The sequence below is a fragment of the Microtus pennsylvanicus genome, chromosome 1 (assembly GCF_037038515.1).
Source record: "Microtus pennsylvanicus isolate mMicPen1 chromosome 1, mMicPen1.hap1, whole genome shotgun sequence".
Lineage (NCBI taxonomy): Eukaryota > Metazoa > Chordata > Mammalia > Rodentia > Cricetidae > Microtus > Microtus pennsylvanicus.
In genome coordinates, this window is record NC_134579.1 from 164248926 (window position 1) to 164392598 (window position 143673).

Genomic DNA, 143673 nt, shown 5'->3' on the forward strand with positions numbered 1-143673 from the left:
TGTGTATCAAGGCATTGGAAAAACTCACGGTAAAGCCAAGCTCCCTTTCAGGCACAGGACCAATGTCAAACTATCTAAAAATATGAACTGAAAACCAAAGTATCCCAAATGTGGCTATTCTGATCCATTGTTTTGTTTCTCTGCTTTAAAAAAAAAGTATTTACAGAAATTGTATAAAAGACTTTGTGAATTCAATGCAAGTTAGCTTCCAGGCTTCACGCCCCAAATGCTAGGTTTATGGTTTTGGCTCCTTTGCATATTTGCCTTTAGAATTTCAAGATTCATAATTTTGCCTTCCTAACAGACCACACTTTAAATTATGAAAACCCCTCAACATATGCAGAAATAAAAAGCAGAATTTTGAAATTGGCTGAGGTCAACATAATTCTGCTCTCTGGAACCAGTTTACGTAAGGAAATCTGGCACACTTTGTGAGAAAAGATGATGGAAAATGCCTACTATTTGACTTTTGAAATAAGATGTATTTAATGATGGCTGGATTTGGGGGTAGATTCCAATCCGTTGTTGCCTGGCACATGTCAATTATTAATAAAGGTCAAATATAACGTCACTAAGGTCACTGGAGGGGGGAAAATGTTCAATTCCAAAGAGAACGGCTCAACAATGGAGAACTTTACCTAGAGCTTAGCATATTAAATTAGTAGTAAGGAAACAATACAATGAGGATTTAAAGTAACACCTGGTAGTTCCTTCCAACATATACATAAATAGCATCAGAGAAGCTTCTTAAGGTCACCTAACCGTGTTATGGCCTTATAGGTTGAATGAGCCAATGAAAACTGAATCTCCGTCCCACATCCCATCATTATCTCTACAAAAAACCTACGTTGATTTCAAGTTAGAGTTTTAAGTGTCCACATTTCTTAAGCCACATTCAAGGAAATCATGTTAGCTCGGGCTGTTATCTTCGCCGTGATCATAAAACTCCAGCAGATTCAATATTGGCATTCACCAACTGTCAAACCCTTCACGTGAATTCTCAGTGTTTTCTGTTGAGGTGTGGTAATAGCAAATTTGATGTGGACCTGTTTCTTCTGGGTCACACTGGACTTGTGGTTATCATCTGGGGTGGGTCTAGAAGATGGGGAAGTAGAGACGTTCCTTGGCCCGAGTCTCTAACAGTAGAGATGTAGAAGAGAAAGTGAGACGGCGAGGAGACCGGCTGTTGACTGCAGGGCACTACCAGCTGCTCTGGTGGTGGCATTAGTTGGGTTTGGGGCAGTAGAGATATTCTGGTTACTTGAAAACGGTGCAACAGATGTTTGGTTGCAATAAATCTAAAATACATTAAAAAAAAAGTCACAGATGAATTTTCAGAATCATTCATAGCTAGTTCCATTTACACTCTGATAACACTCAAGCAGATAATAGTTATTGTTGCTGCCGGAGAAGAAATCAAGTACAGGATTTGGGGGATAGCTCCACCCCTGATCTACACCTCCAGTCCCTGAGTCCCCCCTAAATTTGCTCTTCCCAGCTGAGTGGTGGTGACACACGCCTTTAATCCTTTAATCTCAGCACTTGGGAGGCAGAGGCAGACGGATGTCTGTGAGTTCGAGGCCAGCATGGTCTACAAGAGCTAGTTCCAGGACAGGCTCCAAAGCTACAGAGAAACCCCGTCTCGTGGGGAAAAAAAAAAGTTTGCTCATCCCCATTGTCCTCTTAGCCACAACTTTAAATTCTGAGTTCACTTGGTCCTACCTATCCGAATTTTAAAACCACCTATATAGATACCTAGAGGATATAAATAAGAATAAAAGTTCTTCAAGCCAGGTGTGATGAGGCACCATCTTAGCATTTGGGAGGCAGAGGCAGAGGATCAAGAGTTCAAGGCCAGCCTTGGCTACAGGAGACCCTGTCTCAAAAAACAAAGAGATCTCCAGACTACATAAGCTCCAAGAGCAGGACTGTTTCTAACTCTGCATAATGTAATAAAAGATCTGATTAGTCTGGTTTCTGGTATTATATGGATTTGCTAGCATTGCAGCAAGGTTTCCTGTTTCCCTAGACAAGGGGACGTTTTTAAGTTGGGCCAGGCTGTGGCTTAAATCTGTAACCCTAGCACCAGAAAATTTGAAACAGAGATCTAGAACTTAAGGCCAGCCTGGATTTTTACGGCTAGTGTGTGGCTCAGAGTTGTGGCGCACACTTTGAATCCTGGCACTTAGAAGGAGGCAGAGGCAGGCAGGTCTCTCTAAGTTCAAGACCTGCCTGGTCTAAAGATCAAATTCCAGGCCAATTAGGGTTATTCAATAGGACTTGTCTCAAAAACAAGAACAAAACAAACAAAATACTTGTGTGTAGTATGAGGGGTCTGGGGGATGTGTGCACACACTTGTGAAATTATTGAGGTCTCTGGTACTAGTTTGTTGGGTCATGGTCCATCCTGGTATGCTGAGTCTTTCTGGTTTCACACAGCCTGGCAACAATTACCTCAATTACCTCAAGGAAATACCTTAACATTTAAAACTTAAAAGCACATAGGGTATCCTATCTGCTCCTTTGAAATCTTGAAATTATAACCCTTCCCAAAACTGGCCACAATGTTTATCTTAAATTGAAAAATGGGAGCTAACCACCTAGGGCTGGATAGCACTGGCGGAACACTTTCTAGCATCTGCAGGCCCTTGGATTTGATCACAAGCACTGGAGGTTAATAAAAACAATGATTACTCTCATCTAAATTTCAGAAATACTGAAGAGTCCTTGATCTAAGGCAGAAGGACTTCAGTTAAAGCATCCTACCTTCACAAAAGGCAGGGTTTGAAGTTAAATCTCACTGTCTCAACGCCTGGTCACTAGCTCAGCGCTGTGGCCAGGAACCAAGGCTTCCCCTTGTGTCCCAGCATCCTAGTGGCATAGCCACCGCTGCTTTTGCGAGCCACGAAATGCACAGTCCAGCGAGGCACGTGATACTCTCCTTTGTCATGGAACAAAGGCTGATCCGAGTTTTCAGCCCTCACTGAAAGGGAGGGTTTGCCAGGGCTTGCAAGAGCTTCCGATTACAGGCAACAGGGAGGACGACGTGGCACCGAGTAACGAGCCACCCGTACATTCGGCAGCCCCTTGATCCGAAGATAAACCCTCCTATATCAGCACTAGCGCCTTTTGTTCTACACGCTTAAGGCCATTAAGCAAATATTGACTAAAGAAATGTACAAACTGTATCCAAAGTAGACTGCCCACAACAAAAACCTGGTCCAGTCAATTATACTTACTGGGCGCCTACTGTGTGTAAGACAGACCCTGTCCTATCAGGAAGTGGCATTCCCATGAAAAGAACATTAATATGCTGAATTGTTTAAAACACGGAGCCTGTCTGGGGCACCAGAAAATAACTGTTCTTTATTTATATAAAGAGCTTTTAGTACAGCAGGTGGCAAAAAAGAAAAAAAAAATCTAGTGTACCAATCTGAAAGTCTAGGGGTTCTCTCCAACACTATTAACAATTTTTAATTATTAAATTGGCATTAAACAGTTTCCTCCATCAAGCTCCCTTGATTTGCTTAATCGAAACCTCCCTCTTAACATTTCGATAGGGGTGAGGGACTGGGGAGAAGGAAATCTGGGTGAGTGAAACCAGCGGGTTTCTAGAGGCCGAGCCCCTCCTCCACGGGTGGCGGGGTGGGGGGCTGAAGAAGGCTCCTGGGCACAGCCAACCCACAAGAAGACAATGGGGTACAGTTACCCTGCCCACGGTGGGGAAGGCGAAGCGCGCTCCAAGCTCTTGGGCTGCTCTCCCAGGTGAGCCCGGAGCCTATTTGTCTAGGGACCAACGACTCAGAGCACCTAACTTTTCAGGGGCGACACTCCTGAGCGAATCGAAGGAGGTGGAAAGCCATCGACTGCTTTTCCGAGTCCCTCCCTGATCTCCCAGACTCAGGTCTTATTCTGGGCGCGGCGCCTTCAGCCTCTCGCCAACGCAGCCAGAGCAGCGCCACCCTCGGTGTTGGGGGTGAGATCTGTACCCGGGACAGATCTAAAGAAAAAGCGGCGGTGGCTGGGACAAAGCCTGACGGACACTCGGAACACTAAAGTCCTGCCGCTCCGCCTCCCTAGAGCTAGCGGATCTAGAGGGAGTTGGAGCTCCTAAGGTGGTCAGGGATGGAGGTGTGAGGTCGCACCGTGGGAGTTTGTAGCATTGGGGGGTCCCTAGCTAAGCTTCAGGACAGAGGATTAGGGTGGGAGGTAGAACCTCAGCCAGGGCTTCCTGGGCGATCCCCAAACCAGTTTGGACGACGGAGGATGGGCGTGTGCCACGCTCCCCGAGGGGGACCGTCCTCTCTCTCCTCTCTTTGTGTGGTTCGCTGGAAGCGCGAAGACCCTCGGTGGGAGGGGAAGAGGCGCTCTCTCGAGGGAGTCCACATCGTGGATTCCTCAAGTCAGTCACACAAAATTCTCTCCCTACCCCAGTGCGTGGCCGGAGATAGGGACTTCATCCCTCCTACACACGCACACACCCCCAGGGTGCGGCCCCAGTGCCACACCAAGCGCAGGGCCTCACCTGCGTGGGTAGGAGCAGTGCCAGAAGCAGCAACCCCAGTCCCAGTCTAGCCACCATCGCTCTGCCCATGTCCGCTCCGTCGGCGCGCGGCGCGACTCTGTTGATGCTCGCTGCGTGGAGATCTGCTGGGCTCGCGTGGGCGCAGGCAAGGTGGGGAGCGCGGCGGGCCGGCGGGACCTTATATACCGGGACAGCCACAATAGCCGTGACGTGCGGCGCCCGCCCACTCGAGCTCTCCTCCTCCCCGGCCGCCTCCCCGCCCCGCCACCCTCCGCGCGCAGTTCTCGCTCCCCCTCCCCCGCCGCCTGCACCCAGCCCGGAGCCACTTGGGATGTCCCGGGGCGGCCAGCGCGGCAGGTGGGCGGGCGTCGCGGGTTCTGGCTGGGCTAGGGTTCCCCGAGACGGGCTGCGTGCACAGGCGCAGGCGACTCCCACACGGGACCCGGGGCGAGCACGCGAACCACACACGCCGCCCGGCCCAAGTTTCCTTTGTTTCCCGGGCCCTGCCATCTTACCCCCCAACACGAAAAGTCGGAGCCGCAGGCGCCGCGCGGGCTACACGGAGCTCCGGGCTGGGTTTTCTCAAGGGTCGGTAGCAAAGGGGGAACTGGGCAGGTTTGGCAGGACCCTTGGCCGCGGCGCACGGGGTTGGCAAGGAGACCCGGCGCCGCCTTGCGCTGGCCCTGGGCGGCTGCACGGCAGGGTTCGCAGGGACCCCTAGCCCCAGCCGTGAGTATGCTCCGCTGGGTGGCTGCCCCTGCAGCTGCTGGCTTTGTGTTTTGAGCTCCTCTAGTCCTGTATCCAGCGGAGCGCACCCCGGCTACTCCGGCGGCATCCACCCCGACCTGGGGAACAGCCGGCTGCGCACGGCCACGGGGCGGGACACCATGAGGGACTGGGAGTCGGTCCCAATGCTCTCCAGCCCGTCTGGGCTTAGAGACCAAGACTCAACCACCCTGGAGACACCCCTCCCCCAATTGTCGCGGCCGCGGGTCCCACCAGAACTCGGGATTCCTGGGGAACGCGCTTTTTGTAGCTCTGTGGGACAGCACTTGCTCGTGATTCGTTTGAAAAGCGAACGCTTTCACGATCAAGCCAGTTCTTTTCCATAGTTGCCAGTTAGTAATCTGATAAGCCGGTGGGAAAAAATTTAGTCATCTGTCTGCACATTTTAATGGAATCTCTCAGCCCTTCTATTGTGAAAACTTTAAAGCAAATTTTAAAATAATTTAATGGTAGACTTTTTAAATTTTTAATCACAGGACTTAGACCTTTCGATTTCAAGTTTAGCCCACGTGTTTTACAGACCTAAAAACAAAACAGACCAAACCTAGCAACGATGGAAATTTGTTTAAATTTCAATTTTTGCAGAACAGCCTCATAAAAACAAGGTTAGTTTTATGGGAGCAAACTAAACAATGGAATCCATAGTCGTCGGTTTGTGACTGCATTGGCCTGAGCCTCACCGGCCAGCCACATCCTCTCAGTAACATTCCACGTGTAGATGTGCTTGGGAACACAGGAATTTTTGTCTAGCTCCAGTGGACTTTCCTGTTTAACAGTTACCACACTGTAGAGAAATGCTGTTCTGTGCAGAGCCCCAGCACTCCTCTTCCAGGACGACTGACTCAGTAGCTCCTAATCCCAAGCGCCCTGTCTTCAGAGGTTCCCCAGGACAGGCCTGTGGAACTACTTACTACCCGCGCTACCCATTCTTGGTATCAACTTAAGGAAGTGTGCTGGGGCCGTGGTTAACAATACAGCCTCTGGAGTCGGGCTGTCGGGGCTCAAATGCTGTGAGACATTGGTACCTGGGGCGGAAGGCAGCGTCTTCCTTGCTAAAATGTACTATAATTGATGGATTATTAAGCAATTATTGTGCCCCAGGTGTGGAAGCGCATGCCTGGAATTGGAGCTCTCAGAAGGCGGAGGCAGGAAGATCACTCACTGTAAGGCCAGCCTGGTCTACAAGTTCCAGGAGGCCTGGGCTACATAGTAAGACCCCTGACTCATAATCAAGACAAACAACAAAAGAGTTCTGTGTATGGGGGTGAGTGCTCGCTCTCTCTTGATGTTTGCTCCCTGCCTGGAGCTAGCAGGAAACAAAAAGTATTTATCTTCCTTCTCTCTCCATGATTCAAAACAACAAGGGGCTGAGGCAGTGCCCACAATCGGTGAGGTGTATGGGACCTCCACCTGAACCCACCTCCTCCACAGAGGAAGACATGAGAATTCCCAGCGGGCCCCTTGCCCATCTCCCAAGAAGCTACTGACTGACCTACTGCTCTTAAAGCCAGAAGTAGAGCTCGGCTTTGAGCTTCTTGTTTGTGAGTCTGTTCTTCCTGCTTTTCCAGCTTGCCACAGTTTTTTTTTTCTCTTAGCCACTGATAGCTAGCACCATTGCACATGTCCAATTTCCATTTCACAGAGAAAATACTGCATGGAGTGATTCTGAAACTGATTAGTTTATGTATTAATACGTGTGTGAAAATGTTAGAACTCAGATCAGTTTTCCTGAAATTGTCTCTGACCTACTTTCTTGCTGCTCTTTGACAGTCACAGTGTAGCTCCGGCTGACCTCAAACTCTTAAATCCTTCTGCCGCAGCCTCCGGAATGCCGGGGACCACAGCTCTGTAGCCTGACATTCTGGGTGAAATTTTACGGGTAAGACACACACTTCCTGCAGGCACCACCAAAAGGAATGCTGACCAGCTAGACTGATTGCGGCGCTCAGGAGAGTCCAGCCCGGATATAAATCCTGCTCCACCTGTTCCCAGGAGCCTGTCTGCTTTCCAGCATCTCTGCGGACCGCACCTGTGACTGCACCTATGTACAGGGGACACAGCCCTAACTGAACGAATTCTGACATTTAGCAGGGTGCTTGCTTTCACAAGAATGCATCAAGCTGCCTCTGATGTTGCTGTGGGCATTATTCTGTGGCTTTTGAAATCCCTCGATCTCTTTACACACACACACACCGTCCCAAGTATGTGTATGTGGTGTTTTTTTTTTCTTTTTTCCTCTGTGTTCTGTTCACTTTGTGTTGAGGAGGAGGGGCTCTATGTGCCACAGCACACATGTGAAGGACAGAGGAGAACCTGCAGAAGTCAGTTCTCTTTCTACCATGCAAGTTTTAAGATTCAAACTCGAGTCGTTGGGCTCCATGGTAAGCACCTTTCCCCACGGAGCCATCTGGCCAGCCCTCATGTGGCATTTTATTTGTGTATCGGTGAGGTCAGCAGCACAAATGGCATGGCTGTCATTTTTACTCTGAGGCACAGAGATGTTAAGAAACCTGGCCACAGCCACCGAGTCAGTTATGATGCCACCGCCCAAGTTACAAAGTTCCAAATTACTTCTGCTTTGCTGCAAAATACAGGGACCTGGGTAGATGGTATAGCTCAGTGGTACAACTCACCCAGAATGTACAAGGCCCTCGGTTCAGTCCCTGGTATTGCCAACTAAGAAAGAGAGAAAGAGAAGGAGAGAGGAGGGGCTACGGCAGGAGGATTGTGAGTGCAATGCTAACCTGGAAACCTATCAAGACCCTGTCTCAAAGTAGGAATAAAAGGACTGGGGATAGAGCCCAGCGGAGACCATTAGCCGAGCATGCAGCAAGGCCCGAGATTCAATTCCAGGACCTGGGAGTGGGGCTAAGGGTGCAGAGACTATGTCTTGTTCACACACACACACACACACACACACACACACACACACCGTATCTTCTACACCGAGCACTCAAATATCGGATAAATGGGCTAATAGTAAGAAAGGTTAATTTGCATTTTGATTTAAAACGGTAAGTCTTATTTCTAGAGAAAAACCAAGATTAAGTACAGAGCTAAATTATCTGATGTGTTTGTCAGTTTTTAGCAAAATGGATGTGAAATAAGGTGTTAATGCAATAAAGTATGCCTCCGTGCTTTATTATACAAACAGTGCCTGGAATTTAATTAAAATTCCCTTCTATTCAATGATGTTTGTGCTCACAATACTCTTTCTTAATTCTGTGCTGCCCTGCACTCAGTTGGCATTCGATTCTTCAGTTTTTCTAGGTCGTATAGGAAAGCTTTGTCCTTCACTCTCGCCAGTTCTAAACTCAGGCAGGGGAAGTGACCAAGCGGCTTAGCATTCTGGCTGGTGTGGCCTGAGGTCCCTGCTAAGGCGGTAGAATCAGCCGGTGGCTTCTCTCAGACACTCTGTGGGGATGTGCTGCCCTCTGCTGGCCACAGGGATTATCAGCGCGCGCTGTCAATAAAGTGAACATCTCCCTTTGTGCTAATAAAAAAGCCAGAATTTTTGATGCTCAGGAAGCTAATAAGCACTGTGAGTTTCTTTTGCAGTGAGGTCATTTTTTTTCCTCTAGATTGCTTCAAATTCCCCCAGATATTCAGCTTCACCCAACAAGCAAACAACTGTAAAAAGAAACAGTCCGGGCTACTTTTACATGCAAATGAAGTAAGGTGACCCAGACTGAAAGCCCCTAGTGTATTGTTGTTGCTTTTGTTTAAGGGAATTAAAAGTATTAAAAGTAAAGGAGGAGTTCTTAAAGTCTTTGGCCAAAATTTAAAGTTTTATGAATTATTGTGTTGGCAAGGATGTGAGAAAAGCTCTTAGGTCCCGTAGGAAAGTATACATTTGTTAGTGTTAATATTGCATGTCTGCCTCTGGCAACTGAGTCTCCAATGTTAATAATAATGTGAAATTTAGTCCAAAGATAAACTTGTATAGCTGAGCGGTAGTAGCGCACACCTTTAATCCCAGCATTCAGGAGGCAGAGGAAGGCAGATCTCGTTGAGTTTGAGGCCAGCCTGGTCTACAAAGTGAGTTCCAAGACATCCAGAGCTACACACAGAGAAACCCTGTCTAGGGGAGGGGAAGAACCAACTTGTAGGATGAAGGATTAATGTGCAATAATTAGTTGCCACATGATAACAAACTGAAAAATCAAGTAATTATCCAGAAATTGAGGCCTGGCTAAAGAAATCATAATTTATTTATACTATAAAATATTACAGTCATTTAAGCTGCAAAAGAACATTAAATTCTTTTATATAGTATATGTATTAATGTGTGCACATACATATGTAACATATATGTTATATGCCTGTATATTATTATATGAAGAAATCTCTATGACAAATTCTTTTTTGGGTGTGGGGGTTTCAAGGCAGGGTTTCTCTGTGAAACGATCCAATACATTGAGTATCCTATGGTTTGTTGTTTTGTTTTGTTCTAAAGTCAAAGAAAAACTCTTTCCAAAGAGACATACATGACACTGGTAATCTTTGCCACTGAGGAGAGTTTGAGGCCAGGACGCAGCCATGACATTTCATTGTAAACCAGCTGTACTATTACACATTCACAAAACACCAAATTATTTGGGCAAATTAGCAAGCAGAGTATTCTGTGGCCTTGGCCTTCCCAACTCACACAAAGCATGTTTACAGGAAGCTGACTTTCTATACCGCGTGGCCTCGGAATTGCTTTCGCGGCCTGCCTTGGGAGCTCTTGGTTCATCACTCACGGGTTCTTGGACAGAAAGTCTAGCTTTTCCTCATTTCATCCTCCTGTTCTGTAACAACTGTGAGACTACATTCCTTCAAGTCCAGGTGGTACATACGTGTGCATTGCGGGCGCACACACACACATACAACACGGTTCATAGCAAAAATGAAGAAAAAACGGGAACTATGCTATAGAAAAAGAGCTTACATTGCAAATGTCAGTTACTCACCCCAGTTCCTGGAATTACGGGGACTGTGGAGGGAGAAAAGTTTCAGGGGACAGTCTCAGCCTCCTGGGAAGGCCTGAGCTGGGTGGGCTCTTTCTGGTAAAAAGGCTCCTGCCCACCCGGGGGCAGGAGGCAGAGCCCGGGCCTAACGGGGATAATTAAGTTCTAGACGAAAGGAAATGCCACTTGCCCCTCACAAAAGAAGTCTGGACCACTGGAGTGTGCACCATGTGCTGCTGGCAGGCTGAGTCCCATGATCCTCTGCTCCGGAGCAGTGAAATTGGAAGAAGGCGAGAGTCTATGCATATTAACACTTGCATGACTTAGTCCCACTTCTGTGTCCCTCTGGTTTCATGAGTCTGGAGGCTCTTGTTTGAGGGGGTTGGTGCTGGGTGAATTTAGCATATGTGCCTTGCCGCTAAGCTATACCCCAAGCTTGTTCTCAGATTTTAATGTTTTGTTAGGGCTAAAGCTACAAGGACTCTTACGCTGTGAGAGATTAGTGAGGTTTTAAGTAGACTGGAAAGTTGGATAAAATACTTTTACAACTCAAAAGAACAATGGAATGTCAAAGGAAATGCTACCAAAAACAGGGCATTTCCCATCTTGGTAAAATCTGTTCTAAATCTGTTAACAGGGCTCTTCCAGGCTCACAGCCAGCATATGGAAAGCAGATGAGGACTTACATCTTGTTCAATACAGTGTTAGGATGTCACTCTAAGGAAAAAGCATTTGTTCTTCTCATCCATTCAAAGAGGACCAGAGGGACTTAACTGTCTCTGCTGAAGAAGGGTGCCTGGGTTAAAATCAACAGAGCTCTGGTTTAAAAACAAAGGTTCTTCTCAATATTCATTTAAACATTTCTTTGCAGATTAAAGTGATGCAGAGGCTGGAGAGATGGCTCAGCAGTTAGGTTCACTTGTTGCTCCTGGAGAGGACCTGGATCCAAGTCCCAGCACCCGCATAAAACTCACAACTATCTGTAACTCCAGTCCCAGGGGATTCAACACCTTTTTCTGACATCCTTGGGCACTAGACACACAAGTGGTTACAAACATGTATGCAGACAAAAACACACATAAAATAAAATGCCAGGCATAGTAGTGCATGCCTTTAATCTCAGCACTTGGGAGGCAGAGACAGTTGGCTCTCTATGAGTTCAAGGCAAGCCAGATCCTACATAAAAGGTTCCAGGTCATCCAGGGCTATAGAAAGAGCTTGTCTCAAAATAGATAAATTACTATGTACAAGACCCAGAGTTCAATCCCTAACTGCCGGCTAGTCAGGTTCAGGTCCCAAGCCAAGCAGGAAAGGGGTGTCAGCCCAAGGAAAACTTTAACCACCAAGTGGATCGCACTCAAGTGGCACTGAATATCTCAGGCCATCTTTTATTCATTATATATGTTTAAACAGATTTTTTTCTCACCAGGGTTACATAAACAGCTTTATTACTTATTGCCAGAGGTTTTCTGTCCCACCCGGTCCTGCAGCCATTCGGTCCCAAAGAAACACACAGTCCCAAAGAAATACACAGAGGCTTAAATTAATTATAAACTAGTTGGCCTATTAGCTCAGGCTTTTTATTAGTTAATTCTTATATCTCAACCCATAACTCTTGTCTGTGTTAGCCACGTGGCTTGGTACCTTTTATCAGAGAGGCGTTCTCATCTTGCTTCTTCTCTGTTTGGGTGATGACTGCAGACTGAGACTTTCCTCTTCCCAGAATTCTCCTGTTCTCATTGCCAGACCTCTACTTCCTGCCTGGTTGCCCTTCCTGCCTGGCTACTGGCCAATCAGCATTTTATTAAAACAGTACAAGTAACAAACCTTTACAAAGCACAAGACCATTGTCCCACAGCAATTACTGGCTTCTACTTTTGACTTTAAGAAATACATCATAACTTAAGGAATATACCATGATCAATATGAAAGCCCCCATTGTTCCCTTTATGCTTCCCCAATACACCTTCCTATCAGCTGCATTACCTTATTCTAGACATAGAGTTCAGCAGTTTGCAGGCTGACACACCCTGCTGTTACAGTACTTATGTCAGCTGGTAGACACTTGCAGTTACAAAGTTAAAAGTAATAGACATGGGCACAACGCTTTAAGGACAATAATATTCAAACCCAGACAATTATTTTATGTCCGTAAGATATATTTTTATAAATTCCCTTTTCTACAAGAGGGTCCCATGTCTCCATCTCTTTGTAAAAGGCAGGCAGGTGAGACTAGGCTGCACAGCTCCCAACACCTAACATCTGGAAAGGATATATGTAGTTAGGGGCCAGTGAAATGGCTCAGTGTTAAAGGGGTTTGCTACCAAGCTTTGTGACCTGAGTCTGATCTCCCCAGCTCACATGGTAATTTGCTATTCTCCACCTGTATCCTGTGGTACAAGCTTGGGTGTGACCCACACATATATATAAATAAATGCAATAGAAGAACACGGGAAAACTGTGTGTGTGTAGAAAGAGAGCCTGAGAATTGAGAGGGAGGTTACACAGTCCAGGCTTGGGAGCCGCTGTGCACACGACTTCTGCCTCCCCGCTGTTCACTCAAGAGAAAACAATTACAATGTTCTGGTCACAAATGGGTAGCCATATTTCTGGGAGATTAATGAAATAACTAGGGTAACTGGTGCAGTTGATCAGCCACAAATGCCACACAATCCCAAAACAGTCAGGCCCTGCTTCTAGCTGTGTGCCACTGGTGTCAATGAGGCCAACCCTTGGCTGAGGCCAGCGTGACCTCAGAGCAGCAGCAGCAATTCCTGGGATCTCCTGGAGTCAGAAAACATGAGGCAAACTCTTTCCCTCTTCCAAGAAAAGATGTCTGTTTTTCCTTCCATGTCTTTTTCTTTCTACACTTCCCCACTGGGAAGATATGAACTGGAAGCCAGTCTGTCCTCCTTCCAGCCGTGAATAAGGGTTTGTTCCATTCCCCACATCCTCACGAGCATGAACATCTGCTGTCATTCATTTCTTGGTGACAGCCATTCTGACTAAGGAGAAATAGATCTAAAGGTAGTTTTAATTTGTATTTACTTGGCAGCTAAGGGCATTGAGCACTTTTAGGACACTTATGGACTGTGCCTTCTTGTGAGAACTCAGTTCAGTACAAAACCCATTATTTCAATTGGTTCATCTGTTTTATTGTTTACCTTTTATTCTTTGTATATGCTAAATACTAATTGTCTGCCAGGTGTGTAGTGAGCAAACATTTTCTCCCATTCTAGAAGCTGTCTCCACTCAATTATCTGTTCCCTTTGCAGAAGCTTTCTACTTCCACGTGGTCTCATCTGTCAGTTGTGTGCCTTATTTCTCAACAACTGGAGTTCTGTTCAGGAAGTCTTTTTCCTTTGGGGGAGGGTTGGAGGGGTGGAGGATTCGAGACAGGGTTTCTCTGTAGCTTTGGAGCCTGGCCTGGAACTAGTTCTTGTAGAACAGTCTAGCCTCGAACTCACAGAGATCCACCTGCCTCCGCCTCCCAAGTGCTGGGATTAAAGGTGTGCGCCACCACCGCTGGTGTTCTTTTTTGGTTTTTCTAGACAGGGTTTCTCTGTGCAATTCTGGCTGGCCTTGAACTCACAGAACTTATCCTGCCTCAGCCTCTCAAATGCTAGGTTTAAAGGCTTGTACCACGGCATCCAGCCTTGATTTTAGGAATTTTTAATTCTCTTTTCTAATTTCTTCAATGACACATTTATCATACAACAGTGTGCAGGGGAATTTTGTTTGGTTTTTACTTTTTTATATTTATTTATTTGTCATTTTACATATATGCTTTGTTTACATCACGACTGTGCATGACATGCATGCAGTACTCACAGAGGCCAGAAGAGGGCATTGGATTCCCCAGGACTGAACAACCTGAGCGGCCCGTGCTCTTAACCCCTGAGCCATCACTTCAGTACCTTAATCATCAGGACAGAGATCTTTATCGTTTCTAACTACTTTTGGCATGATGTCTGTTTTGCCAGGTACCTAAACAGTGGTAGTTGTTTTGGTTTTTTTTCCTGGCTCCATTTACTTAGAATATCTTTTCCATCTTTTCATTCTGAAGTAGTGTCTGTCTTTTAGGATCTCCTTAGAGGCCGTCTGGCAGTGTGTTCTCTAATCCGACCTCTTATCCAGAAGCATTTTGTTGCTACTTGTTTGCTTGTTTGTTTGTTTTTGTTTTTAAGACAAGTCTTCCCAGCAGTGGTGGCCTATGCCTTTAATCCCAGCACTTGGGAGGTCACGTGGCAGTCCAGATCTCAGCCAATCAGTGCCCTCACATTTCAGATGGATTTTTTTTTCCCTCCTCAGTCACATTTCTCGGGAAACACTCTGGAAGACAGCCCTGAGGTCTCCTAGAGGGTTCTAAATCCTGTCAAATCAACAGCAAGTTCTCAGACATGGTAAAAAGCACTTGCCTGAAAATCCTGACCACAGGGGTACAATCCCCTGCACCCAAGCAGGCTAACCTGGAGTATGTAGCAAAAAAGCAAAAAAGACCCTGCCTGGGGGTGGGGGTGGGGGAGAATATGTTAGAACCAGCTCCTGACCGTTGTCCTCTGACTTCTGAGCAGACACTGTGTAACGTGCACACACACACTCTCTCAAGCACACAGGCTAATTTTTAAAAAATATTTATTTATTTAGTATACAATATATGCCTTCAGGCCAGAAGAGGGCACCCGACCTCATTACAGATGGTTGTGAGCCACCATGCGGTTGCTGGGAATTGAACTCAGGACCTTTGGAATAGCAGGCGATGCTCTTAACCGCTGAGCCATCTCTCCAGCCCACAGGCTATTTTTTTAAGTCCACGAGCTCAGCAATAAGTGTGGTGCTAAAGATATGGTGTCCAGCTGAGTACACTGGACAACATAAGCTACATGAAATGTTTGGAGACTCACAGCAATATAATGTAAACCACTATTTTTAAATTCAAATTTCTCTATTAGGCACATAGGTAAAAATGATTGTGATAGCTATTGAATTTAACATAGTGGCATGGTTTAGATGTAATTTGTCCCTCAGAGATCTACATGCTGGGAACTTGGTCCCAGTGTGGTGGCACCGAAGTGGTACCTCATAGAGAGTGGCTCAGTCTCACTGAACGGGTTGAGATTTTTTTCTTTTTAAGACAAGTCTCATGTTACCCAAGCGGGCCTCTAACTTGTTACGTAGCCAACAGTGGTCTTGAACTCTTGACCTTCCTGACTTCCTTTCTCAAGTGCTGGAATTGCAAGTGTGTGGTGTCGTGCAGTTTTATATGGTGCTTTGGAGCAAACCAGGGTTTTCCTGCCTGTTAGACAAGCACTCCACCAACTGAGCTCTATGCCCAGCTCCCGTGCATCTGAAAGTCTTCCCGTGTAGCCTAGATTGCCTTCAAACCCAAGGTTCCCTTGCGTCTGTGTCCTGAGGGCTGGGGTTACAAATGTGAACGACCACAGCACGAAGCAATGGGGTGTTAGAGTTAAGCTCAGTAGCATCCTTGAGGCTCTGGCTTCAATCTTTAGCACCACAACACAGTGGGAAACAACTGTTCAGCTTTCTCAGCTCAATCTCATTTCCTTTGTCACCATTTACCCCTACCATCATCTGCCTTTCATGAGGTTTCTCAGAGGGTTGAGCAAAAGCTGGCCAGAACTTTGAGTTATTTAAATCCTCTTCTGGCTCTTCCGCTGCAGCCGCCGCCATCGCTGGCGCAGCTCGTTCTTCTGTTCTGCCAATGAGAATCCAGCGCCATCCGCAACCATGGTGAACTTCACGATAGACCAGATCTGTGCCATCATGGACAAGAAAGCCAACATCCGGAACATGTCTGTCATCGCCCACGTGGACCACGCACTCCCTGGTGTGCAAGGCCGGCATCATTGCCTCTGCGCAAGCTGGGGAGACCCGCTTCACCAACACCCGCAAGGACGAGCAGGAGCGTTGTATCACCATCAAGCCCACTGCCATCTCCCTCTTCTATGAACTGTCTGAGAACGACCTGAACTTCATCAAGCAGAGCAAGGACGGCTCCTGCTTCCTCATCAACCTCATCGACTCCCCAGGCCACGTCGACTTCTCGGAGGTGACAGCTGCCTTGCGTGTCACCAATGGAGCTCTGGTGGTGGTGAACTGCGTGTCTGGCGTCTGAGTGCCCATGGGCAATATCATGATCGACCCCGTGCTGGGCACCGTGGGTTTCGGCTCTGGCCTTCATGGCTGGGCCTTCACTTTGAAGCAGTTCGCAGAGATGTATGTAGCCAAATTTGCAGCCAAGGGTGAGGGCCAACTGGGGCCAGCCGAATGGGCCAAGAAAGTGGAGGATATGATGGAGAAACTGTGGGGAGACAGGTATTTTGATCCAGCGAATGGCAAATTCAGCAAGTCGGCAAACAGCTCTGATGGGAAGAAGCTGCCTCGCACCTTTTGCCAGCTCATCCTGGACCCAATCTTCAAGGTGTTCGATGCCATCATGAACTTCAGAAAGGAGGAGACGGCCAAGCTGATCGAGAAGCTGGACATCAAGCTGGACAGCGAGGACAAGGACAAGGAGGGCAAGCCGCTGCTCAAAGCTGTGATGTGGCGCTGGCTGCCTGCAGGGGACGCTCTGCTGCAGATGATCACCATCCACCTGCCGTCCCCTGTCACCGCGCAGAAGTACCGCTGTGAGCTGCTCTACGAGGGGCCGCCTGATGACAAGGCTGCCATGGGCATTAAAAGCTGCGACCCCAAGGGCCCTCTCATGATGTACATCTCCAAGATGGTGCCAACCTCCGACAAAGGCCGCTTCTATGCCTTTGGTAGAGTGTTCTCTGGGGTGGTGTCAACGGGACTCAAGGTCCGCATCATGGGCCCCAACTACACACCTGGGAAGAAGGCGGACCTGTACTTAAAGCCCATCCAGAGAACCATCCTGTTGATGGGGCGCTATGTGGAGCCCATCGAGGACGTGCCCTGTGGGAACATTGTGGGGCTGGTCGGTGTGGACCAGTTCCTGGTGAAGACTCGGACGATCACCACCTTCGAGCAGGCGCACAACATGCGTGTGATGAAGTTCAGCGTCAGCCCTGTTGTCAGAGTGGCCGTGGAGGCCAAGAACCCTGCCGACCTGCCCAAGCTAGTGGAGGGGCTGAAGCGACTCGCCAAGTCCGACCCCATGGTGTAGTGCATCATCGAGGAGTCTGGGGAGCACATCATTGCCGGAGCAGGGGAGCTGCGCCTGGAGATCTGCCTCAAGGACTTGGAAGAAGACCGTGCCTGCATCCCCATCAAGAATTCGGACCCCGTTGTCTCATACCGGGAGACAGTAAGCAAGGAGTCGAATGTTTTGTGCCTGTCCAAGTTACCCAACAAGCACAACCGGCTGTACATGAAGGTCCTGCCCTTCCCTGATGGCCTGTATGAGGACATCGACAAGGGGGAAGTCTCTGCTCACTAGGAGCTCAAGGCTCGGGCACGCTACCTGGCTGAGAAGTACGAGTGGGATGTCGCCGAAGCCCGCAAGATCTGGTGCTTGGGGCCTGACGGCACCGGCCCCAACATCCTGACGGACATCACCAAGGGTGTGCAGTACCTGAATGAGATCAAGGACAGCGTGGTGGCTGGTTTCCAGTGGGCCACTAAGGAGGGCGCTCTCTGTGAGGAGAACATGCGTAGTGTGCGATTCGATGTTCGTGACGTGACTCTGCACGCTGATGCCATCCACCGAGGTGGTGGCCAGATCATCCCCACAGCCTAGCGCTGCCTCTATGCCAGTGTGTTGACCGCACAGCCCTGCCTCATGGAGCCTATCTACCTTGTGGAGATCCAGTGTCCTGAGCAAGTTGTGGGTGGCATCTATGGTGTCCTGAACAGGAAGCGTGGTCATGTGTTTGAGGAGTCCCAGGTGGCTGGCACCCCCATGTTTGTGGTCAAGGCCTACCTGTTTGTCAATGAGTCCTTTGGTTTCACAGCCGATCTGCGCTCCAACACGGGTGGCCAGGCCTTCCCCAGTGTGTGTTCGACCACTGGCAGATCCTGCCTGGGGACCTCTTTGACAACAGCAGCCGCCCCGGCCAAGTAGTCACTGAGACCAGCAAGCGCAAAGGCCTGAAGGAGGGCATCCCTGCGCTGGACAACTTCCTGGACAAACTGTAGTCACTTGGCACTGCCGGACACTGCATGGTGCCCGCCCATCAGAAGACACCTTGAGACTGTCCCATAGTGCTGCTCCGGAGATTGTGGGGCCATCTGCCATGGCTGCGCGCTAACACGTGGATTCTACTTATTTTGGAATTCCAAGGCAGCAAGTCCCCTCTGCAGGCTGGACTGGCAGGTCATGAGGTAGGCGGGACACCACGCTATCATTCTCAGAAATGCTCGGATGTCAAAAGTCTGTAAATAAACACATTCAGAGGTTGAAAAATAAATAAATAAATCCTCTTCTGCTACCAAAGTACCAAGCCACAAACATGACTGATGTGGAAATACCTGAGGTACCCAAAATGTTATTATTTTATCATGTCATCAATATTCAAGCATTACTTACGAGCCATCTGACATTCTTCTTTAGTACTTTCTGTGGTTGAGTATTATTTTAGTGTGTTCCTTAGGTGTCATTTGTTGAACTGTTATCTCCTTATGAGATATTGAGGGGGTAGAATCCTAATCTGACTGTGGTGTTTAGAGTTGGGGGCCTAGCCTTGACAGTTAAGAGCACACTGCTCTTGCAGAGGATCCAAGTTCTGTTCTCAGCACCTGTAAACAGACATTTCCTGTCCCAAATGCCTGTTCACAAATACCCAGCAGCCACTTCCCAAAATACCATACGGAGGTATATATTAATTATAAATGCTCAGCCAATAGCTCAGGCTTATTACTAACTAGCTCTTATGTTTAAATTTACCTATATTTCTGTTTATGCTTAGCCAAGTGACTCATGGCTTAATACCTCATTTTTTCACATGAGCAGTTGGCTGGTATCTCCCATAACTGCCCTGACTTAGTCCTTCTCTCCCAGCATTCTCTCTGTGTCAGGCTGTCTTGCCCAATCTCTTTCTGCCCTGCTATCTGCCAATCAGCTTCATTATTACAATGAGCATACTCCCCAGCAAGCACACACACCAGGCAGCTCACAACTGCCTATAATTCCAGCTCTAGGGGATCCAATGTCTTCTTCTGGACTCTGAGGGCACCAGCATAAGTATTTGTACATACCATTACACAGATAAACACCTAGTTTAAAGACAGTAAATTAGGAGCTGGAGAGATGCTCAGTGGTTAAACACTTGCTCTAGTAGATGACCTGGATTCGGTTCCCAGCACCCACATAGTGGCTCACAATCATCTGAAACTCCAGCTCCAGTGGATCTGATGCCCCCTTTCGGCCTCTCAGGGCACCAGGCACGCACTCGGTGCACAGATGTGCATACAGGCAAAACACTCATGAACCATAAAACTTAAAAAAATGACCATCTTACTAGTTTGTAGTAATGGATGGCAGTGCAATGAACAACTACCTAAGTTTTGAACTGATCTCATTTATTGCTTGAAAAGGGAAGAATTTGCTCCTAAGTTCAGATGGTTGTTGCATGACTCATCTTTGTGGACCAGCAGACTGCAGCCCTTTCTTCCCTGCTGGTTGTCATCTGGAAGCCACTCTGAAGTCCTTTGCCACGTGGGCTTTCCAGATGTTGGGGTAGCTCATTAAAGTAAGCAAGGCACTCAATAAAAAAAAAAAATCAGGGGACAAAGTGCAGGTTACAGCTTTATGTGATGCGATCATGGAAGTGACATTCGTGTTTTATTCTCTGCTCAGAAGCAAGACAGAGGCCCCACCCACTCTCAAAGGGAGGAGAGCCTCGCAGGTGAGATTGCCGCAGGCAGAAATTGTTGAGAGGCATTTTTGAGCCTGTCAACCACATATCTGTTTGTGAGATCTATTGTGTATTTTACACTCACAACTGTCTCTTCAGACCAGCCACATTCAGGCACTCAAGGGCTTCTAGCTAGTGGCTATAATATTGAGCTATACTACCCCACAACACCAAGCCTAGAGCTCTGGGAATTGCAAGATACCCAAACACTGGTATAAATGAGTCTGTGTTTATAGATAGAGAATTCAATGTCAAAAGAATTGGAAGTATGAAGATATAAAATGCTAACAACGTGCTGTTGGCCAGGTGTGCTGGCACATGCCTGTGGAGTCGAGGTCAGAGGATTGCAAGTCCAAGCGGGTCTGGAACTCATACTGATCGCTCCCTCTCAGCCTGTTGAGTTCCGGGATGCTGGGGGACAAGTCTAGGACTTTGCACACCCAGACAAGTATTCTACCGCTGAAGTGTGCCTCTAAAGCCAGCCACAACAGTTCTTACAAAGATCGTTGGTGACCCTCCTCATGGATGTGACAAATACTTGACCCACAGTTGAAGGAAGGAAGAGTTTATTTTTGTCTCGCAATTCCAGGATACAGTTCATCTCGCAGGGAAGGCATGATGGTTCCTGGTCACAGAGAGAGAGGGTGCCAGGCTCAATTTTTGCTTCTTATTCAGTTGCAGATCGTATCGTAGCCCATGGGTGCCACCCACATTTGGGGTGCATCTTCCCACTTCAGTTAACCCAATCTAGAAACTCCTTCCAGGCCTGCCCAGAGATGTGTCTCCTCAGTGGTCCTAGACCCTGTCACCTTGACAGTCTAGTGTAGCCAGCACATCCACTAACTGCTCTTTTTGTTTTGTTTTTGTTTCTTTTTTGTTTTTGTTACAAGGTTTCCCTGTAGCATTGGAGCCTTCTTGGAACTCACTCTGTAAACCAGGCTGACCTAAAACTCACAAAGACCCAGCTGCCTTTGCTGGGATTAAGGCATGTACCGCCACCACCCGGCTTGTTAACGGTTCTTTTAGCCTTCAGTTTTACCTCTGTTTGACGGCATCCAATGAATAATTTTTTTTTAATATTTTATTTATTTATTTATTATGTATACAATATTCTGTCTGTGTGTATGCCTGCAGGCCAGGAGAGGGCACCAGACCCCATTACAGATGGTTGTGAGCCACCATGTGGTTGCTGGGAATTGAACTCAGGAACTTTGGAAGAGCAGGCAATGCTCTTAACCTCTGAGCCATCTCTCCAGCTCCCTCCAATGAATAATTTTGAAATACAAATCTGATCTTTGCATTTCGTCATTTAAAATCTTGAGACGGAATGGGAGTGTAGATTGGTGGTAAGTTTAGCATGCACAAGATCGTGTGTTCAATCTCCAGCATGCTGGCCCAGGCCTATAATCCTACCACTTGGGAGGCAGAAACAGGAGAATTGACAAAAAGTTGAGCACAGTTTGGATTACCCAGTTTAAGACAAGACCATGTCTTACACTAAACAAAACCTAGGCTTTTGCCTACACCCTTCAATTTGACCCCTACTTAAGATGGAAGTTTTATTAAAAATGAATTCAGTTTGCTTTCCTCTTATACTTGGATGATCCCTATGCATTTTTCAGGGTTTGTTTTTTTTTTTTTTGGTTTTTCAAGACAGGGTTTCTCTGTGGCTTTGGAGCCTGTCCTGGAACTAGCTCTGTAGACCAGGCTGGTCTCGAACTCACAGAGATCTGCCTGCCTCTGCCTCCTGAGTGCTGGGATTAAAGGCGTGCACCACCATCGCCCGGCCCCTATGCATTTTTTTTGAGACAGAATCTCTCTGTGTAGGCCTGGCTATCCTGGGACTCTCCAAGTTCCTCAAACTCACAGAGATCCAGCTGTCTTTGCCTCTCTGGTGCTTGGATAAGAGGTGTTCACCACAGCCAGGCTACTATGCACTCTTTAGAGCCCAAGTTTTGTGCAGTATATTTTTGAAAGCCTTGCCTGATGCTCTAGCCTATACTAGGGCCATTCTGAGATACCCCCTCTTTTTTGTTATTGTTATTGTTGTTGTTGGTTTTTTTTTCTAGACAGGGTTTCTCTGTATAGCTTTGGAGACTGTCCTGGAACTTGCTCTGCAGCCCAGGTCAGCCTTGAACTCACAGAAATCTGCCTACCTCTGTCTTCTGAGTGCTGGGATTAAAGGCATGAGTTACCACTACCGGAGATGTCCCCTCTTAAACTCCAAGTCCCTGTGCTTTTCTCTGTAATTCTGTAACATGAACAGCAGCTGTCTTCTCACAAGCTCCTTTAGGGAAGGAAATGTGTTTTATTAATTTTTGTATCCCCAGAGCCTTATAAACTAACTAGCACACAGAAAGGCCTCAATAAATTAATTACTGCAAGAAACTGTCAGAATCCAGTCATGTGAAGGCCATTGTTTTTTCTAATTCTGACTGTTCACTTTGTCTAGAATGTATTAGCCTACTGAAAAAGTAGAAGCCACAATATATTCCAACGTAAGCAGCAATGTTGGAAATGTTTAAGTAACTCTCAAATTAGGATGTGACTGAGCCTCCCGGATACTCTCAGTAGGTCTTTATTTATCCAGAATGTACAAAGAACTCAAAAACAAAGAGTTGATAAGACAAACAGCAATTTTATAAAATGGGTTATGATTCTGAACACAGAGTCCTCAAAAGAAGAAATAAAAATAACTAAGAAATGTCTTCAAAAGTGTTCAACATTGCCAGGCGGCGGTGGCGTACACCTTTAATCCCAGGACTCAGGAGGCAAAGGCAGGCGGATCTCTGGGAGTTCCAGGCCAGCCAGGTCTACAGAGCAGTGTAAACGTGGGTAAGTGAATCCACAAGAGCCTGAGATGAAGGGGGATATAAAATATTTATTGGGGAGCACTCATGAACAAAAGGGTAGAGAGCTGCCTGGTCCTCTGCTCTGTGGGTCCTGAGAGCTGTGATTAGATCTCTAACCACCACCCGAGAGAGAGTGCATGATCCTTCTGCCCGGTTTTATCTGGTCACACTTCCAGAGAAAACCACACCCATGGCAAGTCACTCCCAAATGTCTTTGGCTATAGAGCTCCTACATCATAGCGAGTTCCAGGACAGGCCCCAAAGGTACACAGAGAAACCCTGTCTCAAAAATCCTAAAGGAAAAAAGAGAAACCAGAAACAGTCAGGGCTGCATGAGGGTCTAAGACATGTGTTTTACTGTAGATGGGGTTTGTGGCGAATTTAAGAGAGTAAACAAAAGAATAGACTCAATTTGGAATCAAAAAGTCGAGAGAGTAGATTTTATTGGTCTGAGAAGTTGTGCCCCCAACCCTGTGGCTCAGGATCAGAGACGACAGGACAAGGCACCATGCACCGTCTGAGAAGCAATTTTTTGTAGTGGAGAAGGTTTGGCTCCACAGGTCCAGAAACTGCTTTTTTAGTTTATTTTTTCCTTTTGGATAAACTGCAGGGTAGGAGATACTTCGGTTTGCTGTTTTGTAGTTGTTGTTTGTGTGTTTTTCAGCCTCCTGGCTCCAGGCATGTGCTGGGCACTGGCTGCTTCCCAGAATTCTAGGGGTGGCAGGTTTCTTGAAGGTTTTATGGCCCTGGTTCTGGGATCGGGGATTTCCTTGAGTAAGAGTTCTAGGAAATCGTCAGTTTACAGCCGGGAAAGGAGACAGGCCTGGAACAGATGTTAACTGCGTTGGGGTTCTTGAGTCCCGGTTGTTAAAGGACTTCAATTTAACTCCTGAGGGAGGAGGCCTTTCCCTTTCTCCATCTCCATAGTTTTCTTGTCTTTTTTATTCTGCCTTAAATTTAGATCTCGTCAAATTGACACTATTAGCCATCCCAAATTAATCTCAGTGCCACCTTGATGAGTTCTAGAATCATTTGAGAATTGGGCATCTGGGCATGCCTGTAGGGGATTATCTTGATGAGGGGTCCTAGACTATACACTAAGGAGAAAGTGAACCGAACAGAAGTGTTCACTACTCTCCTCCTCCTGACTGTTAGGTATGAGCCTTAAGATGAGCCTCTCCGCCAATGCAGATAATTCCAATCAGATCAAATTAGACTGAATAAAAAGTGCCCATTTTTAATGTAGCGCTCCCGGGAGGCCGGGATCATGGCGAGAAAAAGAGAGAGGGGGGAGACCATGCAAAAACCAAGACCACATGTTCCTTTTTGGGGGGAGCAGCCTAAATAGCCTGTGGGAGTGGTCCTGACCGACCCTGGGGAGGAGTCAGTGCTTGGCAGGCTTTCCCGGAGGTGGAGTCCAGACTAAGGCAACTCCCCAGGGGAGGGGGCTTCCAAAGATGGATGCCGGGTAGTGGATGCCGGGTATTACACTGACTATGAGCATAATGTGACAAGCTGTCTCAGTTTCCCCCGCTGTGGTAATTTGGGTAAAAATGGCCCTCTTGGGCTTAAAGATATGAATGCTTGGGGCCTAGTTAGTGGAACTCTTTAAGAAGGATTAGGAGGTGTGTGTGACCTTGTTGTCATAGGTGTGGCCTTGTAGGAGAAGGTGTGCCCTTGTTGGAGGAAGGGTAGGCTTGTGAGGTGTCAAATGCCCATAAGAAGCCCAGTTTCTCTACCTCCAATTTTTTAATAAGAGGTAAGGGCCTACACAGCAGTCGTAGCAATCCCAGAACTCCAGAAGCAGAGGCAGGCAGATCTCTGAGCTCTAGGGCTCACAGAGAAACTCTGTCTTGAAAAACAAAAGCAAAACAAAACCAACCAACTAACCAACAATGACGAAAAGGATGTAAGTTCTCAGCTACTTCTCCTGCTGCCATGCTTCCCACTATGATGATCATGGAGTAACCCTCTGAAACTGTAAGCAAGTACCCAATTAAAGTTGCCTTGGTCGGGGCTGGAGAGATGGCTCAATGGTTAAGACCACTGACAGCTCTTCCGGAGGTGCTGAGTTCAATTCCCAGCAACCACATGGTGGCTCACAACCATCTGTAATGAGATCTGGTGCCCTCCTGGCCTGCAGGAATATATACAGGCAGAACACTGTATACATAATAAAAAAGAAAGACAGTTATCTTGATCTTCACAGCAATAGACCAGTAACTAAGACACCAACCATTATATGTGATGACTGATCACATGGGAAGAGGGAACCTCAATTAAGGATCTCCATCAGATTGGCCTGTGGGCATATCTGGGGGGGATTTCTTGATTGATAATTGATATAGGATATATCCTATATCCTGTTGGGTATGGGCATCATTCAATGATGGGGAAAAGACCACCGAAGTCTATTAAACCAGAAGCAAACTTTATTCCAGAAAAAGAAAAAAAACACATGTGGGCACGCAAAGCTTATCAGCTATAACTGTGACCACAGCCAGAGATGAGGCTTCTGTAGCTGTGGCAGTGGAGCTGGTTTGGAGGCTTTCTCTTGTAGTAAAATCAAGCACCAGGTACGGTAAAAACATTTTAAGGTTTACAATGTTTGGTTATAGGACATTAGAATATTAACTTTAAGAGTGTTTGCAAAAGCCTGGGGCTGATGCAGCCACTTTTCACTGTCCCTGAAAGAATGTAAGGCAGAGAGTAGAGTCACATAAGGGAACAGTTAAAAATTAAGGGAATACAAACAGAGGGTCCCATAGAGCACTAGTTAGGAGCTAACCTTTGTCCGCTGTACCTGTCTAGCTGGGAAGCTGGGGCGGGAGACAATTGTTAAAAGTTGCCTCTGTACACTGTGGCTGCCAGGATGTCTGCTCTTAAGGAAGAAAGTGTTTGTTAAAGGTTAACAACGCTTGCCAGCTTTATTTTCTTTTTTCCTCGCAAAAATGTGTTTGGGCTTACAACTTTACATTTCTATATTCCTGGACCGGACACCTTATTTCCATATGCTATTCCTGAACTCTTCACAGCCCACTGTGGATAGCTCCATTCCTAGGTAGGTGGGCATTGCTTGAGATTGTAGCAAGGCTAAAGATGACAGACAGAAAAGGAAAATGAAGTTGACTTCTTTTCCTGTTAGGGATTCCACCTCCCCATTGAGTCATTCACTGTTTTCTTCCCTTTCTGTTTCTATTCGAGGACTTGGAAGTTGTCTAGATGCAGTCTGCACACCTGCCCCTTGCTGCTGAAGGTCTTGCAATCTATGGTGTAATTCATAAAACCTGATTCCAGTTCTCCTTACTTGCAACAATGTATACTTCCAATGCCAGAATGAAGTCACTTTGCTTTCATGCAATTGCTCACTAATATCTAACTAGGGTCCAAGGCTGTGGCTCAGTTGACAAGGTTCCACTGTCCAGAGACTTTGTTCAAGGAAATAAGGAGAAAAATCATGGAACAGGGCACCTCCCAACAAAAGGGGGTGGGTGTTAATTCAATTTTCAAAATGCAACTGATTCTTTTTAAATTTAAATTTCATTTATTATTTTAAGGGGGCATTCAATAGCACATGTGTGGTGACTAGAGGAATACTTTATGGGGTCAGTTTTCTGTGTCCACCTTTAGGTGGGGTCCAGGGAATTGAACTCAGGTCTTCAGGTTTGCACCTTTACTCACTGAGACATGTTACCAGCCCTTATCTTTCTTGAGACATGGACTCATATAAACCAAGATGGCCTCAAACTTGATATGTACCAAAAGATGACCTTAAACTGGCTCACAGCTATCAGTAATGATCTGGTGCCAGCTATCAGTAATCTTCTGGTCTTCAGGCACACATGCACGCAGAACACTAAAATAAATAAACAAAGAAACAAATAAATAAATAAATCTTTAAAAAACAAACACAAACAAAAATTCCTGACGCTCCTTCCTGTGTGTGTAAAGGTCTGCTCTGTCCCTCTAAGAGACAAGCCACGCCTACTCCCTCTAGGCAAGCTGATCTTCAGCTTCCAGTCTGAGTCCCTTCCTTTTCCCTCTCTCTCTTTAAGAGACAGCTTTTGTCTTCCCCACTTCTCCCTTTCCCCCTCTTCTGTTTTCTCTCCCTCTCTCTCTCTCTCTCTCTCTCTCCCTCCCTCCCTCCCTCCCTCCCTCTCTCTCTCTCTTTACCCCTCCCTCTGCTCTTTTCCCTTTTCCCCTTCCCTTTCATAACCCACTAAATAAATATCCAACCTTACTCTGCATGGAGTGCCTATCCATCTCTCTCTCGCCCACTGCATGGCCTGGGACCAGCTGCCTTTGGTCTTTGGACCAGCTACGTGATCTCATGGCATGCCCATCTGTCTATCTCTCCTCATGGGACTCGCTACCCCTCATGGCCCACTGCAGGCACTTGGGGAACTACACTGTCCTTGCCTGGGACTGGCTGCTCTCAGGACCTGCTGCCTGCCCCACCTGGGGACTTGCAGCCTGGTCTCATGGCCCACTGCCCATGGCAGCCACTTGGGGTCCGGAGCATTTTACTTTTACCATTACATTGTGCCTCTCAATTGCTGGGACTACAGGCCCGTACCAATATGCCTGGCTTTAAAATTTAACTTTAAAAGCTGGGCGATCCAGGAATGATAGTGCATGCCTATAAAGCTCAGCACTCTAGAGGAAGAGACAGGAAAGTCGTGAGTTCAAAGCCTTGGCTAGATAGCGAGACCCTATTTCCAAAATCCAAATAAATAAATATATTAATTAGCTTACAATGCATCTGTGTATTAGCCAGTTTTCTGTTGCTATAATAAAATGTCTGTAATAAGCAATTAAAAAAGAGAAAAGGGCTGTTTTTGTCTCAAAGCTTTGCCTGCTTTAGGGCCTAGGGAAAGGCAGCAACAAACAGCAGGAGTGTGGCGGAACAGAGGTCTAATTTCATGGCCAGAAACAAGAACGTGAGACAGTGACTGAGGTCCCAACATTCCCTTCACAGCTCCTTCAAAGGCTCAACGCCCTCATTTTCATCTACTTAAAGAGTAGATGGTGATGGCACACTCCTTTAATCCCAGAACTCTGGAGGCAGAGGCAGGCAGATCTCTGTCAGTTCGAGGCCAGCCTGGTCTACAAGAGCTAGTTCCAGGACAGGCTCCAAAGCTATAGAGAAACCCTGTCTCGAAAAACAAAACGAACAAACAAACAAAAAATAATTCCTACCAGGGAATGAAAGGCCAGAAAAGATTCCATTTCTGTGCTGTGCCCTTTTGGGGCCTTGAACTGCAACCTAGCCCTCAGGATAACCTGAAGGCCAACCTCCACCCCAGCCCCGAGGATAAGATAAAGGCCATAGGACCCCTCTTTAGGGGAAGTATTAGCTAGTGGAAAAACCTAAATTACATAAAGTTAAAGCCTGCAGCCTTATTTCCCCCACCCAACTTCCCCTATCAGCTGGGTGGTATTTCAAGCAGCCCCAGCAGTTAGCCCAGGGTCAGCAGATGTCTGGAGGATGTAACCAGGGGGTTGTTGCTATACCCCTTAGATACTAACAGCCTATCAGGAATTAACAGCTGAGTTTTATCTCATCTTTAGCCAATGGTGATATAGGATAAGTAATTTTGTATTTTAAGAGTGTAACCTTGTAACTGCTTTGTGGGGTTTTTTTGGTTTTTGTTTTTGTTTTAATTATTGAACAATAGCTGCCTTTGTTAGCATCAGGAAACTATCCATGTCGAAGTCTGGTACGTATGTTTTAATATTTATTTATTTATTATGTATACAATATTCTTTCTACATGTATGCCTGCAGGCCAGAAGAGGGCACCAGACCTCATTACAGATGGTTGTGAGCCACCATGTGGTTGCTGGGAACTGAACTCAGGAACTTTGGAAGAGCAGGCAATGCTCTTAACCGCTGAGCCATCTCTCCAGCCCCCTGCTTTGTGGTTTTTGTCTCTATAAACCCCTTAGAATGGTTACCAGGGTCCTTCTCCCTCCATCTGCTGTGTCAGACTGTGAGGCAGAGGACCCATGCTAGCCTGTACTTAATAAACAAAACCATGCTTTTGTATCCGGAAGTGTGGCTCCATGGTGGTCTTCTTGGGGGTCTTTGGACTGAAGCACAACAACAGACCTTTGAGACACATTAAAATTCTAAACTGGAGCTAGAGAGATGGCCCAGTGTTTAAGAGCACTGGTTGCTCTTCCAGAGGACCTGGGTTCGATTCCCAGCACCCACATGGTGACTCACAACCATCTATAACTGCAGTTTCAGGGGCTCTGACATGATATTTAGACACAGACATACATGTAGAAAAACACACATGCATTGAAAAATAAGTTAATAAATAACCCAAACTACCTGCCTATTGTCCCCAACACTAAGAAAGCTGAAAAGGAAGATCACTTGAGCCCAGAAATTTGAGAGCAGCTAAGCTAGGCAACATTAGCAAGACTCTGTCTCAACAAGTAGGGAAAGGAATTTTAAAGAATTTTGATATAGCGAGTTGTGGTACACACCTTTAATCCCAGAACTTGGGAGGCAGAGGCAGGTTCTCTGTGAGTTTGAGGCATGTCTGAGCAAGTTTCAGTACAGGTTCCAAAGATACACAGAGAAACCATGTCTTGAAAAACAAAACAACAACAATTTTTTTTATCTAAAATGTTGATATTCTCTCTCTCTCTCTCTCTCTTTCACACACACACATACACACACACACACACACACACTCACTTATATACTGGGTTCAAACTCAGGGCCTACCACAAATACAGTAAGTTCTTAGTCACTGGGCTATGTCCCAGCTTTACTTTCTAATTTAATAGATTTTTCTTTTAGTTTTAGACAGGGTCTTAGTCTGGAACTCTCTGTATAGACTGGCCTTGATCCCCAGAGATCTACTGTCTTGCCTCCCCAGTGCAGGAGCTAAAGGCAAGCACCACCACACTTGACTTTCTCAGGGAGGGGGATCCTGGAGTGTGAACACAGGGCCTCTTGCACACTAAGCAAGCACTGTAATGATCTGTCCTGTCCCTTTAAGAGACAAGCCCCGCCCCTTCACTTTCCCTATTCACTGAGGCAGGAAGATCTTCCTTCCTGCTTGCAGCCTGAGTCTCTTTTCCATCTTCCTTTTGAAGAGGCAGCTTCTGTCTCTCCCCACTTCTCCCCTTCCCCCTTCAGTTTCTCTCTCTCTCTCTCTCTCTGCTCTTCTCCCTTCTCATCTTTCCCCTCCATAACCCACTAAATAAATATCCAACCTCACTCTGCATGGTGTGCCTATCCATGTCTCTGTCTCTCGCCTGCCGCGTGGCTCCCTGCCTGGGACCAGCTGCCTTTGGAGACCTGTGGCATGGTCTTGTGGCTTGCCCATCTGTCTGTCTCTCCTCTTGGGACCCCCTGTGGCCTACTGCAACCACTTGGGAACTGTGCCATCCCTGCCTGGGACTGGCTGCTCTCGGACCTGCTACCCACTGCCCCTGCTTGGGGACCTGCAGTGTTTCTGCCACTGAGCCCCTCGGGGATCCACAGCATTTTCACTTAATCCATTACATATTTTTACTTAACCCATTACAAGCATCTACTACATCCCCAACCCTCAGTAATAATTTTTTAATTTTGAATAGAATTAGAAGAAAAATAATTTTTGAAAGATATATGCTAAGTAATTTTAATTTGTTTGTATTTATTTTTGTGTCTATTTATTTCTTTTTAAGTACAAACTCATGACTGCTGTCTACATAACAAAATCAGCTTAAATGCTCACACGTCTGGCTAGGCAGCCTTCTCTGAGACCTCAGCTGGGCTCACCAGGCTCGAGTCTCCACGCAGCCTTTGTTGTACTTTTAGCCTTTTGGGGAAAACAGACTCAGTCTGCCCAGTGCAGGACTGTTTCCTGTCAGAAGGCCTTTTGGCCTGGACATACAAAGAATACTTGTCCTGGTACTGTGTCACTTTGTAGGGCTGGCGCTTGCCACATTTCTTACATAAAGCCTGGTAGGTCTTAGGAGCATTTACCATGTTCAAGGGAATGATATTGGCACAGAAAGGTATTTATTTATTTTAAAAGATTTGTTTAAAAACTATGTAAATAGCCTGGTTGTGGGGGCCCACAGAAGTGGGTCAGCTCCACCTTGATTGAAGATCAGAGAGTTTAAAGCCTTATCCTCACTCCTTCAGGGCTCTTGACGAGAGGTTTGACTTAAGGTGTGGCCACTAACAGGGTATCTTGACCTAGGGTGTGGTCACTTGGTGTTTTAAGTATTAAGATGGTAATCACTTTGTTCCTTGTAACATGACAAAAAAAATCTTTTGCTTTCTTCCCCTTTTTTGGATTGGGGTTTTTAAAGATCCTAAGAAGTAAACACAGGCTTATTCAGCTTTCACTGGATTGCCCTCCTGATACTATCCTGTGTCTCTCTGTTTCTTTTGTTTCTCTGTCTATTCTGCCTAGCATTTCTAATCCACACACCCCCACCCTGGAAGTACGAACCCGTCTAGGCTGGACCCCAGCAGGTGTTGCCCCAACGTGTGGCTACAATAGGCAGTGGTGGCACAAGCCTTTAATATGGCACTGTGGGGCAGAGGCTCATAGATCTCTATGAGATAAAAAGCCAGCCTGGTCTACAGAGGTAGTTCAAGGAAAGCCTATGCAAAGAAGTGCTTTTGAAAACACACACAAAGGCAGGCGATGGTGGCGCACACCTTTAACCCCAGCACTCGGGAGGCAGAGGCAGGCTGATATCTGTGAGTTCAAGACCAGCCTGGTCTACAGAGCTAGTTACAGGACAGGCTCCAAAACCACAGAGAAACCCTGTCTCGAAAAACCAAAAAAAAAAAAAAAAAAGAAAAGAAAAGAAAAGAAAAAGAAAAAGAAAACACACACACACAAACAAAACATCAAAAACAAAAAGCCCAAAACTACGTGTATTAGTATCCAGGTGCCCCTTGAGAACCTGGCTCAGCAGTCACCACTCTTGTATGGCAAGTAAGTCCTAATCTCTCTCTCTCTCCCCCCACCCACCAAGGCAAGTGTTTGGCTTCTCTCTCCCTCTCCTCCTTCCCTCTTTGTCTCTCTGTCTCTCCTGTGTTCTCTTCCCTTCTCATTCCCTTTGTCTCAGATAAACTCCACACTCCAGCCCTCTCTCCATGGCGTATTCTGTCACCTGCTGTAGTCTCACTAGACCTGCCAAAGTCCCTCACTCACCCATATCTTTTTTGTTGCTGTTGTTTTGCTTTGTTTCTCGAGACAGGGTTTCTCTGTAGCTTTGGAGCCTGTCCTGGAACTAGCTCTTGTAGACCAGGCTGGCCTCGAACTCACAGAGATCCGCCTGCCTCTGCCACCCGAGGCTGGGATTAAAGGCGTGCGCCACCACTGCCCAGCTTCACACCATATCTTAAGTATGTGTGTATGGTATGTGTGTGTGCTTGTGCGTGTGTGTGCATATGAGTGCAGTGCCCTCAGAGGCCAGTCGGATCCCTTGGAGCTGGACTTACAGTTGTGAGCTGCCCTACATGCATGATGGGAGCCAAACTCCCATCCTCTGCAAGAGTAGCGTGTGGTTTTCACTGCTGAAGCATACTTCCAGGCCTGTTTAGTCATTTGTAGAAGAGAGTCTCGCACAGCCGGACTGCCTGGAACTCTGTTTACTAGTATGACCTTGAACCTCCAACCCTCCTGCTTCTGCTTCCCAAATTGTGGGATCGCGGAGGTTGTAGGTGTAGACCACAACACCCTACGGGAAGCAGATGAAGTCATCAGTGAATGTGTATTGTTGACGTGAGCATGGCCACATCAAGGACCCCAACATTTCAGACCCATGGGAATGGTAAAAGTGTTGGGATCCTTGATCAAGTACAGATGTTGACAACAGACTAACCTTCAGCTAAAAGCAGGGTGTGCAGAGAATTACCAACGGCAGCTTTCCCAACTTTTTGTTTGTTTTGTTTTGTTTTTCGAGACAGGCTTTCTTTTTAGCTTTGGAGCCTGTCCTGGAACTCGCTCTAAAGACCAAGCTGGCCTCGAACTCACTGAGATCCACCTGTCTCTGCATATGTCACCACCGCCTGGTTGAAATTTACTGTTTTTTTTTCCTTTCTGCAGAATACCTACTTGTTATGATCAAATGTTTTGGCAATCCCTAAAGAATTAGTAAAGAAGCTGGGTGATGATGGTGCACACCTTTAACCCCAGCACTAGGGAGACAGAGGCAGGCGGAGCTCTGAGTTTACAGGGCGAGTTCCAGGATAGCCAGGACAGAGAAGCTCTGTCTTGAAACAAAACAAAACAATAACAGCAAAAAATAATAAAGAAGATAAAAATATATTCAAACAACTCACATTTTGTGTATGGGTATTTTGCCTGTATATATATTTGTGAGCCCCTTATGCCTGATGCCCTCAAAAGCCAGAAGGGGGATTGATCTCCTGGAACTGGAGCTACAGATGTTTGTGAGCCCCCATGTGGTGCTGGGAATCAAATCCACGTGCTCTGGAACAGCAGTCAGTGATTCTAACTGCTAAGTCATCTCTCCAGGCCTTCTATACACCATTTTTAAAAAGATTTCACCTCGGTGAGGTGGTTCAGTGTGTAAAGGTGTTTGCTAGAAAGCCTGGCAACACAGGTTTGCCCTCTGGGAGGGGACCCACAAGGTGGAGAAAATGACTCCTGCAAATTGTCCTCTGACACACACACACACACATACCACACACACACACCACACACCACACACACACACACCACACACACACACACCACACACACACACCACACACACCACACACACAGCACACACACACACCACACACACACACACCACACACACACCACACACACACACACACATACACACACACCACACACACACACACCACACACACACACACCACACACACACCACACACACACACCACACACACACACACACACCACACACACACACCACACACACCACACACACAGCACACACACACACCACACACACACACACCACACACACACCACACACACACACACCACACACACACACCACACACACACACCACACACACACACCACACACACACCACACATACACACACACACACACCACACACCACACACACACACACCACACACACACCACACACACACACACACCACACACACCACACACACACCACACACACACACACATACCACACACACACACACCACACACACACACACCACACACACACCACACACACACACCGCACACACACCACACACACACACACACACACCACACACACACACACCACACACACCACATACACCACACACACACACCACACACACACACCACACACACACCACACACCACACACACACACACCACACACACACACACCACACACACACACACCACACACACACACACACCACACACACACACACACCACACACACCACACACACACCACACACACCACACACACACACCACACACACACACCACACACACAGCACATACACACCACACACACACCACACACACCACACACACACACACACCACACACACACCACACACACACACACACCACACACACACATACACACACACCACACACACACACACACACCACACACACACACACACCACACACACACACACACACACACACCACACACACACCACACACACACACACACACACACACACACACACACACACACACACACACACACACCTTTTACATTTCACCCAAGGGTTGGCGAACTGGCTCAGAGGGTAAAGGCCTCTGCTCACAAACTTAAACACCTGAGTTCAATCCTGAGGTCCAACATTTTGGCAGGCGTTAACCCACAAGTAAATGCAACTGTGTATCCCTCGCAATGCCAACAGTGTAAAATGTATCATTACCGCACTTGGAACAATTTATGATTGCTATTTCCTCTTGCACAAACACAACCATAAACCACTTTGTAATCAGAGGAGAAATTGGCTGAGACAGTGTTTCAGGTAACCCAGACTGGCCTCCAAGTTGCCATGTAGGCACGGCAGGCCCAGCAGCATCTTCTTCCTGCCTCCACTTCCCCAGGATGGGCTGACAGGAGCATCAGGTGTTGTGTTCCTATTTATATTTATTTCTTCGTAGCTCAGCCCGGCCTCAAACTTTCAGTCTTGTGCCCAGGAAAAACCTTGAGCCCCTGCCCTTCCTACCTCCATCTCTGAGTGCTAGAATTACCGAGGTACACCCGCAGCCTGGCTTGGGATTGGAAAAGATGTCTAAATTCTAAATTCTGGGCTGTTGTGTACAGTTTTCTGGAGACAGTATCTGTAATTCACAAAAACGTCCAAGGCTTTGACTACTCCAGAGAAAGATCTTCTACTTTCAAACCAAGTTCTTCTGGAATTGGCTGCCGAGCTCAGCCAACCTGCGATGGGGCCTCCCACGCCCCCACTCCTCACTCCCCAATCCCACACCTTCCCACAGTTCCGCAGCGCGGTCATCCAAGGCTCCGTGTCCAGCAGGGGTCGCTGTGACCGCGCCACTAAGCTCGCATGCGAGTCGGGGGTCCACTCTTCCGGCGTGGGCTTGGGCGGAAGAGGCGGGGCAGGGACAGAGGTGGCCCCCAGGCCTGCGGTCGGCGCGGTCCGGGGAGGGACCAGCGGACTTCGCAGGTGAGTGCGCCCCTACTGGCTCGCCAGCCCAGCCCCTCGGCGGGTCATTCGCCGGCGACCCGCCTCTGCCCTGCAGCGCTGCGGTCAAATCTGCGTGCACGTCCGGTTCCGTAGGGTCGGGCTTGCCTTGGGACGCCTCCCGAAACCCGGGATCTTGGGAATTGAGCTGACCCAGACTGTGCGTCCCCTCGCTTGGCCGCAACTGGCTGCAGAACTGACCCGGGGCCGGCGGCGTGGGTGTCCAGTTTCCTTTGACCTTGGGGGAATCTGGGGAGGTGCGGGATGGGAGAGTTCCAGGAGAACCCGTCCTCGTCTAGAAGTCAGCCTCCGCTGTCCCCAGAAGGGAAGGTTTTCGTAACTGCAATAGACTTTCTCGACTGGAGGCCAGGCTCCCGGTCACACCGAGCGGTGACAAGCTGGGGAACACGGATCCGTTCTCAGCATCGTGCACTCAAGGGCAGCGTTGCCTTTGCATCCTGAACACTACGCTCCCAGCAGTCTTAGCATTTGTTAGCACATCCTATAGCTTCATAAAAATCGAACCCGAAACAGACCTTTCTCCCCGAGTCATCTCTAATGCAGACCGCCACCACGGAGACCCTGTAAGACGGACTCCTGCCAGGTCACTTTCCTACTAAAACTCTTTCTGGAGAACTCATGCAGCCAGGGCCACTTTAGGTATCTAAAACTTTTGGAGAGCTAGTGTCAGTTCAGATACACTCTGTTCTTTTTTGAGCTCGTTCTAATGCCGCAGTCCTCTGGTCGTACTGTTATCCTAAAGGCTTGGTTTTTTTTTTAAGACGGTCTACGTTGTAGAGGAGATGTCCTTGAAACCCCCAACCTCTTGCCTCCTTCCCAGACGCTTGAAATACAGGTTCACACCACCCTTCCCAGATTCCACAAGTTTTTAACTGCTAGACACTATTCTGTGCACTTGAGATTAAGTGAAGGAAAATAAAATCGGGATGAAGAGGAATTCTACTGTTGGGAGTGTAAGCACAGGCAGACAAGTAACGTCCAGTAAATTACGTGTGATAAGCTCTGGGGGGGTGGGGTAGGTGTTAAAAGGGATTGGTTGGCCAGAAGTGAATAGCTTTGGAATGGGTAGGCCCCACTGAGGGGTTTTGAGTTTAGACTTGAAGGTGAGGTCACCTAGTACTTATCTATGCAAAAGTGTTCTAGACCGGTGTGGACTAGGACCCCTAGTTTGGCTAGAATGTGTCCTCTAAGTTTCGTGTGTTGGGAATTTGGTGCAGTGCCATTAGGAAGAGCAGGGTCATGGGGGTTCTTGGGCAAGTCTGTTCATGGCCTAGTGGGTCATCAGGGAGTACATGGCTTTGGTATGATAACAAGCTCTAGCTGGCCTGCTTACACTTTCTGCCCTCTCTGGCCTCTGTCTACCCTGTGGTGCAGCAAGAAGGCCTTCCCCCAGGTGTCCACCTCTGCAGTTTGAGGGAGGGAAATGTGGGGGAGAGGGAAGAAATAGATGCTGTTGACTTTGAACTTCCCAGGCTCTAGAGCCAAGTGGTAAATCTTTATTCTTTTTTTGTTTGTTTTGTTTTTGATTTTTCTCTCCCCACCCCCAAGGTTTCTCTGTAGCTTTGGTGACTGGCAGAGGCAGGTGGATCTCTGTGAGTTCAAGGCCAGCCTGGTCTACAGAGCAAGTTCCAGGACAGGCTCGAAAGCTACACAGAGAAGCCCTGAAAAACTGGACGAAAAGAAAAAGTCTCATTTAGGGCTGAGCAGATAACAGGCACTTAGTCTCCACACTTTGATTAGTTTCCACTTCGATGGATACCCACTGCAAAACTTTTCTAACTCATTTTGTGGGTATAAATGTAAGTATTTAGAAGGCAGTTTGATACCATATCGATGTAACAAAACAACAGGTTCCTCCCAGGACCTTCCTAACCATGGGCTTTTTGACCAGGTTTACAGTAACAGCTTACTAAATTCTCTTGATTTTTGAGGCAGGCTCTCATTAAGTTACCCAGGCTGGCCATGAACATACTCATTGGTCTAGGCAGGTGTCAAACTTCACATCTTCCCACCCCACCAGGCCCAGAAGAGTCTTTTCTCTGGAGTGTTTTTGAGGTATTTGGTTTTGTAGACAGTCTTGCTTTGTAGTTCATGCTGGCCTGAACTTTGTGCCAAGCTTTAAGACCTGGTCACTCCCTGGAACCCACGCAGAAAGGCCAGGTGTGTAGTATGTGTCTGTAGTCCCAGTATTCTGTTGCCAAGATGAAAGTTGAGAATTATTGGCCTGGAGTACACATGGTGGGAACAAGAGAGACCCTACCTGAGGAGAAGTAAGGTGGAAAGAGTCCTGACTCCTGAGATGTCCTCTGGCTGCCACATGCATGCCGCGCTGTGCTCACACCCTGACTTACACATTCAGCAGTAGTGATAACAAAACTGTCCAACCTTCCCAGCCTGCACTTGGGAGGTGGTAGCAGAAGCGTTCAAGGCCAGTCTGAGCTACCTGAGGCCCTGTCTTAAAGCAAGGAGGGGGAAAGTCACTGGAAGCTGGATGTGGAAGGACATACTTGTCACCTCAGCATGTGGCAGCCTCAGGAAGGACCCCGGTGACCCCCGCAATCCCCCTAAGACCCCCCTCCCCCCCTCCTGAAGTAAAGGACAACTGGCCTTGAAAAAAAAACCTGCTAGCTTGTTTTAATCCTCCAGAAGGGTACAGAGATAAAGAAGGCTCTGAGCAGAGCAGGTCTGAGGTCGGGCCCTGGACTGCCTATGAGGTAGGTGCCTTCGGTCACCCATGTGGTCATGTCAGACATGCAGCTGGACATTGTATCTGCTGATTAACAACCAAGAGGCCTGGGCCTCAGCACGTGACCATACCTGTGGCTGGGTTTATGAAGCAAAGGAAGGAAGGGGCGTGGCCTGGGGCAGAGTGAAGGAAACTGGGCATGATGGTATCTACTGCATGATTCCTCCAACAACTATGGCAGGCTTCCAGAAGAGAAATTAGGGCTCAGCGTAAATCAGATTACAGCTTCAGTACAGCGAGCCACTCCTCCAAGTTTGGGGGACTCAGGGGACTCTGCTGAAGTTCAAGTTCCCAGATACTGGTGAGCACCCAGCTTGGCAGCCAGCCTTCCTGTGAATAGCAGCCATAGGTCTTTTATACTAACACTGCTCATGTGTACAAGTCTGGAATTTGGAAGAATTTAAAGCCACTGAAGCCAGGTATAGTAATCCTTGTCTGTAATTCCAGTACTCTACAGGCTGAGGCAGGAGGATCAAAACTTCAAGGGCAGCCTTTGCTACATGGTGAATTTGAAGCAGCCTAGAGTGTTGTAATATTGGGTGGCGGGGCTGTCTGGCTAGCTTATGCCCCGAAATAACAACACACAAGTTGTATTCATTTAAACACTGCTTGGCCCATTATATCTAGCCTCTTCTCGGGTAACACTCGCACCTGGACTAGCCCATTTCTAATAATCTGTGTAGCCCACGAGGTGGCTTACCAGGGAGATTCTAGCCTACGTCCATCCGGGGTTGGAGCTTCATTGCGTGTGCCCGGGAGAGGGGAGCATGGCATCTGCTCCAGAGAGCAGAGTTGTCGAGTCTGACCTCGAGCCTGACTTCCTCCCAGCATTCTGTTCTGTTTACTCCACCCACCTATGTTTTAACCTATGAGGCCAAGCAGTTTCTTTATTATAATTAACCAATGACCTTCCTCCATCACTAGAGTATGTGAAATTTTATCTCAAAGGTTTCTGGGGATGGCAAAGGCCATATTGGTGCTGCCAGAGTCTGGAAAGGGACAAATGGCAGGGGATGGCAGAGGAGTTGGGACACTCAGGGGCCATAACAAAGGAAAAGAGACTTTTTAGTTATAGAATCCTTCTTCAGGTGTGTGTGTGTGTGTGTGTGTGTGTGTGAGAGAGAGAGAGAGAGAGAGAGAGAGAGAGGTGGAAGCTATGCCAGGCCATCCAATGTCTTCCTCTCTACCTCATTGTCTGGAGAGTGGGCTCCTCACTGAACTGGAAGCTCACCATTATGACTAGGCTACCTGGCTGATTAGTGTCTTTGCTTCCCAATGTGCCCGGCCTTTTACATGGGTGGGAGGTTTCGGACTCAGATTCTTACGTTGGTAGAGCAAGTGCCATTAGCACTGAGTCATCCCCACAGCCCCTAGAATCCTTTCATGTCTTCTTACTTTGAGATATGTTCTCCTGTGTAGACCCAGTTAGCCTAGAATTGCAGTGGAGACCAACCAGCCTGGCCCCAGAAGTACAGCCGTCCTGGCTTGTCCTGGCTTTGTCTCCCTTACGTGCTGGGATTATTGGCAAGTGCCATCTACCCCAGATGGGTTTTTTGTTTTGGTTTGGATTTTTTTTGTTTGTTTGGTTGGTTTTCTTACTGTTTTAGTATCCCTGGCTGACCTTGATCTCCTGATTCTCTGTTTCCAAAGTGCTGAATTACGTACACATTCCAACTCACCCAGCACCCTGTTTCTTTAGTGGTATGTAAGAACCCAACATTCACTGCTTTGATTTAAGAGGAGCTCCAGAGCCCGGCAGTGGTGGCGCACACCTTTAATCCCAGCACTTGGGAGGCAGAGGCAGGCAAATCTCTGTGAGTTTGAGGCCAGCCTGGTCTACAAGAAATAGTTCCAGGACAGCCAAACAGCCAAAGCTACATAGAAAAAGCCTGTCTTGAAAAAAGGAAGGAAGGAAGGAAGGAAGGAAGGAAGGAAGGAAGGAAGGAAGGAAGGAAGGAAGGAAGGGAAAGAGAGAGAAAGAGCGAGCTCCAGAATCTGGCTAGTCGCCTTTTCAGATACCCCAGTCCTTACTCAGGACTCTCCTGATCAGTTCTGTGTTCCCAGGTTCCTCCCCTGGGCCTGCTCACTGTTGCATCTACAAATGGTCACCATCTCTAGCAAAAACTAGAATAATGCCTTCCTTTAATTTTATTTTTATATAGACTTCCAGCAGGATGTTTGCCTGCTGGAAGGTGAAGGAGATCACGGACAGAAAGTGAGTAGCTAATAAAGGTACAATTTGGCTTAATGCTTTGAAACATTTGTTAGATTTACACATGAACAAGTTGATATCTTCAGCTAGAAGCTTTCCTAGTATTGGGAAATATGCTTCCTGTGGGGCTGGAGAGATGGCTCAGCAGATAAGAGCACTGGCTGCTCTTCCAGAGGATCTGGGTTCAGTTCCCAGCACCCAGATGATGGCTCACAGTCATTTGTAATTCCAGAAACAACCTCTTATATAACCTCTATGGGCACAAACATGTATGCAGGCAACACCCATACAAATAAAAGCAAAGTAAATAAACCTCCAAAAATGCTGCCAGTAATGGGTACAAGGAGAAACCCTTCCAGACATCCTGAAAGGATACAGGAGCATGCTGTGAAGCAAGGACTTTCCAGTGTTTATTCCTTAGGATTTGTGCTCACTAGTGCATGTGGGCCAGAGGACAGTCTGCAGGAGTCGGTTCTGCCCTTCCAACACGTGGGCTTTGGGGGTTGAACTCGGGCTGAGTTGGTGGTAAGCACCCCTAACCCTGAGCCATCTCACTGGGATTTATGATGTAGATACCCAGGGATTGACCCCAAGACTGCCTTCTCCCTGGCCCAGGTGCTGCTGGGGATTTCCTCTAAGTTGGATGGCAGTTCCTCCCACCAAGCCTGCTACGCTTTCTGCTCGTGTTAGGGTGACCATGGACCATGTAGAATCTAAAATTCCTGAAATAAGCTGTTTTCTTTTCCTTTATTCTGCAGTGCTAGGATCAAATAGAGCCATGTGCATGGTAGGCAAACGGTCTACAATTGGACTACATCCCCAGCGTAGAATATGCTCTTCTATTTCTTTTTTCTTTCTTTCTTTTTTCTTTTCTTTCCTGGCTTTTCAAGATAGGGTTTTTCTGTGTAGCTTTGGAGCCTATACTGGTACTCACTCTGTAGACCAGGCTGGCTTCAAACTCACAGAGTTCGCCTGTCTCTGCCTCCAGAGTGCTGGGATTAAAGGTGTGCACCACCACCACCTGGCTAGCTGTTGTCTTTCTTTATCCTAATTCTATAAAATTAAAAATCTTTCTTTGGGTGGATTGGAATATACTGAACTATAGTTTCTTGCCAGACGTGGTGACCCATGTCTGTAATCTCAGCATTTTGGGGTTGAGGCAGGAAGAATCTTACTCATCAGCTGGAAGAAAATCTGGGCTACATAGTGAGTTTCAGACCAGCTGAGGCTATAGTGTGAGACCCTGTCTCAAACAAAGTAAGAGTGGACAATGGTTCAGTTGTTGATCTTACATTGTATGTATATGACCAATTGATGACTGTTTTGCCTGCATGCATATCTGTGCACCAATTGATACCCGGTGCCTATGGTAGTGAGCCATCATGGGGGTGTGGGAATCGAACCTACACTGTAAGAATAACAAGTAAGTATTCTCAACCACTGAACCACTTTTTGATCTTGTAGAAGACCAGGATTGTAGGTTCCCAGCATGCACATGGTAGCTCACAACCATCTATAACTCCAGTTCCAGGAGATCCAACACCCTCTTCTGACCACTGAGGGCACTAGGCACACACATGATACATGTACATATATGCAGGCAAAACACTCGTACATGTGAAACAAGGAAATCTAAAAAAGAAAATTAAAAGACAACAACAAAACTTGACTGGTTCTGCTTAGCAGTTCCTTCAACAGTTCATCGAAAACCAGAAGCCTTACTATAATCCCTGAAATTCCACCTGCTTCTTGTCATTTAGGATTTAGATTGGGACTCCAAGAACGGTAGTTGAGCCTGTGCTGTTTGCCTGTTCTTCCTTCCCGGTCTTACCTGTAGGTTGGAAGTAGCAGCTACCTGTGCTGTCTGTGAGCCACACAGACAGTAGTTGTTAGTAGCTTTGTAATTAATGAAATTAGGAAGGAAAATCGTGAGGCTCGTTATCAAAGAAGTCAGTCCTGAAGTATAGCCTTGAGATCCGGACTTGAGACTTCCCGACTAAGAGTTCTGTGGTGGATTTCATTTGTATTTTAATAAGTAAAGCTTGCCTGTGGATCAGAAAGTAAAACAGCCAGGCAGCAATGACACACACCTTTAATCCCAGCAGCCACACTAGCTTGTCATAGACACCAGGCAGTAGTGGTGCACTCCTTTAATCCCAGCACTAAAGAGAAATTTAAGGGGGGGGGGGGACAGCCTCATTCTGAGATTCCTGGAGGCAGGATCGCCATTTTGGACTGAGGTAGAGATGAGAGCCAGTGACTGGCTGTTTTACTTTTCTGACCTTCAGGTTGAACCTCAATTTCTGTCTCAGTTTTTATTAATCGTGCTTCAGAGTTGGTCATGTTTATGTATGCATGCATTTAAGCTTGTGAAATCCTTTTTCTTATCACCAAAGCATGGTCCTTACAAACCCAAGTGTGCTGGCCCTCAGCCCCAGTGGCCCGATGGACACAGGGCACGGGAAACACAGCATCCGTTGTCCAGTGCTTGTGTGTCCCTGCTTGTGCGCCAAGCTCAGCGGAGCAGCACTGCGCCTGGGAAGTAACGCCCAGCTGTTCTCCATTTCAGGGCGCGTGCAGCATGGCTGTAACTGGGCTCAGACTGCTCACTGGTGCTCTAAGAAAGCCAGACGCCTGGCTCGGACTCTGGGGTGTGCTTCAAGGAACCTCTCCACACAAACTCTGTGCTTCCTGGAATCGATACTTATATTTTTCTAGTTCCAAGTTAAACGCATTAAATTATAAAACACTTTTCCGTAGCATTTTTCCTCTGCGACTCCCAGGGCTGTTAGTAGCTCCAAAATGTACGTTTCCATTTTCCATACGACTCAAAAGCAATATAAACTCCAAAAAATCCACTAGAAAGACTCTGCAAAAAGATGCAGATGAAGAGGACTCCGATGAGGAGATCCATCACCCCGAGAGGAGTGAGCAGGAAGAAGAGCTTGAGGATGACCCTGGCGTGGTCAAGGACTACAAAGACCTGGAGAAAGTGGTCCAGTCTTTCCGGTACGATGTCATCCTGAAGACAGGCCTTGATATTGGGAGAAAGTGAGTATGATGGACCGCCCGTCTGGTTAGTGTGGTGCCACACTAACTCGGCCTCTGCTATTGTGAAAGGTAACCTATTCCCTACTTCACTCTGCAGGTGAAAGGACTGACCCCCGAGGAAGCACCTGACTACCATGTTTCCTCGATCGGAACACAATTGGTGTGCTCTGAGTCATTGACTTAATGACATTTCTCCTTTTTCTCCACAGTGTATCCTTGTACATGGTAGGCAAGTGTTCTGCTACTGAACCATGCCTCTGCCCCTAGTAGCGACCTCTAAAAGAGAAAGAAATCATTTTATTAGAGATGCATAGCTGCAAACCCCCACTGATTTCCCACACCTACAGTCTGAGGAAGTACATTCCAGAATCAGTGGGAGAAGTAGAAGGTGATGGTTTAGAACACAGGCTTTTGGGACTAGCGCATTAGCTCAGTGGGTCATTGTCGTTATTAAGTCTGATGACCTGAGTTTAATCCCTGGGATCCACAGAGTATAAGGAAAACACTGACTCCCACAGGCTGTCCACAGACCTCCACATATGTGCCACGGACACATGTGCCCACAGCATTTACACATACACACACAATAATTAAGAAAAAAAAAGAATACAGTTTCTGGCCAGTGAAATGGCTCAGTGGGTAAAGGTGTGTGCATATAGTCTGCCCATCTGAGCTCTAGTCCCTGATCCCAGGAGACAGGAGAGGACTGGTTCCCAAGAGTGTTCTGACCTTCCACAGACTCGCTGTGGCACGCAGTCTCTCACACACAAAAGGATACAGCATCTTGAGCTAGAGTGCTGGGTCAGGCCTACAATCCGAGCACCTGAGGCTAAGTGTTGGAAGCAGCCAAGCTACATACTACGCCACTACAGGTGATCTCTGTGAGTTCGAGACCAACCTCAGAGCTGCTCTGAAAAATTCTGGCAAAAAAAAAAAAAAAAACGAAAACAAAAAAACAAGAAAAACAAGAAACAAAAAACCAAAAAGTGGGTCCTTGGGCCAAACTACTAGTATGTGACCTTGAGCATGTTAGGAATTTTATTGTTCCTTTTTAAAAACTGTTTATGCAGTGTTTGAATGACAGGCAGCGGTGTGCGTGTGGTATCACATGTAGCCAGAAGACTCGTGTAAGGCTGCTTCTGTCCTTGCAGCTTTGTGGGTTCCAGCTTCTGAGTTTCATCTCACAGGCCCCCTTTCACCTTTTAAAGCCACAGAATCACTCAATAGCTCATGCTGGCCTAGAACTTACAATTTAGTTCCTGACAGCCTCAACCTCGCTGAAATCCTGCTTTAGCCTCCTAATGCAGGACTGCAGGGACGAGCCACCAGGATTAAAATCTGTAGACACTGTGGCTGGGCCCGCGTGTAGCAGGCACCCCATGCAGTTTGGCTGTTGTAAACCCTGAGTCACATGCAATGCACAGAAGTGGGAATTTGAGATTTCTTTAGCATATTTCTTCTCTCTGCTGATGTTCTGTTCCGGTGGTGCCCTTGCTGTTTGTTCATCCCTTCAGCAGTCATGGATGGTGCATATATGAGGACCAATTGTGACAGGCGCAAACCTTTAATCCCAGCACTCGGGAGACAGTCACGGCAGTCTCTGAGTTCAAGGCCAGCCTGGTCACAGAGCAAGTTCCAGGACAGCCAGCTACTTGTCTCAGGAAAAAAATCCCTTATGTAATGTGTATCTTTATGGAATAGTTAATTGTGTGTTTCACTTTGTTTAAATTCATGGAACGTAAAAGAGAACAGTGGCTATTGCTTTTATGGAGCGGAGCCCTGATGTCAGTCTTCCTGAGTCAGGTCATCAGAAGGGAGGCTTTGTTTGTGTCTGTGTCTTGTCTGGTCTGTCACCAGAGATTCAGACCGAAGTGACTGGCTGCCAGACTGGAATTACTCAACCTCAGTGCACACAGGCCGTTCCTTGATGGCATCTCTGTATGTGTGGCACCTGGTGTTTCTGTCCCCATGCAGAGCAGGAAGCCGAGGACAGGAAGGACCCACTCATTCTGACCACTGTGACTCACTGAGCTGCTGCCGTGTGGTCACTTCTGAAATGGCCCGCAAGGCCCCATGCAGCAGCCACCTGCCTGAGTGCAGGGGGCTCTCGGCCTCAGAAATGCCCTTTGGGCTCCCTGTTGGAGATGCGTGTAGATGGTGCCCACTTTCACCTGGCATCTCACCCTTTTCACTGGAAATGCAGGGGTTTTTGTTTTGTGGGGACTCACTGAGTGGGTACTGACAGCTGGTGTTTTTCTCAAAGCTGTGTGGTCGTTGAGTTTATTTACATTTCAAATCTTTTTTCTTTTTAATAGCAAAGTAGAAGATGCATTCTACAAAGGTGAACTCAGACTGAATGGAGAAAAATTATGGAAGAAGAGCAGAACGGTGAGCCATCCAGCCTGTAATGACAGCCACATGATCCTGCCTATTGTCCTGCTAGTCAGTGCTGTCCCCAATTCCCCCTGGGCCCTGGTACCCTCTGAGGGCTTCCGTCCTGGTCACGCTGATGGGAATTGTCTGTGGGCCACCATCTCTCCTCAGTCTTCGTGACCTTATGAGTCAGAAGAATTGGAATAAGCTAGTGTTAGCCCCATGGAGTCATGGAGATAGATTACAGAGAAAGGTCTGACTGGGAAGGTGCTGCCTGAGCGGGTGGACAGTGCTGTTCACTTCAGTAGGTCTTGTAGGAGCTCTGCTCTCAGAAGGGCAGCTGGCACAATGATGTTTTGTAATTCTGACAAGTTCATGTTGATACTGTTAATTGAAAGAGGTCAAGTCAGGGTCACTATGCTTCCTTGATGTACCAGCACTGGCTGGGGTCGAACATCATGAGTCCCAGGGCACCCAGGGGTACACACTGAGACCTTATTTCAAAATAAACAAAACCAAACAAAAATGATTCATAAGAGAATGTACTTCAATATCTGCTTTCTAACAACAGATCTGTTTGTCTGATACACACACATAGGTAAAAGTAAAATTCTATTAAAAATAGTCTTTGTGTGTATAGCAGCACATGGGAAATGGAGAAAGGATCAGGAGTTATAGGCCAGATTGTGCTATGTGAGACCCTATCTCCACAATATATTCAGACATGCATATACACACTATGTGTGTGTAGCGATAGACACGGTGACACACACCATGGAAGGCAGAATCAGGAAGACCGCTACAGACTCAGCCAGTTAAGTGTACTTGCCTAGTTCCAGGCTAGCCAAAACTACATCTCAACAAAACAAACAATGTACGCATGCATGTTTATAGATATTACATATGGTTTTTGAGAAGAGTTTCTCTGTGTAACAGCCCTAGCTGTCCTGGAACTCACTTTGTAGACCAGGCTGGCCTTGAGCTCTCAGAGATCTGCCTGCCCCTGCCTCCCAAGTGCTAGGATTAAAGGTATGCGCCACCACTGCCTGGCTATGTTACATATATTCTTAATTAAAAATTACTAGTACTTAGAATAGATTATTGTGGAATATATTAAGGTTTTAAATCTTGTTTTTTGTGTATGTGTATTTTGCTTATCTGCATATGCATGCAGTTCCTGTGGAGGTCATAGGTCCCCTGGAATTGAAGCTGCAGATGACTGTGAGCCTCTTGAGAGCCCTGGTAACCAAACCAGAGTCTCTCCAGCCCCGTATTCATTTTCTTCATGCTTTTTATATTTCGAAAATTAAATGCTTTTTAGATTTATGTGTATATGTGTTTTGCCTGCATATATGTTTATGCACGATGTATGTGCCTGGTGCCCACAGAGGCCAGAAGAGTATCAGGTCTCCTCAAATATAGGTTGTGAGCCACTGTGTGAGTACTGGGAACCAAACCCATAGTTCTGCAAAAGCAACAAGTGCTCCTAGCTGCTGAGCCAACTCTCCAGCTCTCCTGCATTCATTTTCATGTCTTCTATTTTCTGGCTTTTTAGAACATGTATGTAGTTGTGGGAGCAGGGAATGTGGGTTCATGAATGTCACAGTTTGGATGTAGAGTGGAGGACAACTTGAAGGGGTGGATTCTTTCTTCCTCCTTGTGTTCAGGGACCAAACTCAGGTCATCAGGCCTTGCTGCAAGTGCTGAGCCATCTGCCCTCACTCTGAGATATAAATAATGAGTGTTTGATTGAGACAGAGTCTCACTATTGTTGCCCGGGCTGACCTGGAACTCACTCTGTAGATCTGCCTGCCTCTGCCTCTTGAGTGCTGGCATTAAAGAATGTTTGACCTTGCTTTTTAACCTTGAGATTATATCACTTAGCAAAACTCAATAAAGGAGATATAAAAATCTTTAACTAAAAGCTAGAAAGCAGCACTCGGGCTGTATGTAGCTTGGCTGATAGAATGCTTGCCTAGCATGTAAAGAACCCCCGGGTTCAACCCTTCAGTGACACACAAACCTTAACCCCATCAAGAAGAAGGGTCAGAACTTCAGAGTTCTGAAATCTGTCTTTTGGTGTCATGCTTAGAAACATAACCTGTTGGGGGCTGGAGAGATGGCTTAGAGGTTAAGAGCACTGACTGCTCTTCCAGAGGTCCTGAGTTCAATTCCCAGCAACCACATGGTGGCTCACAACCATCTGTAATGAGGTTTGGTGCCCTCTTCTGGCCTGCAGGCATACACACAGACAGAATATTGTATACATAATAAGTAAACAAATATTTAAAAAAAAAAACATAACCTGTTAGTAGTGAGGGGTGATGAAGAGACAGACAGAGTTTGGAAGAGGGGGTTTTATTTTTCTTCTTTTCACATTCCCAAAGCCTGCTAGGCAGGATCTGCTCCCTCACGTTGCTCTGGGATGTAGAACAGTGAGCATGTCATCTGTTTGCATTGGTGAACCTTGAGGCTCCTCCAGTCCTTGTCCCTGGGGATCATGCAGTCGTTACTGCTGCCTCTGCCCACAGAAAGAGCGGCGACTTCTTCCATTTGGTCTCAACTCCTAGTCAAGGCCAAAGAGCTCTGATAACCTTGGGCTGAATCATCTGTCAGCCATTGTTCAGTGACCTGCACAAAAGCCAGTGCTCCAGACGGGCCCCTCTCTACCCCTCTGCTGCTGTCTTGACTGTAGCCGAACTGCCTTCTCTGCTGCATTACCTTCTGAACACCCCTGCTGGAGCCCCATGCAAACTCCACAGCCTGTTCTTCCCTGCTTTGAGGTATTGTTAACCACAGCCTAATTACTGGGCTTCATTCTGCCTTGGGTGTTCTGTCCTTTCGGCTGCTTTCCAGATTTTCCTGAGGGTCAGGAAAGGCAGAGGCCAATATTAACACTCGGCTGCCTTGTTACTAGGAGGCCTGGTAGTCATAGAAACTGCAGCTAAGGGGAGATTTGAAATGTAGATATTTGAAACAGCCACTAATCCCAGCCAGTTTTGCTTTGTGTCTGAGAGGACCAGGCCTCGGATGGGACTAAATAAAGCATGCCTGCTTCCCCAGCCTGCTCCATGGGACCGGTGCCTGGCTATAGGCCCTGAGGGTCCAGCATGCCTGTCGCTGCAGCTCAGCTCCCCCGAGTCATCACCTGCCACCAAACAGGTTTTCTGTGTTCTGCAAACTAGGTGGTCCAGAGTGCACCAGGCTGTGCAAGCCTGTTCTGACAGTGGCTTGAGAAACCCAAGATGGGACTGATGACGTCCTAACTCACCTCCCAGGGTGGAGTGGGCTAAGAGGAGACATCTGAACCCTAGAAGGAAGACATGTCATCACCTTTTTCCCTTTTATAAACGCTTTTATTAGTACATATTATAATATTTCATTGCATGCATATGATGTATTTTGAGCATATTTCCCTCCCCATTGCCCTCTCGTGCCCACCACCTCCGCCTTTCCCAGCTGCTCACCCTTGTGTTTGCATGGAGCTTTTCTTCCTCCTCCTCCTCCTCCAACCTCCACACAGGCCTTGGTACATATGCGCTTCACCCCCAAAATAGAGAAACTTTCCAAAACCTAAGTTGGGGGCTCAAGAGATGGCTTTAGCAGCTAAGAGCACTTGCTGCTCTTCCAGAGGCCCTGGGTCAATTCCCAGCACCTGTATTACATGTGGGTCACAGCTGCCTGTGCCTCCAATTCCAAGGGGATCCATTCGATGTCTGTCTTCCAAGGGCATCAGACATGCACATGGCACACAGACATGTAGGTAAAATACCCACACATAAAATAAATGAGAAAACATTTAAGTTTTAATAGGCCAGCTTCTAAGCTGTGTATTTGTTTCTTTATGGAAGAGGAAGCTTGGTTTCTTGTTTGTTTTATACTTACTCTTTTAAGAGATTTTTTAAATTTTTTTTTAATATTTATTTATTTACTATGTATACAATATTTATGTGAATGGGTGTTTTGCCTACATGTATGTCTGTATGCTACGTGTATGCCTGGTACCCATGGAGGCCAGACAAGTGTGTCAGATCCCCTGGAAATGCAGTTCTAAGTGGCAAGAATATTGATCACTGGTAACCACTGAGCCAGCTCCCCAGGCCCTTCAGTAGAGGCAGCAGCCCACATAGGAGCTGCTTTAAGCCAAGAGAAGCAATGGTTGGTCCTGGCTTATATTTGGCAGAACAGCAGTGGATGGCCAGGTTATGTTAAGCCCCTCTTGAGTTCCTGGTCAGATTCTCTAATATTCTGAGCTCCTTGGACCCAGCTACTTCTGCCAGGTGTTTCCCTTGTGTCCAGCACAGACTAAGCCCTTGCTGCTGGACCCTGGAGATAACATGGCTGCTCCAGAGTGTGGGTTGACAAGCCTTAGTCACAAGTCCTCTGGTAAGATTAGTTTGGCCTCAGCCCCTCTAGCCAACTCTTGCTCTTTCTGTGCGGTCCTCCTTCCGTGAGTAATACTGGCGAGGTAGCCCACCACTGCTCCATGGTGACAGATGTGTAACAAACTGTCCCATCCCCATTTTAGGAAGGTCACCTAGGTTAGAAATCAGTGCCAATATTCTTCCTGGTTCATCTAGTACTTTCTTTGTACATTCTTGCTGAGTGTGCCCCACTTTTCTGTGTTTTACAGTGTTCCTCAGACAGGCAGGTCTGTTCAGTACTCCTCCAGTTCCCTGACTGATGGCCATCCATCTGCCAGTCATCTCCGTCAGGAAAGTACTGCCTGGATCCAGCCCCTCTGCTTGAGGCTCCCTCATAGGCCTACCCACAATGCAATTCAGACCTAGGGTGACTCTCAGAGAAGTCAGGGCTCTTCTCACTTGTTCTTCCTGTGTGACAGCCACCACATTAAAACGGGGGGGGGGGGGGGGGGGCGGCGCTGGAGGGATGGCTCAGAGGTTAAGAGTACTGACTGCGCTTCCAGAGGACCCAGGTTCAGTTCTTGGCATTCATGTGGCAGCTCATAATTATCTGCAACTCAGTTACAGGATTTTTTTTTTCTGAGATGCGGTTTCTCTGTGTAGCCCTAGCTATCCTGGAATAGCTCTGTAGACCAGGCTGGCCTTGAACTCACAGAGACCCACCTGCCTCTGCCTCCCAAGTGCTGGGATTAAAGGCTGGCTCAGTTCCAGGAGTCTTGATGCCTTAACACAGATGTACAAACAGGGAAAACACCAGTGCACGTGAAACTGAAACAACAAAGCAGGGCTGGTTTTTTGTTTGTTTTGTTTTGTTTTTCGAGACAGGGTTTTTCTGTGGCTTTGGAGCCTGTCCTGGAACTAGCTCTGTAGACCAGGCTGGTCTTGAACTCACAGAGATCCACCTGACTCTGCCTCCCGAGTGCTGGGATTAAAGGCGTGTGCCACCATGGAGTAAAGGCGGTTTCCCTTCTGTTGGCAGGTGAAGGTGGGAGATACACTGGATCTCCTCATTGGAGAGAACAAAGAGACGGGGACAGAAGTGGTGATGCGGGTTCTCCTGAAAGCCGTCTATGATGAGAAGACGGAAAGCGACAAGCACCGAGTGCTGTTGCGCCGGTGGAAGAACTTAAAGCTGCCAAAGACTAAATGACCACGCCGTCTCCCCACGGCTGCTTCCTGCTGTCAGAGGGGCCGCCGTGCAAAGAGGGCGTTTTTACTGAAATAAAGTTCTGTCGTTTGTGGGATCACTGGAGCATTTTGTGGAAGCTGGGATCTGGGTTTCCTCCTCCTGCGCTCCCATAGGCCCGGCACTCTGAGAGCTCCCTTGTCCTGCAGAGACCAGTGCAGGAGCCCAGGCCAGAGAGGACGTCATGACCTGCCACTATTTTCCACACTGACTACCTCAGGAGTCATTGTCAAATAAACTGGCCTGTCTCTTTGTGGGTTTTACTTATGGAATTTGTTTTATTTTGTTAGACAGGGTCTCCCTGTATAGCCGAGTAGCCTCAAAATCAGGGTCACTGCCTCTGCCTCCTGAGTACTAGGATACAGAGGCAGGCCCTCCCGCACCTGGCTTGTTTTATTTTTTTTCATTCTGTGAAAACCTACGCTGGCCTTGAATTCCTGATCTTCCTGCCTCTGACTCCCAAGAGCAAAAACTATAGAATAGACGTGTAACACCCGTCCCTGCTTCTTGGTGTTTATTTAAATATTTTCTGCCTAGGGACTGTTTCCCATATTCAGGTTTTTTGTGGCTAAAGTTAACGGAGTCAAGATTGCCTTTCAGATTATGATCGGACAGATTGGAGAGAACCTTTTACTACTGTTAAACTAGTTTCAGTTGTCTCTGGTTTGTCTTCTACAGTCCAGAGGAGTGAAGCTGCCCCTCCAATTCCAACTGGTCTACTTAGAGTCCATTAGGAGTGGTTTATTTAGGGCTCATAGGTAAACCAATGTAGCCAGACGCTGGCTTCCTAATGACCCTCAAACTAAAATGGCTTCAACATTTTAATGTTCAGGCTTAAGAGCTCTGCTCTTCCAGATGACTCAGGTTCAGTTCCCAGCACCCACATGACAGCTCACGACAGTCTGCATCTCCAGGGAATTCGACGTCCTCTTCTAGCCTCTGTAGGTACCAAGCATATGCGTGGTTCACAGGGAGATAAAACGCCCATACATGGAAAATACAATTTTTACTTTAAAAATTTTAACCTTATATACTTGTACGTATATGTACACACACATAAGACAGTTGCTATGACCTATCAAGCCTGAAATATTTGTTATCTGCCCCTTAGAACAATAGACTAGTTGTTCTAACCCTCACAAGAGCATTACACAAAGGACTAAAACTAAATGGAGAGCAGAACCGGCCAGGCAGTGGTGGTACACACCTTTCATCCCAGCCCTCGGGAGGCAGAGGCAGGTCGATCTATCTCATGAGTGTGAGGCCAGGCCTGGCCTAGAAGAGCTAGTTCAGGACATCTAGGGCTGTTACACAGAGAAAACCTGTCTTGAAAAACCAAAAAAAGAAGAAAAAAAGCAGAGCTGAGCACATGCGCACACGACAGGACATCCATGGCATGTACACTCCGGAGCCAGGTCTAATGAAGGAGCCATTCAGAGACTCCGCCCTGTCCTCGTTTGTCCACAACTGTCTGAGATCACAGAAGTCTGAGAGCAGAGGGAGCCTCCAGAGACTCCAAAGCACTTAAGTTGGGGCCCATGAGTCAAGTTGCTCATCTTGTTTTGGAGAACTCAAGAAAATTTGCCTTTATTTGAAAATTTAAACTCTTAGCTGGGCAGTGGTGGCGCATGCCTTTAATCCCAGCACTCGGGAGGCAGAGGCAGGTTGATCTCTGAGTTCGAGGCCATCCTGGTCTACAAAAGCTAGTTCCAGGACAGGGTCCAAAACTACAGAGAAACCCTGTCTCGAAAAACCAATTAAACAAAACAAACAGAACAGGCTCCAAAACTATAATAGAGTCTCAAAAATAAACAAGAACAAAACCCTCATTTTAGGGGCTGGAGAGATGGCTCAGGGGGTTAAGAGCACTGGTTGCTCTTCCAGAGGTCCCAGGTTCAATTCCCAGCAACCATATGGCAACTCATAACTGTCTATAGCTTCTGTTCCAAGGGATCTGACACCCTCACACAGACATACATGCAGGCAAAATACCAATGTACTAAAACAAAAAACTATAACTAAATCATAAAATTAAAAAGAAAGAAAATTTAAACTCCTAAGGACCAGTGAGATGACTTGATGGGTAAAAGCACTTGCCTGGTGACCTGAATTCATTCCCTCAGACCCACATGGTGGAAGGAGAGAACCAATCCTCTGGCCCCCACACACATGCTAAGGTGCACCCCGAATTAGTTCATTTTTAAAGTTTTAAAGCTGGGTGTAGTGTTGCACACATTTCCCAGCCCTAAGGAAGGCAGGGCAGGTGGATTTCTATGAGCTCAAGGTCAGCTAAATTTTTGTTTTAAAATGTTTTAAAAACTTAAACTCTTTAGGAAGAATAAATACTTTGTAAAAGTACAACATGGGCCGGGTGCTGATGGTGCACACCTTTAATCCCAGCACTCGGGAGGCAGAGGCAGGCGGATCTCTGTGAGTTCAAGGCCAGCCTGATCTACAAGAGCTAGTTCCAGGACAGGCTCCAAAGCTACAGAGAAACCCTGTCTTGAAAACAACAAAGCCAAAAAACAACAACAAAAAGTACAACACAGAATTTCTGTTTTCATCACTTGTTATTTCGGCTTTTCTGAGTTATCAGTTAAAAATATAGTACTTTAATTTCCATGTAACAAAGTTATAATTAATTATATAGCCATTATTCATCTCCTCCTATCCTCTCTCCCTTCCCTCTTCCTGAGCTTCTCTTTGCAAAGCCAGTAGGAAACTCGAGAAGCCTTGGATGGTGAAAGCATGTAATTCAGCAGCAGGTTTCCTGAAAAGCGCACACTCTGTTGGTAGGAGAGTTGTGACCAGAACTTTATCTCTGCATCTCCCAATCCTTACTGGACAAACAAGGATCAGAACAGGAGAAAGCAGAGCAGGAAAAGCTTTTTAAGGCTTCAGTATGTAACTGGGCCGGCCTTTGGTCTTGGCTGTCTACCTGCTGGATTCCAGGTGGACACAGCCACCGCTGGCTCAGAGGCAGCCATTCAAAAGGACATTAGTAATTTCTACCTGGCTTAGCCACTTACCAAATTGGACCCATCCCCAACTACCGTTTTTAAAAATCAAACTATCGGCCAGGTGTAGTTACACACGCCTTTAACCCCAGCACTCAGGAGGCAGAGGCAGATGAATTTTTGTGAATTCAAGGCCAGCCTGGTCTACATAGTTCCAGAGCAGCCAAAGCTACATGATGAGACTCTGTCTCAAGTGGAAAAAAAAAAGAAAGAAAGAAAGAAAGAAAGAAAGAAAGAAAGAAAGAAAGAAAGCAAAACAAAACAAAATAATCAAACTAAGGGCTCACTGGCCAAAAGCCTGTACTACTCTTGGGGAAGACCAGAGTTTAGTTTCTGGCACCCATATCAGGTGGCTCAAAATCCCCTGTAACACCAGTTCCAGAGGATACAATGTTTCTGTGGGCACCCAGACTCCCCATACACACAAAGACACATAATTAAAAATAAAGTTAACTCTTACAGTGTTCTAAAAATCAAACTGACATCTGATTACAAATTACGTGAGCCTGGTCATAGCATGCGGCAGGAGACTGATCTCTCAGGGGTTGCCTCCAGCGTAAGGGCCTGGAACATATTTATGAAAACTAACAGAAATGTAAGAGCAATCCATAATGATTCATGGCGCTCTGACAACTCACTCATTACTGAAGCTGAACGACAGCTGCCTTTTAATGTGGTCCTGGCAAGACATACCCAGTCAAAATGTGACCAACATAATGAGTCGATCAAAGACAGCCCCTGGAGACAGTCCAAGGCAGGGGTTCTCAACGTGGGGCAACTTGCCCACTTTCCCTGGGGCATTTGGCAATAATTATGTTTTTAGTCATCACGATGGACAGGATACTAGGGACATCAAGAAATGAGAGCCCGAAGATGATGCTGAACATTCCATAATGTCCAAACAGTGTCCAACAGAGCAGCATGTTAGCAGTGCTGAGGTTGGAAAATCCTGTTCTAATAGGATGATAATGGGGGGACCCTGAACAGTTAAAATAAATACATCCTGCTCTTCCAGGCAGTGCTTGCATGATGGAGGAAGGCCATTGGTTAATTATAATAAAGAAACTGCTTGGCCCTCATAGGCTAAAACATAGGTGGGTGGAGTAAACAGAACAGAATGCTGGGAGGAAGAGGAAGTGAGCTGAGAGGCCATGCTCCCCTCTCCCGGGCAGACATGATGAAGGAAGCCACCAGGTCAGACATGCTGAGTCTTTCCCGGTAAGACTGGTGCTAAACAGTTTATTAGAGATGGGTTGATCGGGATATCAAAATTAGCTAGTAAGGGCTAGAACTAATGGGCCAAGCAGTGTTTTAAAGAATACAGTTTGTGTGTTGTTATTTTGGGGCATAAGCTAGCCAGGCGACCAGGAGCTGGGGCAGCAAGAACACACCCCGCAGCTCCTACAACACTTGCAGGATACAGTTGCTGTGTTCAAGGCATGCATGGTTTAAGGTTAGGACTGTTAGGTTCATCTGGCCTTTTTACCAAAATGACAACCCCACTTAGAGAAGACACTAGGGACTAAGTTGTTAACTGAAATCCCTGTCATCTATGCTCTACACAGACAGGGAGGAGACTAGATCTAACTATGACGTCCTGAGCTTATTTCAAACGACTAGCGCTTGCTATGAAGAACAAAGCTGCCTCGAACTCACAGAGACCCACCTGCCTCGGCCTCTCAATGTTGGGATTAAAGGCGTGCAGCACCATCTTGGAAATCTGTTTTTTCAAGAAACTAAAAACAGCATGCCTTTAATCCCAGCACTCAGGAGGCAGAGGCAGGTGGATCTCTGTGAGTTCGAGGCCAGCCTGGTTTACAGAGCAAGTTCTAGGACAGCCAAGGCAATTACGCGGAGAAACACTGTCTCAAAAAAACAAAAATCAAACAAATTCAGTTTGGTGGATGTTCATGAACCTACCTCAAGGGAAAAGGAGGATCTCTGTCTTGCCTTGGCTCTGTGAAGGTGGGCTTTACTGAGAATAACCAGCCTACACCTGCAGGATGCTCTCCAGGGAGCAGTGACAGGAACATGATGTTGGTAGCAGAGCAGCACCTCCGGGGCTGCTCTGGAGCCGCACTGCTGGCTTGCTAGCACAGTATCAGCCGGGGCAGACACTACAGACCAGGGTTCGTTGTGTCTCACTCCCCCATCCCCAGCCCCCCCACTGCCCAAGCAGCAGCTGTCAAACAGTACCCAACGCCCATGAGAGGTTTTCCTTAGGTAGCACCTTGGCGCCGCTGGCCTCTCCCCGTTCTTCCAAGGCCTTCCCTCTTTGAGCGCATTTTCCCCCCTCTTCCTCTCCCACTTGGGCAAACATTTCACTTGTGTTTAATGGACATCATTTTGCTTTCCGAAGTTTCATGAAGGCTTTATTGTATCTCATTTCATATTTTCCTTCCTGTATGTGTCCTACACGCCATTCACGGCACAGCCCACCTATTCCACTACTTCACACCGCTGCCCCGAAGGGAGAGCATCCACATGTCGCCGGCTTACCTTCAGTGGGACACCGTTGCAGACTGCACCCACTTCCCTGCATTAGCACATCGCTGCCTTTCCTGACTAGAATGGCTGCTGGCTGCCTTCTCAGGAGCACCACACCAAGGTGTCTGTGCACACCTCGCTCAGCCCCTGGCAGTAGCCAGCCTTCTCACTTCTTCAGTATCTCTCCAGCTCCCGCCCACTTTCTAATTCACGATCCTCTGCCTCAGCCTCCCAGGTGCTGGGATAACAGGCACCACCAACACGCCGAGACATTAAATCTGCCCAAAAGAGACAAGCGAGGCTCAAAGACTTCATCCATGGCAAACAGTATCTCTCAATGAACACTTGTTCTTTAGGGGTTCCCACAGGCAATGCTTGTTTCTGTGATCTAAATCACGATTAAACAATGTAGATTCTATCATTTTGGCTGGGTGTGGTAGTGCACACCTTTAATCCCATTTCCTGTGAAGCTTAGGCAGGTGCATCTCTGTGAGTCAGAGGCCAGCTTGGCCTTCATAGCAAGTTCCAGTCTAGTCAGAACCATATGCAAGTCCTTGAAAAAAAAATGCTGCTGGATGGTGGCGGTGCACACCTTTAGTCCCAGCACTCGGGAGACAGAGGCAGGCAAATCTCTGAGTTCGATGCTACCAAGGATACACAGAAAAACCCGCTCTTGAAAAAAAAAACCAAAAGCCAACCAAACAAAAAAAGCTTTGGGACCTCACTCTTGATTCTGAAGCTGAGAAAAAAAAGGCTACAATGTAGACGTCAACTTGGAGTCATGCAATTGTATCAACTCTTGAAGAGAAGCGCTGGTGGCCACAGGCTTTATGCATACTAAAGTGTGTCTCCTACACACGCTTAGCAGTTCAACACCAAGGTTTCAGCTTGTCAAAGCCAAGGATGGCAACTCCCCACACCTTGCAGCAGAAATAGCACAAGCGAAATCCCTGTCAGCTCTAACAGCATGCTTACCAACATGGCTTCTGCCTGTGAGAAACAGGAGGTCCCACAGTGGTGCCTCAGGCCGGGGGGGCCAGCGTCAGGACACCTGCAGTGGCCTGGCTGTCTTCTGTAGAGAGAGCAAGGCCCAGTCTGCTCATACCCACGCATGTCTTACAAATTAGCTTCAGGGCAGACCTGTTAGGTGCTGTGCTGTTAACTACCAGGGCCTTCCAGCCAGGCTTGAATGGGCGGCTTAACTAGTCAGTCACACATGGGGGCTGGGATAGCTAGTTAGGGAGCAGGCGCAGTAGCTGGCTGGCCCAAGACATTTACTGAATGGATGAACCTTCTCTAGAGGCAGTGAGGCCTTACTGCATTCCTTTCTCTCTTTTGAGGATGTGAACTTTCGGCAGCATGTCAGTCTTTGCTTCAAAGGCCACACATCAAGCTCCTCGTTCTGTGTGCTTCTTCCGACTTCTGCTTCCTTCAGCCCTTCCCTGACTATAAAATCCACTTCCTCTGCTTGACTCCTCGGAACAGTCATCCTATTTTATGGAATAAAATTTCCAAATCTAGAAATCAAAATTAAGCCAATTAAGATTTTTCAATTGAGCCAGGCATGGTGTCGCAAGCCTGTAATCCCAGCACTCTGAATGTGTAGAGAGGTCAGGTCAAGCGATACCTGAGAGCCTGAGCCCATCTCAATAAAAGCAGTAGGATACGGTAGTGCACACCTTAATACCGGAACTCAGGCAGGAGAATCTTTGAGTTTGGTCTAGTACATTCTAGGCCAGGTGATCCCTTCCTCAAAAACAAAAAAATAAAACCCAAAAAGCCAAAGTCATCGTAACTGTGAAGTACATGGAAATATGGAACCCTGCCTCTTCCCATCTCCCAAGATAAGCTTTCTACAGAAACAGGTCAGACGGAAACCTTGTGAGCTGCACCTGGCGGCCAAGCACTGAGCTCCCCAAACACTCATGTTCTCCCCAGGGACTGGAGGGAAGGTGCACACACAGATCCAGACACACTCTAAGTGGCGAGGGGCCTACAGAAATGAAGTGTTACAAGACCACAGTTTTTCTATTTTTATATTTTATATAATTAATAAAACAGTGCTTGTATAAAAATTCACACAAAGTTGCTAGAGATCATACAATTTCCAAAAATGTCCTGGGTTTGTGTTACATTCAGTTTCTAAGGGTGCACTCAGATCAATGGTAACAGGCAGACGTGATGTGGTGTCTCGTTCTCTTTGGTAAAACTGTCCACATTATTGACTCCTCACAGTAGAAACCTGACATCCACTCTGTGCAGGGTCTGCTCATGCTAGGATGTCAGACATTAAGGCTGGATCTACAAGAGGCAAGGACTTCCCACAGCAGTACCAGGCCTTGGGCCCTGACCCCCACTTCAGAATGACCCAGTGACTTCCAACCAGGAGTTTCCAGGAACCCCCCAGTCAGGCAAGAAGCAATCTCTGGGGGAATGGTAGAAACAGGATATCTCTCCAAGAACCCAAGAGGCCGGCCACACTGTGGTGTGATCAGGCCAAATCCAGTCACCACAAAGTAGATCCCATTGGTCGGTTGATGATTGCTGCTGATATAAACCCCTCACCCCCTAACCTAAAAGGGAAGGAAGGCTTGGGGCTCAACTCTGAAGGGGAAGGGCACTGAGCGCTAATGACACTAGACAGTTTATTCCCTGACAAACATTTGTCATCATACAGACACGGCCACATGAACTAAGAGCAGGATTCGAACACTATACATTCATGACTATCTTCATACATTCTTTAACAGCTTCCTAACAAAGAAAAGCAAGACGTCTACCACCCACCGACACACTACCTTACTCAACGTCAGAATGTCTGTGCTAATCTTTAGTCCTCTGTATACAAGGCAGAAAGAATCCAAAACACAAACGAAGAGTTAGATGGGGAAGATGGGGAACAAGGAAAGCAGTCGCCAACAGATTTCATGAAACCCATTAAATTCTGAAAAAATAAGTATTTAATATTTATATTGCTTCATGACAAAAAAAAAATGCCCACTGGATCCACCTGTATGGATGGGTAAGTGAGGATACCATACAGTCCAGGGGTAGGAAACAGCTCCCAGAGTGTCTGCCTCTTTTCACTGAAAGGGACAATGAGATTGGGGCGGGGGGGGGGGGGGGGGGGTACGGGTTGTGAAGCCCTACATAGTTAAAGTGTTAAGGAAACCAAAATACAGTTTCCCAGAGTCAACACGCTCTGGGTTACACAAAGTCACGCTGAATTGCTAGAACTTGCCGTTTCTCTGCTGTGAGGAAACAGGACTTCTAAAAACTTGCTAACCGATTGTGCTTCTGACGTCGCAGGGCCACACCCCACTCTAGAGCTCAGGACAACTTTCACATGGCTTGGAATCCTCTCGGTCACATCCTCAAGACCAGAACAAATCCCGCGGAATTCTCTCAAGCTAGCGGAAGCATGAGAGAACACCACAGCCATCTTTGGGGTAGGTGTGTGCATGCACACATGCATGTGTGTGTGTATGAGAGACTAAGGCATTAGAGAGAGGCCCGAGTGAGGGGAAAAGGGAGTCTTCTGGCTGCCCCCATACCTTCTTTCTGGGCACAAAGAAGGTTGATTTGTTTCTGTTCTAGTAAGGAGAAATGCTTGCAGGTGTGGTCATGTGACAGAGAGCCATGAGCTCCCTGTGCACTTCTCAACAACAATAATTTAGGTTTACAGTTATAGCATAAATAATCTGAAAATGACAGTGAATAGAAGCTTTATAGTATTCAAAATTATGTTATTTTTTTAAATGCCCATTGGGTACATGCAAAATTATATCATATTGTCTACTAGAACTAAAGTTCTTATCTGTATGAGAAAATTCATAGATTATTTCTAACATTTCTGCATATTAAGGTAGCAAAATAGTAAGTCATTATCACATTTGTAATGTCCCACAAGGGCATTATGTATCTATGACTACCCAGGCAACTGAATTAATTCTCGAGGTCAATGGTAAGATGGATTCAGTTTGGGGAGCACCGTCTCCTGCCCTTCTTAGGCATGTGGCCCCAGCGTAGAAGGGTGGAAGACATGTGTACCTCCTCGTTAGGGGTGGGCCAGGAGAGGACGGCAGAACTTCCTAGAAGGTTTGAGGGGAAAGGTCTGAGTGGGGCTGGGAAGGGGCATGGGTGCTCCACTTAAAATGGTGTGGGTCCCTCCAACACCTGCAAGAGCCTAGGCTCGTAGAGGTCCAAGGCCATGCTGCTCATGGGAGGAGCTAACACTGAGGTCTGGGGATAGGGACTCTGTACAAATACATGGAAAGTAAACAGTTCTTGGTGAACCCAAAAGAAGCCCACCCATAAATCACACAAAATTGTCCCTAACACATTGTGTTCCTTCCAATGTGTCTGTCCCTCTAATTCAGCACCTGTGTGCGGAGAGGGACCGGGGCTGTGGAAGGACACAGCTCACGTAAAGACGTGAACTATGCCTCCAGTCTATCTACATTCATATCATCTTCCAGTGTTCTCGTCTACACAGTGAGCACCACACGGCAGTGGCAGACAGGCTGGGCCACAGGTAACCTTTCTGGGGGCCACAGCAGTAGGGAAACTCACATACAGGATCAAGGGGCTACCCACTACTTATATTCCATCCCATCGGCTGAATCCGAGGGGCCTCGGGACTCTCTGTAACCAGATGTCAAACACAGGATTAGTAAAACCAGTCACCGTGCCACCTGAAGCTAGTTACACATAATGCCAGAATATGGCATTTCTAAAACAAAAAACAAAAAAAAAACCCATAAGTCTAAAATCATCTTTAAGAATCCCAGCAATTTAAGTAATCGTACAGTATCTCATCTCAAATATTTTTTTAAGATTTCTTTTCCTAAGTAAAATGGCTCCCAAAGAGCCAATGATTTTCTTTAAAAGGGTTTCATTTTAATTCAAAAAAAAAGGGGGGGGGGATGTAAAACATGGGGGAGAGAAACAAGCTTGCTGAATTTGTATTTTGGTGTTTTTGAGAGACAGGGTCTCATTATGTAGCCCTGGGCTGGTCTGGAATTCATTATGTAGACTGGCCTTGAACTCACAATGGCCTCTGCCTAGGTGTGGGTCACCACAGCTAGCCTAAATTTGTATTTTGGATTGTGAAGGTTAGGGAGGGTGCCCCAGCCCTGAAAAGGGACTCTACCCTATGGATTCTCTCATTTCACAGCTTGGCTACTCCCCAACTCCAGCTGTGCCAGCAGGGAACACGGAACAAAGTCATGAATACAAGAGACCAAATTCAAGGCTTCTTTCTTGTGGCTGGGTAGGTGGTGTGTGCAAATGCAGGAAACCACTCCCCACTGACATAAGGTGCCTGTCTGTGGATACCGTACACGAGCTCCGGAGCAACGCTCAGTCCCAGTCCGTGGTGACCCAAGTCCCTGGGCAGCCCCAGGCTTGTCACTTCTCCACTTTCTTGGCTTTCTTGAGGATGTCGCACTTTTTCCTGTTAGGGCGGCGACACCGCTCATCAATGCTGGGTATACATTCATAATGCCACACCTCCTCCATCTTCTCCACCGGGTAGACAGCTTCCACGTAATGGCGGATGAGTCTCAGGCGCGTGGGGTCCAGCTGCTTCTTATTGCAAGCCCCGGAGTGGTTGTACTGCAGTCGAAGGTTCTCAGCTGTGAAGAGTTCAGGGAAGAGCCTGACCAGGAGTCGGGCAGCGAAGTTGCCCACCGACAGGCTCTGCTGCACGATCTCACGAACCTCCTTGTCCGACAGCAGGTAGGGAGAAGGCACCGGAAAGTCGGGCGAGGGGACCACCAACTCATCCAAGGGGATTTTGCAAAAGTCTTTGCTGCTCCTTTCAGGAGGCAGCGGGGGCCCCTCAAACTCCTCTCGGAACCTCTCGGGGTTGATTGCATAACTTGCTAGGTCCCGGCACTCGGGGCCAGGTACGTGGACCTTGCGCTGCTGCTGGTAAGAGCGCCTCTGCTCTGTGTCCCTGCGCCGACAGCGCTCATCCAGCTTGCCCACAAACTCCAGAGTCCACACGCGGTCGTTCTTGGCCCGAGGGTAGAGCAGCTGCACGTAGTGGCGGATCAGCCTGATGCGGGCTGGGTCCAGCTGCTTCTTGCCCAGGGAGCCGCTGCAGTTGTACTGCTTGCGCAGGTTCTCGTGGGTAAAGAGCTCCGGGAACAGGTGCACTAGCAGGCGGGAGGCAAAGTTGCCAATGGACAGGCTGCTCTCATAGATGCTACGCAGCTGCTCCTTACTCAGTAGGCAATCTGAGCCTGGCATCTCGAAGTCTGGCTGTGGGATCTCCAACTTGTCAAAATCAATGGGCACCAGCCAGATCTTCTTGGAGCGCCGGCCAGGCCGCTCGCCCTCGAAGTTGTCCTCTACCTTGACCACTGAGATGTCATCTGGCAGGCTGGAGGAGTCGTAGCAGTCGTCCCGTGGGGCCTCCCCCTCGCTGCCTCCCTCCAGCCCCAGGCCCTCCAGCTCATCATTGATGCGCTGGGCACACTGCTGCAGCCAGGCCTCCTCCTCCTGCATATCCGGGAAGTAGATCTCCGTGTAGTTGCGGATGATCTGCAGCCTCTGGGGATCCAGCTCTTGCTTGCCACCGTCGCCATAGCAGCTGTACTGTTCACCCAGCTTCCGGTGGTCAAACAGCTCAGGGAAGAGCCGGTGCAGGAGGAACACGGCAAACTCACCTGGGGAGGAGGCTTCATCTAGGAACTCGGTGAGGTCCTGTGTGTCCACCACATGGTCCGAGGCGATGGTGCTGCTGCGGTCCAGAGACAGAGCTTCTTCTTGGTCCTTGTTGTCTAGAAAGTGGCCCGCATCCACTTGGTCTGCTTCGAAGAAGTTGGTGACCTGGCTGCCTGGCTGGCTGTCCTCCATTTCTCGCTGGGCCCAGAAGCGGCTGAAGAAGTCGTTCAGCTGTGGCAAGCACTCGGCCTGCCACACAGCTGTGTCCTTCACAGAGGGGTAGTAGACCTCCACGTAGTTGCGGATGAGCTGGAGGTGCAGCGACTCGAGCTTCCGCTTGGCGGCAAAGCCACAGGCACTGCAGCCGCGGGAGAAATCCACCTCTCCAAAGAGCTCCGGGAAGAGCTGCACCAGCAGGCGACACGCTAGGTCGCCGCAGGACAGGCTCTGCTCCGCTATCTGCTTCAGCTCAGCACTAGTGAGCTGGTATTCAGGAGGAGGCTGGAACTTAGCCACCAGCTCAGAAGGGCTCACCTGCTTCTTGATGCGGCTCACCTCGAGGGAGAGCAGGTCCACCTTGCTGTGAAGCTGGGACATGTTAGATGTGAGCGTGTTGAGCATGTAGAACATCTTCTGGATCAGGAAGTAGATATTGGGGTCCCCATCAGTGGCCACCCCAGCACCACATTCCCGTTTCTGAGATTCATTCAGCAGGCGCAGAGGAGAGGGGCTGTTACTGGAGTTCGCCTTCTCAAAGAGCTCATAGGGGCTGAGCAGGTCTCCGGAGGGAGGGTTCTTCTTCTCCATGATCTTGTGGGAGATGCCATACAGAGGCTTCTTGTAGGAAGGAGTTGTGGCCTCACTGGAAGGCTCGTCTTCCGTAGGCCACACACAGCTCCCACTCCTGCCCCTGCTCGCTGGCTCTCCATTTCCCTGGCAGGGCGAGCTGTTCTCACGGTTGCGCATGCCTGCCAGGAGTGCCTAAGAAACAGAAACCATTTTGCAAAGTTAGGTGTGTGTTCTGACACAATGCATTAGAGACTGGGCTGGCACAGCACAAAGGACCCAAGGTCAATGCTTCTTGTCCAAACCAATCTGTCCATCCAGGAATGTACCAAATATGCAGTAACATCTGAGGGCCAACTGTTCCATCTCCTACCCCTTGCAGAATACTTCTGCTCATCCGGCTAACAGAGGCCAAGCTGGTAAGACTGGGTAAAAACTTCTAGGAATGAAGAGCGGTGGTGCATGCGCCTTTTATCCCAGCACTCAGGAGGCGGAGGCAGAGGCCGGTTTCTGTGAGTTCAAGGCCAGCCTGGTCTACAAGAGCTAGTTCCAGGTCAGGTTCCAAAGCTACAGAAAAACCCTCTCGAAAAACAAACAAACAAACAAACAAACAAGAGGTAAGGTTTACCCAGGCAGCAAGCAGGCCCGGCAATATTAACTGAGCCTCCTGTGCTTTCCACATACTGATTAGTGAAGTTCTTCCTGGAACCCCTTTAAAGACAAAACAAAGCCCCTGACTCACACACCTGGACATAAAGAGATTCTGGTGCTGCCAGCACTGAAGCCAGGGATGCTTGCGCACACTAGGTGGTCGCTTTACTGTGAGCAACACTGCACCCTCCACCTGGGATCCTTTCTTTCCATATTTTTTGGGGTGGTGTTTTTTTGTTTGGGTTTTAAAGATGGGGTCTCCCTCTCATCCTCTGAGTGCTAGAATCATGGAGACAAAGAGATCTTTGATGATATTCTGATTCCATGAAGGTGGCTCTGTAGAAACTAACACAGGGTCAGTGGCTTCTGCCCTTCCTAGCTGTTCTAAAACACGTCTCACTTCTCGAGAGCAGAGGGCTCTCTTGCTTGGAGGGAGGGAGAGATTGTGGGTGGTCCCACCCACTCTTCTGCCCCACTCCTTCCTGGTGACTCCTCTCCTATCTTGTCGCACTGAATGTCACAGCCATTTCTGATCTATCCCACCACTGAGCAAAGCGGCTGGAACAGAGGAGAGTCCCCTGCTAATCACACTGTCCCATCTCTGCCTAAGAAAAGGACCCCTGGGAGCTGGGGGTGGCAAAACAAAACCCACTGACTTTATGAAACCCCGAGGACAGAGGTGTAAGTGCACGGGCGCTCAGCCACCCATCAGGGCCTCCCTGTGTGACCGTCGATGCCTTAGCTTCTGTGTCTTGCTGCAGGATCTTTGAGAGCAATGGGATAATGCACAGCAAGCACAGGTCAAGTGTTGACTGCAGCAGGGTCACACTACACAAGTGTTGAGTGCAGCAGGGTCACACTACACAAGTGTTGACTGCAGCAGGGTCACAGCACACAAGTGTTGACTGCAGCAGGGTCACACTACACAAGTGTTGACTGCAGCAGGGTCACACTACACAAGTGTTGACTGCAGCAGGGTCACACTACACAAGTGTTGAGTGCAGCAGGGTCACACTACACAAGTGTTGACTGCAGCAGGGTCACACTACAAAGACCATTCTCAGCATTCACAGCAAGCCACAGGGTCAAGTGTTCACTGCAGCAGGATTACTACACAAGACCATTCTCAGGCGCAGAAGGAATGGTGTGGCCTTTTGTTACGTTGTCATGCTTGCTCACACAGCAGGGCAAGGCACTCTGGAGGGCTTCTCAGGGTCTACCAAAGGAGCACCATGAAGAGACTGAGCTGAAGAGAGTTCTTACGTTTGGCTATTGGCCAGAAAGAGGAAGGACTCTTTTTCCATAATAGGGCTGAATCCAGGGCCTCATGCATGTTAGGCCTCAAGCAATGAGCTACCGTAATGTGCTACCACAAAACTAAACCCAGACCTTTTAAATTTTATTTTAAATAAATATATTTATTTTTAGGAGACATAGCTCATTTGGTTAAGGGGTGAAGCTACTCTTCCGGAAGTCCCAGTTTCAGTTCCGAGCACCCACATGATGGCTCATAACCATCAGAAACTCCAATTCTGGGGGATCTGACACCCTCTACTGATCTCCTCGGGCACCAGACATGTGGTACACATACGTGCACACAGAGCAACACTTTTACACATAGAATAAAATGAAGAAACATTCTAACTTATTTTTCAAGTATGTGTGTTTGTCTGTGTATGGGTATGAGCGTGTGAATCCTGGTGCCGGCAGAGCTTAGGGAACTTGCTGCAGCTACATACAGTTCTAAGCTGCCTGGTGTAAGTGCTGAGGACTGAACCTGGGTCCTCTGGAAGAGCAGCATGTGCTCTTAACCACTGGGCCGTCTCTCCAGTCCCACCCCCGTTTTTTAAGACAAGATTTTGTTTCATATTATAGTAAGAACCAAACACAGGGCTCAAATTTGATTAGTGAATAAAATTCACAGCTAGAAGCAGGAACAGCTCCTTTTTTAAAAATGAGAATATGCAAATGTAGCATGCCATTTTATTTAGAATCGCAAATTAGTTTCTTTTAAAAAAAAAAAATAGATGAAGCCGGGCGGTGGGAGCATGCCTTTAATCCCAGCATTCAGGAGGCAGAGGCAGGCTGATCTCTGTAAATTCAAGGCCAGCCTGGTCTACAAGCTACAGGACAGGCTCCAAAGCTACAGAGAAACCCTGTCTTGAAAAAACAAAACCAAAACAACAACAACACCAAAAAAAAAAAAAAACCCCAAAATACAATAAAAAAAATAGAAGAAAGCACCCAACCGCCTGTATTCTGGAGAAATGGAGAACTGGCAACTTCTGAACCCTGGAGTGAGATGCTGCAGCCTGCGGGTTCTAGAGGCCAGAGGCCTTCACTTGAGGCTGGAAAGTTTGGCAGCACAGCAGGGAGCAGCCTGCTCCTTCCTATCTGTTTGTTCTCTCATCTTCTTCCAAAGTGAGCTGGGTGCCGCGGCCTGTGCGGTTCTTGTCCGTATTCCACTCTATTCAAGAGGCTAAAGTAGGAAGATCCACAAAGCCCTGGCTGTCCTGGAACTGACTAGGTACAATAGCTGGCCTTGAACTCAGAGATCTACTGGCCTCTGCCTCCCAAGCGCTGGGATTAAATGTGTGCAAGCAGGACATGAGTGAACACCTGACTGGACACCCCCTCCATGATTCTCAAACCAGCTGTTAACACAAACATTGCCATTCCTACAGAGCATGCTAGAAACTCTTAGATCAATGGAAACACTTTTTACTAAACTGCCTGATAAAAAAAATGAAGAGTCCCAGTAGAGGGCAATGTTCTTCACTCAGAAACCCTGGGTAACAATTCAACATAAAACGCAAGCACCAAAGGGAAGGTTCTTAGATATCTCTACAAGGGTGTCCTGTCAACTCAGCCCTCAATTAATTCCACAAACACTGCCAAGGCAACGATGTGCTGGCTGCATTTACTGCTGCTGATAAAAATCTATGCTCAGCTGTCTAGGAATATCAAGAAATCTTTAAATCTGTGCTATTTGGCACAGGGCGTCTGGCTGACAGTTCCCAGTTCTCCAAGGTGTATCTTCCAACCATATGGGACTCTGTGGCACAGCTCTGGCTCTGATGCTGGCATCTAGCCTAGATCATGATGGACGTTCCATTCACGAGCACCTGCAGACTCACAGGGAAGACCTGAAGATCTCAGCTGGAGAATGGGACCGAGGCACCCCCATGCAGGTGAGGGGCAGCAGACGTCCTGGGGAGATCCCAGGGGTATGGCCACTAGTGCTCTAAGGACTAATCATCACCCTGGGACCGAGGCACCCCCATGCAGGTGAGGGGCAGCAGATGTCCTGGGGAGATTCCAGGGGTATGGCCACTAGTGCTCTAAGGACTAGTCATCACCCTGGGACCCCAGAGTCTACAGAGGTTACTGAATTCAGTTCAGTGAATAATGAGTGGCTAAACAGTGTCCAGGGAGTCAGCAACAGAAGATCCAAGCAAGAAGCATGTCTATGGGAAGCAGGAGTGGAAAATCACTGTAAAATCAAGTGTGGGCCACGTGATGTGGCACCAGGGCGCTAGTACCACTATTCTGGAATAATGGCAGTGACGGCAATGCTTACCCTGGGCACACTAGGAAAGAGTCACACACAGCCTTTCCCTTATGGCCTTCCTGGTGCTGCCACAGAACCTGGAAGCAGTCTGCACCCCACACGCATCCCTCCAGCCCTTACTCCATCAGCTCCCAGTTAAGTGCACAGTTTCTGACAGAGCAGTCTTGGTAGCACCAAGCTCTCAGCCTGTTTTTAAATGGGGAACCCGTCATCGGTTCCTCTGAGACACCTTAGGAACCCCAGCTTTTTCAACAGTTACACACCTAGAAGACACCGAGTGTAGCATAAATGAGTAAGATGACATTTCTGCTATCTGATTAAAACCAACCACAGTAGATTTCTTATGTCTTGGTTTTTTGAGACACGGTTTCTCCGTGTAGCCCTGGCTGTCCTGGAACTCACTCTGTAGATAGATCAGGCTGACCTCGAACTCACAGAGATCCACCTGCCTCTGTTCTGAGTGCTAGGATTAAAGGTGTTTGCCACCACTGCTCAGCAACAGAGGAAGAGTCACACAGACAAAAGCCCCAGGAGAAGAGGTTTCAGCCTGGTACCATCACCTCCACTTCTGTGAACAAAGGTGATCCCCAGATGACAAGGCACCTCAGCAGGACTGCCACCAAGCCTGACCACCCAAGTTCAGTCCCTGGGACCCACATGGTGGAAGGAAAGGACAAACTCCTATAAACTGTCCTTTGACCCACACACACCATGGCACACACACACACACACACACACACACAGAGAGAGAGAGAGAGAGAGAGAGAGAGAGAGAGAGAGAGAGAGAGAGAGAGAGAGACAGAGAGACAGAGAGACAGAGACTAAATAAATAAACAATAAAACAATAGAAATTCTAGCCACGTGTGCCAAGCCTGCTTCAGGGAGGGGCAGAGTGAGTTTCTGGTCCTTGTCAGACTTTTTTTCTAAGAAAGCTATTTTTCTTCTAAGTTCCATACTGACTGTCAGTCATAAAAGAAGGAATCAGGGGGCTAGAGACATGGTGATTAACATGGCTGCTCTTCCAGGGTACCTGGGTTCAATTCCCAGCACCCACATGGAAGCTTGCAACTGTTCATAACTCCATTTCCAGGGATCCGACACCCTCTTCTGACCTCCATGGGCATCAAGCATGAACATGATGAATATACATTCAGGCTAAAGATCCATAGATACAAAACATATATATGTATATATATATTTTTCTTTTTTTTTATGTATATATTTTTTTCAACACAGGGTTTCTCTGTGTAATAGCCCTAGTAGTCCTGGAACTAGCTCTTGTAGACCAGGCTGGCCTCGAATTTACAGATATCCATCTGCTTCTGCTGGGGATTAAAGGTGTGTGCCATCACCACCACCACCTGACTTATATATCTTTAAATTTAAATAATCAAGTCAAGCGTTGGTGGCACACACCTTTAATCCCAGCACTCAGAGCAAGGCGGATCTCTGTGAGTTCAAGGTCAACCTGGTCTACAATGCAAGTTCCGGGATAGCAAGAGCTGCAGAGAAACCCTATCTTGAAAAAAACAAAAACAAAAAAGAGGGGGAAGGGGATTTGATTTTTTTTTAAAGATTCTTTTTACATACTTTTTATCTTTGGGTATGAGTATTTTGCCTGCATGAATGTATGAGCACTGTGTGCTTGCCTGGTTTTCTCCATGGCCACAGAGGGTGTGGAGCCCTTGGAGCTGGAGTGACAGACAACCGTGAGTCAGCACTTGGGGACTGGGAACTGCTTACTCACTGACCATCTCTCCCCAGTAGTGTTTTCATGGTTCTCTTCAAAGTTCTACATAAACAATCCTGGCATCTGCAAAAGTTTTAATTTCTTCCTTCCAAAACACTGTTACCGCTACTATTCTATTATTTTCACTGTATTGCTATCAGGCCCAGGACTGTACACATACTAGGACAAGCACTCTACCAGATTAACTATATGCCAGCTTCCCTTTAAAACAATGTTATTTTGGTTTTTTTTGTTGTTTGGTTTTTCGAGACAGGGTTTCTCTGTGGCTTTGGAGCCTGTCCTGGAACTAGCGCCTGTAGACCAGGCTGGCTAAAACAATTTTATTGTGTTCATTTTGTGTGTGCTGCACACACACAAGTCACAGCATACACATGGAAGCCAGAGACCCTCCCACCAAGGGAGCTCAGCAGGGCAAACTCTGGTCTGCAGGCTTCCTTGCATGCACCTTTCCACAATGAACATTTGCCCCCACACCCAAACAAAGGCTTGCTTTCCAGCTCAGGCTGGTCTTGAACTCATTGCACAGTCCAAACTACTCTCAAACTCTGTCCTCTGCTGAGCGCTAGAATTAGAAGCTCTGCACAACACACTGGGCTTGTTATTTAATTCTTGTGATACTGAGGACTGAATGCTGTCACAGCTGTCACAGGCCTGCCTGGTGACTGCTGGTGGGCTCCCCTCTATTCTTCTTGATGCACCTGCTACGTCCAAGGTCCCCAATCACCGGGTGAAGTGCTGAGAGCCTATGCTCTCTGCCTGGCGCCACCATCACATCCAGAAGGCTCAGGATCTCTAGGAAAGGGGCAAGTGCCAACCCTATCTGAACTAGACCAGTGTTATTTTGGAAATTCAACCCACATTCTAATCTCAAAAATATCTACAGGTGTTCTCAAACCTCTATGGCTCTGAGAACACTGATTTACTGATAAATAAAGTTACACAAACTTCCTAGGAAACAAGTACTAGACACCCATGGACCTATACTGAGTTCGGGACCAGCCTGGTCTACAAGAGCTAGTTCCAGGACAGATTCCAAAGCTACAGAAAAACCCGGTCTCACAACAACAACAAAGAGACTGATATAGGAATTCCAGGCTGGTCCAGGCTACAGGATGAGAACCTGCCTCGAGACTTGGGGGACAGGGACTACAGTGGACTACACCTGGAATACTGACATGGGGAGGTAAAGATAGGAGAATAGTTGAGGGTCATCCTCGACTAACAGTGGGGGCATAGCGGCATACACCTTTCATCCTAGCACTATGTATGACTTAGGTTTCTAACTAATCTCCAAACCTCCTAGAACTCTAGTTTGTACATAAACTCACACAGTGACTAGGCCTATGTACAAAGATGGTCACTCTAGCATTGTTCACAGCACTATAAAAATAGAAAACACCTATCATTAGGAAAAAGAACAGGGAATGATTATCTAAAAGATGTAAGAGTATAGTATAGCTCAGTCAGTAGTACGCACCAAGCTGTGGGTTCATTCACCACCACTTGAAGCAAATGTGGTGTGCTACACGCACAATTCCAGCACTGGAAAATGAATCAGGAGGGTCAGGAGTTCAAGGTCATCCTCAGCTACTTAGGAGTTTGAAGAAGGTCTGGGCTAAGGAAGACAGGGGCCAGGGACAACTCAGTTGTCAAACTCTTGCTTAGCATCACAAAGCCTTGGGTTCAAGCCCTAACACCAACAGTGTGCACAGACAAAAGAAAGCCAACGGCAAACTTTAGATTCTAGCACTGCTGGTCAGACTGTGTCCTCATTCCTCCGGCCCAACTCCTGCTGCGGCCCAACTCCTGCTGCGGCCCAACTCCTGCTGCGTCTTAGCCATGCCTGTCTGATGTGCTCTGGAGCAATGAGGAACGTTTTGTGAACTGTTGGGGACAGAGAACAAATGGGTAACTGCTTTTCAGACAAGCCCTTCCACTAACCACTGTAGATTTTACCAGCCTCAACACACACCAGTGGCAGTCAGGTACCACAGTCTGGCACTACCCTGGGAACTTCCGATATGCATGAAGCCCTTCCCCAGTTCACACAGTATGAAGCAAGGGCAGGGGTTAGAGTGAAACGTGGTGAATTTCTAAATATTCCTTTATAAAAATGTTTAAAGGTGTAAAAAAATCATTTTTTCCCATGGAATTATTTTTTTAAAATGTGTCACTTAGGCTGGGTAGACAGCTCAGTGCACCAGTGCTAAGACCTAAGTTGGAAACCCCAGAACCCATAAGAGCTAAACATAGTAGCAGACATCTAAAATGCCATCACTGACTCCTGAGACAAGATGGGAAGTACGCACAGCTCTCAGGTCAGCCGGCCCATATATGGAGGTGAGCCACAAAGAGGGCTCATCTCAGCCCAGGTGAAAGGTGAAGACAAACACAACCCAGCTACCTGCTGACCTCCTACACAGAAACCCTCTACTTAGACATACACACAGATTTTTTTTTTCCTTTTGGTTTTTTTGAGACAGGTTTTCTCTAGCTGTCTGGGAGCTCGTTCTGTACCAGGCTGGCTTCAAACTCACCAAGATTCTCTTGCTTCTGCCTCCCGAGTACTGGGATTATGGCATGCACCAACACTGCCCGGTGAGATTTTTAAAAATTGTCTTTTTAAGTATCACTTATGACAGTTACAAAGTGGGAACAAGTCAAATGTCTATCAGTTGATAAATGAATACACAAATGAGATCCAGCCACATAATGGACTATTTAGTATTTGGTCGTAAAAAGGAACAGAGTGCTTCTGGGATCCTGGTTCTCCATGCAAAGAGCCTGGAAGTCTCTGACCCATTTTAACAAGTCAACAGCTTGAACAAACTAAATCCAAACAACTTTCCTAGAATCCAAACAGCAGAGGGTACAGACCAACAGCCACCCCCGAAACTAGCGTGGACACAGAGATCACAGCCACCCAGGAGAGTCAAGAGCAGAGATCTCCAGGGGAAACAGGACCAGGAGAAAACAGAGCCTGTGGTGATGAGTCAGGGAGAAAGGCCTCAGAGTTAACTCCAACATTCTCAGTCAGAGGGCACCTACATTTTTGTGGGTTTTACCTTCAAAGTTCTAGGTCTTCAGTAAATGTCAGAGGGAAATTCCTTCACGATCGTGGCAGAGGAATTAAAAACAGAACAACGTTGGGATGTTCTGGAGCACCGTGTATTTGCCTGTACAGGTTTTAGCAGAGCCTTTGAGACCTGAGGGAAGGGAGACTCCAGCTGTGTAGAAAGGGTAGGCAGGGAGAGGAATGACACACGACAGGACAACAGGACAGAGGAGCAGCACAGGTCTGTTAAATAGCCCAAAGCAAAGCAGGGCACAGGGCGCTGGCCTGGCAATGCAGTGACCAGAATACACATGATGGAAGGACAGAGCCAATTCCTGCGAGCTGTCCTCTGACCTCCAAAATAACGTAGGCTGCCGAGCATGCTCACACACAAATAAATGTAGAATAAAACAAAATTTACTCTTATCTACCTAACAGACAACAGTCCATGATGCATGCGTCTGTGTTTGCTCTATGTGCGCTTGTCTCCTGTTACTGAAGTTGAATATTTAAGTTTTAAGTGTATACTGCATTCTAGGGTAGCATCGGGAGGTTAGGAAAAGAGAAGGAATTGATATCACAAAATAGAGAAAACGGAATCTTACAAATGCTCAGTTAAAACCTAAAAACAAAGTCGGGTATGATGGTACTTGACTTAGCCACAGAGACAAGGGGATCTCTGAGTTTGAGTCCAGCCTGGTTTACATAATGAGTTCCAGGATAGCCAGGGTCATGCAGAGAGACCCTGTCTCGAAAACAAAACAAAGCAAGCAAACAAACAAGCCTAACAAGATCCAGGTATGTTGGTTCATCTCATACCTGTAATTTCAGCACTTGGGAGGCAGAGGCAGGCTGAACTCTGATTTTTAAGCTAGTCAGAGCTGCATAGTGAACACATACCAGCATGGCTACAGATGCCAGCAGGGTGGTGAGACCATGTTTCAACAACAACAACAACAACAACAACAACAACAGCAACAATAATACCCCCACAAAACCTAAGAAGAGCCAGCCACACTGACAAACGTCTATTCCAATACTCTGAGGACTGAGGCAGGAGCACCGTATATTACGCTGCTCTGTATAGAACAAGTTCAACACCATCAAGGGCCACACTGAACGACCCCGTGTAAGAGCCAAAGTTATATTTTAAGTGAGTATAGATCATATCAAGTTGATAATTAAAACTACTCAAGAGACAGAGGCAGGTGGATGTCTGTGAGTTCCAGGACAGCCAGGGCTATTACACAGAGAAACCCTGTCTGGGAACGGACGGGACAACACAGACAAACAGAAAAACAACTAACCACCATGCGACCCAATAACCAGACTTAGGCTGGGGATGCATGTAGTGATTACTTGGTACACACAGGAGTTAGGGCCTACCTCAGTGCTGGGGATAAAGAATCACAGGGAGCCATCACTAAAGATCTCAAGGCCAACAAAAGGATGGTAAAAAGAATACTGCTCGACACTGAAATTTTGGGGGAGACAATCTGATAACTCACATTCAATGGACCAATCCATTAAAACACAATCTGTTAAAATTTATATAAGAAACAGACAATCTGAATATAGCTGAATATACTAGAAAATTGAATCACTAATTCATATTCCCCACAACTGAACTCAATCGGCCCAGATGATTTCAAAGGTATACTCCATAAACACTTGAAGAGATGGCATCACACGCTGCAGTGGGGACTGATGCAGGAGGATTGTCATGAATTCAAGGTCAGCCTGGGCTATGCAGTAAGTTCCAGGCCAGTCTAAGGTACAGAGAATGGAAAGTCTTTGTCTCAACACAAACCAACTTGGGATCTAAGAATGTAGCCCAGCTGTGCTTGCCTAGAATGCACAAGGCCTTGAGTTCGAGCACCAGCACCGGGTAAAGCAGGCTTGCTGGCTCACACCTATAATCCTATCACTTAGGGAGCAGCAGCAGCAGGACAGCCTGGGTTGGTTACACAGGGCCATGTCTTTAAAAAGTAAATACATAAAGCCAGGAGGTGGTGGTGTATGCATTCAATCCCAGCACTTGGGAGGCAGAGGCAGGCAGATTTCTGTGAGTTTGAGGCCAGCCTGGTCTACAGAGCGAGTTCCAGGAAAGGCTCCAAAGCTACACAGAGAAACCCTGTCTCGACAAACAAAAAGTAAATAAATGAATCAACACATAAAATGAATAAAAATAAATGATAAGACACCCCAGCCCAGGATCGCATGTGTTCCAGGCTGACACAATAGCACTGTGCAGTTACACGGCTCAGAAGCACCTTGACCTAGGTCTGACCATCTTGGCCATCCTGCCCCTGCACCACTGTACTCTCTCGCTTCACGTGGTGCTAGAGGCTGAACCAAAATTCCTGCATCCTAAGCAAGCACCTTACCAGGCGAGTCACATCTCCAGCCCGACAGCATTGCTCTACAGAATCTTCTGGAAGACACACCTTCTATCTCCACAACTTCAGTGAGGCCAGGATGCTTTCGTATTAAAGCAGATGACACCACAAGGAAACTCCACAACAGTACCCCCATGAATACAGACACAGGAATGCTCATGATACACTGTCAGATTTAATATAACAATGAATAAAAAATAACTGACAGGTGTGGGATGCACACACACCTTATAAGGCAGAGGTAGGCAAATTCTTGAGTTTGAGGCCAACCAGGGCGACACAGAGAAACCCTATCTCAAAAAAACAAAAACGGAAAAAAATGTGTGTGTGTGTATATACACTATGATCCAGGCCAGATCTTAGCTAGTTCAACATTTGAAAAACCAATTAATATAATCTATCACAATAACAAAGTAAAGAAGAAACAGTCATGTGATTGAATTGATAGATAGCAAAATCTGACACCATTCATAACAAAACCTCTCAGGAACCTGGGGCTCAACTTGTAAAGGAGCATCTGGGAATGGGGTTGAGGGTGAGATGGCTCAGCAGATGAAGGCACTTTGTCACTAAACTAAGGACCTGAGAGCAATTCCTGGGACCCATATGTTGGTAGAAAACCAACTACCAGCACAAACCTTTAATCCCAGAACTCCAGAGACAGGCTTCTGTGGGCTGAGGCCAGCCTGTTCTACACAGTGAGTTCCAGGACAGCCAGGGCTACGCAAAAGGACCCTGTCTGAAAAAAGAAGACAACAACAAGAAGTGCCATAAATTGACCCCTGACCTATACACACACGCACACACCCTGTGCATGATTAGATTAGAAAATTAAAAAAGAGGGGCTGGAGAGATGGCTCAGTGGTTAAGAGCACTGACTGCTCTTCCAGAGGTCCTGAGTTCAATTCCCAGCAACCACATGGTGGCTCACAGCCATCTATAATGAGACCTGGCGCCCCCTTCTGGCTTGTGGGCACACACAGAAGGAATGCTGTACCATAATAAATAAATAAATATTTTAAAAAAATTAAAAAAAAAAAAGAAAATAGTCCCTAGTAAGAAACTAGAAGCCTTCTTGCTAATATCATTTGAAACAAAACACCAGGTCTCCTGTCATCGTTTCTGTTCAACATTGTACTAAAGCTGACACAATGAGGAAAGTAAGTTGAAGTTGCAGTGCTTTGAAAGAAATTAAAAACTTTTTCATGTACTAAAGAGACAGCTCATTGGTTAAGAGCAATTCACTGGCTACTTTTCCAGAGGTTTGGTTTCCAGCTCACAACCACCTGGAGTTTCAGTTCAAGGAGATGCAATGTCCTACTCAGGCCTCTGGAAGCAGAAGGTAACCACCACATGGTACACAGACACACATTTGGGCAAAACACTGGTACACATAAAATACAAAAAAATCTGAAAGTACTTGCCTTCAAGACTAATGGCCTGAGCTCCATTTCTAGAACATGGTGAAGGAGAGAAACAATTCCTACAGGTTGTCCTCTGACCTCCACATATGCACATCAGGACACACACACGCACACATGCACACACACAATACACTTAAGCTATTGGCCAAGCACTGATTCAGATAATATAGTTTCTGAGTGATTATTTCGGGTCTAAGCACCCAGAAATGAAAGAACACCATCCAACAACAGCTACGCATGCCTTTAGTCACAGCACTCGGGAGGCAGAGGCAGACGGATCTCTGTGAGTTTGAAGCCAGCCTGGTTTACAAAGCAAGTATTAGGACAGCCAGGATTACATAGAGAAACCCTGTCTCAAAAAACTAAAACAAGGGGCTGGAGAGATGGCTCAGAGGTTAAGAGCACTGGCTGCTCTTCCAGAGGTCCTGAGTTCAATTCCCAACAACCACATGGTGGCTCTCAACCATCTGTACTGAGATCTGGTGCCCTCCTCTGGCGTGCGGGCATACATGGAGGCAGAATGTTGTATACATAATAAATAAATAAATCTTTAAAGAAAAAAAAAAACTAAAACGAAGAGTTGGCTTGTCGTGGTATCTCTTCATAGCCATAGAATAATGACTGAGACAGCTGGGCACGTAGCTCAGCTGGTACAGTGTTTGCCGGGCATGCACAAAGGCCTGGGTTCCATCCCCAGCACCATATAAACCAGGCATGACGGTGCACACCTGTAAATCCAGCACTCTAAAGGTAAAAAGGGGATCAGACCATCCACTGCAGCAGTGTTCAGGGCTAACCTAGGCAGCATGAGACCCTGACGCAGGGGGAAAAGAATAAATGGAGAAAGCTGGATCCCTGGTGCTCTGAGCACTAGAAATTCCAGGCTGTGTGCACATACAGAATGTTTACCTGGGCTCCCAGAGAGCAAGTATGACAAGGTAGATGGGTGCTAACGGCAGATCTGGAGCTACGCTTACAGTCTGTGAAATGCTTTCTTAGGAACTAAAGGTGCATTTGCAGAACCACAGAAGACTCTGCCCTAGGTTAGACCCACCTCATTCCTCAGTCCCTATGGCTTTATGTGGTATGTTATTCCCCACCCGAACTGCAGCTGTGAGAGGCAGATGTGGCCTTTTTCCATTCTCTACCTCCATCAGCCCCTAAGGTCAAGTTAATACAATAAGCAGACAGTAACACTGTAGCATCTGGGCATGGTGGTGTAAAGCCCAGCTCGGCAAGCAGAGGCAGACAAGCTCAGCAAGCCAGCTAAAGCAGTGAGACTCTGTCAAGAAGGAGGAAGAAGAGGGAAATGTAGCAAATTCAAGGCCTGCTGAACTACAAAATTAAAGCTCAAAGTAGGCAACTTGATGAAACTCTGTCTCAAATAAAACACAAAGTACAACAAAAGGATCTGGGTGTAAGTCAGTGATAAATGATTGCCCGGCACAATTTCTAGTACTAAAAAAAGAAAAGAAAAAAGTCTTGAGGGGCCTGGAGAGATGGCACAGCAGCTAAGAGGTCCTGAGTTCAATTCCCAGCAACCACGTGTTGGCTCACAACCATCTGTAGTAAGATCTGGCACCCTCTTCTGGCCTACAGGTATACGTGCAGACAGAACACTGTATACATAACAGATAAACAAATTTTTTGTTTGTTTGTTGTTTGAGACAGAATTTCTCTGTAGTTTTAGAGGCCATCCAGGAACTCCCTCTGAAGCCCAGGCTGACCTTAAACTCACAGAGATCCGCCTCCTAAATGCTGGGATTAAAGGTGTGTGCCACCATGCTCGGCAAATAAATAAATCTTTAAGAAGAAAAAAGCCTTGTATTCCAGCACTCCTAAAGCAGAGGCAAGTAGATCTCTGTAAGGTGGAGGCCAATCAAGGCTATGTAGAGAGCCTGTCCAGAATAACTAAATAAAACAGAGAGAGAGAGAGAGAGAGAGAGAGAGAGAGAGAGAGAGAGAGAGAGAGAGAGAGAGAGAGAGAGAAGAAAGACTAAACTATGGCAGGAAAGAATATTCACTTGAGGACTCCTTAGGGACAACCCACTTTGTAGATAGAAATGATGGGCTTAATTTGGAAAAGATCTGCTACTCCAACTTTCCCAGGACCAGTCTTCCACATAAAGCCACAGAGGCATCTACAATTTTTGCCATTACCAAATGCTTGCCCCTACATCCCTAAAGGCAGAGCAAACCAAAGAGCACTAAAGCAGTTATATTATGAAGACTCCACTCTCCCCATAAGGACATCGGGAAGTGTTTCAGCTGAAGGTACCCTCTAATAACTGAAGCTAGAAGTAAGACAGCTTAAACGAAACCCTTCTCACACCCAAGAATTCAAGTTTGCCAGAGGCCCTTGAGTACAGAGATCCATCTTGGAAGAGAGGGAATCAGGTCCTCACCTCTGGTATCAGCCGTCTCCTCTTCACACTGGGGACGGAGTCTGGTTGGCCATCGCTGCCCAGCTGCTTCCGCTTGCTGGACTCCTGGAGGGCAGTGAGGACGCTGTCCAAGGGGTGCTTCTCAGAGGCCCTGGAGTTCCGGGAGCAGTCCAGTGCAGCATCGTCACCCTCTACCTTCACAGTGTTATTTTTCACAACTATGGCAGAGGAGAAATAGGGCTCAGCAGGAAAGACCAAGGCTGCTGGGCGAGCAGCAGGGCTCTCTGAGTGGCAGGTGTTTGTGGGCCACCCTCTAGCACCGTCATTTAAGGATGCTGACTAGACTTCCCATCAACACGATCCCGTTCCTATGCTTGCCAATACCCTACAGTAAGGGCACGGTTCAATTCCAAGAGGATTAAAAGTCCTTTGCAGGAGGAGGTAAACGGGGAAAACATACATTTTATGTGCGTGGTGGTGCTAGGTAGTAACCCAAAGCCAAGGACTCTAAAACTGAACTACATCCCCACCCCTAGATAGCATCTTCCTACACTTTTAAAAAGCAGTTCAAGATAGGTGTATAGATAGAGGGACTGCCAACAATGGGTAGGAAGGCTTCTCATAAATACTTTTTAAAATGTGGGGCTATATGATATATAACCTATTCAAAAATATCCAATTAAAAACTTTTCTTTTTACCTTCTTCTACATCTTCACTGAATTCAGTTGAGTTCATCTTCTATTCCACTAAATGAAAAGATAAAGACAAGGTCTTCATTTATTGGTTATTTCTTAATGTTTCTCACTCACAGAGAGACCCCTCATCCCCCAGCCCAGCCCGAGAACCAACAATTAAAGGCTTTGCCACAGATTGTAAGCAAGCATACCCCTCTTTCTTTCTTTCCTTCCTTCTTTCCTTCCTTCCTTTCTTCCTTCCTCCTTCTAAAAGATCTGGGGTCTCACTGTGTAGCTAGCTGGCCTAGAATTCCCTATGTAGTTCTAGAGATTCGCTTCCTCTGCCTCCAGTGTTGGGACTAAAGGCGTGCACCACCATTTGCCACCCAAGCAAGCTCTCTGCTTATCTGCAGAGACAGCCAGGTCTTTCCACTACCAGACCATATGAACAGAGTGCTATCCGGGCAGTGGTGGCACATGCTTTTAATCCCAGAATTTGGGAGGCAGAGGCAGGCAGATTTCTGCCTGGTCTACACAGCAAGTTCCAGGACAGGCTCCAAAGCTACAGAGAAATCCTGTCTCAAAAGAAAAACAGAAACAAAATACAAAAACAACAACAACTACAAAAAAGCTGGCTGAGAGCCGTTTACTGAAAAATGCTCCTGCAACTCCAACACGGAGGGATGACTTCTTTTCCATCCCTGCTTACAAATTCTGCCCAGGAAATAAATAAAAGCTGCTGGAGGGAGCCTGAGTCTCAATAAACAGAGCTAAGGAGCTAGCACTCCAGGTGCTAAGACAGATAATGGCAACCACACATTCAGTATGCAGTTGGTCCAAGTGGAGACGCACCGGAGCACCGATGCAAATGGATTCAGAGAGCCTAACAAAAGCGGCACACAACACCTCATTAACAACTGTATTTACTGGGGGCTGGAGACGGCTCAGCAGCTAAGAGCTCCTGCTGTTCTTGCAGAGGACCCCCCAAGTTCAATTCCCAGCACCCAGGTTGGGTGATTCATTATCTCCTAAAATACTAAGGGATCCAATAACACCCTCTTTTGGCCTGAGGGTACCTTCATGCACCTGTGCATATGCACACACTTACACATAAATAAAAAAAAAATCATACTTATCAGCTGGGCAGTGAAAACGAACACCTTTAATCCCAGCATTCAGAAGACAGAGGCAGGTAGATCTGTGAGTTGAGGACAGCCTGGGCTACAAACAAAGTGAGTTCTAGAACAGCCAGGGCTAAACAGTGAAACCGTCTCAAAAACCAAAACCAAAACAAAACAAAAGTATTTATCACATGCTAAAATGATATTTTAGACTTGCTGAGCTAAAGAAAATAATTTACTAATTTTACTTTTTTTGTTTTTTTGTTTTGTTTTATGGTTTTTTTTTATTTGTTTGTTTTTGGCTTTTTGAGACAAGGATTCTGAGTAGCGCTGATTATCCAAACTTACTTTGTAGACCAGACTGGCCTCGAACTCACAGAGATCCACCTGCCTCTGCCTCCCGAGCGCTGAGATTAGAGGCATGCACCACCACCGCCCAGCCTCTCACAATTTTTAAAGAAGGCTATTAGACAATTTAAAACTACACATGAGATCCCATGAGTGCACAGCATGTGTCTAGTCCATCCTTCAGGAGTAGCATGGAGAGGCATGAGGAGGGGCTGGTGCGGTACTGACAGAGCCATGGTCTCCCAACCACAGCTGCGATGCAACTCACACCATCACTGGAACCAGGGAGTCCTGGTGGCCCCAAATTCTACAGACCATACAAATGCAAGTGACATTTGAAAACTCTATCTACCACACCCTTTAATGTTGGTATTGGGGACTTGTGATTCCAACAATTGATTCAACTGATTACAAGCAGAGTTTTTGTTTTGTTCACGGACCGGAGGAAGTGGGAGCAGGGGAGTATCTTTTTGGGACATTTTTACGACAGAGATGTCACTACAGCATCCTGTACATGGGGTAGCCAGAGCCTGGCATGTGTCCAACATACTGTCCTGTTTTAGAGGGGATAAATGGAAAGGAGAGGACAAGAGAGACGCCATCTAGCTGATCTAGCGACATAATAACTACTTCAAAATTGGTTAACAGGCTGGGCATGGTTGTGCACGCCTATCATTCCAGCACTCTGAAGGCAGAGGCAAGCAAGATCTCTGTGAATTCAGGGCCCCGCCAGCCTGGTCTACACATCAAGTTCCAGAATAGCCAGGGATACAGAGAGACCGTGTATTTGGTAAAAACAAAGCAAAAAAGCCAGCCAAACAAACTGGCTAACGATAGCAACACTTGTGCAGAAGTACGATTCTGAAGAGCATCGGAGCAGTGCTCTGAATCGGCATCAGTCTTTCCTCCCTGCATTACTACTGCAAAAGACTAAAATGGAGATTTGAGGTTAAAAATAAGCCCCATTCACAAAGCTAACTCACACTTGAAGAACATAAAGTGATACAGAAAACAAAACATCAGTCTTACGGCTCCACTCATTATTTCTGGCAGACAAGTAAACCTTGCATCTAAGCTGGAAGTTCCCTTAGCAGTCAGGAAGGTTGGCAGAGCCAGACTGAAGCTCAAGTATTATTCCCAGCCCAGCCAGGGAACTGATCAGAAAACACACTTCAGGTCACTGGAGTACCCAAGCCTGCCTACTGCCCTTGGAAGCACTGGCACACAGTCACATAACCCATTCCCTCCGACTGAAGACAAACTCGTGACAGGCTGTCAGAAGCAAGCACCATCTACAAATCAGGATCTTGCTAGACAGCCCAAGTTGGCCCTGAACCTCAGGTAGCCTGGCCTGGCCTGGCCTTGAACTCCATCCTTTTGTTTCTGCTGGGATTACAAGCACGCACTATCAGTTACACATTTGTGTTCTTGGGAAGAAAAGGAGGAATGGAGGGAGGCAGGTGGTTTAAGTGATTCAACAGTGGTGGCGCTGGCTAAGCAAAAGTGCTAAAGATGGACAAACTCAGGCAAGGTGGGAGGTGTTCATCCACCACTGTACCCGTCTGCCTAGTATGTGCCAGTCACACAAGGAGCACCATGGAGCTGAGCGGCAGTGAGTGGAAGTCCCTGCTGCTGGTGGAATCTGTTGGAAAAGAGTCTTAGTGAGCCAGATGTTCTGAACCTTGTGAACCATACCAGAATATCCAACACATAATTGTGAAGCCCAGAAACTGACAATGGAGGAGCTACATGTGAGCCACCTGTAGGAAGGAGAAACTGAAGGACCCAAGAAGGCTTTAGCAAGAAGTGAATGGGCTGTCCAGCTTCAGGGCACTCGCGACACCCAGAGTCCTTCTGCTCCAGGATGCATCTCCATTTGTATGCAGATTAACAGCAGAGGCTAGGCCAGCCCAGGAGGAACTCAGTCAATCTCCCACTTGCAAGGCCACAGGAGTGGCTCTATAAACCAGCTCCGCCTCAGCCTGGGGTAACTTTAGCCCCAAATCTACCACCACAGAATCCTGAGGCTCAGCATCCCACAGTGAATGAGAGGCAGAACCAGGCTTGAAATTGAGTTTGTACCTCCCACCCAGGCAGAGCAGGGGGCAGGGTCACTACATGCCCTCTAGGAAGTGCTTTTGAGGAACACAATCCCAGCTCCAGACTTAGGTCTTGGATCAGCAGCAATTGAGGAACCCGAATCTCCTCTGTAAGAAAGCTATCTGGAAAGCCAGGCGGATGGATCCAGGCTTGGAAAATGACACTTCCCTACCCCCACAGTGAAGGAAGCTTCCAAGGAGAGGTCAGGCAGGTCACTCCCTGCATCCCCAGGCTAGTAGAAAGGAGATGTGTGTCACACAGCTACCTCCACTTCCTGGTCACCTGCTTAGTGAGGGTCACATGCTCTCTGTGGGTGGACACAGAAGACCCAGATGCCTAGCATGCCACACACATTCCTCCCAATTGCACTGCAGGTTCTGGAGGAACCGGAGCTCCCACCACACTCTTCTGCAGCCTTGAACTGAGCAGCCTCACACTCCTTTTCAAAACCTTATTTCTCAGCAGACCTTAAATTTAGAACACACACATACATCAATGCACGTGCCCGAAACAACTTTCTCCCGAAGGGGCAGCTAGTCCATGTACTTCAGAAATGTCTGAACAAGGTAATGCTGTGGGAATGCCTGCAGTCAATAACCTTTAAGAAACCATGCCAACTGCAAGGCAAGGGAAAAATTCAGAGATGCTTGTTTCTGGTGCAAATGTCAAATTGAACTAGAGGTACAGACCTGTAATCCCAGGATCTTGAGTTCAAGGGCAGCCTGACTAAAAACAGTGTTTCTGTTTCCAAAAACAACAGTGGAGGGGAGGGGATGTCAGTCAGTACAGTGCATGTCTAGGAGTACTAAGTCCTAAATTGGTAGTCCAGCACCACAGAACCCTGGCATGTGATGGGGGCCAGCCTGGTCTACACAGCGAGTGCCAGGACAGCTATAGACACAAAGAGAAACCCTGCCTCGAAAAAACAAAACAAAGAGCCAGGAAGCAGTGGTGCATGGCACACCTTTAATCCCAGCATTAGGGAGGCAGAGACAGGCGGATCTCGGTGAGTTCGAGGCCAGCCTGGTCTACCAAGTAAGCTCCAGGACAGGCTCCAAAAGCTACAGAGAAACTTTGTCTTGAAATAAATAAATAAATAAACCAACCTAGCACAGTGAACAAGACATGGCGACACATGCCTGAAATCCCAGCATGCAGGATATAAGGGTGCAGGAGGAACGGAAGTTCAAGACACAGCTATATAGCCAATTCAACAGCAGCCTGGAATATGAGGCCTTCCACACACGTACTTACTTCTGAAGCCAGGCATGGTGGCTCATGCCTATAATCTTAGCACAAAGGCAGAGGTGGCAGGTAGAAGAAAGGCTGGGTCATCTACACACAGGCATTTTGAGACAATTCTAGGCAGGTTACATGTACACGGACATAAATATATATATATATATATGTGTGTGTATGCATGTATGTATATGTATATATATAGGTACGTTGTGAAGATGTTTCTTATATTACCTTGTAATGACTTTATATATTATTATGGTTATTTTAAAAATAACAATAAAAATGGAAATATTTTCCCAATTTAGTTTTTGTCCCGCCACTTCTGACTTATTGGAGAGGGGATGTGACTTCAACTCTCAAAATCCTCCTGTCCCCACATGCTGGTTAGTTTCATGTCAGCTTGGCACAGCTAGCGTTATCTGAAAGGAAGGAACCTTAACTGAGGCAATCCTCAGTAAGATCCAGTGGTGGGGCATTTTTTTAAATTAGTAACTGACCGGGGAGGGTTCAGCCCACGTAGGTGGTGCTATCCCTAGGCAGCCGGTCCTAGTTTCTCTAAGAAAGCAGGCAGAGCATGCCCAGGGGAACAAGCAGTAAGCAGCACCCATCCAGGGCCTCTGCAACTACTCCTGCCCCCAGGGTCCTTCCCTTACTTCCTTCAATGGACTACAATGTGGAAGTGTAAACCAAACAAAACCTTTGACCCGGTCAAGGTGGTTCATCACAGCAGCGGTCACTAGGATAATCAGCTTCCCAAATCCTGGGACTTCAACACATGCAGTCCCCCACCCCCACCCGCTTTCTTTCTTTCTCTTTCTTTTTTCTTTGAAACAAAATCTTACTCTGTACCCTAGACTGACCTAAAATTTGCTATGAGGTCGGCCTGGCCTTGATTTTGGGATAATCCTTCTGCCTTGGCTTCTTCATGACCATAACCTCTTCACTACCGTGACCAAATATCTTATTTATTTGAGACTGAAATTAACTATAACTCTCAAAGGCTGAGGCAAAGATTAGAGGTATGGTATATCACCACACCCAACTGCAAATGATTTTTTTCATATATATATATATATATATATATATATATATATACACACACACACACACACACATATACTGTGTATATGTGGGGGGGTCAGAGTTCAACTTGGGGGAACTGGTTCTCTCCTTTCACCATATGGGTCCCCGAAATAAAACTCAGATGGTCAAGCTTGATAGCAAAAAATACCTTTAAGCACTGGCCATCAGCAAACTTTTGACAGGCCCTGATTGTCCTGGAACTCACTTTATCGACCAGGTTGGCTTCAAACTCACAGAGATCCACCTGCTCTGCCTTCCAAGTCCTGGGTTTAAAGGTATGAGCTAAGCCACCAAGCCGGGTGGTGGTCGCACTTGGGAGGAAGACATAGGTGGATCTCTATGAGTTTGAGGCCAGTCTAGGCTACTGAGTGAGTACCAGAACAGGCTCCAAAGCTACACAGAAAACCCATCTTGAAGGGAGAAAAAAAAAAGGTGTGCACCACCACTGTCTAGTCATCAGCAAACTCTTAACACAGCCCATGAGATCTTTTCCTTTCAGAGGAGAGAGTATTAGCCAAAACTACTACTAAAAGCGGGGAAATCCACTAGAAGTTACTGTCAGTGTCCATCGAGATGTGACAATCTTTCCTATCGCACTGGCGCTCTAAAGACCTTGGACTAGACATTTCTATCAGTCACAGGGCCTCAAACATTTGGAATCTCTGAGCCCTACAACAGGCCAACAAAGCAAAGGTCACAAGCAGAGAACTGGCAGGAGGGGTGAGCACACACACACACACACGTTCTCGCTTCAGTCCATCTGCTCAGTGCCCCAGAGAGCTCTGGCTATGAAGATGCTGGGCTGAGAGCCCCACCAGACTGCTAATCACAGGCAAATCGTACTGAAAGCTGAGCAGGACACGGAAGAGAACAAATGTGCCCCGACCGAGTGGCCTTTGATCACTGTTGTTTTTCCCATCGTACAAAGCGAGGAAGTCAAGGTCTACACGTTTCCTAAACAGAAGACGTCCAATCTGAAATTGGCAGGAAGAGATGGGCATTAAATTATGTGTACAATTCAAAATCAATTGTTCATTATAAAGCTACCCAATTAATAGAAAGAGACTTCAAAGTTCACTGGGGATATCCCAACTACGTAATTTTAAAAGGCCATAAAGCAGCTGGAGGGAAATATGACAAAATGCTAATTACCTCCAATTAGCGGGATTATGGGTGATTCTTCAGATTGTTCCTCTACTTTTCAACATCCTACAGTAAGTATGAAACTCTTTGATACATAAAGTTATTGTTTGGGCGCTCTTTTTGTTTTGTTTTGTTTTTGAGACGGGATTTCACGACATAGCCCTGGTTGGCCTGGAATTATGTTGACCACCAAAGTCTTAGAGATCTGGCTCTCCTCAGTGCTAGGATTAAAGGCGAGAGCCACCCCTGCTCACTACACTGTTCAAAATGAGCTAAATTTCTGGAGAGGAACAAGCCTGCCGGATGTAGAGTAGGCCAGAGCCCAGCTAGTCCTTCACAGGGTTGGGAGCTGGATGAGGAAATAGTTCAGCAGAGACATCCAGCTTGTGGCCAATGGGTCACAATGTGAATGTGGCTCAACAAAATAATTCGCAAACTTAAGATATCTGATTTTTTTCCCTAAAGATTAATTCATATATACAGTGTTCTGCCTGTATGTCTGCCTGCAGGCCAGACATCTCATTACAGACGGTTGTGAGTCACCATGTAGTTGCTGGGAATTGAACTCAGGAACTCTGGAAGAACAGCCAGTGCTCTTAACCGCTAAGCCATCTCTCCAGCTCCTGAATATATTTTTTTGTAACTTGATTGTGCCTGTCTTCATCATGAACTTCATAAATTTTGTTACTATCATGTCACAATATCAAAAGGCTGGATATGCTTGGATGAAGTGAGCAGTTCCCTGGGGTGAAAACCTCTTATTGCTGGGTATCTTCGGAGTGATGGAACCGTTAGGTGTGTGTGCTCCTTTCTTTGGACCTCCCTGGGAGCTGAGCACCTGGAAGAAGGTGAGGTGGGACCTAAGCAAAAAGTGAGCAAGGAGAAAGCTATGTAGGAATCTGACTAGGGAAACGGTCCTTAAGAAACAGGATGCGAGATGACGCAAATCAGGGACACTTCATGTGGGAATCCTCTGCCCTCACAGGACCATTGTCTGTTTCCTAGTTGGTCACCAGGTTCCCAAAGGACATTTTCCAGTGCTGCCAAGGGAGCATCACAGCACCCATACTTTATCTGAAGACTGTCTGCCAAAAAAGGACAGATGAGAACCAGTCACACAGGACAAGAAGCAGGCCCAGAAGTGGGAAGAACTTGGGGGCTTTGTAAAACTTAAAAGGTTCAATCCCAGCCAGCTGAATCCAGGTTCCGCCCCATTAAATCAGAAACTGCCAGGAAGGCTGCCAGTAGGCTACAGTGCAGGTCAAGGGCTGACCTGAGCTGTCCTTACCTCAGGTCAACCAGACATGAATCCTCCTCACCTCAAGGTCTGTTTCCAGATGTCCAGCTATGTATGCACTCACTACCAGATGGGTTACCCTGACAGGAAGTAACTGGAACCCAGTTACCTGTGAATGTGGCTTGATAGTCCCTCACACACAAAAGGCAAAGCAGCGAGAATGTGCTCCAATCATTTTAAAGATGATATTACTAAAACAAACTCAAGGATTTGAAAGGCTTAATGATAACTAGAAGCTTCCTTCCACCCTATCACAGCTGCCACACTGTAAGAACTGGCTTCATGACAGCGCTCTGCTACAAATCAGAACCCTTACAGGACAGTGTTTGTGTAGCTGGCTTCACATTCCAAGGGTTTTACACACAATCCCCACACCAATCTCTGCTGTGTAAATGGAGACGAAAGGGTCACCCTCTGGACCTCACTTGGGAGGATGTGACAGACTAAGAGTTAAGAAGGGCTGGAGAGACTTCCAGGTTGACAGACTCACTCTAGCATTCCCAGGGGACTGAATGGAAGCCTGGTGGTCACAGTCCCTAATCCAATAGGCTCAGATGCCTCAACTTGTCAACCAGCAAGAGGAGTCCTCAGATGACCAAGGAGAGACCGGTGAATCTGCCCATAAGAAAATGAGATCTGGCCAGGTATGGTGGTATACGCCTTTAGTCCCAGCAGTAGGGAAGCAGAGACAGGGGGATCTCTTTGAGTGCAAAGCCAGCCAGAGCTACACAGTCAAGACCCTGACTCAAAAAAGACAACAGAATTTGCTGGCAAATCGGCTCAGCAGTTTGAGGTCAGAATTGAAGTTACAGGCAGCTGTGTGATGCCACTGGGTCCTAAGAAGCAAACTTGGGTCCTCTACGAGAGCCATTATCACTCTTGACTGCTGAGCCATCTCTTCAGCCCTGTTAGAACATTTAATACCCAAACAGTTGCTCACCTGCCTAACACTTAATCCTCTCTTCTGTGAAACTGAACACACCTACCTGCCTCACCTCAGAACTGTACAAAGTATAACAAGTATAAAGGGCATGGCAGGGGTGCAGAGCAGAGCTGTTCTGAGTCAGAGGCCAGACAAGAACACACAGCGAGACCCCGTCTCAGTAAACAAATGAGAGAGTGCCTGGCGTACTGCACTCAATACAATGCCTTAAAAAGTGTAAGGCCAGTGAGATTGCTCTGGGGGTAAAGATGCTTAGCATCCAAATTGAGTTCAAGTCACAAGGCCCTCATGATGAAGAGAGAGGACCAACTCCTCGAAAGTTGTCCTGACCTCCACACATAGAACCGTAATGTTTTAAGACAATCTCATTACATAGCCCAACTGTCCTCAAACTCTTGCTTCCAGTTCAGCAGGACTGATTTAAAAAGCATGTACCACACTTTACAGCCTCTAGTGATAATTTTTGAGTTTTTTATTTTGGGTTGTTTTCTTTTTTTCTTAAAAGAACTGCAAAGTTAAAACGAACGTCTTAAAAGTTTCACAGAGTTTATTAATTTTCTCCCAAACGAAGGAAACAAGCTGGAGCGAAATGAAATCCAATGTCTTCCCCAACTGGGAGCCGGTTCCCATGCCATCTGCCCCCATGGGGTTTGTCCTGGGTTCACAGGTCGGCCGAGAGCCTCTGCGCTCTCAGAACCGGCACTCTTGGCAGCAGTGTCCTACCCATGGGATCCGCAGGACGTGTTTGCAATCTCTTCTATTTTTAGTCACATCTGCAAACGCAGTTTGAGAAACACCAGTCCTTAGAAAACCAGAGCAACTGCCCCTGCCCTGTCCTGAGGCTGTAGTCAGCACACCACCTCATCTTCCAGGAGACAAGGAAGCGCAGCCACACACTCCTGCTTGCGGCCCACATGCCCGAGGGTCGCTGTAACCTGGATGGTCCCTGAGCTTTCTGGATCCACTTAAATCTTTCTAACAGGCTCTGTTTAGGGTCTCTTTAGCCTCAGGAGAACTCGCCCTGAGACCTGGCATCCAGAAGCTGGCTCATAAAGGGAAGGACAGCATGCTCCAGCATCCACTTTAGGGCTGGACAAAGGGGCCTCACTTTCCTAAGGGACAGAGGCAGAGTCTTCTTTGTGCTGCCCACTTTTTCAAGTGTCCTGTCTTGGGAGCACATAAGCTAATTAGTGTTCTGGGCACAGCCTGCCTGCTCCAGGCAAGCTTTGGTCCAGCGCTTTACTAGCTCCATGCTCAAACCAACAGCCCTTGCACACGGGTGCTCTGTGCAGCTGGCTTAGTGATCTCTGACAGACAAAATCAGATGGGCAACGGAGAAAGAGCCATTGGCAAAAACAAAACAAAACAAAACAAAAAAACCCCTAAGAGTATGGCTAGACTGGATATCTGGAGTAGGAGTCCAAGACCAGCTTGGCTACAGAGAGAGAGGGTCTCTGCTGGTGGGCCGGGACGGCTGGTGGTCACTGACCCTCATCCCAGCACTGAGTAAGCGGAGGCAGGAGAGTCATGGGTTCTCATACAGCCTGGCCGACATAGAAAGACCCTGAAAAAGAGGATCTGGGGCACAGACCTGTCCAGCTGGGCTACATGACAAGACTCTGTCTCAACTCTATCCTCCAAATAAAACCAAGTGAGACGGCTGTCATCAAAGAGCTGCTGAGTAACTTCAGTTCTAAGACAAGCCTGTAGAGACCGCTTTTCAGACAGAATTCTAACTAACATGCCATGCACGAAGCACCACTCTAGAAAACACAGCGCCCTGCTTAACACACTAGAGACGGAGTGCTAAAACGCAGCACTCTTGGCTTGGCTTGTGTGCGCCTTGGCCCAGAACTCACAAGCTTTGGGCAGAGATGATGTTCAGAGATCCTATATTGGAATCTCAAGAAGGGAAGGAAGGCACTTGTCAGCTCTGGAAAAGGACTGAAAACAAGGTGATGCTCACAAAAATCAAAAATATTCATTTCTGTCAATATACTCTGGGGGGAAAAGGGGGAGATTTATTATCTAGGATAGGATGACCTGAACCTACATGGTGGAGAGCCGTTCCTGTAACCAGTCCTCTGACCTCCCCATCTGCACCGTCAGAGTTCCTGGGCATGAGCACACATAAATGTATATTAAAGTATTTTATCATCTAGAAGTGAGGGTACTCACGCCTATCATACCAGCATTTGGAAGGCTAAGGCGGATCAAGAGTTCAAGGTTATATTTGGCTGTGTAGTGGGTTCGAGGCCAGCTTGGACTACCTGAAACCCAGTCTCAGCACACTTCCATAATCTCAGCACTCAGGAAGCAGTGATAGGAGAAATGGCACAAGATCCAGGCAGGTGGTTTATACAGCGAGTTCCAGGCCAGCCAAGGGCTAGAAAAGATAGCATGAGTATGTCCCTCTAAACACTACAGGAAAGTTCAACTGCTCAAAAACCAACGCCCAGTTATGTCTGTCAGTAATCGGTATAGTTTGATTAGAGTGGCATCCATGGCAGGGTCTCACTTACGGCCCCCCCAGAAAACAACAATAACAAGAAAAACCCTTAAATAGATCATTATTCCTTGAACAAATTATTGCTGGTTGGCCACCAACCTTCATGTAACCTGCCTGACATATTTGAGGCGTTGGTATCACTACAGTTCAGGAAAGCCTGCTGTTGCCTTCCTGTCACTTCAGGGATTTTTTTCAGGCAATTCTAAAAATCAGCAGACAGGACACTCAAACTCTGAGTCCAATTTTCCTCTTCCTAAGTAACATTTTGCCAGCACCTTTCCTTTTGTGCTAACTGCTCTTTCATCTTATGTGTGTGGAGAGAAAAGAACAGTCAGCTTTCCTGTTAACTAACTTCAAGAGATGGCATATCTGACATGAGCCTGGTGCATTGTGAGCATATATAACCCAGCCCTAGGAAGGCAGAGAGACACTGGGCATGGTGGCCCACACCTTCAGTCCAGGCATGGAAGGAGGAAGAGGGGTTGACACCGATCAGACCAGTGAATGTCTGAAGAGGCTATCCTGGTCTACAAAGCAAGTTCCAGGACAGCCTGGGACACAGAGAAATCTTGTCTTGCAAAACAAAACAACTAAACAAAAAGGCAGGATACGTAGTGAGACCTAGTCTCGGGAGATAACAAAAGCCAGGCAGAGGCGGGGCACACCTCTACTTCCAGCACTTGGGGGGCAGAGGCAGGTAGAGCTCTGAGTTCAAGGCCAGCCTGGTCAAGAACAAGCAGAGCTGCGAGATACCCTTTCAAAAAGACCACCAAACAACAACAAAAATGCTAGGCCTGGTGGAACACACCTTTAATCCTAACATTTGGGAGGACTAGGCAGGTGGATCTCCGTCAGTTCAAGGCCAGCCTGGTTAAATAACAAAGCTCCAGGCTTGTCAAAGTTACTTAGTGAGACCCCGTCTTTAAAATACAAATAATAAAATAACCAAAAAAGGAAAACAAAAAACATCTCTGGTAAAACCCATAATGGGTGACCGGTATTAATGAAACTGGCAGGAACTTTGATAAGATTATTTATTTATTTTTAGGTTTGTTGACAAGAGCCTTTACTTGCTGAGCCACTTAACTGGTCAGTTAACAGATTTTTAAAGTCCTGGTGCTACTTGTTGATTTCAATGCCCAGGAGCTTGTCAGCTACCCAACCAGCAGGAACTGGCAGCTCTGACCCCATCTTTTCCCCACCTCCATTTCAAGAGAAGTCCTCCATTCATTCGGACATTTAATAATGTTACCAAAGTTACCAGTCCTGATTTGGTTTGATAGAAATATATAAAATTTGAATATAAAAGTTTGAATCCCCACCCCAGAGACAGGGTTTTTCTGTGTAACAGTCTTAGCTACCCTGAAACTTGTAGATCAGGCTGGCCTCAACTCACAGAGATCCATCCACCTGCCTCTTCCTCCAGAGTGCTGGGATTAAAGGTGTGCACCACCACCAATAGGTATCAGATTTTTTTAATTTTAATATACTAATTTGGGGGCTGGGGATGTAGCTTAGTTGGTAGGGTGTTTGCCTGGAATAACTGGGGCCCTGGTTTCCATCGAGCACCACAAAAATTGGGTCCGGTACTGTATACTTGTAATCCCAATTTAACAAGTGAAGTTAAATCCGGAGTTCATCACCCAGGTCTACAGAAATTTGAGGCAGCATGGGTCACAAGACTGTCTCAAAAAGGAAAAAAGTTCCTGCCAAAATCCTAGCCGAGGTCCTGTAAATGGTCTAAAACTGTAAACTAGGGGCAGAAGAGATGTTTCAGCGTTTCAGAGCGCTTGCTTATTTTTGTTTGTTTGGTTGGTAGCTTTCGTGGACCAGGCCGGTCTCGAATGCAGAGATCCACATAGCTCTGCTTCCCGAGTGCTGGAATTAAAGGTGTGCTCTACAAACGCCCGGCAGCACTTGCTGCATGGGTTGGGTTCCCAGCACCCATGTGGCGGCTCCCGACCCCATCTGTAACTCCAGATCCATGGGATAGCACCCTCTTCTGACCTCCGGGAATACGAGACGTGCATGTGGTGGACACATACATATATACGAGCAGTAAAAACACATAAACGGAAAATATAATTCTTTTAAAAAAAAACCCTAAAAATTAAGGGTGGATAGTCACAGAAAGAGAGAACTGAAGGAATGGAAGTGGGGCAGGACAACCAAGAACCCTGTCTACTATCTTGGACATACCAAGCTTGCCACAAAAACTCCACTCGCCTCCGTTTCCTGAAGTCTTTAGCTTTCTGGCACCCTACCCTCTAACTCGTGACGTGTTATTTGCAGGAAAACACTCAGAAGTAGTTACTTTAAAAAGTTAAGTTCTCTGGCTCCCAAATACTTAACCCTAATTCTGAGCATCTTAGGCTGGCCTCCGCCTCCAAAATTCTCCCAAGTGGGCCACCTGAGTGATCAAACTTCTACTCCGGTGAAAACTTAAAAAAACAAAACAAACAAAAACCCAAAACCCGCAGAACTCTGTCGCGCCCGTGCCGGCACCCAAGGCCCTCCACAACCCGGCCCCGCACAGCTCCGATCGCAGGCAGAGCCAAGTCCGCGTGGGAAACCTCCTCGACCGGTGCGGGGGAGAAGTCACGAGGAGGGCGAGCGCCCGGGGCCGGCTCTGCCGCCCTCCAGGAAGGCCTCACGCCAGCCGGGGTGCACACCCAGGGCGCCGCTGGGCCCGCCTCCAGCCGGGCAGCGGGAACCACGGAGCGCCGTGGAAAGGCCCGGGAGGGCGCCGCGCCCCCTAGCGGCGGGGCTCGCCCCACCCCGCGGCCGCCCGGCGTCCGGCGGCCTCGCTCCCTCCGCTGCCTCCCCGGGGCAGAGTCCCTCGGAGCCGCGGCTCCGGGGCCTCCCGCTCTCCGCCCCCCTGCTCCCTGCGACCGACACGCCGCACGGTCCCCGCCACAGGCCGGCCGAGCGCCCCGGCGTCGCGCAGCTTCCCGGCGACCCTGGCTGCTCCATCGCCGGCCCGGCGGGGGTGGAGAGCCGGCGCGCGGCGCGAGTGGGGCCGGCCTGGCGGCGGCGGCGCGGACCGTTCCACCGCACGTCCCCCCTCCTTCCGCGCCCGCCCTCCCTCCCTCCCTCCCCGGCCGCGGCGCGCGTGCTCCCGGAACGCCATGGAGTCGCGGCGTTCCGAGCGGGCACAAAGGGGCGCGCGGCACAATGGGCGCGGCGAGCCCGTGGGCGCCCGCTCCCCCAGCCCGGCACACACACATACACACATACACAGCCGCACCGAGACGGCGAGCCGCTCGCAGGCGGCCCGCGCCGGCCCGCACTCACCTGGGACGAGAGTTGTTACTTTGCGGAGCGGGTCCGCGCCGAGTTCGGGCGCCACGTGCGGGGGGCGGGCGCGCGGGCCGCAGTGGGGGCCGAGCGCGCAGGGCCTGGCCGGGGCGGCCCCGCCGACTGGCTGGGGGCGGCGGGCGGGCGGGCGCCGTGTATTTTCCCCTCTCTTTGTGTGTGTCCGTGCGCTGCGCTCTCGCGTGACGTGACGGGACTCCGTGTGTCATTTCCGCACAAGGACACAGGAGCCCCCGCTGCAGTGGAACCTCAAGCCCTCCGCCCCCACCGCGCCGCCCCTCCCCCTCAGCGGGGCACACGCGGGACCGGCGGCGGCGGCGGCGCTCGGGCGTGAGCGACCGCGGCGGGGAGCTGGGGCGCGCTGCGGGGCGGGCGGGCGCGCTCGGCCTGCTCCGTGCGGCTCCACGTGGGCCCGCGCCGGCTGCCGGGCGAGCACGGCGGCCGGCACCCACGGGAGAGCGGCCCGCGGCATTCTCGGCTACGTGTTTGCCCGGCCCGAGCGTGGCCCCGATACCTCTTTCTCTACTTTTTCTCCCCCCCCCCCAACTCCGGGGAGGGCGGGCGGAGAGGGGGAGCGGACGGCGCAGCGCGGCGTGTCTTCTCCGCCCGCGCCTCCCGCATTTGGGGCAGGCGGCGGCGGCGCTGCGCTCTCGCGCGGACCTTCCCGCGCCGCGCCGGGCACAAAGACTTCGGGGCGCGCTGCTCCCCCGACCCCCATCCGCGTGGAGCCGAGGGGGGGCACGCTGAAGAGCGACCCCCGCTCTGGGGCTCCCTGGCTCTGGCCACTCCCCCAGCAGGGTGGCCGCCCTCGCCGGTAAAGCCCGAGCTCGGAAAGCCCAAGTTGTGCGACTTGAGGCTGCGGAGAGAAGCACGCGCTCGCGGACCCTCACGCCACACAACTCAGCCCCACGGGAAAGCAGAAAAACTTCGGGCGCCAACTCGGTGTGCCCCGACCAGGTCTATTAGTCTCCCCGGCTGTGGATTCCAAGTTGATAAAACATGAAACCGACCCCTCGCTTTCCCAACTTTAGGGTGGGTGGGGGAGGGTGAGAGAGAAGCCCAAGTCAACATAAAAACCGTGTGGGTAGTTTAGGTCAACAATGAAGAGTAAGAAATAGTTTTGTATTCCTTTAATTTGCCGATGGAAAAAAATGTATAAAAAGACATGCAAATGACCCCATCTGCTGCACACAGCTGACTGGCTACGAGAGAGGACCATGTGGCCCGGCCGGCGCGGTCAGTGAATAGGTAGAATGGATTTGAAAAGGACGCACATGCTGGCTCCTAGCTACCCAGTCGCCGCGAGGGTTGGAATTAACGCGTAGTCAGGGATTACCCTTCTTCCAGACCACACCAATTGGGAATTTCGTCACTACGCAAATTGCTCCCCTTCTGGTTTGAAATCTAATGCCACAGAGTTGAGTTCTCGAAGACCTTTGAGGAACGTTCTGGAGCTGTGTTTGGGTTGCAGCCGAGAAGAAGTCAGTGCTAATTGCAATGCAAAATTAGCTAGCAGCGGGGAGAAAGGAGCCCAGCATCCTAGGGGTGCTTTTTATTAGAGAATCTATACGTGCTCGGTGTCATTCACAACAGGATGATGAAAAGAATGGGCCGAGATAGCAGCTCTTCAAATTCAAAAGGCATGGGTCGCCCTATCTACATTTAAAATAGAGCGGAGGGAGGAGGGCAGGGGGAATGGTTAATTTATACAGTCCCGGGAGACAAAGTGGAAGCCCTTGGATTTCCGTAGGGAACTTGACTTTTGCACTTGCGCATTGAATAACACGTAGGTTACAGCGCTTCACTCGACTGCGTTAGCGGAGGCAGCAGTTGATTCTCACCTTCAATTTAATGTGACAGTGAGAATTGGAATTGTAAAAGGAGATGTTGTGTCTCATTAGTTCAGTTTTCTAGGATTTCCCAGGAGTCAGGAACAGTTGAAAGTAGCGTTTAAGCCCTCTTTGCATTTAAACTACTTGGTTGTGTTGCTTTAAGAATGTAAAATTAGCACGCTCAGTTTTTAGAAAGACAGGATATATCTTTGGCCAGTCACTCACCGTGAGAACTCGGGTAGCTAAGGAAAATGCAATAGAAATCATTTCTTTGTTCGTAGTGTGAAACACCTAATACAAATAGATTAAAATTATTGAACTTGTTGCGACAAAAATATTTGAAAAATAAATTTGAATGGGACATAGTGGTGCATGCCTTTAGTCTGCACACCACTAGGGAGGCAGAGAAACACTCAGGTCTCTAGAGTTCAAGGCCAGCCTGGTCTACACAGACCACAGACCCAGTTCCGGGAAAGCCAGAGCTTCACAAAGAAATCTTATCTGGAAAATCAAAAAACAAATCAAAGCAAAACATTCAGATTATTTTTTAAAAAGCAGAACAAATACTCCACCTCTGCAATTAACCCCAGCACTCAAAGGTGGGGAAAGTAAGACGATGATGGTTAAAGGCCAGCCTGGGTATGAGAGCTTGTCTGGAGAAAAAAAAGGAAAAAAAATTACCTGATTTCTGGGGGATCTGATTGATTTGGAAAATAAAATAAAATTTTATTTTATTGTGTTTGACTGCATTGAAGTACCAAGTGCCTGCAGAGCCCACAGCCACCAGAAGAGGGGGTTAGAGTCCCTGGAACTGGAGTTACAGAACCTTCTGAGCTGCCTCGTAGGTGCTGAGCTGCCCGCCCCCCACACTATTGTTTTGTTTGAGGACGAGGCCTCACTGTACCTCTGGCCGACCAGGAACTGCAGACCAGGCTGCCGCCAGCTCACAGAGATTCACCTGCCTCCACCGCAAGGTGTAGGCCACCATACCTGGGAAAGTTTTATCTAGAAAACTTTTTGTTGCTAGTTTTTTGAGAGAGAATCTTATATTCCACGCGCTAGCACAGCAAGACCTTGATCTTCTGACCCTCCTGCCTCTACCTCCCAAATCCTGAGATTATAAACCCGGGTCATCACACCTTTTTCACATCCCTGGAACTGGGGTTTGAACCCAGGGCTCTGGGTAGATGCTAAGGAGGTTCTACCACTAATCTGTTCCCAGTCGCTCATTTTACAGCAAGGGGCAAATTGCTTCCTTGGCCATGTAAAACATGACATAACATCAGACAGAAAACGGAAATGGGAAAGTAAGCATTTGGTGAAAAGCAGGATATATATACATGACTATATATATATATATATATATATATATATATATATATATATATATAATTAAAAATGATGTACATTAGGTTTCAGAGAGCTTTAACCTTTATTCTAGGTTTTTAAATCATTGCTAAAATGTATTTATATTTGCCAAGAAAATATTTAGTGGGAATTTTTTTGTAGTTAAGTCTTAAAACAATGCAACATATTTTTCTGTTCTCTGTGAGACATTTCCTTTATTTCTTGCCTGCTGTGTGTATAATTTTGCCAAGTCTTCAACTTCAAACCGAAGATCCAGATTCTGTGATTGCTCACAATGTGTGTGGGGGGGGGGGGGGATTGTATTAACTTTATCAAAAAGACACACCCTGAGATTTAGCCACAGTGTGATAAGAGGTAGGGAATTCGACCTTTAGAGGAATGATAGACAGGTGTACAACGCGCCACTTCTTAACGTAGGAGAAGATAAGGGGGACAGCTTCGGTGTTCAGGGCTAAGGATAGAACCCAGTGATACCTGAAAAATCAGGGTCCCTTCTTGGGTTCTTAGTCTCATTAATAAAAGAATTTAAGAACAGACTCAGCTGGGCACAGCAACACACAACTACAATCCCAGAGGCAGAGGCAGGTGGACCCCTATGAGTTTGAGGCCAGCCTGGTCTACCTGGTAAGTTCTAGAACACTCGGGGCTACACTGGAGAGATCCTGTTTCAAAACAAACAAACAAAACCAGACTCAAATGAAAGCCCAAGTTCAGTAGAGTTTAAGAGAAAAGCAGCAGGACAGTTATCTAGACAGGAGCAAAGCAAGGGGAAAATCCACGCTGCTAAAGCTGGCCCGGAGGCCAAGGGCATGGCAGACACACAGCTGTACTGGAGGGGAGTGCTGGAGAAAGGAATCCCTGAACGTCACAGCGGTAAACTTGCTGGACAGGAAGAGGAAAGGTTGCATCTTTCTGAGTCAGGATCAGGAGGATGGACAGAACCAGTGAGCCTCTTACGACAACCTTGGGTAGACGGTGGTGTCTGCGGGAAGGGGTAGAAACACTGGAAGGAGAAGTACGGTCTTTCCCTAAGGGACAATTATTCCACCTGCTCTAGTGTGGCTTAGGGTGAACCTGCCCTACTTAGGGGCACTCTGTCCTGAGGTTTGGTTCCTAGGCCAGGTGACTGACCCACCCACCTGGATTGTTAGATCTTCACCCATAGGCCAGAGATTCTAGACTCTTGACCAGGAGTGTCCCCTTAATGGCCTTTATTGACAGGAAGACACCAGGACTTTGTACGCGCTAAGCACAGGCTCTCCCAGTGAGCTACAAGTCCTACTACCAAAATGAGATTAGGAAAGAAAATACAAAAATAACTTCAGCTGGGCGCTTTCTTCGTGAGTCGAACAAGCACTTGTGGACTTCTGAGAGTCAGATTTTCAGCACCTAGCCCAGCTATTGGGCTCTGATTTTAATTGGTTCCTCGTTAGCACACTGCGATTCTCAGGGTTAAACACTGTGAAGAATAAACCCTGCTGCAGTTTCAAGCCCTTGAGAAAACAAGTGCCAATCCGAACTGGAACTCATTCAGAGCCCAGAGTGCTGCCTGGAGGCACTACAGCCACCAAGGCCCTAGTGCCCGGGGGATGCCCCAGGACCTACAGGCAGGCTCCCCTACACTGATCACAGAGCTGCAAGGACAGGCAAGAAATGCGAGCCAAGGAGAAGGGCTTCCTTGCCAATCAAACATACTTAAAAAGGGGGGGGGGGAGAGATGTACAAGTTGATTGGTAGGAGTTTTTGTTATTTGCTTGTTGAGATACTCTTGCTGTATATCCCTGGCACCCTGGAATTTACTATGCACCCCAAGTTGCCCTCAAATTCAATGCAATCCTCCTAAAGAAGGTTATAGGTGTGTGCCAGCACACCTGACTTGTGGGACAATTTTTTTTCTTTGAATGGTTGATTTTGTTTCTTTTTCTTTCTTTATTATTGTTATTATTTATTTGGTTTTTCTGTTTGTTTTTGTTTTTGAGACAAGGGCTCATATAGCCCTAATTAGCCTCAAACTTGCTACGTCTCCAAGGCTAGCCTTGAACTTCTGATCCTATTTACTTAAACAGGCTGTGAATGGCACAGACCTGAACTAACTACATAGAAGGCTGAGGCAGGAGGATCATTTGAGACCAGTTTAAGATAAAACTAGGCAACATAGTGAGTGCATGAATGGATAGATAGATAGATAGATAGATAGATAGATAGATAGATAGATGATAGATTAATAGATAGGTAGATAGATGATAGATGGATGAATAGATAGATGATAGATAAATAGATGATAGATGGATGAATAGATAGGTGATAGATAGATAGATAGATAGATAGATAGATAGATAGATAGATAGATAGATAGATAGATAGATGAATAGATAGACAGACAGACAGACAGATGATAGATTTTATGTTGTGGATCAAAAAGCTAAATGAAAACTACTGAAATCACTTGTGGATGCCCGAGCTGCCCCCAGGCCTATAAAGAAGGAAAGAGCTGATTCCTACAAGGTATTCTCTGACACGATCGCTGTGGCACATGCACACAAGCGTGTGCACACATTTTTATATTTTTATGTATTTATGTTCTGTGTGTGTTCACACACATGCAACAGCTGTGGACGTCTGTCCTCTCCTGCCATGTGTCGTGGGGCTCAAACTCAGGTTCTCGGGCTTGGCAGCAGTGCCTCTACCTGCTGAGCCATCTCGGTTTGTTCCCTCAACAGGGCCCCGGAGGTGAGCGGCACTCGGGAGGCCAGTTCGAGACTAGTCTGGTCTACAGAGTGAATTCCAGGACAACCAGGGCTGTCTCGAAATTCTTCCCCCGCAAAATGTATATATGCAATAGAAACACATGGCAGAAATGAAGCCAAGAGCTGGGCTTCACTCACAACCATGATCCCGGGCTAGTCTCAAACTTACTAAGTAACCTTGAACTTCTGGTTCCGAAACCTGTCAAGTGATGGAATCCACATGTGCACTATATTGTCATTGTCGTTTATGTGGTGCTAGGCACCAGACCCAGGGGGTGTCCTGAGTGCTAGGCAGGAGTGCTACCTGCTACACTGCATCCCCACAACTAACTCTCTCTCTCTCTCTCTCTCTCTCTCTCTCTCTCTCTCTCTCTCTCTCTCTCTCTCTCTCGGAGACAGGGACAGGATTTCTCTGTAGCTTTGGAACCTGTCCTGGAACTTGCTCTGTGAATCAGGCTGGCCTCGAACTCACACAGATCTGCCTGTCTCTGCCTCCTGAGTGTGAGGATTAAAGGTGTGCGCCACCACTGCCCTGCTCACTCATTTCTTAAATGTCGTATGGATACTTCAGAAGCTTGCAGAGTGGGGCCCATGTTTTCTGCAGACAAATGTCTTGTTTACTTAGGGACATTATTACCATGAGCGCTAGTGAGTCATAACAATGTGTGGAGAAAGGGGACTGGCATGGTGAGAGCTGTCAGTCTCTCTTGTGAGCTGGGCATGGCTTCGGTTTTTGGGTTCCAAGCCACGATAGTAACTCTGACTTTAGTCTATGGAAGAGGAAAGAAATTCACACAGTAGATAAGTATTGTGGGAGAAATATAAAAATCAAATGCTTCACAAACGTACAAGAAGCAACAAGATTCCTCTTTCCCTTCCCTCCCCTCCTTCTTCTCCCCTTTCCTCCTTTCCTCTCCTCTCTCTCTTTTCCTTTTTCTTCTCCTCTCCTCTCTGTCTCTTCTCCTTCCTTTTCTCATCTCCCTCTCCCCTCCCCTCCTCTCTGTGCTCCTCTTTCTTCTCCTCTTCCTCTCCTCTCCTCCCCTCCGCTCTTCTCCTCTCCTGTCCTCTATCTAGAGTTTTCCCTGTAGTCCAAGCTAGCCTCCACCTTGTAGCAAATTTCCGACCTCAACTTTGCAAGGAGCAGGAATGATGGCCCTTGCCACCCCAACTGGTTCTTGCTTGGTTTCGTTTTTTTTGTTTTGAATTGGATTGCACTGCATATAATCAATACTTTCCTTTCATTCAACAGAAGGCTGTAACTATTGCATATCTATAAAAAACCTCCAGAGTACACCTTAGTATGTATCACTTAATTAATTTCCTGGTTTTGTTTGTTTGTTTGTTTTTTCTGAGACAAAGTTACCCTAACTAAATTTCAGTAGCTGCTAGTTTAAGTGATCAGACTGAGCCTCCTTGTGTATGTAGCCTGAGTGGTTCTCCAGATTTGATGCTAGTTTTTTTTTTCCTTTTCTCTTTCTTCCTTTCTTCCTTTCTTCCTTTCTTCCTTTCTTCCTTTCTTCCTTTCTTTCTTCCTTCCTTCCTTCCTTCCTTCCTTCCTTCCTTCCTTTCTTTTTTGTTTTTGAAACAGGGTCTCTCAACTTAGTCCTGGCTGTAAGCCAGGCTATGAACTGTGTGCCACCACACCTAACTCGTTTTAAGTTTTATTTTGGAGGAGCCGTCCAGACTCAGAAAGACAGGCAGACCCAAAAGAACCTCTCAGCACTGCTCTGTACCAACTGCAATTGGGGGAGGGGGAGAGAGGAGAAGCGCATTATCTCATTAAAGGTATAATGGGATGGGGCTGGAGAGATGGCTCAGAGGTTAAGAGCAGTGCCTGCTCTTCCAAAGGTCCTGAGTTCAATTCCCAGCAACCACATGGTGGCTCACAACCATCTGTAATGGGGTCTGGTGCCCTCTTCTGGCCTGCGGTCATACACACAGACAGAATATTGTATACATAATAAATAAATAAATATATATATATTTAAAAAAAAGGTATAATGGGATAATTATTCCCTCTCTCTCTCTCTCTCTCTCTCTCTCTCTCTCTCTCTCTCTCTCCCCTGCCCCCCAGACAGGGTTTCTCTGTAGCTTTGGAGCCTATCTTGGAACTAACTCTAGTAGACCAGGCTGGCCTCAAACAAACAGAGATCCGCGGGCCTCTGCCTCCCGAGTGCTGGGATTAAAGGCATGCGCCTCCAGCACCCGGCTCTTTCCATCTCTTTATCATGGCTTAATGAGAACTTGCCTTCTCGAGGGGCTGGCCCGCCTTCCTGAAGGGTGGTCCCATAGCTAGGTGACTAACTCTCTGCCCAACCGACTGTCAGCCCAGGCGGGAGATTTCAATCTCTTGACTAACTAACAGGAAATCAGTTTTCTCTGACTGGGCCTTTACTGCTGCTGTAACTGGCTACTGAGTGAGAGCTGTCTCAAATACAGCAGAGTCAGTTGCTGAGCTGGCTCGGTGGGTGAAGGCACTTGCCATCAAATACAACAACAATGACCATTAATCCTGAGGGAATGAAAGGTCCATGCTTCACAAAACCATGCTCACCAGTGATCACTGTCTCCAGCCCCACCTATTAGCTGGAGTCTAGTCTCTTCAAGAGGCCTCTGGTGTCTTGAACTTGGCATTCCTGGCAGCTTGTACTGTCCCTTCCTGAAGACTAATGTGTAGGGCCCATGGGTCTACCCCTGTCCTGGGGTTGGTTCATCTTGAGGACAGTTTCTGGTCAGCCAGCTAAAATATTCTGTTTGTTCCTGTGCTCCCTCTGCCCTGCCTGGTGATTAGCTGTGGGGCATTGTTTACTCCATCTTGAGTGTGGCAATTTTGAGATTAATTTATTCTTTTTTAAAGATTTATTTATTATGTATACAACATTCTGCCTCCATGTATGCCTGCACACCAGAAGAGGGCGCCAGATCCCATTACAGATGGTTGTGAGCTACCATGTGGTTGCTGGAAATTGAACTCAGGACCTCTGGAAGAGCAGTCAGTGCTCTTAACCATTGAGCCATCTCTCCAGCTCCGAGATTAATTTATTCTTTAATTTTAAATTTAAATTTAATGCTTTGCTTGCATGTTATGTATGTGCGCCACGTGGCTGCCTGCTCCCCAAGGAGGTCAGAAGAGGCTGTTAAATCCTCTAGAACTGTAGCTATGTGTGGATGGGTGTGAGCTAAAACATGGGTTCTGGGAACTGAAACAGGGTCTTCCAAAAGCGACAAGTACTCTTAAGTGCTAAGTCATCTCTTCAGGCCTACATCTGAAAAAAAATGTAAAGTGCTAAGTTCTTCTCCTTCAGTGACTGATTTGTGGATTTATTGATAGTTTTTGAGCTGGCCGGCTTCCAAATCACAGAGATATTTGAGACAGGGTTTCTTTGTAGCTTTGGAGTCTGTCCTGAAACTCACTCTGTAGACCAGGCTGGCCTTGAACTCACAGAGACTGGCCTGCTTCTGCCTCCAAGGTGCTGGGATTAAGGATGTACACCACTGACAAGCTTTATTTATTTATTTTGTATACAATGTTCTGCCTGCTTGTATGCCTGCAGGCCAGAAGAGGGCGCCAGATCTTTTTATGGATGGTTGTGAGCCACCATGTGGTTGCTGGGAGTTGAACTCAAGACCTCTGGAAGAGCAGCCAGTGCTCTTAACCCTTTAGCCATCTCTCCAGTCCGCATGATCATTCTTATTTTCAGTAAATTAACAGTATACTTTATACACAAAAATGTACTAAGTGCTCTTGGCAACAGGCAGGCAAATAAACGACTTAGTTACTCCAGGGTCCCTAGTCTAGGCTCAAGTAAGAGAATGAGCTTTTCCAGCACTTACATTCTCATGCCTGAGGTAGTGACAGTGTGACTCCCATCAGTTATAGAGAGAGGTGAGCGAGACCACTTAGGACCTAAATATAGGGCTGAGCATGCCTGTCTCGGCAGGAGAGCTTTTTGCATGATGGCCCGGCCAGTTATCGTGTGACAAAAGCTTTCAAAATTAACTCCTTGCAGACTTTTGAGTCTTCAGGGAATTAAGACACCGATAGGCCAGAGATCATCTCAGCCCTTCAGTCAGGGACTGTCCCTGGGGACAGAGCGCTAAGTCAAGTGGCATCAGAGGAAACGCCGGAGTTGGAGCGAACAAGGAGCCAGAACAGATCTGGGAGGCTTCATGGAGGCAGGGCGGGGGTGCATAGGGCAGAGTAGGATTGTACCTGAGAAGGATAGGAACCTGTGGGCTACCGCCGATGCAGGAAACTGAGGCAGTATTGAAGGACTGTAACTCGCGCTTATGAGTAGCTAGAGGGAAGAGCAGGGAGACGGACAATAGCTAAGTCTGCGAGACCACGGTGAGCAGGCCTTCTTCCAACCTACGCCGCAAAGCTTCCAACACGTGGCAACCAGTGTGGCGCTTGACTGCTTCACGAAAGACAAATGCAGCCACTGACTGCCGCAAACAAAGGAGAGGGAGAGAGAGACGTTGGTCTCTCCAGCTCTGCCACTGTGGGTAGTGCCGGTTTCTCAGACCATGTCTACACTGGGAGATGCCAGGAAGAGTGAAGGGCCAAGACGAGTATCTAGGAATCAACTTCTGTCCCTTTACAGCCTGTGTCTCCATGAGGCTTCTAAATGGGCATTTTGTGTTTGAGACAATGTCTTGGCATATATCCTAGGTTGGCCTAAACTCATGACCCTCTTGAAAAATTGCTAACATTTATGCAAGAACATTAATATCTTCTGGATAGAGTCTTTTTGACATCACATGCCCTCTGCTTTTCTTTTCTTCCATTCGTTCTCTGTGTCTCTGGTTTTTTGAGACAGGGTCTCATGTAACCCAGACCGGTTTTGGTTGAACTCATTTTGTAGCATTGATAGCCTTGAAATCCCGATTCTCCTGCCTCCACAGTAATTACAGGAGTGTTCCACCATGCCAGGTCCTATAATAAAGGACTTTTATACCCAACTAAATACTTAGAATAACCAAAAGTTCTAAAAAAAAAAGTTATGTTGTGAGCTTCGCAGGGATCCTTAATAACCACAGTAAAGCTACGTGATCACATACCCGTAACAAACAATAACCACAATAAAGCCACGTGTTACACACTCATAGCAATAACCACAGTAAAGCCACGTGATTACATACTCAGAACAAACATGCAAATAGGGGCTGGAGCGATGGCTCAGTAGTCAAGATCACGTTATCCTTACAGGGGATCTGAGTCCAATTCCCAGCATCGACGTGATGGCTCACAACCATCAGTGGCTCACAACCTTCATTGCTCACAACCATCAGTGGCTCCAGTTCCAGGGGCTCTGACATCTTCCTATGGTCTCTGTTGGCACCAGGCATGAACATGGTACACATACATTTATGCAGATAAATCACTCATACACATAAAATAAAATAACTATATCTTTAAAAAACAAAGCAAAAATATAATTTTAGGGACTGGGGAGATGGCTCAGTGGTTAAGTGCTTTATTGTTTGTTTTGTTTTTCAAGACAGGGTTTCACTGTTTAGCTCTGGTTGTCCTGGAACTAGCTCATTGAACTAGTCCTCGAACTCACGGAGATCTGTGTGCCTCTGCCTCCCAAGTGCTGGGATTAAAGGCGTGAGCCACCACCACCTGGCTAAGTGCTTGCTTTATAAGCCTGAGGCTGGAGTTCTTTTGATCCCCCAAACCCACCACATAAAATGCAGGAAGGGATGGTGGCTTGCTTGTCATGCCAGCCACCAAAGGTGCCCAGAGGGGATGCCCAGAGCAAGTTGGCTAATGAGGCTAGCCGTATCACTGAGTTCAGAGATTGCCTGAGAGAACCTGGCTCCGTGAATATGGAGAGTCATTGAGGATGATTCTGGACATCATGCACCCCCATACACACATGCAAACATGTACATACACATGCAAACATGCACACAAACGCAAACATGCAGACGCATGCCAACATGCACACACATGCAAATACACACACACCAACATGCACACATGCAAACATGCACAGACGCATGCAAGCATACACACACACACAAGTGAAAGAAAGAAATGGAAAAAGAAAAAGACATATCTGTAGATGTAATTTTAGCTATAATGCAGAATTAACAACTAGCTCCCATGCCTGCCTAGCTTCTGTGTGAACAGGATAAAGAGGTGGGAATTAAAGGGCTATGCTATAGGCAGCAAGCTCTTAGGTTTGAGCTGCAGCCATAAAATCAGAGGAAATGCATGTGAACTTCTGAAAGAAAAGAGGTCAAGAGTGCCCTGGTCCTCACTGCTCCTGAGCTGAGCCGCGGAATCTGCCCAGCTACCTGGGACATTCTGGAATCAGTGATGATATCCTGGGGTCTCAGAGTTCAGAGTCATGCTCTGCTATATTTCAGTGGGACCAACTACTGCCACCAGGTGGCATCAAATTGTAGCCAAGTTGGGCATGAATGTAGCTCTGTCAGCTGGGCTCCCAGAATTCCCGGCCAGCTAGCTGTGCAGACCCGTACTGGTCACTCTATTGTGAGCTTCCCAAACATTCCCGCCTCACATCTCACAAGCCCGGATTCTCTGCATTTCATCCAGCCGACTGCAGCTTTACTATATTCAATTCTAACTGTAACTGAGGGACATGCTCTTAGACAAAATGCCGAAAGAGATAAAATTAGACAGAGTGATACTTATCTTCTACACACTGGTTCATTGAATCTCTCTTATGTATAAGGTACAGACTGAAGAAAGTAAAAGCCGTTTTGTAAGTTAAACACTGATGTCACAGATCAACCTGCCGTTAGCTATTGTTGGCTCACAGTTCCTGGAGTATGGTGTGATGCAGACACAGAGTTGGGCCCAGGAGTTGTTCATTGTTTTTGCAAGTTTTAGTATGGGCATTTTATAAACAAATGTCAATTTCTTTATTATAGGGGTTTATATGTGTATGATGGGAGGGTCGCTGGAGTGCCCATGCGCAGATGTAGAGGCTAACCGCATGAATTTGGTTCTCTCTCACTTTACATGGGTCTGGGGATAGAACTTAGGTTGCCCGGCTTTCACTCCCTGAGACATCCTGCTAGCCCTCCCCTTACTGTATTTGAGACAGAGTCTCTCACTGAACTAGAGCTCCACAGTCTGACTAGCCTGGCTGGCCCGGCGTTCTGTTGTTGGGTGTTCTCAGTTCTGGAATTATAGCACGCCTTTGCACAGGGCCCTGGATTTATTATTATCTATTTTCCTTCCTTCCTTCCTTCCTTCCTTCCTTCCTTCCTTCCTTCCTTCCTTCCTTCCTTTCTTCTTCCCTCCCTCTCTCCCTCTCTTCCTCTCTCCCTCCCTCCCTCCTTTTCTCCCTCCCTCCCTCCTTTTCTCCCTCCCTCCCTCCTTCCCTCCCTACCTTCCTTAGACAAGGTCTCAATACAGGCTGGCCTTGAATGCATAGAAATCCACCTCCCTCTGCTTCTCAAGTGATTGGATTAAAGGCTCATGCCACCAAACTGGCTTTGTTTTATTTTAAAGTTTCTTCCAGTGTGGCTCTAGCTAGCCTTGAACTCATGATCCTCCTATGCCAGCCTCCCCAGTATTGTGGTTACCTATGAGCCACTACATTTGATTGATTAGTTTCTGAGAAGTACATGTTAGTATCTGTTTCTTCCTACAGTTTGTTATGGGGGTGTGTGGTGGTGGGGGGTTAGTTGAGGCTGTATGGTTACAGGAACACACAGTTTGCTCTCTCTCTCTCTCTGTATGTGTGTGTGCGCGCACACACACACAGTTGTGATTTGAAGCTGTATTTTGATTAGTATGCGATTTGAAGCACACATGTATTTTGATTGCTATGTCACCTTGCTCTTTGTTTCTGGAACAATAACAGTATATGAGCGTGCCCTACTGATGTGGGATTCCCCTCTGTATGCTGTGATTACCATTGATTAATAAAGAAACTGCTTTGGACCTATAGCAGGGCAGAATACAAGTAGGCAGGGAAAACTAGGCTGAATGCTGGGAGAAAGAAGGTGGAGTCAGGGAGAAGCCATGTAGCCCCACCAGAGACAGACGCCCTCCGGACGGAACTTTACCCAGTAAGTCACAGCCTCGTGGTGATACAGAGATTAATAGGAATGAGTTAAATTAAGATGTAAGAGTTAGCCAATAAGAAGCTAGAGCTAATGGGCAAGCAGTGATTTAATTAATATAGTTTCTGTGTGGCTATTTCAGGGCTGAGCAGTCAGGACCAAACAAGCGGCCTCATACAACACCCTACATGGTGGCACAGGTCTTTAACCCCAGAGACAGGTGGATCTCTATGGGTTCAAGGGCAACCTGTCTACAGAGCAAGTCCAAGGACAGCCAGGTCTATACACTGAGATCCTGTCTCCAAACAAACAAATAAACCAGCATACGATGCTTTTCTTTGTTCCTTATGATTTCCCCCATTTTTAACATTTTAATTTTATTCTTTCTTTTTGAGGAAGTCTCAACTGTGTAGGCCTAGCTGCCCCGGAACTTGCTCTGTAGAGCAAGTTGGCTTCAAACTCATAGAAATCCACCTACCTCTGCTGACATTAAAGATGTAAGCCATCTTGCCCACCAAGGGGGAAAAAAGGAAAGACTTTTATTTTTCTTTTTAATTTGGGGAGTATCCATATAACCCAGACAGGCCTCTGACTTACCATGCAGTAGATTGGGGTGGTTTGGATGAGAATGGTCCCCATCGTTCATATATTTGAATGCTTGGTTCTCAGTTGGTAGAACTGTTTGGGAAGGATTAGGAGGTGTGGACTTGTTAGAGGAGGTGTGTCACTAGAGGTGGGCTTTGAGGTTTCAAACGCCTACACCAGCCCCTCTCCCCCTCTCTCTGCCTGTCTGTGGGTCAGATGTAAGTTCTCAGCTCCAGCATCAGGCCTGCCTGCTGCCGCGCTGGTCAGGGACTCTGAAACTGTAAGCAAGCCCCTAACTAAATGGTTTCTTTTATACGTTGTTTTGCTTAATGCATCTCCTCACAGCAATAGAACAGTAACAAAAACATGAAGGGTGACCTTAAACTTCTGGTACTCCTGGTTCTACTTCTTGAAGGCTGGGATTACAGGCATATACCACCTTGCCGGGTTTCCTATGGCACTACAGATGCAAGTTAGGTCTTCCTGCATTCTAGACAAGCACTCTACCAAATGAGCTACACCCCAGTCCTAACCCTAGGAGATAACTTTAGACAGCGTGTGTTGTTTGTGTGTGTATGACTGTATGACTGTGTGTGTATGTGACTGTATAACTATGGGGGTATGACTGTATGACTGTGTGTGTGTTTGTATGTGTGTGTGTATATGTGGGTATGACTCTGTGTGTGTAACTGTATGACTGTGTGTGTGTGTGTATGACTGTAACTATGGGGGTATGACTGTATGACTCTGTGTGTGTTTGTATGTGTATGACTGTATGATTGTGCATGTATGTGTGTGTATCTGTGGGTATGACTGTATGACTGTATGTATCTGTGTATCTGTGGGTATGACTCTGTGTGTGTGTGACTGTATGACCGTGTGTGTATTGTGTGTGTATGACTGTATAACTATGTGGGTATGACTGTATGACTCTGTGTGTGTTTGTATGTGTATGTCTGTATGACTGTGCATTTATCTGTGTGTGTATATGTGGGTATGACTCTGTGTGTGTGTCTCTGTGTATGTGTCTGTGTGTGTATATGTGGGTATGACTGTGTGTGTGTGTGTGTGACTGTATGTCTGTGTGTGTGTGTGACTGTAAAATTATGGGGGTATGACTGTATTACTGTGTTTGTGTATGTGGGTATGACTGTATGACTCTGTGTGTGTATTGTATGTGTATGACTGTATGATTGTGCATGTATGTGTGTGTGTGTATATGTGGGTATGACTGTGTGTGTGACTGTATGACTGTGTGTGTATTGTGTGTGTGTATGACTGTATAACTATGGGGGTATGACTGTATGACTCTGTGTGTGTTTGTATGTGTATGTCTGTATGACTGTGCATGTATCTGTGTGTGTATCTGTGGGTATGACTCTGTGTGTGTGTCTCTGTGTATGTGTCTGTGTGTGTATGTGGGGGGAGGGCAAGGAGGATTTCAGGTGTCCTGGTCTATCATTCTCTACCTTATTTCTTTAAGATGGATTTTCTTCCGAACCTGGTTGTAGGTTAAGGATGAGTAAGCTCTACTGAGTACCCATTGGGCACCTCTGTCTACCCAACCCTACCCCCAGTGCTGGGGTTTCACAATGCCATGCAAGCAGTCTAAACCCTCTTACCTCTGGGCCAGCCCCTTTACACTCATGCTCTTCTCGTGAAGGTTTGTGGGTCATTGCTCCCTGACTGTTATTAGAAGATATGTTTCTTGAGAGCCCAGTGTGGTGTTCTGTCCCTGTGACCACCACTACTCGGAGGCTGAGACAGAAGGACTGAGCTTGAGGCCGGCCATACTGGATTGTTTCGTGACTGACTCTGTTCAGAAGAAAAAGGGAAACCCATTTCTCCCAACAGTGCTTATTGATCTGGAGCCCTTGTATCATTGAGAAACAGCAACGTAGCAGGTAGTTACTAGTCAGCAGGGGTGACTCCAATTCTCCCCTTCTCTTCTCTTTCAGCTTTCTGAGATAGTCTCACTGTAGACCTCTTTCTCAGTCTCTTCAAGAAACAAGAGGAAATGCTACTGGATTTGGGGGTCACAGCCTGTGCCCCAATAAGCCAGGTTTGGCCACCCATCCTCAGTAAGCCAATCAAAGCACCCAAATTAACAATGAAAAGCAGAAAAGTGAGATTTATTCAACATGGCCACATTGGGAAGAGGGACAGAGAGATTGAGGGCCTCCCTGACTGGGAGTCTGGGAGGCAGACTGACAGTAGGGTTTAAACAAAAAGTGAGAGATCACATACATAGTCAGGTTAGGTATGAGCCCCAACCTCTGTAGTCTTGGCTCCAAATCTCTCATGTAAAATCGTCACCTCTTGGGGTAAGTTGAATAAGAAGGGTCCCCACAGGCTCATCTATTTGAGTGCTTGGGGAGTTGTGACCCTAGGAAAAATGGCTTAGTTGGGGTAGAGGCGGCCCTGTTGAAGGAAGTGCTTCATTGTAGGTGGATTTGGGGGGTTCAGATGCTCATGCCAGGCCCAGTGTCTCTTTCCTCCTGCTGCCTGGGGATCCGAATATAGAACTCTCAGCTCCTCTAGCACCATGTCAGCCTTCATGCCATCACACTTCCTGCCATGAAGTCAACGGACTAAACCTCTGAACTGTAAGCCAGCCCCAGTTAAATGCTTCCCTTTAGAACAGTTGCCGTGGTCATGGTGTCCCTTCGCAGCAATAGGACACTGACTAAGACACCTCCTGGAGGAAATTCTAATTTCATGGGTCCTCTTCGTTGAATAGTCGGATAGCCAATGAGGTGAGCACATGTGTCTGTTTAGAATGTCTTTGCTCCTGCCATGCAGACAGGTCACAGACGAGATGGAACTCGGAGGGTGAGAGGAACTCATAGGCCAGCATATACAAAATTTGAGATTAGACACCCAAAAGATTAAAATGAAAATCCACTCCCCAAGTGGCATTTGAAAGAAAAAAAAGACATCAAAAGAAAGGAAATAAAAGGAAGGAGGAAGGAAAGGACATGACTGTTCCTAGTATGGCAGAGGAGAAAGGTTATTAAGGTTATTATAGACATGTGGGAGACTTGGCCAGAGGAAGCAGCATCTGGGAGCATCTAGAGTGGACATGGCCAGGCTGAGTTGGGTCATGTGGAGAGAGAGGAGGGAAGGGAGAGGCAGAGAGGGGAACCGGATGCAGCAGCCAAGATTCCAAAGATCCAAAAGGGTTGGGTAACCAAATGGTTTGATTATATAGGGAAGAGCCTCTGGGAAAGGAAGGGCAGCCCAGCCTCTGGCCTAGAGAGTTCAGGGTGGAGGGCAGGCTGTGCTGTGATCCTTACCCAAACAGAGGGATCCTAGGAGAATCTGGTGGCCAGGTCTGCTTCAAAATGTTAAATAGGCCCCTCAGCAATTTATTCCGGATTTGAAACTTAACAATGCCATCTCATATTAAATGGGGAAGGCAGGATTTGAACCCAGATATAGCGATTCTGTGTTAGAGTCTGGTTGGTTTCCATGATAACTCATTCCCATGAGCCCCACAGTGTGGGAGGGAAGGAAGAAGTAACGCCATTCTGTGGTTCACCTTTGTATCCAGGCCGTGTGTCTCACATAGCAACTCTTAGTGAATGCCAGCGCAAAGGAGGCATGAACTCAACCTGGTTGCTTCTCCCCTAGGGTTTCCAAAAGGGAATCACAACCTGGTAAAATAAAGCAGTGGCAAGGAAGGTTTGTGGAAATACCAGTTTGAAGAAAGAGTCATTGTTACATTGTCTTCTTCTGAATGACTAACAGGTTACTAAAGGTGCATTTCCTGAGGCTGGAGAGATGGTTCAGCAGCTATGAGTACTTACTTTTCTCCCAGGGGACCTGAGTTTGCTTCCCAGAAGCCACAAGGCAGTTTATAACTGTTCCTGCAGTACCAGGAGATCCATCGCCCTCTTCTGGCCACTGCAGGCACTGCACATATATTGCACACACACACAGACACACAGACACAGACACAGACACAGACACACACACACACACACACACACACACACACACACACAGGCAATACACTCATACTCATAAAAACAAAATAAATAAAATTATTAAAATGTTGCATTGTGTGAAAATGTCCATTATAGATTAGGTCTGCTTTCATTTTGCACTGTTTTAATTAATTCAATAAAAGAATCCTCAGGGAGTATAAAAACATAATTTTAGTATTATTTTCTCCTTTCTGTATTCAGTTTTGTTATGCTGATGTTCAACATAATAGAGTGAGCAATTACATGTAATTGTAGAAACTATTGCTGAATTTGCATTTGAAGCACACACCTTCCCCTGCCTCTAGCTGGCATTGTTAACTAGGTTATAAATAGTACAACTGACATCCAGCAAACAGAAAGCGCTTTTGGATGGGCACATGCTAGGAATGAAAGAAGGGCTCACACACCTTGCTTCACTTGGAGAGCTGTCACCACAACTAGCCAAAGGGGCATGTGGATTAATTTCTATCACAGCGTTGCCTAAGAAGTCGTTTATGAGGACTTATGGTGAAGTATTCTCAAAAGAGACATTTATGGCTAAACATGGTATCTCCAACCAATACACTTACTTTGACACTATCAGTGGGCACTTGTAAGAAAATGTAGCTGTTGTTCCTTGGAGTGAGAATGACCCCCTATAGGTTCATATATTTGAATGGTAGGCCTCAGTTGGTGAAACGGTTCTGAAATGATTAGGAGGGGTGGCATTATTGAAGGAGGTCTGTCGCTGCAGTCGGACTCTGAGGAAAGCTCATGCCATTCCCACCTAGCTCTTGCTCTCTACCTCTTGCCTGTGGAACAGGTGTACTCTCAAGTTACGGCTCCAGCGTCATCCTGTCTGCTGCTAAGATGGCCATGGACAAGGAGCCCCTAGGAGCCCCAATAAGTGTTTTCTTTTATAAGATGCTTTGGTCATGGTGTGTTGTCTGAGTTTTTTGTCCTGCCCGGTTCCCATAGTCGTTAAGTCCCAGATAAGTCACACAGAGGTCTACATTATTTATAAACTGATTGGCCCATTAGATCAGGCTTCTTATTAACTTTTTTTTTGTTTTTGTTTTTCGAGACAGGGTTTCGCTGTGGCTTTGGAGCCTGTCCTGGAACTAGCTCTGTAGACAAGGCTGGTCTGGAACTCAAAGAGATCTGCCTGCCTCTGCCTCCCAAGTGCTGGGATTAAAGGCGTGCACCACCATCGCCCGGCCTTATTAACTCTTATAACTTATATTAGCCCATTATTCTGTCTATGTGAGCCACATAGCTTGGTACCTTATTTGGTGAAGCAGTCACATCTTGTTCTTCTGTGGCTGGGTCATAACTGCGGGCTAGGACTTCCTTCTTCCCAGAATTCTCCTATTCATTGACCTGCCTCTACTTCCTGCCTGGCTACTGGCCAATCAGCATTTTATTAAAATACAATTATCAGGGTACAAACCATTGTCCCACAGCACTTCCCCCATTTAAAAAAATGAAGAACTCTGAATCTATATTCTTTGTTTAGCTTTTCTCCTGACCATTATCCATAACAACTTGTAATCAACATTTTAAACAAAGGAAAATATCCATAGTCCATTTTTTAGGGAATGTGGGTGTGGTTTTCCAGCCTACTTCCTGATGGTTGGGGTGCTGATAATGTTATGGGGATCTAAAGAAAATTTAGAATTATGATCAAGTCCTGACTAGAGTATCCTGTAAGACTTGATCATCTCAGGCAGCCGTCTTGAATCTGTTCTGGATGTAGAATTATTCTGACATCTGGGCCATCTGTTCCTACCGGAGATTTTTCAGGTGGTCTTCCTTGATCAAATCTGATTTTTCTTAACTCAGAATAAATCTATAGCTTCTCATTTTCTGTGGAAACAAAAGCAAAACCTCTTCTCCAAAGTAACATATCTTTTGACTTCAATTTTGAAGTCAAGGTATTTTCAAAATACCTATTGGATTCATTCAGCAGTATTTATAAGCAAATATCTTTTGTCAGCTGTTGCTCCTTCCTCGGCATTCAAACAATTTAAAGAAAACATAACAACATACAGAATCTAGACTCTCTGTGTATTTTTCATCTTTATGTGGCTTTATTTTTTTTTAAATATTTATTTATTTATTATGTATATAATATTCTGTCTCTGTGTATGCCTGAAGGCCAGAAGAGGGCACCAGACCTCATTCCAGATGGTTGTGAGCCACCATGTGGTTGCTGGGAATTGAACTCAGGACCTTTGGAAGAGCAGGCAATGCTCATAACTGCTGAGCCATCTCTCCAGCCCCCTATGTGGCTTTATTTTAAACTCTATTTCTTTTATTTTTATTTTTAACTTTTGGCTTTTTGAGACAGGGTTTTTCTGTGTATCTTTGGCTATCCTGGAATTTACTCTGTAGATCAGGCTGTCCTTGAACTCACAGAGATCTGCTTGCTTCTGTCTCCCAAGTGCTGGGATTAAAGGTGTGTGCCACCACACCTTGAACTCACAGAGGTTGGCCTGCCTCTGTATCCCAATTGTTGGGATTAAAGGTGTGTACCATTATATCCGACTACTCTCTTTTTTTCTTTTTTCTTTTAAGGACTTTAACCTTTTTTTCTCTCCCAAGGCTACATATATTTTTAAGCACACTGTAAACTGTTTAGAGGCTTTTTCTTTTGAAACTATTTTTGCTGTATCTCTCTTTTTTTGACCACATGAGTTTTTAATTTGCTAAGTGATATGGCTAGGTGGAGGTACCAGCCGAAGCCATGTTTATTGCCACAACTCTATGGCATTTCAAGGTCCCTGCCACCACCAAAAGGCATGTAGTCAGCTTTTCATCAACACCATTTAAGTGTTTTGTGGCAAGACCTCTTAAAAAAGCTGCAAGGTTTTACAGCTAAAGCTGAGTCAGGAATCCTCTCTTAAATGAGAGTGCTTGCCTCTAGCAAGCAGAGTCCACCCAAGAAAGTGATGCTATCAATAAGCTGTGCTTTACTCTATTTTTTTGTCTAGAATTATTTCTCAAGCTCTCTCAGGCTTTATGTGGATGTAGTTGTCCACGTGGGTGCCGTTTGTTGACTGAGGTTTCTGTCCTGCCCAGTTCCCACAATTGTTAAGTCCCAAAGAAATCACACAGAGGTCTACATTAGTTATAACTGATTGGCCTAGTAGCTCAGACTTCTTATTAACTCTTATAATTTATATTAGCCCATTATTCTTGTCTATGTTAGCCACATGGCTTGGTACCTTTTTTGGTGAGGCAGTCACATCTTGCTTGCTCTGTGGCTGGATCAGGAGTGCAGAATCAAACTTCCCTCTTCCCAGAATTCTCATTGTCCCACCTCTACTTCTTGTATGGTCATTGTGCCTATACTTCCTGCCTGGCTACTGGCCAATCAGCATTTATTTAAAATATAATTGACAGGGTGCAGACCATTGTCCCACAGCAATAGTGTCTTATTAAGGCAACAGAAAAACAACTAAGACATTCCTGGATTAAATAATCCTGTGACAAGGCAAGGAAAGCTATAGGACTGAGGCTTGCAAGATGGCCAGACAACCTGAGTTCAAATCCTGGAACTCACATAGTAGAAGAAAGAACTGACTCCCCAAAATTGTCCTTTGAGATTCACGCCTACACTGTGACACTCACACACCCACACAATGAACACACACACACACTCTCTCTAAATAAAAGTGTAATAATTTTTTAAAAAATCACAGACTAAGAGAAAGATGGAAAGTGCTATTTACAGTGGGATGTCATGGTCCATGTAATCTCAGCAGGCTAACCTGGGAATAATGCCAGAAACTGATGGTTAGGACCCAGGAAGAAAGATGTAAATGCTAGATGTTTAAAGAAAAAATAAAGGGGGGGGTATATGTGACTGTTCTAGCCCTTACTTTTTTACTTCACACCCACATGAATATGAAGGTGTGAGTACATAAAGTCTGTATTTGTCTGCTTATTCTGCATTTTATTTTATGTGTATGGGTCTTTTGTCTGTGCACCACTTGGGTGCCTGGAGTTACAGATGGTTGTGTGTGAAATATTCCTTTACACTGGATGAATATATGTCACCATGATTGTTTTAATAAAGAAGCTGACTGGTTGATATCTGAGCAGAATAAGGTTAGGCAGGAGAGCCAGACTAGGAGAATGCTGGAAGGAAGAAGGGCAGAGTTTGGAGTCTCCATCAGAGTCAGGGAGAGGCAAGATGGGCATGCCATGCTGAGAAAAGGTACCAGACCACATGACAAAGTGTAGACTAAAAAAAAGGGGGGGGGTTAATTTAAATGTAAGAGTTAGCTAGTAATAAGGCTGAGCATCAGCCAAGCATTTACAATTAAGTTTCTGAGTGATTATTTGGGATTGGCTGCCAGCACAGAAAAACTCCACCTACAGTTGCAAGCTGCTATGTGGGTGCTTGGAATTGAACCCAGATCTTCTGGAAGAGCAGCCTATAGCTGGAGACTGTTCTCCCTCCCTCCCTCCCTCCCTTCCTCCCTCTCTCCCTCCCTCCCTCTCTTCCTCCCTCTCTCCCTCCCTTCCTCCCTTTCTCCTTTCCTCCTTCCTTCCCTCCCTCCCTCCCCCCTTCCTTCTTTTTTCTATTTGCTCACAACCATTTGTGACCCAGTTTACCCTCTTCTGGCCTATGGAGCAGAACCTACACACACATTTTAAGTCACCCTTGGCTGTTGATCATGAGGGCAACTTGGGGTATATTAGTGGACTGTCTCAAAAACACAACAAACCAAACCCTCACATGCGCGCACGCACACACACACACTCACGCACATGTACAGGTAGATAGTTTTGTTTTTGTTGTCTAAGAAGAGGGTCACATTACGCAGCCCTGCCTAACCTTTAAATCTGTCTGCATACTGGGTTAGCCTTAAATTCATATAGAGTTCTTCCTGCTTCTGCCTTCCCAGTGCTGGGATTAAAGGCATGTACCAACATGTTTGGCTATATATATAATATATATTACATATATGTTATTTATATATTAATAGTATTATATAGTCATTGAATTATAAACAAAATTTATGAAATTTACATCATGTATTATGAATACAAGCATTTCTATTATATATTATATAAACTGTACTTCAGTAAAGATGTTTTGAAACAAGATGCAAAAAGATCCAAACGTGGTATCACATGTCTGTAACCTCAGCTCTCGGGAGGGGAAGGCAGGCAGACCATGTTTATTCTCTATCACTTACTTAGTTGGTGGCCAAGTGGAGAAAGGTACTTGCCACCAAGCTGACAGCCCCGAGTTTGTTCTCTGGAACCCCCATGGGATGGAAGGAGAGAACTGACAGCTACAAGTTGCCCTTTGACCTCCACGTGTGCGCTATGGTATGTAAACCATGCAAGGAGAGGAACCCTCCTGGAGGAGGGAGGGGGAGGGAGGAAGCACAGGAAGCAGCAGCTGTGGAAATTCACCAGCAAGGAGCCACGCCCCCCCCCCCAATCTAAGCAGCCATGTATGGGGCGCATCTAAGCAGCCCTGTAACGGGGCGCTAGGGCAAGATGCCCCGAGAGGCCAATGCTGGGAAAGCAAGCAATAGCAAGAACATCAGAAGCATCATCAACCCAGGCAGGAAACTAGCTGATAGCCCAGTTTAATCCATTCAGGATGGTCCCTACAGTTCGGATATAGTTTATTCCCCAAAAATCCACGTTCTAAAAACTGGATCTCTGGTATGTGGATGAGAGGTGGGTGGACCTTTAAGAGGTGGGAACTAGTGGGAGGTGAGTAGGTCCTGCGGTGCCGCCAGTGGAGACATTAGTACATTCTCATCAGCTTAGGTCACTGAGTAGGTCAGAGTTCCTGGGACTGGATTAGTTTCTGGTCAGGAGGTATAGAAGAACCAAGTCAGATTTCTCAGTTTTCTGTTTCTTCTCACACCACGTGATCTCTTCCACACCTATACTGCTTCATGAAGTTAGGGCCCTTTACCAGACGTCAGCACCATGAAGTCTGGAGTTTCTGGCTACCAGAATCCTAAGAAAGTCAACTTCATAAAGAACCCAGCCTCGGGCATTTCGCTATAGCAACATAAAAGGTTTGTTTTCTTTTGTTTGTTTGTTTGTTTTGAAAGACAGGGTCTCTATGTATCCAGAGCTGGCTTTGGGCTTTCTATGTACCTGAAGATGACCCTGAATTTCTGATCCTCCTGCCTCTACCTCCAGAACCCTTAGAGGCATATGACTCTACACCCGGTTGAACCTGAACCCAGGGCCTCGCGCATGTTAGGCAAGCATCATGACACTGAGCTAGGGCCCTAGCAGCAAACGTCAGGGAACAGGGCAAATGGGGTGGAAAGAATGTAAGGATCTTAGGAAGGGTGGGGAACTGAGGAATGTTGTCCTCCGGGCCAGACGAGGCAGTTTCTCTCCCCAAGACACAGCAGCGGGGATTACCTGCGGTACAAACTCTGCACAGAGATATTGGATTCATCAGTATCCTGCCATGGTGTGGGAGGGGCTTGATAAGCTCCTATCCGTCCTTGAGGATCTAAAGGCCGACAATGGGTTGCTATGGGAAGGAAAAATGTTCTCCATAGTGGGGTAGCCACATGGGTCCTGGGAACTTGGGTCCTTGGATACCAAGTTAGCCAGTGCCCTTAACCTCTGGGGCATCTCTCCATGCCCAGCCCTTTCGTCTTCTAGCGCTGGGTAATACAAGGCTTTGCGAATGCTAGGTCAGCACTTTACTGCTAACTCATGTCTCCAGCACTGAGTGACATCTGTCCCCACTGTTCAAAGGTCTTTAAATTACTTATTCATTTAGATTTGTTGAAGAAGCAAAATTAGGCAGATGTGAAGGTGCACACCCTTAATCCCAGCACTAGAAAGCAGAGACAGGCAGATCTCTGTGAGTTCAAGACCAGCCTGGTCTATGTAGGGAGTGGTTTTAGGATGGCCAGGGTGTCGTCACGCTGACCTGTTACATGAGACCCTGTCTCTGGGCAAACCTTTGATGAAGTGTTGCTTAACAGAAGGTGTCCCCAAAACCTTTACTATAGCTGCATTTCCTTGTTTTTACGTTCCGAGACAGGGTTTCATGTAGCTGAGGTTAGTCTTGGATTGAAGCCTGGCCTCTATATTCCAAGAGCTAAGCTACCACATCCAGTGTTTGGAGTGCTAGGGAGTGAACCTGCTTGGGTTAAGGCTTCTCCCCAGTCCCTGCCATCCATATATCCAAGGAGTCTGAAATGTTTGGGTGGAAGTTCCATCCCAAGCCCTCTCCCCTGGGAGTTGCCTCAGTCCAGACTCCACCCCCAAGAAAGCCCGACAAAGGATGGCCCCTTCTCAGAGATGCTCAAGACCACTCCCACAGGGTATTTATTTATTTTTTTATATATTTTATTTATTTATTTATTAAAGATTTCTGTCTCTTCCCACCACCGCTTCCCATTTCCCTCCCCCTCTTCCTATCAATTCCCCCTCCCTCGTCAGCCCAAAGAGCAATCAGGGTTCCCTGCCCTGTGGGAAGTCCAAGGACCACCCACCTCCGTCCAGGTCTAGTAAGGTGAGCATCCAAACTGCCTAGGCTCCCACAAAGCCAATACGTGCAGTAGGATCAAAAACCCATTGCCATTGATCTTGAGTTCTCAGTAGTCCTCATTGTCCACTATGTTCAGCGAGTCCGGTTTTATCCCAGGCTTTTTCAGACCCAGGCCAGCTGGCCTTGGAGAGTTCCCGATAGAACATCCCCATGTTCTCAGCCCACAGGGTATTTAAACAGCAACCCAGAGAACAAATGCGTGGTTTTACCTGGGCTTTTTCTAACTCGGTTTGATTTGGTCTGCTTTGGATTATTGTGTTGGTGGAGAGGTTTATGGGGATGCAAAGCCTCTTCAGAACCCCAGCTTTGTGCACGCTAGGCAGGCACTTGACTGAGCCACACGTGAATGAGTTAGCTCACCATCTAATCAATATGTAGCTGATATCATTTGTCTTAGTCTACTCTTCTTTTATGATAAAACACCATGACCAAGACAACTAACAGAAGTATCTGGGCTTATGATTTCAGATGTGGCTTAGGCCACACGTGAGGCAGCTGGGGCAGAAGCTTGCTATTTAGGCTCCTGTCTTCTGTCAGAGGCTCTCGTGGCTCCCCTTTCCTCCTCCCTGGGTCTTCTGCAGCAGCACGTTTACTAGATGGTCAGAAATGGTAAACTTTGATTTATTTGGTTTTTTTTTTTTCAGACAGGGTCTATTTAGTCCAAGCTGGCCTTTGAACTCACTCTGGAGCCTAGCCAGACTCAGCCTCCCAAAGTGCTGGACTCCTGGTGTGGCCACTCCAGCGTGACATAGTAAAGTCACAGAGTGAAGCAATCCTTGGGGACTTGGCACTCAGCTCATTTAATCTCATTTTACAGAAGAGGAAATTGAGGTGAGACGGAGTGACTGTTGAGAGGCCAGACAGTGAACCAGACCCCAGGCCTGATGCAGGCTCCCTGTCTTGTGTGGCCATCCAGTTGCATCCGGGCTCCTCCCTGTGGTGGTTAATGATTAGAATCCAGCCAGCGTTATAGTACTGTAGCCATAGTTACTAATTAAGCCAAGTTCACCGAGAAGAGCCATTCCAAACAGCGGAGTGGAAGGCTCTATGGACAATGTAAGGACTACAGAAGGCGGCAGTGTAAGCCATTCAATTATCACAGAGCCGGCTCATAATACCTTACCGTCTGTAGGCTTCCATTTTCTCCTCACTGCATGCCACATGCTGGGCCAGGGTGAAGCTTTTGGGAGGAGGAATTCAACTAAAATAACTTCCCCTCGTGTTTGAGCGAGGCGGGTAATACAATCTGCTACTGTGTTTGCTGTTTCCAGATAGGGCTGTAATTACAGCACACACGGAGGATGGCAGCTGAATCTCAGTCGGGATCATTTGTGTAAACTCAGCCTTCTTGTCAACGGTATCCTCATATTGCATGTGTGCAGACCGCAGAAACCATCTCCCGTGAACCACGCTGAGACAGTGTCCGATTGCAGCCTATGCGATTGCTCAGACTCTTTCTGTAACTCAGTGTCTGTGGCTCAAGACCAAAAGCTGCCATTCTGAGTTTAAAACAGATCTCCTACCAGGAGTCCCATTACAGCAGTTACATTTCGGAAAGTCGTAAAAAACAGAGGCAGTCCCTAAATCAAAGTAGCATAGGTGAGTATGCTGTGTCTGAAATAAAAACAGTGGCCTTTGAAATGTGTCTCTGTTTTGAGACAGCATTTCTCTGTATAGCCCTGGCTGTCTTAGAATCCACTCTGCAGACCATGCTGCCTCTGCCTTCCAAGAGCTGGGATTAAGGGCATGCACCACCAGGTTTGGCTTGAAATGTGTCCTGGACTTGATCTTTAAGACAGAAAGGCAGACTGTAAATGATCTGTTCTGTCTCTTTAAGAGACAAGCCACACCCACTCCCTCCCCATCTGCTGAGACAGGCAGATCTTCAGCTTCCAGCCTGAGTCTCTCTCTTTTCAGTCTCCCTCTAGAAGAGGCAGCTTCTGCCTCTCCCCACTTCTCCCCTTCCTCACTTCTGTCTCTCCCTTCTCTCTCTCCCACCCCTCTCTCTTCTCTCTCTCTTTCATCTCTCTCTCTCTCTGCTCTTCTCCCCTTCTCCCTTCCATAATCCACAGAATAAATATCTAACCTCACTCTGCATGGCGTGCCTATCCATGTCTCTGTCTCTTGCTCGCTGCCGCGTGTCTCCCTGCCCTGGACCAGCCACTGTTCAGGGACCTGCAACCATTTCCCTGCCTGGGACTGGCTGCTCTCAGGGCCCGCTGACACTGCTGGAAGACCTGAAGCGTTTCTGCTGCCTGCCACCACAGGGAATCCAAAGCATTTTTAATTTTTCCATTACACAGACAATTTCTGATAACAATTGAATCAACACCTGGTAAAACTTTAATCTCCAACTTCAAGAATTTGGCAACTTAAGAACATTTTCCCCACCTCTCCCAAATATGATAAAAACTGAGATGCACAGGCCTCTCACGATATAGCCACACAGACATGATTCTGAGACAGCAAGCAACGCCCATTTTTCTTAACTTATAGAAGAACAAGTCTCCACTACAACGGACGGGTCATCAGGTTTTGATGTGTCCATGCTGGCTGGCACCCAGTGTTTCTCTTGACACCTGCAGCTTCCAGCTTGTTCTGTCTTCTTCAGAAGAAAACCACAGCCATCGGACTGGCGCCATCCCTGGCGTGGTCCAATCAATAAGGACTTATTTCCTGTCCATTTGCTGAGGTCACAGGAGTGGGTCTCATTAATTATTTCTGTTGCTGCAGCCTCAAGTGTGCTTTGGCGTGACAAGTGAAAACTGGGTGACCTTTTTTCCTTCTCGTTTTGTTTGTAGTGGTTCCAAAAAGATAGATTCATTAAGCAACGGGGTAAAAGAATAGGAAAAAAATGCATACGTTTTAAAAATCATTAACATATTAGTTATTTCATCTCAAAAGCTCTCCTCTCCACCCTGTTCTCTGGGTTTTTCAGCCAAGGAACAATAGTGTCTTTTTAATGTGGTGTCATGAAAATCTGGTCACAGCAAACACAATGTTTTCTAAAGCCGATCTGGCCTCTGAGGGAGGAAAGCTCTCCAGGGCCTCCAGTGCCTTGTTTCCATGGTAACGACACAGGTCAATAGCTGAAGTCACACCTTTGCCAGCTTTGATTGTTTCTCGCAACTGTTAAGAAATAAAAGCACAATAAGTCAGTTTTCGGTTGTACAGTGAGGGCTACAATTTAACTGGGGGTACGTGTTGGAAACAAAGGCAGGGACAGATGTGAATCCGTATTCCTGCTCCCTCCCGCGGAGGAAAGAGGCCATCATTCCAGGCCATCTCCAGGCACCATCCCCCTAAGGCTACAGGAGTGTTCTCCAGAGCAGCACAATAGGCTCCAATCAGCCCAATTACATCTCCTCCCACACCCACCCCTTGATCTGCTGAAAGTGCCCTGCTGGGAAGGCAGCACAAGGCCAAGCCCTGACTTCTCTGGCATTCCCAATTTTATTCCAGGAAGCCTCCACTAACATCTTCATTCAAACTTGAATTAAAACAACAGCAAACAACAACAAAAGCCTTATGCTGACACAGTAATGAAAATGAAAACACGAGAAAGATATATATTACTAAAAACCTGACTATGACTTATTTAAGACCAAAATACTTCACTTGGGAAGAATGAAGCAAAGCCTTTTTTGTAAAGAATAAAACAGACTCACACTAGCCAACAAGCTGACTTCCAATTTCTCTCTGGGATTGTAAGAGAGAACCAAGGAGTCAGGAGGAGTGGTGCACACCTTTAATCCTAAAATTTGGCAGGCTGAGGCAGGTGGATTTCTCTGAGATAGAGGCCAACCTGGACAACATGGCCAAACCCTATTTCAAAGACAAACAAAAAACCAAAAGAGGGTGGTGTAGATCGGACCCAGCTTGTGCTGCTCCTCCGAGGACCCGAGTTCAGTCCCCAGCACCATGGTAGGTGGTCAGAACAGCTGTAACTCCAGCTCCAGGGATACACGGCTTCCACAGGCAACTACACTCATGTGTAGAGACCCATACACATAACCAATGATAAACATCTTTAAAAAACCTAACAAAATGATTATGATTTAGAGATGGAAAAGGCTTCATCTTTTGACCTTAAGTTACTTGGCTCCAGTTTGATAGTCTCATCAGTGAGCGCATTGAGGGTATCTCTCATTCCATCAGTCAGTCAACCCAGGCACTCCCAGGCTAGCTCACCAGACCAATCCCAGGCTAAACCCTCTGACCCCTAGAGTGGAGGTGAGTGGGGCCCTGTACAAGACCCAGCCTGTGAGTCATGGAAGATGCATGCTACTTACAGGCTGCAGCAAGGAACTGTCCTTGTGAATCCCTCTAGGGCTTTCCCTCTGGCTCCAGGGACAGCCACACAGTAGGTACTTCTCAGCCTGGATACCTGAGTCACAGCAGTGACTACTGTATGTCTCTCCTGCTCGCGACAGACATGGGCATTTCTTTTTGTTTTTTTTTCTCTGCATAGCACTGGCTGTTCTGGTTCTTGTTCTGTAGATCAGGCTGTTCTGGAACTCAGATCCGCCTGCCTCTGCCTTCTGAGCACTGGGATTAAATGCGTGCGCCACCACCGCCAGGCTCTGATGTGGACGTTTTCTCTGATGCACTCAGTGAGCCCTCATCCTGTAGCTCCATCCGAGCTCTCAGATTTCTGCTTCATTCTTTTCAACTGTGCTACTGGGAACCCTGGGAGCCCCCAGCTAGGCTACACTTCACGATTACCTCCCAAAGAGCCTCCCCAAACCATCCTGCACCTCATACTCCATCTACCATGCCACATTGCCAAGAAGAATTTCTACTACACTGCAAATACAGCCTTGTTTGAAATTTGTCGCTGCCTTCCAAAAGCCTTAGCAATCTAAGCTGTTTCAGGAAGTCCTTCCTCTTGCTCTTACCCAGCTTCATCTCCCCTCTTCCTGCCTCTGCTCATGTATTAAGAGGAATTGCTTGCATTTCTCAAAGCTGATACACCGGTTCTCCGGCGGTCATCTTTCCATGTCTAGTAAGCTCCCCAGACTTCACCTGGACGGAAGGCACGCCGCACGCTAGGATTACGGCAGTAGGAGCTAGCTGCTCTTCTTCCTCTAGGCTCCTAGATTATCCTGTACACATCTGGAGTTCAGTATTATTACATAGTGTTGTGTTTTCATTTTCTACCCACTGGCTTCCTTGTGAGATTTTAAGCTACTGTATAATTTATGCAACATGAATAAAAAATATGTGCTGGTTTATTACTCTAATTACAATCAAGAGGCCAGAGGTCCGGAGAAACTCAGTGACTCAGGATAACAGACGGAACTCAGCAAAGCTGAGATCAGAGGTCACATTTCTTATTCAGTTTTTCTTATAACGTGTGTGTGTGTGTGTGTGTGTGTGTGTGTGTGTGTGTGTGTGTACACCTACCAAATCATGTGTGATGAGATCAGGTTCTCTTCTTCTACCTTTCCGTGGATTCTGGGCATCACACTCATGTCAAGCTTCTGCAGCAAGTGCCTTTACCTGCCAGGCCATTTCACATTTGGGGGACACAGCATATCACTCTGCCTGCCCTACTCACGATATAGCCCCTGCCTGCCTTACTCTCTGGCAATTCTTCGGCTTCAGCTTTAGATGGGCAAGAGATGGGGCTAAAACATGCACCACCTACCCCAGAGGCTGCATTTTCTGACGCCTTAGCCTCCAGAGGCACTTACTAAACTTCCAATTCTGAGCACCCACACAGAGAATATTCCAGCCTAGGTTTCCCTAGTGCAGAGCCAGCTTCAAGTTTCTATTGCAGCGCTGGTGTTTGAGGGAAGCCAATCAACTGTTCTCAGCTCAAAGTGAAGATCATATCTGTTCTTCAGGGGAGGTTGGGGGGCTCCATGAGACAGAATGGATCACTGGGTGGTATATCTGTCTAGCTCTCCCTCCAAGGCCTCAGCTGCTGCCGCCTGTGGCAGTCAACCTGATCAGGTCAGATCTGCTCTGATTTGGTATACAATAACCTCAAGGCAGCTGGACTCAGAGTAGGCAGGGTATGCCCCCATTTTCTTTATCTGTAATCTTCCTGGATCTAAACCAGACAAGCCAGTGCTTTAGATCCTTGGCTGGCGACTGCAGGCAGGTGGGTGTCCACAAGAATTCTGCTGAGTTTCTAAGAACTCACGGAGCATCCACTACATGGAAGAGTGGAATGATCCTTCTCTGCTCGTGGCTGGGGAGCTAATTAACAAGAAAGTGGAGGCAGTAATGAGGGACTACAGGTACAGGGCGCTCCAGAAAGCCTTGCAGAGCGGGCTTGACAGCAAGCGGGTGCCGGGACAGGAGCAGCAAGAGACTGCAGGGAAGAGTGCAGCAGAGAGCAGCAGGCAGAGCATGCAGGGAGGGAACACAGCCAAATGGCACAGCTTGCAGAGATAGATGTCAGGGGACCCAGGGCAGCTCTGAAGACCAGGCTAAGACATTTGTATTTCTTTTTCTTCAAAGTTTAATTATAAAGTATTTGAAAACTTGAATGCTGTATGTGGTAGTAATGCCTGTAATCTCAGCATCCTAGCATTTAGGAGTTGGAAAGAGGAGGAGTTCAGGGGCCATCCTGGATTACATGAGAGGGAGGGAGGGAAGAATATAGGAAGGGGGCGAGGAGAGAGAAAGAGAGAGAGAGAAACCATAAGCAGTAGTATGTTTGCAAACTAGCTCTTGATGTAGCATTTGAAGACTTCTGTATTATAATATCATAATATGCCTATTATGACTGATTTCAAGATGGCACGGCGCATGGGATCAGAAAATTCTTAACTATTTCATAATCACCATTGGGAGTTGGCTTGGGCACATCCTTGGCAGCAGGGTGCTTCCTCCTAGTTTTCACCTGAACATTCTTTCACATAATCACAACACTGTGATCTCTCTAAGAGCTAACTAGAAACAGTTCTAATTCATCTTATTAATTATTATTATTGTGTATGTCTGTGAGAGGCCACCATGCAGATGTGGTCCTCTTCTTGCATCCTGGGCCCTGGGAACTAACCTCGCGTTGACAGGCTGCCAAGCAAGTGCTTCTACCTGCTGAGCCATCTCGCCAGCACCAAAGGTTAACGTGAAGAGTTAGATAATTTCCTATATCTCAGATTTAGTCCTGTCTTACCCTTCGTCCATTTAACTAAGAAAGAAAATGTGTGTGGGTCTTCTGCCTGCACCTATGCTTGCATCCCATGCTTGGGCAGTGTCCGAGGAGGCTAGAAGAGGGTGCTGGATTTCCCAGAACTGGAGCCACAGACATTTGTAAGTGGCCATGTGGGTGCTGGGAATCGAACCCACATCCTCGGGAAGAGCAGTCAATGCTTTTAACTGTGGAGCCATCTCTCCAGCTCAGTCCAATGGTTTTTCAATGAAGAAAAAATTTAAAAGGAAGGACATGACTGCTCCTAGATATGGTGGAGAAGGTTTATTTTAGATACGAGGGCGAGCATAGCCATCTGGAAGAGGACAGGATCACTATGACACTGAGCGAGGCCATTTGAAGAGAAGTGGGAGGGGAGAGGAGCCAAGAGGGGTGGCCTGGGCCAAGAGACTGGCATGGCCAAAATGGTTGTTATATAGGGAGGGGCCAGAGGAGCTGGCAGGAGGGAAGCCCAGCGTGGCCTGGGCCAAGAGACTGGCATGGCCAAAATGGTTGTTATACAGGGAGGGGCCAGAGGAGCTGGCAGGAGGGAAGCCCAGCCCACACCTGGGCTGGAGAGTTCAGGGGAGGGGATGGGTATGCTAGTCAGGAAGGTCCTGTAACAGGTAGAGACTGAGGGATGCAGGGAGCCTCTGGAGGCCAGCATCTGCTTTGATAAGTTAATGGACACCTCAGTCCATTTGTCCCAGGTTTTTTTTTTTTCCAAACCATGATCAATCAAAGTTCACATATTACATTTGTCTGCAATGACATTTTTGGCTTTTGTTTGCTTGCTTTGAGATAGGCTCTTACTAAGCAGCCTCTGGCTGGCTTTGAACCTGGGAAGACCCTCTTGTCTTTGCCTCCTTGTGTGAGAATAGCTTTCTGTCGACTTGACACGCGCTCATGTTGTCAGCTGAGAAGATGCCTCCATCCAGATGCCCATAAGGACTCTGTAGGACATCGTCTTGATGGACATGGGTGGGCTCAGGGGTGGTGCTGGCCCAGAGCGTGTGGTCTGAGCTGCATAAGAAGCAGGCTGACGTGAGCAAACAGTAAACAATCTTCCATAGCTTCTGCTTCAGCTCCTGCGTCCAGGTGCCTGCCTTGAGTTCCCTCAGTGACGAGGATGTCCTGAGCATTGTAAGAAATAAACCCGTTCGTCTCCATGTTGTTTCTGGTCATCACAGCAATAGAAACCCTAAGTCAGCCAGGCTGTCCTGAAACTTGCTATGTGCCCAAGGCTGGCCTTGTACTTGTCCTGGTACACTTGCCTCTGTCTTCTGTGGGCGTGGGACATTATGCCCAACGACACTGTCATTTTTTTTTACAGGCTATGCTGTAGAATATTTTTATGTTGTAGGATATTTTGTGAACTTTATTTTACTTTTGAGACAGAGTCTCATGCAGTCTAGGCTGGCCACCAACTCACTGTGTGGCTTCTGACCTCCTCGACTCTACCTTTTGAGTGCAGAAATTACAGGCCTATGTGCCACTTGCCTCTTCTACTGAACCTAGGGATTCATATACACTAGGCAACTGCTCTTTCCACTGAACTACACTCAATCCCCTATGATCTTTACTGAAACAGGTTCAACTGCATATTTGATGATAGCTAATAGAGCTTCTAGTTTGGTAGACCACTTTCCCCAGAATGTTCACAGACTTAAGTTCAGTTCTCCCCAGAACCTATGGGTGGAAGGGAAGGACAGAACTGATTCTCAAAAGTTGTCCTCTGACCCCAATATGTACACCTTAGAACATATGCCCACATATATATACAAACACACAACAGATAATATAATTTTAAAAATACTGTTTGAAAAGATACATTAATTTGAGCTTGAAGAAGCTGATCACAAGATTCACATAGGAAACTTCAAAAAGCAGATGTGAGCACATGCTTTTAATTTCATCACTCAGGAGGCAACAGGACCAATCCTGGGCTACACAGCAAGTTACAGGCCAGCGCCACCAGGGCCACACAGTGAGAACCTGTCCTAGAAAAGAGCAAGCAGAAGCCACTAGATGTGGTAGCTCACAGCGGTAATCCCAGCTCTCCAGCGCTCTCTCTCTCTCTCTCTCTCTCTCTCTCTCTCTCTCTCTCTCTCTCTCTCACACACACACACACACACACACACACACACACACTCACAGAGCCAGAGTTGCAGCCTGAGAAACACTTCCTAGATCACTCTAGTTATTATCCTAATTTGAGTGCACTTTACTTAAAGGGGCATTTACTTTGGGTTACTGTGCTTTACTAGTTTTTTTAGAGTTAGAATTTTGGTATTGCCTAGGCTGGCCTAGAATTCCTAGGTTCACGTGATTCTTCTGCCACAGTCTTCCAAATGGCTGGGCTTAAAGAGCTGTACCACATGACACCTGGTAAGGGGGGCTGGTAAGATGGCTTCAGAAAGTAAAGGTGTGTGCTGTATGAACATGGGGACCTGGGTTCGATCCTCAGAACTGATGTAAAAGTAGGAGAACTGACACAACCAAGCTGTTCTCTGACTTCCATGTCCACACATGGCACAGGTGTCCACACACCATGGACATACATATGCACAATAACAAATAACAATTCAAAACCAATTCTTTACTTCTTGCTTCATGCATATTTTGATTGGCAAAAGCAAAAGGTGATGGGCAGAAAGAGCTTTGGTTCTCAGGCTTGAAAATCACTCCCAACACAGGGCACACGGCACGGGGCATACGGCAACACACACACACACACAAATACAAACGAGTGACCTGGCAGTCTGTATTTCTCTGACACAGCACTTTAGGACACTAAAATAACTAAATCTAGAAGTCAACCTTATAACTGTGGAAGTGCAGCCCACCTTAAATAAATTAAGCAAATACCCCGCTAGAGCATCCCATTAAAGACATGCACAGAAAGAGCGGGGCAGGAAAGGTGAAGGGCATTTTACTTGACATTTTTTAGACACCTTCTGAGTAACAAATGCTGCTCATGTTTAGACCGGTCTGAGCAGAATCCCTGTCTGCTTTGGGAAGCTATCGTTCAAGTTCTTTAAAACATTACAGGAGACAGAGACAGAGACCCACATTGGAGCACCGGACAGAAATCTCAAGGTCCAAATCAGGAGCAGAAGGAGACGAAGCACGAGCAAGGAACTCAGGACCGCGAGGGGTGCACCCACACACTGAGACAATGGGGATGTTCTATCGGGAACTCACCAAGGCTAGCTGGCCTGGGTCTGAAAAAGCATGGGATAAATTTGGACTAGCTGAACATAGCGGACAATGAGGAAGAATGGGAACTCAAGAACAATCGCAGTGGGTTTTTGATCCTACTGCACGTACTGGCTTTGTGGGAGCCTAGGCAGTTTGGATGCTCACCTTACTAGACCTGGATAGAGGTGGGCGGTCCTTGGGCTTCCCACAGGTCAGGGAACCCTGATTGCTCTTTGAGCAGATGAGGGAGGGGGACTTGATTGGGGGAGGGGGAGGGAAATGGGAGGCGGTGGCGGGGAGGAGGCAGAAATCCTTAATAAATAAATAAATAAAAATAAAAAAATAAAAACTGGATTGCCAACTACTAACGTAAAAAAAAAACATTACAGAGGCAGAGGCAGGTGGAACTCCATGGGTTTGAGGCCAGGCTGGTCTACACAGTAGAACAGCCAGAGTTATATAGTGATACCCTGTCTCAAAACAGGCATACAAACCCCTCAGAATATTAAAGGGGGGAGTCTTAGCATGGGGTGTGACTGTTTATGAGGTGGACACAGTGGCGATTCAGCTCAAGGATAGCAGGGAAAGATGGGAAACATCCATTTTGTCAGAGAGGATGCTGGGATGATATACCAAGTGATGTGGACAAGAGTCCACAGAGAACAACCTTCCAACCTTCCTTCCTTCCTTCCTTCCTTCCTTCCTTCCTTCCTTCCTTCCTTCCTTCCTTCCTTCCTTCCTCCATCCCTCCTCCTCCTCCTCCCTCTTCTCTCCCTCCCTCCTTCCTTCCTTCCTTCCTTCCTTCCTTCCTTCCTTCCTTCCTTCCTTCCTTCCTTCCTTCCTGACCGGGTCTCATTCTGTAGCCCAAGATGGATTGGACCTGGCAACAACCCTCCTGCCCAGTCTTCAAGGGCTGTAATTACATGCAAAGCCACCACACCTGGCCAGAGAATGATCGATCGATCTATCTATCTATCTATCTATCTATCTATCTATCTATCTATCTATCATCTATCTTTCTCTCTCTCTCTCTCTCTCTCTCTCTCTCTCTCTTTCTTTTCCTTCCTTCCTTCCTTCCTTCCTTCCTTCCTTCCTTCCTTCCTTCCTTCCTTCCTTCCTTCCTTTCTTTTTTTTGAGACAAAGTTTCTCTATGTAGTCCAGGCTAGCGCTGAAATTGTGATTCTCCTGCCACAGATTCTTGGGTACAGGGATTACAGGCTGTGATAACCCACCTAGCTGTAATAACTTTATTTATTAGAAAGCAGGAGCACTTTTTACTTAATTATGGCTATATAATGGGATATAAAAGTGATCAGCATCTTGAAAAACAAACAAAAAAGCATGTTCTCTTGATGTGAGAATCCATGAAGTAAACCAGGCATGATAGAATGCATTGATAATCCAGCACTGAATTACATGGTGAGTTGTGGGCCAGGCTGGGCTACTCGGGAGACCCTCTGTCCGAAATCAAAACCCAACCAAACCAGACGACAAATCATCACAGTTTCAGAGACTGAGCCAGAGCTGAGAAAATGTGATGCAGGAATAGGTGCAGTGAGAGCACCGTCTAAGGTCCTGAGTCGGAGCAGGCCCCGAGACGAAGGCCCTGCCCCAAGCCAGTGCAATGGCTCTCTGTGCTCAGGCAGCAGCACTTACCTGCCTCCGAGTGGGGCGTGGCTGGCACCAGGGCTCTCCCTGATTTGCAGGCCCTGGCAAAGGAGGGCCACGGCTGTACAACCGAAGGCAAAATTGTCAGCAGGACACAGCTACAGGTTTTAATTTTTTAAACACTCCCCTTTCTTTTTTTTTTTCTCTTCCTTTTCTTGATGCTGGATTTGGGTAGGCAAGGCTGCTTTGAACTCCTTCTGTCCTCTGAGTGCTGAGACTGTAGGTAGGAGCCACTATGCCTGACTTGGTGATTTATTTATTTTGTTTTTTACAGTAATCCTACACCTCACATCTGAGAATCCTGGAGTGTGCTACCAGGCCGTGCTGTGAGTAGCTTTAGACATTTTCATTACTGCTCCCTCCCTCCCGCTGTGGAGAGATGTGAGTGTGTGCTTGTGCAACTGTCTGGAGGTTCCAGTGATGACTTAGGGGCTGGTTTTCTCTTCCCACTGTGGGTGGGGAGGTTCAGGACATCAGGCCCGGGGAAGCAAATGCTTCTACCTGATGAGCCATCTTACCAACCCAGTTGTTAAGCTTTAAAAATTATGTTTTCTTGTTACTGATGCCTAGTGAGTTTATGAGAATTATTAATGCATGAACAGACAGAGGGGAAAAGCCCGAGTGCTCTGAGGAGTTCAGGCCCAGGCATTAGGGATGTGCAGCATGGTCAGGTCTTTGAAGAGAATCAGAGCCTCTTTTAATTATGTATGCTAATTAGCTATGTATATACATGTGTTTGTTAGAATGTGCCCAAGAGCAAGGACCCACAGAGTCCAGAAGAGGGCGTCAGAACCCCTGCGACTGGAGTTACAGGTGGCTGTGAAGCTGCCTGACCTGGGTGTTGGAAAAGTACTGGGTCCTCTGCAAGAGCAGCACACTGTATTAACGGCCATCCGTCATCTCTCTAGTCCTTGTTAGTGTGTTTTGTTCTGATAGAAAATGTTCAGAAACAATCTGCCATTAAGGCCCAAATTAAGATTCTCATAGGACTTAATGGATGGGTGTGTGGAGTGGGGTTGGAGGTTGATGGAAACAAAACCAGGATTTAAGAGGGTAACGTCCGAGACAGTCATGGTGACACATACCATGTATTTAGTCCCAGCGCCCAGGAGACTTGAAGAAAGACATTATGGGTCTGAGAGGAGGTTAACCCATCTCAAAGTAAACACATAAAGCCCTTAGCTAGGCATGGTGGCATACACCTTTAATCATAGCACTTGGGAAGCAGAGGCAGAAGGATCTCTGTGAGTTTGAGGTTAGCCTGGTCTACAGAGTGACTTCCAGGACAAACAAACCAAAAACTCTGCCTACTGTTTTATGTTCAACAATCAACCAACCAACCAATAAATTAGGGGCCGGGAAGATGCTCAGGGGTAAGAGCACTTGTTGTCCCTGAGGATCTGAGTTAGGATCCCAGCACCCATTTCAAGGAGCCCACAACTGCCTCTTCCACTACCAGGGGATTCAATGTCCGCTTCTGGCCTCTGTGGACACCTGCATGCACATGCGCACAAACACAATTACATATCTACATATGTACACACAAATAAAAGTAAGAAGCAAATCTTAAAAAAAGAAAAGAGTAAGTAGGAACTGGAGGGACGGCTTAAGGGTTAAGCGTACCCATATGGTGGCTCCCAACTATCGGTGATTTCAGTTCCAGGGACTCTTGACACCCTCTTCTGACCTCTATGGACACTACCAGGTATATACATGTGGTACACATACATGTATGCTGGCAAAATACTCATATATAATATATACATAACAAGTAAAATAAAAATATACTAGTTGAAGTCTGTAGGCTGAACAAGAAGAACAAGGATTCTCCAGTATGTGAAATGATAAATCTCCTATTAACGGAAGTAAACAGGAAGCAGAGCAGCTATGAAATGAGTTTAAAATTGTAAAACCACAGCTGGGAATGGTGACACACATCTGTAATCCTTAGCACTTGGGGAAGCCGGAAGAGCAGAAATTCAAGGTCATCTTTAGCTATAGCAAATCCAAGGCCAGAGTGGACTACACAAGACTGTGGAAGGAAGGAAGGAAGGGAGGGAGGGAGGGAGGGAGGGAGGAAAGACTGAATAAATACTAGGGACAGAAGGCTGAAAGGACCACCTGTATATTCCACCATCTAGTCCCAGGTTGTTAAGGAGGCCTTGGCTGAAGCTCTGAGCCTGGGATTCATTTCTGTCTAGCTTCTGTGTCCATCTCTTTCTGAGACCACCCACACTCCCATTCTGAACACAACGTTAGACTCCAGACTAAGACTGTGGGTCACCCAGCGAGCCTTTCCTGCACCAGCTCTGTTCGCTTTCCTAAGAGGCCCCTCCTCTCTCTGTCTCCACTCAGGGCACCATCACAGGTGGCCACCCACTGTGCTCCGCAGGCAGGGAATGTCCATGTGCTTGTCACCCACTGAAGGGCTGTGAAGGATCAAGACGTGACGAGTGACTGACTCGTGTCTTTAAGCAGGGTCAATGAGAAGGCGCATGATGGCACTTGGACTAGAGAGTTTACGGTGAGGTTCCAGAGATTATTAGACAGATGGCTCATGAATGCTAGAAGGCTGGCGATTGTAATGGTGTCCCCGGCACAGGTTAGTCTTTTTGGAGCAGAACCCAAGCCTTTGCGAATCTCAAGTCTCCCCACTGAGCGACACGGCTACCTGCCCTGGTCCTGAGTTGGGAGTAGAGGGGCCTATTTAATGAGAAACTACCAATCAAAATCGAGCCACACTTCACAGTGATGGGCAGTGATCCTATGGCAGCGCAAGAGCAGGAGGGACAGCAAGAGGATGCAGCGTCCACATGACAAGTCAATAAGCCAATCAAGACCAAGAGCAAATTAGGACTTGCACCCCAGGCACTGCTCTGGTCACTTGGGTTGCTCTTTTTGCTCCGCACCCCAGTGTCACATGGGGTGCCTCAATGTGGAAGTGGGCATGAAGTCCTGTTTAAAATTTTATTTTTAACATTAGGTGGATTTTGTACTGACAACCAGGGAGCCTGAATGAGACCTACCTAGACACTCTGTATATATGTTATAATTGTGTAGCTTGGTCCTCTTATGGGACTCCTAACAGCGGGTACAGGGGCTGTCTCTGACTCTTTTGTTGACTTTTGGGACCCTACTTCTCATACTAGGTCACCTTGCCCAGCGACACATGGGGAGGTGCTTAGTCTTACTTCAACTTGATATGCCATGTTTCGTTGATACTTATAGGAGACCTGCCTTTTCCTGGATGGCGACAGAAGAGGAGAGGATGTGGGGGTGGGAGGGGAAAATGGGGGAGAGAGACTGGGGGTGGGGCTGGGGGAGGCTTCAGCTGTGAGGTAAAATAAATAGATGAATAAAAAAATTATTTTTGAAATAGAAGGAAATCTTTAAAGCAGTTGAGAACCTTTAGCTCCTTGGTTCTGCCTCTATACCCGAGTGCTGAGATTACAGGCATGTATCACCCCACCTTGTAGTTTTATATTTTATTTTTTTTGTATGTGGGTGTTTTGACTGTATGGCTGTGTACCACATACATGCTTGGTGCCCTCAGAGGTCAGAGAAGGTTGTGACCCACCAAGTGGGTGCTGGGAAGTGAACCCATGTCCTCTGGAAGAGCAAGCAGCCAATGCTCTTAACTGCTGAGCCATCTTTCTAGGGGACCGAGCATAGAGTTTTAGACAAACTAGACAAGTACTCTTCCAATTGAGATACACCTTCAGCCCACAATCCTTCTTTTGTTTATTTTAAACTTATCATTAGTGTGTGTGTGTGTGTGTGTGTGTAGGCTTGTGTGCCATGGCGCACATATGAAGGGCAGAGGGCAACTCTTGGGTTGGTTCTGCTCATCCATCTTTATGTGGGTCAAGGATCAAACTCTGATTGTCAGGTTTATACAGCAAGCCTCTTTAAGCACTGAGTACCTCTTTTTTTTTAGGTGGGGGGAGGGGCATTTGGTTCTTAGCTTCAGAAATAGGAGCGATTTTAAAGTTTAGATTCCAGAAACTTATCCTTCACGTGTAAGTCAGGGTTTGGTAAAGAATATGACAATGTGATTTGAACACATACGTAGAACTTACTAGAAAATGGTTTCTAGTGCAGTCGTACTGCAGATGAAAGCCATCTCTAGTGCCCTGCTGCCAGGATGCAATACTGGCTCTCTTTCCTTTACCACATTTCTAGGAGCTACTTAACTGAAGATGAAGAGGGGATGCATATTGAAATTTAATTTTCATATGTCGCACTGCCAGAGAGATGGCTTACAAATGGGCAGCATCTAGATTGGAGCGCTTCTGACATGCTGGACGACGAGCCATTGTTAGTCAATGAAGTGTTTCGCAGTGCTAATGGTGTAGCTGTGCATCTGGCTTTCAATAATTGTAAAAGGAAAAGCTTTCATTTGGCAGGGAGTCACAGAAAGTCTCAGAATCTCTGAAAACTATATTCTTTATCTAAGCCAAGACCATGCTGTAGATAAAAAAGGCAAATGCACGTTTTGTAAGAACTACCAGATGGCCATGTCCAAAGTACAGGTGTGGATGGTCTTTGAAAGTTAAGTTTCAAAACTGTTTCAGCAAGGCACAGTAGTGCCTACTTTAACGTCAGCCACTGGGGGCTGAGGCGAGGCAACCATGCCAATAAGGACATTCTCAAATAATACAAACACTAAACTTAATGTAGCAAGACCCTTGCATTCATTACTTTTCTTGTGGAACTTGTAATAGGAAGGATGTTTTAGCTTGCAGGTCCAGAGGGGGCGTCCACGTCAGCAGACACAGCATGACGTTGAGAGCAAACTGAAGTGGAGCAGCTTATGGACTCTCAAGTCACCCCCCGGGGTACGTGTCCTCCAACAATCCTGCGTCATCAACTGAGGAGCAAGAGTTCAGACAGCCACCAGCCTATGAGAACACTCTCATTCAAACTATCACTCTCTTTCAAAACAAACAAATCAAAACTGGGTCTTACAGAGTAGCCTCTAATACTAGCTACTCGGAGAACAGGAGGGTTGTAAATCCAAGGTCAACTTGTGCTACAGGAGTTAAGATTGGTTGGCCGGTGTGTTAGTAGGAATTGCTGCCACGCCTGATCACCCGAGTTCCACATGGGCCACATGGTTGAAGGAGACCCAGACAGTAAAAGGAGACAACCAACTCTTGCAGGCTGTGACCATGCCAACTCTACCCACCACAAAAGGTCAGAAGTCTGGGCAACTTAGTGAGACCCTGTGTAAAATACAGTGAGTAAAATAAATAAACTTATTTTTAAAAGCCAATAAAACTCTTATAATGTGAAAAATATGGAGTAATATGTAACATACATTTTAACAAGCCCATCTATGGTTTGTGAATTAAATCATCCTATACACTATTATGGAAACACATGATATTGAATATGCTGATCTCCATTTCCTTAACGAGTTCTGTGACCCAAAGCCCCCTGAGATGGGACATAAAGGGAGACAGAGGCTCTGGGACTAAATGCCACTGTTACTAGAGATGGCATCATCTTAAGTACAGGTGAAGCCACACAAGAATCTTTGTTACATCTAATGGGAAACACTGTAAGCTCAACTAACTCAACACTCCAGGGTCAATTCGCTTCTGATGTGTCTCATAATCACAGACAACAAGCCTGGGAGGGGAGCTCACTGGGTTAAAGCACTCACTATGAGTTTGAATCTCCAGAAGTCAGACCTGCAAGTGAGTCCCTGTAATCTGAGTTCTCCTGAGGGCACAGATAATCCCTGAATGATTGCTAGCCAACTAGCCTGGTGTTTACACCCCAAACAAACACAAACAAAATCACTATGGAGACCCTGCTTCAAACAAGGTGAAAGGTGAGGAACAAGGCCTGAGGTTGTCCTCTCTCCCACAGTCACACAAACAAGAAAAACAATGGGGGCAGTGAGCACAGGGCTGAGACAAGGCTGGGGCTCTATGCAGCCTCTGAGCCCAGTTTCCTCAGCTGGACATGACGAAGAATACTTACAGGACAGGGACAGCACACAGAATTACTGAGAGCACCTGAGATAATTTAAACTAGCAAAGTGTAGAGAAGAAGAGCATGGGGTCACGGCAAAACATCCACGCATGCTCATGATTCACCTAGCTATATAAGTGTGAACAGTCAAAGATGATTCCACATGGGCTCATGCAGGTCTCTGGAGTAGTCGAGGGCCCTGATTGCTAATGAACTGGAAACAGGCTTATGTTTGAAAACAAATTCACAGATCATGTTAATGTTTTCATTTATTCATTTACTTTTGTTTTATTGTGACAGAATCTCACTCTGTAGCCCAGGATAGCCTGGAACTTACTATGTAGCTCAGGCTAGCCTCAGCAAAGAGAGCAATGGAACCCAACAACACATACAATACAAATGATCATACTTGAAGAGATACACCCTACCAAATATATAAGCAGACTTAAACTCTGTGTGCATATACACATAAACATATATGTGTATATGGTTTAGGTATGTAGTAATCTTTCATGATACAAAGTTCAGGCAAAGCGGTTCTTGGTGCTTCAAGAAACAGAGACAGGAGACTCCTCCTCTGGACCCTCCCACTCTTGGGAGCTCTTCCTCACATTTCCTTAGTAAATCTGTGTTCGTGTGACTAAAAAAACAAAACCCAAAACAACACAGCACCAATAAAAGGCAAGGCAGAGATAAGTTTGTGTAATCCAGGGTCTGGGAAGACAAGCCTGACTTTAGAATGTAATTAAATGGAACAAAAATAGTTTAATTCTTAATTTATAAATGATCATCAAAAATTTGTAGGCTGGGCATTTGAGGTTAGTAATATAGAATTATATTAAATTTAGGTTCTCTCCAAAGGAAAAACAGCCATTGTTTCTTGGTTGTCATGTCTTCCAAAGAAAAAATTACGATTTGTACATAATCATAAGTTTATCCATATTCTGATTCAAAGTTAATTTTTAACTTTAGTATCATATTCCAAAATAGGAACTTAATTCTATACATTGAATTCCAGAAAGCCTAACTGGGTCCCATGGAGATTGTTAGTAAATTCTGTAATAAAAATTCAGCAAGCAACAAAGGAGCCACAGGTGCAGACTGCAGCAGCCACTTCTGCCTGTCGAGTGGTTCCTTTTGAATTCCTATATATTCTGCGTTGTACTCTCATGACAAACACTATGCTGGGTATTTAATTAAAAGGAACGCCTTGGGACAAGAGCATGCCCACCTTGTAGGGATCACATGTGCTGGGGTATTTGAGGAACACAGACAGTATGTGAGAGTGATTTTGAATTTCTAGGATTTTACTTGAGTTTATCTTACTTATCAATTTCTTTTTGTTGTTGTAGAGCTTACTCATGTCCCAAACTGTTATTGACTTTAGTATATGAGTACTCAAACCTGGGGGACTATTAGCCCCATGCTGCCACTACAACCATCCTCGTTACCCCAGCGTGGTAGGCACCTAGCATTCATCCTGATGGGCATAACTTCACTAGAAAGAACTCACAACAACAGAAAAAGAATAAGAATAAAGATAACGACAGAAATGTGAGCCTCACCATATCTCCCGTGTCAGATGGACAATGGAGTAAGGATGTCACTGCCTGGGCCATGGAGGTACAATCAAACTTGCAGGCCGGACTCACAGTTCCTTCCACATAAGGCATGTGTGTGTGTATGTGTGTGTGTGGGTGTGTGTGTGCACGCGCGCGCGTGCATGTGTATCTGTGCCATGGCTCACATGTGGAAGTCAGAGAACAACTCTGTGCCATTTGTTCTCTCTGGTCACCTTTCCATGGGTTTTGGGAATTGAACTTAGGTGCCAGGCTTGCGAGGCATGACAGCTGTTTACCTGCTGAGCTATCTTGTCTGCCCACATGTAGGGATTCTATGGAAGGGCATTATGGGTATATTGTTGATTTGGACACTTGTTTCCCTCAAGGGGATGGTGCTAAGAATTGTTTTGGTGGTGAGGGCAGGTTCTCAGTATATAGCTTAGGCGCCTAGCCTAGGTTTCATGATCCTCCTGCTTCGGTCTCCCCAAAGCTGGAATTGCATGCACACATATTATGTCCAGCTATGAGAACTTGTTAAGTGGTTATACTGTGCTTACTAGCTTTTTAAAAGTCACACGAATCGTTACACTGGCTCAACAAACATAAGTCTCTTTATCAGGCAACACCATTTCTAAGAAGGGAACTATGTTACACCAGAAAGTAATGCATAGTTATTCTCAGACCTCCAAGAGCAAAGCCTGTTTTACAACTTTTGTAGTCTGTTGGCAGACAGAAAAGCATAGACACTGTAGGGTCTGCCGACTGTAACATAACTAGGGGACACTTAGTGTGTTCAGTCAGGCATACAGCAAAACATGAGCACTCTGGTGTGTGTGTGGAGAACACAGAAAGGCTGCAAGTTGTTCCTAAACAGGTGCACACAAATCGGGGTCAAGAATGAACCAAAAAATACAGGTCCACATACTTGTTTTAGGACTAGGGCAGGGAGCCCTTCCTCAGAGGGCGCCATTGAGCTGTGCACTAGGCAGCCTTTGTGATGAGCCTGGCTTTATGATGTCATGAGCAGTCGAGACCTTCACTGAGCTAAGTAGCCAAGGGTTGCAGGGGCAGGGCTAAGATCTACTTACCCCAGTCTCTACTTGGCATTCACACCTCCAGCTGTGTTTGCAGTTCCTGCAAGCTCTACTGTTACCTCAGTAATTCTGCTTGAAAACGGAGGGTGCCCAGTCCCCTTGTTATACAGAAAAGATGGCTAAGCACATTACCAATGATCAATACTCTGTCTGATGTAAATGGGGGTGGCTTAGTGTGCTTGCGGGAGCTGGGCAGAAAGCACCGAGGGAATGGCTTCAGATATACCAAGCAAACAGATTATAGCTTTCTCAGGGACCACACAGCTTGACATCTCAAAAATCCTAATTCTGTAGAAAATCAGACTCTATGAGTTTGACAATAACAAAGACTTCTGACTTCCTAAAGCCACATTCAAAGCTATGAAGAAGTGCTTCTCTTTTCTCTCAAATTTCAGAAAATCCATTCCTCTCCACTGTTTTTTAAGATGAGGAAAGAACACTCCCTTTATATCGACTTCAAACCCATTTTAATGGCCCAAACGGGCTCTCCTAGGGGTCAGAAGGCTCCATTCTCCACATAAAGACACAGGCGCTCCCTGTGCACAGGTGGTTCCTAGCACCACAAACTGGGAGAAATAATTGAATGCAGCTACCCCACAGAGCAGCACACTCACCCACAGCATTAGCCTGCAGGGCAGCCTTACTGAAGCTTTCCAGACTACGAGTCTAAAGATCTCTCTAGCTAGAGCTTTGTTTCAACCTAAGAAGTACAAGGAAGTGAAGACATAACTATTTGCTTAAGCATACACATCACGAGACCTTAAGGAAGGGGACAGCACACACGGACGGTGATATGAAGAAGAACAGCGGAAATAACCAGGAGGGGCATTTAAGTGGGGAGAAAGAGGGGGTATGGCAGAGGAGGGGGCGGAGGGAGGGTCAAGTAATACTAAGGATGCTTGAAAAGCCATATGGAAATCTATTCATTTTTGTTTGTTTATTTGTTGTTGTTATTTGAGATGGGGTTTCTCTGTGTAACAGCCCTAGCTGTCCTGGAACTCTCAGAGATTCGCCTGCCTCTGCCTCCTGAGTGTTGGGGTCAAAGGTATGCCTTACCATGCCCAGCTCAGGAAACCTAGTCTTCTCCCCCCCTGTCCCCACCCCCTACTCCCACAGGGTTTAATTGGAGGTACCACACAAAGAAATCATAGGTTGTCAAATAAAAGTCCAGTTTCAGTTTTGGGATACCTGCCTTCAAAATGTTGTTCAGGGATGTGTTGGAGGCCCTGAAACAACACAGCCCATTGTCATGGCTCATATTTGCCCACCAGATCTTGATGGTTAGACCCTATCCTATGCTGAAGACACCAGAAACTTTGGACACAGAACATGGA

The 143673-nt window shown here is 46.9% G+C and overlaps 4 protein-coding genes and 1 pseudogene across 10 annotated transcripts in view; 2 read left to right on the forward strand and 3 right to left on the reverse strand.

The window, feature by feature from the left end:
* The window catches only part of Cd24 (CD24 molecule), a 5784-nt gene extending 345 nt beyond the window's left edge, over positions 1 to 5439 (reverse strand). Inside the window, exons 1-3 of the mRNA XM_075944490.1 lie at positions 5041 to 5439; positions 4526 to 4702; positions 1 to 1298 (exon numbers count right to left, since the gene is read on the reverse strand). The exon at positions 1 to 1298 is cut by the window's left edge and continues 345 nt beyond it. Coding sequence (XP_075800605.1) covers positions 1137 to 1298; positions 4526 to 4594 — 231 coding nt within the window. The 5' untranslated portion in view covers positions 4595 to 4702; positions 5041 to 5439 and the 3' untranslated portion in view covers positions 1 to 1136. The remainder of the gene's footprint in view (positions 1299 to 4525; positions 4703 to 5040) is intronic.
* Positions 5440 to 15943: 10504 nt separating this feature from the next.
* On the forward strand, positions 15944 to 18384 carry LOC142833192 (elongation factor 2 pseudogene; annotated as a pseudogene).
* Positions 18385 to 35491: 17107 nt separating this feature from the next.
* Mtres1 (mitochondrial transcription rescue factor 1) lies at positions 35492 to 51661 on the forward strand. 5 transcript variants are annotated; one of them, XM_075944516.1, is made up of 5 exons: positions 35492 to 35576; positions 40520 to 40572; positions 43139 to 43620; positions 45936 to 46008; positions 51397 to 51661. In XM_075944516.1, the coding sequence occupies exons 3-5, from the start codon at positions 43151 to 43153 to the stop codon at positions 51565 to 51567; spliced, it is 714 nt and encodes a 237-aa protein (XP_075800631.1). In that variant the 5' UTR covers positions 35492 to 35576; positions 40520 to 40572; positions 43139 to 43150; the 3' UTR covers positions 51568 to 51661. The 5 variants fall into 5 exon arrangements, with proteins under 5 accessions (XP_075800631.1, XP_075800649.1, XP_075800647.1 ...); XM_075944534.1 differs by lacking the exon at positions 51397 to 51661 and adding an exon at positions 50627 to 50712; XM_075944527.1 differs by having other exon boundaries at positions 35502 to 35576; positions 40520 to 40589.
* A 7468-nt stretch (positions 51662 to 59129) lies between these two features.
* On the reverse strand, positions 59130 to 96031 carry Bend3 (BEN domain containing 3). Its single transcript, XM_075944536.1, has 4 exons — positions 95555 to 96031; positions 80499 to 80546; positions 79821 to 80017; positions 59130 to 64760 (listed from the first exon to the last, which is right to left on the reverse strand). The coding sequence occupies exons 2-4, from the start codon at positions 80533 to 80535 to the stop codon at positions 62517 to 62519; spliced, it is 2478 nt and encodes an 825-aa protein (XP_075800651.1). The 5' UTR covers positions 80536 to 80546; positions 95555 to 96031; the 3' UTR covers positions 59130 to 62516.
* A 27974-nt stretch (positions 96032 to 124005) lies between these two features.
* Positions 124006 to 143673, reverse strand: part of Pdss2 (decaprenyl diphosphate synthase subunit 2) — a 242778-nt gene continuing 223110 nt past the window's right edge. For 2 of the 3 annotated variants that reach the window (XM_075944547.1, XM_075944537.1), the window contains one exon: positions 124006 to 124814. In XM_075944547.1, the coding sequence (XP_075800662.1) occupies positions 124656 to 124814 (159 nt within the window). In that variant the 3' untranslated portion in view covers positions 124006 to 124655. Of the gene's footprint in view, positions 124815 to 130751; positions 130833 to 143673 lie in introns of all 3 variants that reach the window. The other variant, XM_075944538.1, reaches the window with a different exon arrangement.

Coding starts and splice junctions, on each gene's coding strand:
- Bend3 (XM_075944536.1), bottom strand. CDS start 80,535: ATGAACTCAACTGAATTCAGTGAAGATGTAGAAGAAG. Junction 80,018..80,498: donor CAGTGAAGATGTAGAAGAAG/GTAAAAAGAAAA, acceptor CCTCTGCCATAG/TTGTGAAAAATAACACTGTG. Junction 64,761..79,820: donor GGAGACGGCTGATACCAGAG/GTGAGGACCTGA, acceptor TCTGTTTCTTAG/GCACTCCTGGCAGGCATGCG.
- Mtres1 (XM_075944516.1), top strand. CDS start 43,151: ATGGCTGTAACTGGGCTCAGACTGCTCACTGGTGCTCTAAGAAAGCCA. Junction 43,621..45,935: donor GGCCTTGATATTGGGAGAAA/GTGAGTATGATG, acceptor TCTTTTTAATAG/CAAAGTAGAAGATGCATTCT. Junction 46,009..51,396: donor TATGGAAGAAGAGCAGAACG/GTGAGCCATCCA, acceptor TTCTGTTGGCAG/GTGAAGGTGGGAGATACACT.